Source organism: Pseudorca crassidens, chromosome 9, assembly GCF_039906515.1.
Source record: "Pseudorca crassidens isolate mPseCra1 chromosome 9, mPseCra1.hap1, whole genome shotgun sequence".
Taxonomy (NCBI): domain Eukaryota; kingdom Metazoa; phylum Chordata; class Mammalia; order Artiodactyla; family Delphinidae; genus Pseudorca; species Pseudorca crassidens.
The window spans coordinates 471,197-607,248 of NC_090304.1; the positions used below are offsets into that span (position 1 = coordinate 471,197).

General features: G+C 57.8%; 6 protein-coding genes, 1 long non-coding RNA gene and 1 other non-coding gene across 29 annotated transcripts; 5 read left to right on the forward strand and 3 right to left on the reverse strand.

The window, feature by feature from the left end:
- Positions 1-13,729: 13,729 nt before the first annotated feature.
- B4GALNT4 (beta-1,4-N-acetyl-galactosaminyltransferase 4) lies at positions 13,730-25,987 on the forward strand. The gene is made up of 20 exons (XM_067747717.1): positions 13,730-14,137; positions 17,072-17,175; positions 17,552-17,647; positions 17,727-17,822; positions 17,898-17,988; positions 18,065-18,165; positions 18,330-18,397; positions 18,586-18,664; positions 19,866-19,932; positions 20,065-20,199; positions 20,288-20,397; positions 20,516-20,616; positions 20,694-20,794; positions 20,875-21,766; positions 23,579-23,880; positions 24,048-24,201; positions 24,326-24,398; positions 24,498-24,651; positions 24,952-25,078; positions 25,523-25,987. Exons 1-20 carry the CDS (start codon positions 13,987-13,989, stop codon positions 25,644-25,646), a joined length of 3,126 nt encoding a protein of 1,041 aa, XP_067603818.1. The 5' UTR covers positions 13,730-13,986; the 3' UTR covers positions 25,647-25,987.
- A 2,854-nt stretch (positions 25,988-28,841) lies between these two features.
- TRNAG-CCC (transfer RNA glycine (anticodon CCC)) lies at positions 28,842-28,914 on the forward strand. Its single transcript has one exon. It is a non-coding gene; the product is annotated as a tRNA-Gly (tRNA).
- A 3,970-nt stretch (positions 28,915-32,884) lies between these two features.
- PKP3 (plakophilin 3) lies at positions 32,885-41,541 on the forward strand. 2 transcript variants are annotated; one of them, XM_067747719.1, is made up of 14 exons: positions 32,885-33,045; positions 34,326-34,521; positions 36,696-36,772; positions 36,878-37,509; positions 37,598-37,721; positions 38,242-38,446; positions 38,736-38,910; positions 39,328-39,445; positions 39,520-39,690; positions 39,773-39,958; positions 40,254-40,407; positions 40,620-40,812; positions 40,908-40,995; positions 41,167-41,540. In XM_067747719.1, exons 1-14 carry the CDS (start codon positions 32,965-32,967, stop codon positions 41,200-41,202), a joined length of 2,436 nt encoding a protein of 811 aa, XP_067603820.1. In that variant the 5' UTR covers positions 32,885-32,964; the 3' UTR covers positions 41,203-41,540. The 2 variants fall into 2 exon arrangements, with proteins under 2 accessions (XP_067603820.1, XP_067603819.1); XM_067747718.1 differs by having other exon boundaries at positions 32,894-33,045; positions 34,296-34,521; positions 41,167-41,541.
- Positions 41,542-42,417: 876 nt separating this feature from the next.
- Positions 42,418-48,497, reverse strand: SIGIRR (single Ig and TIR domain containing). Of its 3 annotated transcripts, none has more exons than XM_067747723.1 (10): positions 48,358-48,497; positions 46,539-46,701; positions 45,465-45,663; positions 44,822-44,955; positions 44,582-44,722; positions 44,042-44,185; positions 43,650-43,752; positions 43,435-43,585; positions 43,056-43,245; positions 42,418-42,756 (listed from the first exon to the last, which is right to left on the reverse strand). In XM_067747723.1, the coding sequence occupies exons 2-10, from the start codon at positions 46,543-46,545 to the stop codon at positions 42,593-42,595; spliced, it is 1,233 nt and encodes a 410-aa protein (XP_067603824.1). In that variant the 5' UTR covers positions 46,546-46,701; positions 48,358-48,497; the 3' UTR covers positions 42,418-42,592. The 3 variants fall into 3 exon arrangements, with proteins under 3 accessions (XP_067603824.1, XP_067603823.1, XP_067603822.1); XM_067747722.1 differs by having other exon boundaries at positions 46,539-47,789; positions 48,358-48,484; XM_067747721.1 differs by lacking the exons at positions 46,539-46,701; positions 48,358-48,497 and having other exon boundaries at positions 45,465-45,996.
- Positions 48,498-51,371: 2,874 nt separating this feature from the next.
- ANO9 (anoctamin 9) lies at positions 51,372-71,727 on the reverse strand. The gene is given in 26 exon segments (XM_067747724.1): positions 51,372-51,973; positions 52,093-52,186; positions 52,258-52,359; positions 52,911-53,058; positions 53,789-53,941; positions 54,016-54,143; positions 54,286-54,383; positions 54,484-54,541; positions 62,185-62,296; positions 62,528-62,564; positions 62,650-62,670; positions 62,673-62,813; positions 62,894-62,936; positions 62,938-62,984; positions 63,117-63,199; positions 63,286-63,346; positions 63,461-63,557; positions 63,971-64,105; positions 64,338-64,411; positions 64,493-64,551; positions 64,666-64,712; positions 65,842-65,987; positions 66,177-66,302; positions 66,414-66,488; positions 67,714-67,788; positions 71,589-71,727. Coding segments are annotated over 25 exon segments (2,502 nt in total). The 5' UTR covers positions 67,723-67,788; positions 71,589-71,727; the 3' UTR covers positions 51,372-51,565.
- An 8,216-nt stretch (positions 71,728-79,943) lies between these two features.
- PTDSS2 (phosphatidylserine synthase 2) lies at positions 79,944-109,674 on the forward strand. Of its 11 annotated transcripts, none has more exons than XM_067747725.1 (12): positions 80,065-80,284; positions 87,495-87,596; positions 94,823-94,905; positions 99,140-99,207; positions 104,710-104,844; positions 105,085-105,135; positions 105,902-106,015; positions 106,144-106,262; positions 106,635-106,749; positions 106,822-106,967; positions 107,059-107,244; positions 108,498-109,307. In XM_067747725.1, exons 1-12 carry the CDS (start codon positions 80,103-80,105, stop codon positions 109,009-109,011), a joined length of 1,815 nt encoding a protein of 604 aa, XP_067603826.1. In that variant the 5' UTR covers positions 80,065-80,102; the 3' UTR covers positions 109,012-109,307. The 11 variants fall into 11 exon arrangements, 9 of the variants coding, with proteins under 9 accessions (XP_067603834.1, XP_067603826.1, XP_067603827.1 ...); XR_010945838.1 differs by adding an exon at positions 107,365-107,982 and having other exon boundaries at positions 80,066-80,284; positions 106,635-106,967; positions 109,164-109,302; XR_010945839.1 differs by adding an exon at positions 107,365-107,982 and having other exon boundaries at positions 80,066-80,284; positions 106,635-106,967; positions 108,498-108,636.
- RNH1 (ribonuclease/angiogenin inhibitor 1) lies at positions 109,625-121,464 on the reverse strand. 7 transcript variants are annotated; one of them, XM_067747736.1, is made up of 11 exons: positions 117,521-117,717; positions 115,234-115,319; positions 114,970-115,075; positions 112,226-112,396; positions 111,818-111,988; positions 111,199-111,369; positions 110,948-111,118; positions 110,685-110,855; positions 110,254-110,424; positions 109,922-110,092; positions 109,625-109,832 (listed from the first exon to the last, which is right to left on the reverse strand). In XM_067747736.1, the coding sequence occupies exons 1-11, from the start codon at positions 117,715-117,717 to the stop codon at positions 109,745-109,747; spliced, it is 1,674 nt and encodes a 557-aa protein (XP_067603837.1). In that variant the 3' UTR covers positions 109,625-109,744. The 7 variants fall into 7 exon arrangements, with proteins under 7 accessions (XP_067603837.1, XP_067603842.1, XP_067603839.1 ...); XM_067747741.1 differs by having other exon boundaries at positions 115,206-115,319; positions 117,521-117,537; XM_067747738.1 differs by lacking the exon at positions 117,521-117,717 and adding an exon at positions 117,202-117,319 and having other exon boundaries at positions 115,206-115,319.
- LOC137229786 (uncharacterized) lies at positions 116,257-118,528 on the forward strand. 3 transcript variants are annotated; one of them, XR_010945843.1, is made up of 3 exons: positions 116,257-116,398; positions 118,050-118,110; positions 118,221-118,528. It is a non-coding gene; the product is annotated as an uncharacterized lncRNA (long non-coding RNA). The 3 variants fall into 3 exon arrangements; XR_010945841.1 differs by lacking the exon at positions 116,257-116,398 and adding an exon at positions 117,671-117,809; XR_010945842.1 differs by having other exon boundaries at positions 118,050-118,528.
- Positions 121,465-136,052: the final 14,588 nt, after the last annotated feature.

Below are 136,052 nucleotides of genomic sequence, written 5' to 3' on the forward strand. Positions count from 1 at the left end.
CGTGCGTGGGCCTGCGGCGCCACCTGGTGGCCGCGGGGACAGAACGCGGCTGCAGGGACAGCGAAAGGTGGGGGTGGGGGCGGCCGCCGGGAGAGGAGGCAGCGGGGACTCGCGGGACCCGGGTGCGGGGTCTTGTTTCAGCCCGCGGCTGCTGGCCCAGCGCAGATGGATTCCGACCGGCAGACACGGCCGGCGGAACGGTGGCTGGCCGAGCCCTGCTGCCGTGGGTCAGGGCCAGGGTCTGCGGGAGGGGACTGCTGATTTCCCCCAGGGAGCCGGCCGGGGAGGATGGACGCCCTCCCCCGCCAATGCGCTGGGGACCCACCGGGGGGAAGGACCAGGCCCTACCCTCATCAACTGTATCTCAATTTCCCCCACTACTCCCACCCACCGCGCCGCTTGCGCTTGCGGGATCTTAGTTCCCGGACTGGGGCTTGAACCCCGGCGCTCCGCAGTGAAAGCGCGGAGACCTAACCACTGGACCGCCAGGGGATTCCCTCTACCTCAATTTCTTTAATTAAAAAAAAAAAGTAAGCAGGATAATTTCAGGATTTGGTAAGGGCTAAGAAGCTCATGAAGCAGTGTGACGTACAAAATGTGATGAGACGCGACGGAGTGAGGGCAAGGTCAGTGAGAGCCAAGGAGGAAATTCCCTAAGGGACAAGGACATTCTGGCCAGAGGAGACAGCCGTGCAAGGGCCCTGGGGCACAGAAGGGCTGTAGTCCCTCCAGTGACGCGAATCCAGAGAAGTGGTCAGACGCCAGATCTGGACGTGTGTTGGGAGGTGACTCAGGAGGACAGCCACGGGGCAGTGGCGAGGCCTGCGTTGTGCTGGTCGTGTTGGGTGAGCGGTCTGGCCTCCCATGCGGGGGCTAAGCAGCCCCTGCAGGGAGGTGGTAGAACTGCAGGCTCATAGAGGGCGCCAAGAACAAACCGCTCACCACCCACAGGTGCCGACAGGAGCCGGCGGGACTCGGGCTCACAGCACACAGGCCTCACACGGCAGCACCAGGTCCCTGCCCTGTGTTCCAGGGTGATGTGATGGGCTGCATGCAGACTGGGTCGTATCACAGTTGAGGGACTTGGGGCCCTGGGGCAAGCAGCAGACACAGAAGTCCCTCCCCACAGGAGTGGGCAGTCGATGGTGGTCCCCCTGGGTCCCCTTGACTTGCCTAGTGGCAGTCGTCATGGCGACAGAAAGCACTCGGCCTCAGTCAGCCCTGCAATCCAGCCGTTCAGCAAGGACACATGGGGTGCATGGGGGCCCCCTGCCAATAGCTTCCCTCGAGATAATCCTACCCCCAGCCAAACTCAAATTGTCACAGGTCGGAGGGCTGACAGGGGCTGGGCCACTCCTGCTCAGTGTGTCCCACACTTGCTCGATAGTCCACTTGCGGGGTGAGGCGACCCACAGACCCGGCCGCTGCCATGTTCCCGGGATGCTGACTCAGACCCTCACGAGTCCCAGGTGGGGTGCAGGTCGCACCTCCAATGACCCTTAGCTTCTTTTCTGAGGGCCTGACAGTGGTATCAACCCAAACATGGGAGGAGACGCTCCTCCCCACTCAGCCAGGGCAGGCTCAAGCCGGCTGTCTGTTGCCATCGTGACCCGCCCAGGTGCTGACCTGGGCTGGGCCATCTCACCAGCCTGGTAGACGGGGTTCTGACCATGGTCTCTGGGCATGAAGACAGGACAACCTGGGGGTCCAGTGAGAGCACGTGGTTGGGGATGGGGGTTAAGTGGCAATAATCAGAGGTGATGATGGCTGGAAGGTAGCCCCATTCCCCCATGCAGAGGCATCTGAGGCCCAACATCCCCACATCCGAACAGGTGGCCCAGCTTGAATCTGGTTTGGGTCTCCAGCACGTGGGTTTGCTTAAACATGGGAGGAGGGCTTCCCTGGTGGCGCAGTGGTTGAGAGTCCTCCTGCCGATGCAGGGGACACAGGTTCGTGCCCTGGTCCGGGAGGATCCCACATGCCGCGGAACAGCTGGGCCCGTGAGCCACGGCCGCTGAGCCTGCGCCTCCGGAGCCTGTGCTCTGCAACGGGAGAGGCCACAACAGTGAGAGGCCCGCGTACCGCAAAAAAAAAACCAAAGAAAACCCAAAAAAAACCATGGGAGCAGTGTCACTGAGCATTTTCAGCCTCAATTGCTGCACGTAGCTTAACCCAAGACCACTCGGGCATGAATCAAAAAATAAGTTCCAAGAGGAATTTTTTAAAAAGAATTTGAACTAAATTAAAATGAAAACACAACTTACCAAAATTTGTGGGATGTAGTGAAAGCAGCACTTAGAAGGAAATCTATAGTATAAATGCATATATTAGAAAAAAAGACCTAAAATCAATAATGTAAAATTCTTATTTAGGAAACTAGAGAAAGAAAGGCAATGTAAGCCAAAAGAAATGATATAAACTAGAACAGAAATCAAGGAAATTGAAAATAGGAAATCAATTAAAAAAAAACTAAACAATGAACCAAAAGCTGGTTATTTGAGGGAAAAAAAGTAAATAAGATTGATAAACTTCTAGGAAGGTTAACCAGAAATAAAAAGAGAAAACAGAGATTACTACAATGAGAAATGAAAGAGTGAAAGAGGGGCCGTCACTACAGTTTCCACAGACATTAAGGGGTTAATAAAGGAATACTATGAACAACTTTATGCCACAAATTTGATAACGCAGCTGAAATGGACAAATTCCTTGAAAGACACAGACTACCAAAACTCACACAAGGAGAAATAAGCTAAATAGGTCTGTATCTATTAAAGAAATTGAATCAACAATTAATAATCTTCCAAACAAGAAAGGCCTAGGCCCAGATGGTTCCACTGGTAAATTGTACCAAACATTTAAGGAAAAAATGATACCAATTCTCTATAATCTTTTCCAGAAAATAGAAACAGAGAGAATGCTTCCTAACTCATTCTGAGGTCAGCATTAACCTAATAAAACCAAAAGCAGATAAAGACATAAGAAGAAAGGAAAACTACAGATCAATATCTCTCATGAATAGAACTGCAAAAATTCTCAACAAAATGTTAGCAAATTAAATCCAACAATTAATTGTACACCACAAAACAATTATATACTACTACCAAGTGGGATTTATTCCAGGTGTGCAAAGCTGATTCAATATTTTTAAAATCAATTAATGTAACCTATCACATCTACAGGCTAAGGAAGAAAAATAATATGATCTTATCAATTGATGCAGAAAAGAGTTTGACAAAACCCAACACCAATTCATAATTAAAATTCTTGGGACTTCCCTGGTGGTGCAGTGGTTAAGAATCTGCCTGCCAGTGCAGGGGACACGGGTTCAAGCCCTGGTCTAGGAAGATCCCACATGTAGCGGAGCAACTGAGAAGCCCATGCGCCACAACTACTGAGCCTGCGCTCTAGAGCCCACGTGCCACAACTACTAAGACCATGTGCCACAACTTCTGAAGCCCACGTGCCTAGAGCCCGTGCTCTGCAACAAGAGAAGCCCCTGCTCACCACAACCAGAGAAAGCCCACGCGCAGCAACGAAGACCCAACGCAGCTATAAATAAATAAATAAATAATAAAATTTTAAAATAAATAATTAAAAAAAATAAAATTCTCAACAAAATGGGAATGGAGGGGACTTTCCTCAACTTGATCATTTACCAAAAAATGCACCACTAACATCATACTTAATTGTGAGAAACCAGATGTTTTCCCCTGAAGATCAGGCACAAGGCGAGGATGTCCTCTCTTATTTACTCCCGTCCAACATCATACTAGAAATCCAGGACAATGAAATAAGACAAGAAATAAAATATACACAGATAGGGAAAGAAGAAATAAAACTATCTTTGTTCACAGATGACAAGAGTGTCTATGTAGGAAAACCAAAGAATTAACAAAACGAAAAATTAAAAAACACCTGGAATGCATAAGCAATTATTACAGGGTTATTAATGTACAAAAGTACATCGCTTTCCTATATACTAGCAATGAACAGTGGAAATTTTTTTTAACATTTTTATTGGAGTATAATTGCTTTACAATGGTGTGTTAGTTTCTGCTTTATAACAAAGTGAATCAGTTATACATATACATATGTTCCCATATCTCTTCCCTCTTGCGTCTCCCTCCCTCCCACCCTCCCTATCCCACCCCTCTAGCTGGTCACAAAACACCGAGCTGATCTCCCTGTGCTATGCGACTGCTTCCCACTAGCTATCTATTTTACATTGAACAATGGAAATTTGACATTCAAAGCACAGTACCATTTACATTAGCACCCTAGAAAATTAAATACTTAGGTATAAATCTAAAAGAAAAAAATATGTACAGGATCCACATAAGGAAAACTACAAAACTTTGATGAATGAAATCAAAGATCTAAATAAGGAAGAGATATTCCATGTTCACTGATAGGAACTCAGTATTGTTAAGATGTCATTTCTTCCCAACTTGACCTATAGATTCAATGCAATCCCAGTCAAAATCCCAGCAAGTTATTTTGTTGATATTGACAAACTGATTCTAAAGATTATAGGAAAAGGCAAAAATCCAGACTAGCCAACATCATGCTGAAAGGAATGACAAAGTTGGAGGAGTGATGCTATGTGACTTATTACAAAGCTGCAGTAATTGAGACAGCCTGGTTTTGGCAAAAGACGAGATAAATAGATCAATGGAACAGAATAGAGTCCGGAAATAGATCCATACAAATACAGTCAACAGATCTTTGATAAATGAGCAAAGGCAATATGACGGAGAGAGATAGGCTTCTCAACAAACTTCCTGGAACAAGTGGACATCTATAGGCCAAAAAATGACTCTAGACACAGATCTTACACTTTTCACAAGAATTAACTAAAAATTTATCATAGACCAAAACTATAAATCTTCTAGAAGATAACATAAGAGAAAATCCAGGGGAGCTTGGATTTGGTGATGATTTCTTAGCTACAACAACATAAGCACAGCCCCTGAAAGAAAAAAATTGATTAGTTGGACTTTATTAAAATTTTTAAATTCTGCTCTGCTAAATATACTGTAAAGACAATGAAAAGACAAGCCATAGATTAGGAGAAAATATTTCCAAAATATATATTCAATATAGGATTGTGTCCAAAATAAACAAGGAACTCTTAAAACTCAGTGATAAGAAAACAAATAACCCCAGGAAGGAATGCAGACTGTGACAGGAGAATGTACCTGCCTTACAGTGTGTGAAGCCCCCTCACAGAGGGGCCGGATGAAAGGTGCTGACCTCACTCACTCTGGAAACGAGTGGGCTCTGTAGGCCTGAAGCCAAAGGGTGTGCACACAGCACTGGGCTCTCGTGGTGAAGTTGTTTCCCATGTGTCCCTGCTGTACACGTGCGCTGGGACTGAACAGGAAAGTACACGGATGGTGGGGGCCGGGATTCTCACCCCGGAGGAGTGGGAGGTTACAGGCGACCAAGGGGAGAATGATCTTGGATAACAGATGCTGGTTGGAGACGTCAGTGAGAACTCACGTTCGTTTAATGTAGAGACAGGTGGTTACACACAGGAATATTTGTAACGTGTGTGTATGCAAGGTTGGCACGCACATATATTTCTTTGCTTTGTCTGCTGAGGGGGCACAAAGAAACAAGACCGCAGCAGCAATGAACACATCTATCTCCCAGATCTGGGTTTCTAAGACCATTCTCTAACAAAAGGAAGGAACCAGAATTCCTTGAAGAAATGGCTGACCCTAGGACTGGAACTAGAAATATACAGGATGAGCCTGGAGCATCTTGTAGCCGGAAGGTAAGGAGGTGCTCAAAAAAAACAAAACAAAAAACACGAAGATGGGGTGAGTCAAAGGGACACAGGAGCCAACTGACAGAGTTCCCAGCAGCCAGAGCTGGAATAACTTGAGAAACAAAATCAACAAAGTAATATTGTACCATAACCCAAAGCATAAAATACGTATCCATGTGATCACACTGACATACATGATGGAACAAATTCATAAATGGAGAAGAGGCAAATCTCCCATGCTGAGAATTCCAGATAAGTTCTGTGAACACTCCACCCCACAGCGGGGAGAGCTGGACTCCCCCCACCCTTAAGTGCAGGCTGTGCATAGGGACCTCCTCCCCGAAAGCACACGATGGAAGGGGGAGGGGGAGTAATTTTACAGCAGAGAAGCCTGACAAGCACACCTCGGCCAGGTGATCACAGCCAGCGTCAACAGCCATAAATTACGTTGATACTATGTACCCTGGACACGGTGTGATGAAAAGGGTCTTTTACCTCTATCGTCTTCATCCTTCAAACCCATACAGTAAGTCTGCTCCACACGAAAGAGTCCCGTTCCGAGAGCACGTTCGTAAGTCCAATTTGTTCATAAACAAACATTTGTTTCCTTGCAGCCCTGGAGGCTAGAAGTCCAAGATCAGGGAGCCAGTGTGGTCAGCATCTGGTGAGACCCTCTTCCTGGCTGCAGGTGGCTGCCACCTCCGTGTGCACACGGGCTTTCCTTGGGGTGTGCGTGGAGAGCGCGCGAGGTCTCTGGTGTCTCCCTGTAAGAGCATTAACCCCATCAGACCAGGGCCCCACCCTCATGGCCTCATCTAACCCTAATTACCTCCCCAAAGCCCATCTCCAAACGCCATCACATTGGGGGTTAGGGTTTCAGCATGTGAATTTGGGGAGGGGGGACACAAACGTTCAGTCCATGACAAGAAGCCTGACTTAAATCACTGTGACAGAAAGCCACAGACCCCCGACCAATTTCCCGGGCTGAGCTGGTCCACAGACCCAAAGCCTCCTTGGATGAGGGTGAGGCCCATGCCCTTGAGGAAGGACCTTGTCACTCGACCAAAAAGGTACTGTGAATCTTCCTCCGCGCCTTCCTCTGAGGCCCCTCAGGGACACTTACCAGGTGTCTGAGGATGGGGAAGCAAAACCTCAGGCTTCTCAGGGTACCCAAACCACCCCTGTGACCACCAGTCAGAGCAGTGGCTTACGGCGCTCAGGTGATCCACAATGTTTGGGTCATGTCTATCTAACGGTGGGTCCAGGGGCCCCTGGACCCATGTGTGGTCAGCCCCCGTTCCAGAATGCAGTCATCGGAGTGGGTACACGCAGCAGCTGGCAGAACCCATGCTGGTTTCCTGTCCCGCCGAGGGAGGGCTATTATGCGCGGAAGGCAGAGGGGAAGCCGCCAGGACCTCCTGGTCCAAGGAAGATAGCGAAGCAAAGCAGTGAGGCCTCCCCGACGGGAGTGCAGAGGTCAGTGCCCCGGCAAGGACCTAGGGCCCAGGAGGGGGACTCCCAGCACAGCCCTCTCCTGTTGGGCCTGTGCAGCAGACGCCAGATAATGGCCGCGAAGCTAGTCAGGTGGCAGCTCCAACCGCAGCCGCTGCTCCTGACGTGCTTTCGTTGCTGAAGCAAAGCCCCACTGGTTCGCAGCCGGGAGCCCAGCCGTCGGGGGATGGGTCTTCCCATCCCGGCTAGTAGAGACGGTCGGAAGAGCCGGCTTTCAAGAGGCAGCAACACCGCTCCACAGCCTTCCCTCAGAGACAGAGCAACCCCACGTCACACCAAGTCCCTGGGGACCTGGCCCACTGGTCCCTCCCACAGCTGCCGCACTGGTCCTCCCATGGGTGATGCCATGTTGTTCGGACTCGATGAGCAGAACGCAGCAACTACCCTCAGTAGGACAAACATACACCAGAGTGCAAGGTAAACTCCACAAAAAGCCCAGGCCATCTCTGAAATGCCTAGGGGTCCAGCAGCCCAGTGCACACCTAGACGTCCCTCCCCAAGTCGCAGGCAAGTGGCTGCATGCAGTGCCTTCGACCAGGAAGAAAGAGGCCTGATGCCTGACGTGTCTTGCTCCCGGGAGGTGACTTTCACCCCGTGTGGCTGTACCACTCTGACCCTGGAGCTGAGAGGCTCAGAGAAGAGGCAGCCCGGCAGCAGGTCACCCTGCCATAGGGGCCGCACCACCCAGCAGAGCCCGAGGTGCCTGAGTGTGGCCCCGCGGTGTCACAGAGCTCTGCCACGTTCTGAAGATAACCGCCTGGGTACCACGCGCTTGGCCATGAGCCGCGGTTATTATACCGCCAGAGCTGCCGTCGTGGGCGGGTGTGTGACCCCCGAGCTGAACGGTCAGGCGCACAGCAGTGCCCTGTCAGTGGAAGTGGCGTGTATGTGATTGCTCTCAAGCAGGTCCCGGAGACCCAAGGAAGTCACATGAGAGTCATGAACGAGCGTGACCGGGTAGCCGTCGCATCGCCTCAGCCCTCCCAACCTGCAGCAAGGCTTCGCGGGGCTTCCCGATGACCAGGTGCCTGAGAAGGAAGGAGCTCAGGCCTGGTTACAGACGGGGCTGCGGGCCTTGCCCAGACGTGGACGGTCAGGGGGTTGCAGGACAGAGATGAGGGTGAGCCCTCAGAGAGGGACAAGCAGTGCCCTGGCTGTTCATGCCGCCTTGCAGGACGAGGTAAGAGGCGGAGACCTACCCTGGGGATGGGCAGTGACTAGCTCTCCAGCTGGCTGGATGCTCGGACACTAGGAAGGAATGTGATTGGAAAACTGGTGACGAGGACGTCTGGGGAAAAGTATGCACACGGACTTCTCTGGGTGTGAACAAAGTATAAAGAATTTGTGTCGCACGAGTGCTGCCTTAGTCGAGGAGGGCCTTAGCATCAGGAGGACAAGGTGGCCATTCTGAGGGCACGTCAGCCTCTTGCCCCGGCACCTCTCGCCCTTGGCCAGTCGGTTTATGAGCCAAGTGGCTGAGGCGGGGGAAGGGAGGCTCTGCACGGCGTCACAACTTGGACATCCGCCCACCAGGGCTTAGCCGGCTGCTGTCACTGCCGAGAGCCCAACTGCCAGACGCAGAGACCAGCACTAGCCCCTCTCCCCTCCCAGGGGCAGCGGCTTGGGGGCAGCGCCTCGTTCGTCCGAGAATAGACACTTCCCTGCCTGCAGTGCTTCTGCCAGAACCGCTCCCCGTGGGCTCACAGAAAGCTGCATCCACCTATGCCATCCTCCACGCGGCACGACTCCCGACCAGCCACTCACCTCACGGCAGGTAAACTGCATCAGTGGGCCCATGCTCATGGAGTCCGCCGGTGCTGCATGTTCCCGTCTCCCCGAAGCAGCCAGCCTGGTAGAACGGTGGACAGAGGGTGGAATGGCCTTTGTGAGACGTGACTATGGAGATGGGTTAATGCTCTCAATCAGCAACCTACGGGGTCTCGCACAGCCAAGGTCCACGGGACCAGCTCTCAAGAGATAGAAATAGCAGTGTTCTACTAACCCAAAGGGTCCACCAGTGAAATGTTTACTTCCCATCCCTGCAACTCTGGGCTCTGCTTGTCCAGTGGCCTCAGATTCCAAGGGAGGGGTGCATTACGGTGACTAGCTATCCTGGTTTGCCAGGACTTTCCTAGGTTTAAAACTGAGAGTCCCACATCCTAGAATCCCCTCAGTCCCGGGCAAGCCCTAGAGCACATCCACCAGGGGGCATATGTCAGACTGCAGCTGACAGCCACCTGGCCACTGGGGGCTCTTCACACCAGGGCATCGACAGAAGCTCACTGCGCCGGCGGGGATGACGGTCATAGAGGGGGGCTGAGCTTTCATGACAGAGCTGGGTAAGCAGGCGACGTCTGGAAGGCAGGAGACACTCCAGGGTGTCTCTGAGTGCCCCTTGGTCCTGGAGTAAACACCAACAGAAAACTAGAACCACCCAAAACAGGCATAGACCCTTGGGGTCACTCCATCAGACAAAGAGCCATGAGCAGCTGAGGTGGTGGCTGGGGACACGGGGACGTGGAGTGCGCAGGGGACGCAGGCGCCGGCTACCGCCACGTGGCTGCCGTAGTAACGAGAACCTCATCCTTACCTTCACGCGAGGTACACCTGTACCAGTTCCACCCGCCCTCCTTCCTCCCTGTTCCGCTCCCACCCCTTCTGTCTAACGTATGTTAACAATAGCTGACCTCACATCCCAGTGTTTGTTACGAATGCTCACACGCTCTCTCTGAGAGTGTTCAAGTGTTCAACATTCTTAAAGAGAACATATTGTTCAGTTAGAGTCAGTACCACCCAAAGATGGATAAAGTGATGTGAAACGTCCATCAGTCTCTTCTGGAGAGATTAGCCTCTTTTTAGCCAGGACACTTGCATCATATTAAGCAGAAGCATAATTTTGCCTTTGTTTTTATTTGGAAGTTAAGAATGGTTTAAAGTAGAAGTGTGTGGGACTTCCCTCGTAGCGCAGTGGTTAAGAATCCGCCTGTCAATGCAGGGGACATGGGTTTGATCCCTGGTCCGGGAAGATCCCACATGCCGCAGAACAACTAAGCCTGCGTGCCACAACTACTGAGCCCACATGCCACAACTACTGAAGCCCACGCGCTCTACAGCCCACGTGCCGTAACTAATGAGCCCACATGCTGCAACTACAGAAGCCCACGTGCCTAGAGCCCATGCTCCACAACAAGAGAAGCCACCGCAATGAGAAGCCCGCTCACCGCAAAGAAGAGTAGCCCCTGCTTGCCGCAACAAGAGAAAGCCCACGCGCAGCAACAAAGACCCAAAGCAGCCAAAAAATAAATAAACAAATAGTAGAAGTGTGTGTGTGCCGAGTTGCCAAGGAGCCTCTCTGCGAGGGATTCTGTTGCTAAGCTGGGAATATGTTTCCCAAGGTCCCCTTCCCTGTATGGTTTGGGTCCGAGTTGGGCAAAAGAGGAACTTGTGTGAAGTTGGAGCCACCGCAGTGGGTGGTGGCTGCTACTCTCTGAAAAGGCTGTCGTGGCCACACGTGGTCGCTGACAGAGCAGCCGCGTCCAGCAGAGGCAGCCTGCCTCTCACCCACTCTCTGCCCCCTGCCCTTCATCCACCTGCTGGCCTCCAGGCCGAGAGAGACCTTGGAGCCTCCCGGGCAACAGTGTCCCCAACACTTCCCTCCTGGCACACACTTTCCTTTTTTTTTAACGTTCAAGTAGCTTTCTTTTTTTTTCGCATTTTTAAAGACAATCGACGTATTTATTTATTTACCTATTTTGGCCGTGCTGCTGCGGCATGTGGGATCTTAGTTCCCTGACCAGCGATCGAACCCGCATCCCCTGCATTGGAAGCGCAGAGCCTTAACCACTGCACCACCGGGGAAGTCCCTGGCACCCACTTTCTGATGCTTGCTTTCTAAAGATTTCGTTTATGTTTCAGATCAGATGTCACTTCCCAAAACAGTGAACCTCTAGTGATCACTCTAGCAGAAGAAACGCTCCCCCTGGACCTCCCTGGTGGTGCAGTGGCTAAGAATCAATGCAGGGGACATGGGTTTGATCCCTGGTCTGGGAAGATCCCACATGCCACAGAGCAACTAAGCCCGTGCGCCACAACTACTGAGCCTGCGCTCTAGAGCCCACGAGCCACAACTACTGAGCCCGCGTGTCACAACTACTGAAGTCCACGTGCCTAGAGCCTGTGCTCCACAACAAAAGAAGCCACCGCAGTGAGAAGCCCGCGCACCGCAATGAAGAGTAGCCCCCCGCTCGCTGCAACTAGAGAAAAGCCCGTGCAGCAACGAAGACCCAACGCAGCCAAAATAAATAAATTAATTAAATAAAATTTAAAAACCCAACATTTGGGAAAAAAAAAAAGAGGAAGAAGAAACCCTCCCCCTCCTCTCTCTAGGCCATCATCGTGCTTTATTGTCTTCACAGCACTTATCACCACTGGAAACTATTGTTTGCTCACGTGTGCCTTTGCCTAGGAAAATAGAAACTCCATGAAAGAAGGGACCGTATCTGCCTTGTTAGATACTGTGCCCCTTAAGTCTCTGGCTCACAAGGACCCCAGGTATCTATTGGCTGAATGGGCACATGGTGGAGGACCAGGGGGTAGAGGGAAAGCAGTGCACACACGGCAACATGGAGATATACATTTGTATATATGAGGTCTGGAGAGACACAATGAGATTTACAGCACAAAACTATTGATATATGTTTAAAATACACACGATGTGATGTATATCTTAATGCATGTGCAGATAACATGGACATGGAAAGGGGATTGGAGGAGGGAAAACAAGAACGGGGTGGGGGGAGGTTTGAAGAGATGTAGGTGTTGCTCACAGGACAGATGACAGATCGACAGAACGGCGGAAAGTGGCCAACTTGATTCTATGCCCCGAGGTCAAAATAAAAGGGAAAAAAGGGTAGTGTGGCCGTGTTAAGACTGCAACTTCCTGGATGATCTTGCCAAGATGAGGTGGGGTCCACGTCCCCTCCTCTCAAGGCTGGGTGGCCTATGACAGCGTGTGGCAGAATTGGCATGCCGTGACTCTCCAGGTGCTTTGCCCTGCTTGCTGGAGCCCAGAGGCCGCTGCCCTGGAGTGGCCGTACCCTGGTGCTCTGGTTAATCATCCTGGCCAAGCCCAACCGTCCCTGCCAAGGCCCTGACACGAGGGTGCAGAAGTCTCCCGGTGAGTCCAGCCCAGCCACCGGAGTCGCCGCCCCCAGCTGGTCACGTCTTCCCACCTGAGGCCCAAGACATCCTGGGGCAGAGGAGAGCTGTCCTGCGGGGCCCCGTCAAAAGTCCCGAACCACAGACTCCAGGAGCTTAACTAACAGTTGCTTTACAACCCTGATGCTGGGTGGCTCGTTACACAGTAACAGAAAACTTTAACGGATGGAGGAAGGGACAGAGAGAGGAGTCAGCCGGGCAGCTGGGCAGAGGGAGGGCTGGAGGAGACGACAGGGCAGGCAGAGGTGGCAGTGGCCCAGGCAGGAATGGGAACCAAGTGGGCAAAGTTCAGCATCGGCCCACACTCCCCTCCCACCTCCAGCTCAGCAAGAGCCACACCTTGGACCCCAGGCTCAGGTCAGAAACAGGAGGGCTACGTTTCCTCCCGCCCCCTTCCAGACAGCTGGGGCACCTCCTCTCCATCTTCACCCTGCCCTCAGTGGAGGCCGCCAGCTCGCCCCTCCGCTGCCGCTGTCCGCCTGGCAGCCAGCTCAGGCCCTGGCCCTCCACGCTAAGTCCTCTGGTGGCTGCGCATGCCCCTCAGGGTGAAGCCAGGTGCTTTTGAGACCCTCCTCAGTCTTGCCTGCATGGATCCTGTGCACCCACGCGCCCCCAGCCCCCCTGACCCACCATCATCACCTACCCCACTATGTCTCTCCCCCAAACTTCCTTTTTCTTCTTCCCACGTTGTCTGAGCCCCATTCCTCCTGGCCGCATTCTTAGCAGGAGGCTTACTCCAACTGCAAGCCCAGGCTGCCCGCATCCTTCCCCTCACGTTCCCCAAGCTCCTAGTGTCTCCCCATCACGCGTCCCTACACCCTTGTTCTCCGTGTCCCCACTGTCCCCCGACCCATAGCCTGCTCCTCCCGCGGCCTCCATCACTACACCCCGTGACCCCGAGTCCCTATGTCCCCCGGTCCTATGCACCACTCCTTGTCTCGTGCATTCTCTGCCCCTTGACCCCTGTCCCCGGTTCTTCACACCTCCCCATACACCGCATCCCGAGTCCTCCGCAACCCCAGGACCCCGCGTCCCCGCGCTGCGCGGGCCGGCGCGCCCAGGTGGATGCGCGCGCGTTGCGTGGAGACCAGCGGCGGGCACACCCTAACGCTCCGGCCCCGCCCCCCGCGCCGTGGATTGGCTCCCCTCAGGCTGGCCGGGCCCGGATTGGCTCGCGCGGCGCGGTGGCCGGGCCCGTTTCACGGTGGGTAGCACCGCAGCGTGGCTGCTGCTCCGTCCCGCCGAGGCCCCCAGGAGCTTGGAGCCCGAGCGGCCAGGCGGGGCCGGGCGGGGACACCGCCGGCAGCAGCTCCGCCGCCCACCCCGTGCCCTCGGCCAAGGGCAGCCCGGGGCCGCGGCCGCACCCTGGGGCCGCGGGCGGCGGACAAAGGGCCATGCAGGGCCGGGGGACGCGGCGCGGGGCGCGCTGGAGCGGGGGGCCGCGGCGGCGCCGCTGAGCGCGGCCCGGGGCGGAGACGGCCGCGATGCCGTGGTTCCCGGTGAAGAAGATCCGCAAACAGATCAAGCTGCTGCTTTTGCTGCTGCTGCTCACCTGCGCCGCGTGGCTCACGTACGTGCACCTGAGCCTGGTGCGCCAGGGCCGCGCGCTGCGCCAGCGGCTGGGCTACGGGCGAGGTACGGGAGGGGGCGCGCGCCCTGGGAGCGGGGGGCGGTGAGGGTCGCGAGCAACGCGGGTCCCGGGCCCTCCCATTGCGCCCAGGCCTCGGCGTGGGTCAGACCCGCCCGGAGACCCCGTCCGCCCTTCCCAGCTCGGCGACATTGGGGCAGGGGGCGCGGTTCGGCTCAGCCCGGCCAGAACGCCGATGACGTCAGCAGTGACGTGCGCGACCCTCTTGGGGAGCGTCCCCGAACCCCGGCGGATGCCGGGGTCTGGCCTGGAGCGGGTAGTGAGTGACGGGGTTAACGGTGGGCTCCTGGGGAGATCTCCGCTACCGGGCCCTGAATGCTGGGATTTCCGAGAGGCCAAGTCTGGCTGCGCCTCCGACACGTGCCTGCTTAGCAGAGCCTCGGTTTTCGCATCTGCTGGGGAGGGGCAGAGACCCAACCTCAGGACGGAGAGAGAGGGGACTGGCGGGAGGGAGCTGACCCTTGCAGTTGGAACGCTTCCTGGAGGAGGTGCCCTAGGTAAACCTGTGATCAGGGACTGAGACGCTTGTGTGTTGAGGCGGGGTGAGGCATAGGGATAGGGATCCAGCTTGGGGAGCACCGAACGGCCTGGAGTGAACTCTCCCAGGCTCCTCGAGCTCACGCTCTAGTGGGGACAGACAGGGAACCCACAAATCAGGTCATGGTGAGCGATGTGGGGAAGAGTTGGGGAGGAGTCCTGCCACTTTAGCTAGGGGGATCCCAGAGGGCCTCTTGGAGGTGGTGACTTTTGACACACACTTGGAAGAGGAGGAGTAGAGTGCTGGGGGGGGGGGCGGAGGGGCGGTGATGAGAGAGAGAAGGAAGCACCTCAGGGCAGGGATGGTCCCAGCCAAGCTGCTCCTGGCCCTTCTCAAGGAAGAGAGGTGTCCTTAGGATGGGTGGTGAGAATCTTGCTTCCCAAAGACTCAGAACCATGATCTTGCCCCATGAAGTCCTGGGCCACCCCACCAAGGGGTCCAGAGTTCCCTGTTCAGCCCCACAGCTGGCACCACAGACACCCCAGGCCAGGGGTCACAGGCTTGTCCCACCCCACCCCACCCCCAGAGTCCACGCATCTCACAGCTACCACACCCTCTAGGGGCCCCCAGCACTGTTCAGTCCCTCATAGAGGCCCCCCAGCTACCATCAAATAAGGCAGGACCCCGGAGCGTGACCCAGTGACACAGACGTGACCAGCCTCCTGCTCAGCTGCCCTGTGTTTTCTGAGCAACCACAGTCCTCCCTAGCCTGACTTCCCGGGCAGCCGGGGAGCCTAACTCGGCAACTGCGAGGGGGCGGAGGTGTGGGAACCCCACTTCTGAGGCCTCCTCTGCTCTCAGCTGGACCAGCGAGGAAGCTGTCCTTGCTGCTCCTCGGTGGGCAGGAGCTGTTCAAGGTTATGGAAGATCAAACCCTCAAGCAGCTCCTGCCAGGAGCAGACCCAGCCGGGGCTCTCGCCCCTGGGGCTGCAGCCCCGCCTCCTGTCCCGCTACCTGGGCTCCCACCAGGGCAGGGCTTGTGGGAAGCTGAGCAGCTGGACATGTCTGAGGCCCTTCTGACTGTCCTGTCAGCACTGTGTTCACTCCCACCAGAAAGGCTACCTTCCCGGGGTCCAGCAGCCTGCGCAGGCAGAGGTGCTGGCAGCCAGGAGGCAGGAGGCCCGCGTGGATCTCGCTGTGCTGGGGCTCAGCCCCTGCAGGACAGTGATGGCATCCTGGCTTGGGACCCCACTGTGGAAGGTTCCCAGTACCCACAGAGTTACCTTTGTGGGCAGGGAGCATCAGGGCCAGGCTGTGGGGATTTGGCTGGGAGCCTGTTAGGGGCTCACCTCCCAGCTGGACAGGTGACAGTGATGGGGGGGAGAAGCAAGTGGGCAGGCACCACCGGAGCCTCACAGGCACGAGACCGCGGGCAGCCCCCTCCCCCAGAGAAAGGGCCCAGGCCAACTGTGTCAGTCCGGGAATCTAGCTCCTGGGGTCTGGATCGAGGGGCGGGCATAGACTTTGAAGGCCAGGCTTGGCCCTGGAGGAGAGGGGTTCCTGGATGGGGGGGTCCCCGGATGGGAGCACCAGGGGAGGCAGACGTGGCGCACAGTGAAGCCTTGCCTTCGGAGGCTCAGATCCCAGGGTATGGAACCCCAGGCCCACAGCTTAGGGAGGAGGTCTGGGAAGCAGAGGGAGGCAGGGGTGTGGAGGTGGTCTGCCCCAGGCGTGGGGAGTTAGGGGGGTGCCAAGCTCTAGAGGTGTCCACAGAAGGGATCCCCAGGGGGACAGTCTCCCTCCGGGGCCGCCTTGGCCCCATGTCCTCTGGAAGCTGGACCAGAGTGCCAATCCCTCCTCTGCCCAGGTGGGTACCAGGGCTCCTTTGGTCCTGAGCCCTGGCCTCAAGGGCAGCAGGTGGCACACGTGCCATGGGCCGGGGCTGGCGTAGCCTCAAGACCACAGTGCCAGCTCACCTGACAACAAACTCCAGCACTAACCTTTGGCTCTCAGTTCTGGTAAAGGAGTCAGACACCAAACACTCCAGCACACAGGAAAAGTGCTGAGGGCACAGAGCAATCTTGGGCGCCTTCCTGGAGGCAGAGTCACTGATGACAACAGCCCCACGGGTGTGTGTGTGCAAGCATATGTGCTAGCATGTGCACACACATAACTGCTCCCTCATGCCAGTGGGGGCTGGGAAAAGCCAGGTGGGGGACTCAGGCAGGGGCCGTCCCCACGGAGGTGGGATGTGGGAGAAGGGCCCAGCCGAGAGCACTTCCAGCTGTAGGGTGGGGCATCGGGTAGCATGAAGGGGCAGACGTGGGGAGGGAGGGCTTCAGTGGAGACACCACCGGCCATCCTGACCCCAGCTGACCCCAGCGGCAGGGGCTGTGGCCTTGGAGAGCCTGGACCCCAGCCCCGCCTCATGTGCTGCCCACAGATGGTGAGAAGCTGAGCGGTGTGACAGATGGCCGGGGCATCCGGGCTGCACTGTCCACACAGAGGGCAGAGGACTCCAGCGAGAGCCGTGAGGAGGAGCAGGTGGTGAGCAGGGCTGCGGGGAAGAACACCACAGCACACACGAGACCCAAGGCCAGTCCTGTGCCGGTGGCCTCAGGACCTGTAGGCCGTGAGGACACAGCAGCACGCTGTGCTCCACCACGGAGCGTGGCCCCAGCCTGGGTGGACGCATCTGGTGCACGTGGGGTGGCCAAGGGTCTGCTCGGGTGGGTGTGCACGGCCGGGGCGTGATGGAGTCAGGGCTTCGTGGCTGCACGTGGAAGGGATCTCTGTGAAGTGAGCCGGCGGGTGTGGCGGGCTGTGTCGCGCGCTGTGTCTGGTGCGCGTGCGTGTGGCTGTGGGGCTTCTTCCTGCCCTCACGTTCCTCAGCTTTGACCCTGGTGCCCCTTCTCTCCCGTAGCCCGAAGGTCGGGACCCAGATGCGCTGTTTCCCTGGGGGGCTGGAAGGCCACTGTCGCTCAACCTCACCCGTCAGGCGCCCTCGTGGCGGGAGGAGGTGAGCTCTGCTCAGCGGCTCGGCCTTGGGGAGGGCCGGGGGCAGCTGTGCAGAAGGTAAGCCCTCCTCCCACCCCCAGTACAAGGGGCAGGTGAACCTGCACGTGTTCGAGGACTGGTGCGGGGGCGCCGTGGGCCATCTGAGGAGGAACTTGCACTTCCCGCTCTTCCCTCATGTGAGTGCTGGGGTGGGGGGCGGCTGGCCCGCAGGTGGGCGGGGGCCTTGACATCAGAGGCCGCTGCCCCCCCAGACTCGCACCACCGTGAAGAAGCTGGCTGTGTCCCCCAAGTGGAAGAACTACGGCCTCCGGATTTTCGGCTTCATCCACCCGGCGAGAGATGGTGCGGGGACGGGGGTGTTGGGGGGCAGGGTGTCATGAAGCCCCCACCGACCCCTGAGCCCTGTCCTGTGGCCTAGGAGATGTCCAGTTCTCCGTGGCTTCGGACGACAACTCTGAGTTCTGGCTGAGCCCAACCGAGAGCCCGGCGGGTGCCCAGCTGGTGGCCTTTGTGGGCAAGGTACCCCCACGCGCAGCCCAGCCCCTCCATCCACACCCCTTGTCTTCGTGGGCCTCCTGCGGCTTGGTCACCTGTCCCCTCCAGCTTCTCAGGAGTGGGGACTGGATGGGGCTGGTGCCCCAAGGAGAGGGTGAGCCCCCTGCCCCTTCTCTGTTACCCTCCAGACTGGTTCGGAGTGGACAGCACCTGGAGAGTTCACCAAGTTCAGCTCCCAGGTGTCCAAGCCCAGGCGGTGAGTGGCTGTGGGAGTGTGTGCATGAGTGCGTGCCCGTGTGTGCGCCTGTGTGTGAGGACTGGGTGGCACGTGCATGCGTGAAGCCGCTGCTGCTATGCTGCCCCTCAAGCCCGTCTCCTGTAGGCCCCCATCTTCTGGGGCTTCGGGGCGCGGCGCGCCCGCCCCCTCACTCCCCCTGTCCCCAGGCTCCTGGCCTCCCGGAGGTACTACTTCGAGCTACTGCACAAGCAGGATGACCGCGGCTCGGACCACGTGGAAGTGGGCGTGAGTGCGGCTGCCCTCTGAGGGCTTCTGGAGACCCCACCTCCCCTGCCCTGCCCTCCTCTTTCCGGCCACTCCCCGTAGGACAACGTTTTGGACCCCGCCCGCCCCCCCAGAGAAGCTTCCCATCTAGCTGACAAAGCAGGTGCTCAGGGGCGGGGCTTGTGCTCACAGAGGAAGCGACCCTTGAGCGGATTCTCGAGAGCTGAGAGACGTTCACAGGGAGACCAGTGGGGAGAGAATCTGGGGTGCAAAGATGAATTCCAGGTCTCGAGAACAGCAGAGGAATGGAACCACCTGGAGTCTTCTGGAACTCCAAGCAGTCTGGTGGCCAGATCCAGCAGGGCTTCCTCCTAAGGATGAGGCAACTGGATCTGCATTTCAGGGAAAACCCTCTGGCCACTGCCTGTTGGGAGGGATTTCCGTGGGTGGCCATCCATCGGTCCCTGAACCAGGGAGGTGGGAATAGAAGAAGTGGAAGGTCCGGGGGAGGGTGGGGGGCGGCGGGGGGAGATGCCCAGCGACTGAGAGCCTGAGCCTGGCTGGGTGTGGGGTGATGACCAGGGTGGGCTAGGGGGTGGTGGGAGGTTGCAGGTGTCTAGTTTGTGTGTGGTGGGTATCACCCCAGCTCAGCTTAGCAGAGGGCCCAGACTGCAGATGCAGACTTGGGGTGATCTTGTGGAAGCCGGGGGAGTGACTAAGGGCCCAGGATGAGCTGGGAAGGGAAGAGGGCCTGGGACAGCCCCCAGGAAGCCCAACATGAGAGCGGTGGGGGAGGGAGAGTCTGCAAGGGAGACTGGGAAGGCACAGCCACAGAAGTGGGGGAAGTGGGGATGGGGAGGTCCAGCGGGGAGCTGGGGGGCCAGCTCTGACCTCCAGAAGGGCAGTGTCTGCAGAACCGGGGGGAGGTGGGGGCAGAGGCCATAACCAGAAGGTCCGGAAGCACCCAGGGTGTCAGGAAAGGCATCCTCACCTGCCTCCAGGGACCCCAGCCTTCTAGGCCTCTCCAGCTTCCCTGCTGTGCCTTCTCAGGACCGCTCTCCCATCCACCCCACCCCCCACCCCAAGCTTCCTGCGTCCGTGAAGGGGTTGCCCCTACTAGTTCCCCAGCCCCATGTCAGGGAAGATTCACTCCTCCCTGACCCAGCTGTGTTCCCACCTTGACCCCCATCCTTTGGCCCTGACCACCCTCTCCAACCCCCAGTGGCGAGCCTTCCTGCCGGGTCTGAAGTTCGAGGTCATAGGCTCTGCTCACATCTCCCTGTATACAGGTGCGGAGCCCAGTGCCTCTGTGGGGAAAGGGGAGGGCTCCTGATGGGCGGTCTCTTTGGGGTGGTGTCTGGATATGGGTGAGGAGGGATCTCTAGGAACTCCTGGGGTCCCCACACATCCTCTGCCCCTAGATGAGTCAGCCCTGAAGATGGACCACGTGGCCCACGTGCCCCAGTCCCCAGCCAGCCACGTTGGGGGGCGCCTGCTGCAGGAGGAGCCCAGAGCTGACATGCTGCGGCCCGATCCCCGAGACACCTTCTTCCTCAGTGAGAGGAGGCCCCCCCGGGGTGGGGTGGGGGGCGGGGTGGGGCAGGGCAGGGGTTCCAGGTCACAATGTGACCACGCCTCCCGTAGCGCCTCGGGTGGAGCCCTGGAGTCTGGAGAATGTGCTGGAGCCCTGCACCTACGCCCCCACCTACGTCGTCAAGGACTTTCCCATCGCGAGATACCAGGGGCTGCAGTTTGTAAGTGCCCCTCACCAAGGTCTTCCCTGAGACCCAGGCCTCCCTCTTCCCAGGGTCCCGGGAGCCTCCTCCAGGCCCTCTGGAAGACGCCCCAACCTGAGCCCTCTGCCCGCCCCAGGTGTACCTGTCCTTCGTTTATCCCAATGACCACACACGCCTGACTCACATGGAGACGGACAACAAGTGCTTCTACCGCGAGTCGCCGCTGTATCTGGAAAGGTGGGTGGGTGGTGCCCAAGGAAGAATGGGCGGGGCCTCGGCCGAGCCTGGTCTCTGACGCCCCGCCCCTGCCCCAGGTTTGGGTTCTACAAATACATGAAGATGGACCGGGAGGAGGGGGAGGAAGACGAAGAGGAGGAGGTGCAGCGCCGAGCCTTCCTCTTCCTCAACCCAGACGGTGAGTGCCCCCCGCGCCCCCCACCCCCTCAGCTGGGCCCGCCCTGGCGCAGCAGCTCACCCCACCCGCGCTGCCCACAGACTTCCTGGACGACGAGGACGATGGGGAGCTGCTCGACGGTCTGGAGCCCACCGAGGCGCCCGGAACGCAGGGCGGCCGCCGGCTCGCGGCCCCCACCGAGGCCCCGGCCACTCCCGCCCTGCCAACGCCTCCCGCCCCCCTGGGCCGGCCGACCCCCCGGCGCTCGCGGGCGCTGAGCTGGGCCGCCCGCCCCCTTCCCCTCTTCTGGGGCCGTGCCCCTCCCCCCCGCCCAGCAGCCGCGGCCGAGCGGCCCCCGAAGGTGTATGTCACGCGGGTGCGGCCGGGACTGCGGGTCCCGCCCCAGGCCTCGGCACCGCTCAGCCCACGCGGCCCTCCCCGGCCACCTTTCCCTGGCGTCTTCCTGCGCCCCAGACCCCTACCCAGGGTGCAGCTGCGCGCGCGCCCACGCCCACCCCGGGCTCGAGGCCGCAGGACCGGCGGCCCCCAGGCCGCAAAGCTGAGGCCCCCGGCCCCGGCGCCGACCACCCAGGGGAGCCGAGAGGGCCAGGCACGCGAGCCGGGACTCACGGCCCCCACCACGGACTCGAACTATTCGTCCGAAGCGCAGCCCGTGACCTCCTTCCTGAGCTTGTCCCAGGTGCCCGGGGAGAATGAGGAAGAGGAGGAAGGGGACGACGAGGAAGGGGCGCAGGGCGAAGAGGCTGCGTTGGAGGACAGCGAAGAGAAGGCCGGCGCGGTGCGCGGCCGCTGGCGGGAGGACGCTGTCAACTGGCAGCGCACGTTCAGCGTGGGCAGCGTGGACTTCGAGGTGCTGCGCTCGGACTGGAACGACCTGCGCTGCAATGTGTCGGGGAATCTGCAGCTGCAGGAGGCCGAGGCCGTGGACGTGGTGGCTCAGTACATGGAGCGTCTCAACGCGCGCCATGGAGGGTACGAGGGAGGGGCGCGCATGGAAAGGGACGGCCTTGGCCTCCATGGGACTCTCAGACTTCCCCAGGGTTTAATGGGGCACTGCTCTGGGAATGGTACACGCCCCCCGCCCCCCCGGAAGTGTCTTCTCACCCTTCTGGGGCCCCTTACTGCTCAGGGCCCCCGTCCTGTGCTAGGAGCCTTTCTCCCATCACCCAGGGCTGGCTCCCCTGTCCTGCACCTCCAAACCCCACACCTATTACCTTGGACCTGGACCTGAGGATGGATCTGAGCCACCCAGGTCTCTTCCAGATAGAGACACGCACGAAGGTCAAGCTAAGAACCCCTGGATCCCTCTCCCCACTGGCACCTCGCTGGCTGGGGTCTTGGTCCTCAGGGGAGGGCTCAGGGTTCCTGCCCCACTGGCCCTTCTGGTCTCCCCCAGGCCCCAGGAATCCAGTCTTGTCTCCACCCCAAGCAGGTATGGGGGTTGGAGAGTGGGGGCCCCAATTTGACCTGAGGGGAGGCCCTGAGGGGTTCTCAGAGCTGTGCTGAGTCCTTAAGTAGGGGCAGGACCTTCAGAGACAGGCAAAGGCTGGCCAGGAGGCTGGTGGGCAGAGGACAGGCCTCATGGGCCTTGAAGGCCAGGTGCAGGAGTCATTCTTCTTGCCTGTGATACACACAGTTTGGAGCAGGACGCAGGTTTGGGCCATCTGGTTCATAGACAAGCATGTGGCTGTGTTGGAGAGGAGGGGGTGGAAGGGGGAGCCCATGACTGACAGGCTTGGTCCAGGGCAGCAATGGGATGGCCTGGAACCTTGGCAGGGGCTGGGGTAGATTGATTCTAGGTGGCTGAGAAGGCAAGCCTGCGCTTGGCTCTGAGCTTCCTGAGAGCAGCTCATCGTCCCATGGGCATGAGGGGGTCTGTCCAGCAGAAAGGTCATGGCTGCAGCCCCACCTTCCCTGAGCCGTGCAAGGGTGTGGGTGGCCCCAAGGAACGAGAGCACAGACCCAGAGCATTTGGGGCAGAAAGTCCCTGATACTTGAGAGCATGGTGGGGATGGGCAGGGGGTGAAGGGAGGAATCTAGACCCCTGGGAGGTCACACCGGTAGGCTCCGAGGGTGAGGGATACTGGCTGCAAAGGTGGACGGGGGGGACGTGCGGCAGAAGGGAGAGTGACCTTGTCAAGGGCAGGGCCCTATCTTCCCAGGCCAGGGCTGGGGAAGAGCCAGCGGTGGAAGGCCCGGAGGCTTCTTCCCCAGAGATCAGGGCAGCCCCTGCGCTGGTGCTGGGGGGGGCAAAAATGAGGCTTCTCAGAGGAGGCACCCAGGACCTTGGAGAGGAGGGCGGGGAGCCTGGGGCGAGCATCCAGGCAGGGGACACCTAGGGCAAAGACCCCACGGGAAGAGGCAGCTTGCGTATCTAACCTGACGGGGTATTGAGGCCACAAGGTAGACACCGTTTACCGGCTTAGAATTCAGACGTCTGAGCCTCGGCCTGTGGGCCGTGGGCGCCCCTAAAGGTTTCTGAGCGTGCAGCTGTGGACAGGGGTGGTGGCACCGAGGAGAGGACTGGCCTGGGCTTGGGGACGCCTCCCTTGTGGGCTGCCCCACGGAGAGGGAGCCCCGGTGTGTGGGCCTGCCTTCTGAGAAGGGAGCTCCCCAGCAGGCCTTGTGGTGTGGTGGGGGACGGGGGGCGTGTGGCACCCCACCCCAAGTCACCTGAGTGGCCACCTCGTTTCTGCGGCTGGGGGCGGCTTGTGGGAAGAATGGGGTTGGAGTCGTGGGCGCAGCCTCGGAGCCCGAGGGGGCTGACTGGGTCCCGCCCCGCAGGCGGTACGCTCTTCTGCGCATCGTGAACGTGGAGAAGCGCCGGGACTCGGCGCGGGGAAGCCGTTTCCTCCTGGAGCTGGAGCTCCAGGAGCGCGGTGGGCGCCGGCTGCGCCTGTCTGAGTACGTCTTCCTGCGCCTGCCCCGGGTACGTGCCGGCGACACAGATGGAGACGGGGAGAGTCCTGAGCCCGCTCCAGCTGTCTCCCCAGCCGCCTCCGTGCACCCCGACGGCCGCCCGGAGCTGTGCCGGCCACTGCGCCTAGCCTGGCGCCAGGATGTGATGGTGCACTTCATCGTGCCAGGTGCGTGGGAGTGGGGCTGGCCGGCCAGCCACCTGGGATTGTGGGGGCGTGGGGGGTGGGGGGCCTTGTCCAGCAGGCCTTATGGGGAGGGGGGGAGTGCCACCGGTCCTGGGCAGGGTACCGCCAGGTCGGGTCCAGGTGGGTTCAGTATCCCCATCCTCCTCCAGTGAAGAACCAGGCGCGCTGGGTGGTACAGTTCCTGGCAGACATGGCTGCGCTGCACATCCGTACAGGGGACTCTCGCTTCAGTGTCATCCTGGTGGACTTTGAGAGCGATGACATGGATGTGGAGAGGGCCCTCCGCGCGGCGCCACTGCCCAGGTAACGGCCCCCACCTCCCGGGGCGGGCCAGGTGCAGCTTCCCTCCTCCCGGACAGGCATGGGTTTTCCTGCCCCAGAAACGGGTGGCTATGACTTCCCACCCCATATCCCCTTCCTCCCCCAGATACCAATACCTAAGGCGAAGCGGGAACTTTGAGCGCTCCGCGGGGTTGCAAGCTGGAGTGGCCGCGGTGGAGGTGCGTGGGCAGGATGGTGTGGGTGGAGAGAATGAGATGGGGGGCGGGGGGGCCCTTCCGGAGGAGAGGGCGAGGCTCAGACCTCCCCGCTGTCTCCAGGATGCCAGCAGCATCGTTTTCCTCTGCGACCTGCACATCCACTTCCCCCCCAGCATCCTGGATGGCATCCGCAAGCACTGCGTGGAGGGCAAGCTGGCCTTTGCGCCTGTGGTCATGCGGCTGGGCTGCGGGAGCTCGCCAGGGGACCCTCACGGTAATGCCCTGAATGCCCCTCGGTAACGTCAGGGGTCCCACCCATGCCAGGGCAAAACCCAGGCCCCCGCAAGGGAGGCCTAGGGCCCCATCAATGCCCCTTATAACGCCTGGGACTCCTTGTGGCCTCTAGCACCCCCAGAGTGCCCAGGACCATGCTCGGCCCCTAGGAACCTTCTCCAACACCCAAGTCATGCACAGGCCTCCCAGGTTATGACCAACACATTGGAGTGACCCCAAGAGCCCTCCTGAGGAAGGGCTTGCAGGACCTGGCGTCTGAAGGGCACCCCATCCCCGCCAGGTTACTGGGAGGTGAACGGCTTCGGCCTCTTTGGGATCTACAAGTCCGACTTCGACCGCGTTGGAGGCATGAACACCGAGGAGTTCCGGGACCAGTGGGGAGGCGAGGACTGGGAACTTTTGGACAGGTGACCACCTCCCCCCAGCGGAGACTGCGACTTCCACATCCTCCGCCTGTGGGTGGGAGGGGCCTCACGTGCTGACGGGACTCTGCTTTGCTCCCCCTCCGACCCCCAGATCTAGGCCTAGAGAGCTCCTTGGACCCCACCCCACTCCCCTAAACCCCCTCCCAGCTCCAGGATCCTACAGACTCAGGGAAGCCCTTGAGCCAGCTCTGCCCCCAGACCCTGCAGGCCTCTCCTGGGTCCCTCTGCTCTTGCTGGGCTTGGACAGTAGGAAGCCCTGACGCCCCAGGCCCTGGACCAGGGGCGTGAGCTCTTCCGTTCCAGCCCACCCCCAGGGTTCTGTAGTCTAGGGGCAGCCCTGACAGGCGTGCTCTCCCCCTGCAGCCCCATTCACCCCCCAAAGGTCCTCTGGGCGAGGGGCAGCCCTGACTCGCCCTCCCCACCCAGGGTCCTGCAGGCAGGGCTGGAGGTGGAGCGGCTCCGAGTGCGGCACTTCTACCACCACTTCCACTCCAAGCGCGGGATGTGGGGCGTGCACAGCCGCAAGGCCGCCCGCAAGGAGGCCCCTTGAGGACCAGCGACCCCTCCCAGCCCCGGCTGCCGTCCTGCCGTGGCAGCTGGAGGCCGGGCTCTGAGCCTGGACCCTGGGGACCCAGCGGGGCTCATCCGGGGGCACAGCCACCACCCGTGCCTGCCCCTCTCTGGCCCCCCAGGCTGCTGCCCCCTCTGTGGCCGCCCCCCCCCCAGAGAGGCGGCCGTCGTAGCCGGCGGGGCCTGGGCTTGCCCCCCACGCCCTGTGCGATGATTTCTGTGAAATTTTGCCGTAGCAATGACATTGTTTCAGGATTTCCAAGAGTTCTGTCTGTTCCGTTTTTTATTCAGAATGAAATGAAATATTTTTTTTAGTTGTGACTCATCCTCTGGGCCTGGTTCTCTTGGGAGGGCAGAGGTGGGCCTGGGCGGCAGCAAGAGACCCTGCACCCGCAGTGGCCCTGGGCACTGCCTGCTGCTGACTCCCTTTCCTGACCTGAGCTGCAGCCGCCGTGCTGACCGCACCTTTCTCCACCCTCGAGACCACTCACCTCTTCCCGCACTTTCCCTTTGAGCTTCTGTATCGGGCCCTGGAGGCAAGGGGGCTGGGGACCCTTCCTCACCACCCTGTGCGTGGAGCCGCCAGTCACCAGCGTGGCATGAGGCCTTTCCACCTGCGACCGTCTGCTTAGTCCCCTTTGTTGTGAAAACAGACCTTGGATGTCAGTCCTGCGCCACCCTCAAGGATGTGGGAACACTAGGCACCCCGGGGTGGCGGGTGCCATGCTACAACCAGGTTGGGGTATAGTTAGGACTCAGTTGCCATAAATGGAAAGCCCAATGCACGCTGGTTTAAACACAAGGGGGGTTTGCTTGACTTGCCTCGCGGAAGTCCGGGGTCAGGAGCCCTCCGGAGAGTCAGACGGGCTGCATGATGCTGTCGAGGGCCCCCCCTTCCCTGGGGTCCCAGTCACGGCAGGGAGGCCAGTGCTCTGCCTGGCACCGGGCGCGCCTGCCCATATGAGTTCCTTGCAGCTGCTGTAACCGATTTCCACAAACAAAATGGACTTTCCTGTCTTATGGCTCTGGAGGTCGGAAGTCCTAAAATCGAGGTTTCCACAGGCTTGCGCCCCTTCTGGGGCCTTTAGGACTGAATCTGCTTCCCTCCTTCCCCAGCTCCTGGAGGCCACCTGGACTTCCTTGCTCATGACCTCTTCCTCCATCCTCAAAGCCAGCAGCTTACCATTTTCATATCACTCTCCCTGTCTCTCTCACACCTCTACTACCATCATCACATCTCCTTCTCTGGCTCTGACCCTCCTGCCTCCCTCTTATAAGGACCCCTGGGATGACCCTGGACCCAGCCACATAACCGAGGATAATCGCTCCATCCCAAGCAACATCCTTTACTTAATCTGCGAAGTCCGTCCTGCCGTGGAGGTGACAGCCACAGGTCCTGGGCATTAGGGCATGGACATCTTTGGGGCTTTTACTCTGTACTGCCTCATTCTGTGGGAAGGCAGCACGTCCGCCCAGCACTCCACACAATCCTCGCAAGGTTTACCTTGCCATGAACACAGGGCAGCAGGGAGGATTTCAGGGAAAGAGAAACCAGATGGACACTCCAGTCGGGCCCTGAGAAGACCCTAGAGATGGCCCGGGGCATTCAGCTCTGTGGCTGCTGACCAGGGCAGCCCGCGGGTGTCTGTGAACACTAAGTCACTCGTGACGTGAGTCCTGCTGGTGCCCGCAGGGTGGAGGACACAGCTAACCTGCCACACACCTACTCAGAAGTTACCAGATGCCCCAGCTCATACCGCCCACTCCTCCCTAAGTATCTAGTTCGGAAGAAATGATCCCCAGATACAGATGTTAGTAACAAGAAAAGAACTAGCACTGGAATTAAGAATATATACTCCAGGGCTTCCCTGGTGGCACAGTGGTTGAGAGTCCGCCTGCCGATGCAGGGGACGCGGGTTCGTGCCCTGGTCCGGGAGGATCCCACATGCCGCGAAGCGGCTGGGCCCGTGAGCCATGGCCGCTGAGTCTGCGCGTCTGGAGCCTGTGCTCCGCAACGGGAGAGGCCACAACAGTGAGAGGCCCGTGTACCGCAAAAAAAAAAAAAGAATATATACTTCCAAAAATTGGGGCGGGGGGAGTGTAACAGGTAGGGGAAGCATGCACATCAGAAAAATAACTACCTCTGGAAGCAGAAAAAAATGTCAAACAACATTTCATCTAATGTGGACTGTACGTATACCATAATTTATTAATCCACTTTAACAACTGTTTATTGAGCACCCACTATGTGCCAGACACTGTGGAAGAAGTGGTGAACAAAACAGACAAGAATCCCTGCCTCGTAGAACTTACATTCTAGTGAAGTGTGAGGAGAAGCAGACGACAGACACGGTAAAGCCATATCCGGTATATCAACTGGTGGCAGCGCTTGTAAAGAAAAGTAAAGCCGGAAAGAGAATAGCGAGTCTGAGCGTGGCTGCCACTGTAAACAGTGGTCAGAAAAAGCCTGACCAGGCTTCCCTGGTGGTGCAGTGGTTAAAGAATCCGCCTGCCAGTGCAGGGGACACGGGTTCGAGCCCTGGTCCAGGAAGATCCCACATGCCACGGAGGAACTAAGCCCGTGCGCCACAACTACTGAGCCCACGTGCCACAAGTACTGAAGCCCGCACATCTAGAGCCCATGCTCCACAACAAGGGGAGCCACCACAATGAGAAGCCTGCGCACCACAACAAAGAGTAGGCCCTGCTCGCCACAACTAGAGAAAGCCCGCTCGCAGCAACAAAGACCCAACGCAGCCAAAAATTTAAAAAAAAAAAATTCTAGAAGAAAATATGGGCAAAATTTTTATTAAAGAAAAAGCCTGACCTGAGAAGGTGACATCCCAGCAAAGCCCTGAGGTGCTGATGAGGCTGCCAAGGACACAGATGGGGAAGGGGAGGAGGTCCGAGGTGACATTTGAAGACATTTTTAGAAATCAATGATAAACACTTCTCATCACATCTTTTCAATATTATACTGGAAGTACTAGTTAACGCAACAAGACAAGAAAAGGAAATAAAAAGTATACAGATTGAGGAGGAAGAAACATTGTTTTAGTTTGCAGATGACATAATCATCTATGGAGAAAATCCAAAAGAATTAGCCAAAAAAAAGGAAAAGAAAAGAAAAAAAAAAAAAAGAAACTTCTGGAACTAATAATCAATTATAAGGACTTCCCTGATGGTCCAGTGGGTAAGATTCTGCGCTCCCAATGCAGAGGGCCCAGGTTCGATCCCTGGTCAGGGAACTAGATCCCACACGCATGCTGCAACTAAGCGTCCGCATGCCGCAGCTAAGACCTGGCACAGCCAAAATAAATAAATATTTAAAAATAATAATAATCAGTTATAGCAAGGTTGCAGGATACAAGGTTAATATACAGAAGTCAATTGCTTTCCTATATACTAGCAATGAACTATTGGAATTTGAAATTTAAAACACAATACCATTTACATTAGCACCAAAATAAATAGATAAATACTTAGGTTAAAATCTAACAAAATATGTATAAGATCTATATGAGGAAAACTACAAAACTGTGATGAAAGAAATCAAAGACCTAAATCAATGGCGAGATAGTCCATGTTGATGGATGGGAAGACTCAATATTGTCACGATGTCAGTTTTTCCCAACTTGATCTATAGATTCAATGCAATCCTAATCAAAACCCCCACCAATCAACTAATTGATTCTTTTCTGGAGAGGCAAAAGACCCAGAATAGCCAACATAATATTCAAGAAGAATAAACTTGGGAGACTGATAGTATCCAACTTCAAGGCTTACTATAGAGCTACAGCAATCGAGACAGTGTGGTATACGCAAAAGATCAGACAAAATAGATCAGTGGGGCAGAGTAGAGAGCTCAGAAATAGACCCACATAAATGCAGTCAACTGATCTTTGACAAAGAAGCGAAGGCAATACAATGGAGCAAAGATGGTCTTTTCAACAAATGGTGCTGGTACAACTGGACATCCACATGCAAAAAATGAATCTAGACCCAGACCTTACACCCTTTACAAAAAATAACTCAAGATCAATCATAGACTGAAATGTAAAACACAAAACTGTAAAATTCCTAGAAGAGAGCACAGGAGAAAACCTAGATGACCTTGGGTGTGCTGATGACTCTGTGGACACAACACCAAAGGCTGATCCATGAAAGAGAGAACTGATAAGCAGAACTTCATTAAAATGAAAAACCTCTTCTCTGCAAAAGACAATGTCAAAAGACTGAGAAGATAAATCGCAGACTAAGAGAAAATATTTGCAAAAGACACATCTGAGAAATGACTGTTATCCAAAATATAGAAAGAACTCTTAAAACTCAACAATAAAATGAGTAACCCAACTGAAAAATGGTCAAATGACATTAATAGACCCCTCACCAGAGAAGAAATACAGATGGCAAATGAGCACATGGGAAGATGCTCCACATCCTATGTCATTGGAGAAATGCATATGATAAAAGAACGAGATACCTCTACACACCTAGAAGAATGGCCAAAACCCAGACACCGACAAGATCCCTGGTTGCCCCCCACCCCACCCCCGGCCCCCGGGTTGGGCCGGTTCTGACAGCTCCAGGGGACGGAGGTCCTTCGGGAAAGGAAGCTGGAGCCTGAAGGGTTACCCAGCTCTGATGCTGTTCAACCAAAAAGGCAACAGCAGGTCTCGGAGCGGAGCAGATGGTGAGAGCAAAGGGCTCCTCAGGCAGCGATGGGAAAGGGCCCAGGGGAGCGGGAACCCCTTTGAGAACAAGACTAAAGCTAAACCACCGGGAGGAAGGCAAACGAACGCCCTCTTACCCTCAGTGGAGAAAGCGGCCCAGACCTAGCTGGGGGACTACTACCAAGACGCCCACCCACCAGCCAGCGCCAGTCCCCAAGCTCAGCCCTGTCCCGCTCAGGGAGACCTTTCCCTACGCACCCTCACTTGCTTCGTAACTCGTGGAAGCTTATTTCGCCTGGGGAACTTGTTTGCCGGTCTGTGAAATGGAGCCGCGTCGCAGCTCTGCCTCCCGGCGCTCCTGTGTAGATTAAGGACAGAACGCAAACAGAGCACCCACCACCCAGCCTCCACCGCCGAGCCCTCGCAAACAGTGCCCATGGGTGGTGACGAGTTTCTCCAGGACCCGAGACGGGCCTCAGGAGGGAGGAAGCACCATCCTGCACCCCTCCAGGGACGCGACGCAGCTTTCTCTCCACCCTCCCCGCCCTGGGGCCCTCCCCTTAGTCAATTCATCCTCCTCCCCTGCTGCAGCACCCCCAACCATGGGCTCCGGCCACCCCGTTCCCTTTAGGGTCCTCTCTGGGGCCTCTGCAAGGCGCCCCCTCTGTCCCAGAGGCCCTCAGCTGCCCCGCCACCCAGACCAGCATCATTACGTGCGGGCCTCTGTGTCTGTGTCCCCCCAACCCCGCGACCCCAGAAGGAGCGCTCCCGCGAGAAGCTGCGTCTGTCTTGGTCACACACCTGCCCCGGAGCAGCGCCAGCGCATGGAAGAGCGCAGAACCGGCAAGGTGGACGGAAGACCTGAGGGGAGGGGGTGGACGGGTGGCGGTGGGGCTGTAACCCTTGGCGACCTTCCCCGCCAAAGGGGCGAGGCGCCAGGGGGCGCAGAGGATGCCCCGCCCCAGGGGGATCCGGGGCAGCGCCCGATGCGCAAGTCCAGGTAGGGTTCATGGAGGAGGGACCCTAACCCTAACCCTGGGCTGGGCTGGGCTGGGTTTGGCGGGAGCCCAGCCCTCGGGACGTGGGAACGCTCGCGAGTTTGCTGACAGGAAACGCCGGGACGCGCACGGCTGGAGCCCTAGCAGCAAGACCCGCACCTCCACGGCCCCCGCGGCGCGCTGCGCCCTCACGCCTGGTACGCGCCCTCGCGCTGATCCATCCCGCTCCCTGCAGGCTCCGTGGCCCCGGACAATCTACCTAACTTCTCTGTGCTCCGGCGCGCTCTTGAATCTTGTTTTGAATATTATTTTGCTGTCTACATCTTCAAGCTTTTCTCTTCCATTCCTGCCCCCAATAGCCCCACTCCAGACTCCCCACAGAGGTGGGGTGGGGCGCCCTCTGTACCCCTCCTCCAGCTCCGGCCGCACACACCGGGCAGCCCCTAGCCCCTTCACAGTGAGCGCCTCTCAGGTCACCAAAGCCAGCACTAGGAGGGCATCCGTCCTTCCACCCGCCCCCTACTCTGGCCCTCGTACCTGAAAACCACCCCATATCGCCCCCCATCCGCTACCCCTCCTCCAGAGACTTTTGTAACAACTGCCTGGGGTCCCCCGCCTCCAGTAAATACCCCAGCCCGACCTCTAAGCTGTCGGGGTTGTAAATGCTAACCTGCCCCTCTTGGGCCCCCGTAGCCCTTCCTTCCCAGGCCCCAGGGCAGAGTCCAGGCTCCCCCATCCCCCCACCTCCCAAGTAAGAGCATCACTCACCCTTGCAGGCCCTCAGGTCCCGGGATCTCAAACCCGAAAGTGCACCAACGCAGACTCCCAGGACCTACCGCCTGTTCTCTAAGCTCCCTGGGTGAATCTTCCCCCATCTGCCACAGAGTCCCCTCCCCCAGGAAGTTCACCCTCAAGCCGGCACAAAATCCTTCTCGTGCTCTCTCCCTACACACCGGCTCCAGGAAGAGGGGGCTCTCAGGGAGGACGGAGCAGAAGGCTGGTCGCAGGGGTTGGACTGGGCTCTGAGCTTCACATGGACACAGGTTCCAAGCCACAGCCAGTCCCTCAGGCCCTGCAGTGGTTAGAGAAGTCTCGCCCGGGATCCCCAGGGTTTCCCTGGGCACTGAGCCACAAAGGCAGGAGATCCGAGGTGGGGAGGTGGAGGGGTCCACAGGTCCTCAGGCAGGCTCTGCACAGCCTGGGGGCCCCCGCAGCCCTCCCTGCCGAGAGGAGGGGGAAGCCCCGCAGGCTGTGGAAAACCGGACCTAGGGGGTATCTGCCTGGTGCCTCCTCTCCATCGCGCGGCTCCGACCCCACCAAAGCCCCTTCCATCCCTCTGCGGCCCTGTCCCACCACCCAGGGCCTCTGGACCCCACCTGCAGTCTGCCCCTCGAGGCCCGCTGCCCTGCCAGGTGGGCCCAGGCGGACTCGAGTGAAGGGCGGGCCTCCAGGCACACTCAGCGCTGTACAAACTTGTATCCCGGGATTTCTCCACACAAAACACATTTCCCAGGGAAGCAACCGGTCTGATGAGCTCGCTGGGCGTGCGGGCGTTCCCACTCCGCCCTCCCGGTGCCCCGGCAGTCCTGTCCCACACTGAGGCCCTGACGGCAGTGCTGGGCCCAGGATGCAGACCAGGACTCCTCAGCCGGCAGCAGAGGCCTCTGGGATGAGCCCGGGGGCTGGCAGTATCTGGACCACCAGAAGGGTAGGTCGCCCACTGTGCACATCCCCTGAGCCGGGAGGCTCCACCCCAGGGTTCACCTTGTCCTTTCCGGGGACCCTCCCCTCCCTCTCTCACCCCCAACGTTGACCTCTGACTCCCACCCCCAGTCCCCTTCCCAGCACTGACCTCACCCCTAGGGCTGCCTTCTGACCTCGACCCCGCCTCACCCCCAGGCCACTGCCCCCAGCCACCATTCCCACCTGGGGCTCACGTCCCCTGCCTTCAGGGGGCCAGGGCCCAGGGTCAGGGCCTCCCATGGGAGGGAAGGCCTGTGAGGGTAGCCCCAGGACGACTTTTCCAGGGGAACCCAGGAGGTACATGAGGCCACTCAGCCCACACCCCTCCAGCCCTCCTGGGCTCAGCCCCCACTCAGTCCGCCAGGGGCCTGTCCTGGATCCAAGCCAGGCCTACCCGGGAGGCCTTGGAGCGTGCCGGTCCAGCTGGCGGTGGCGCTCCAGGGAGACCTTCTTGGGGCGAGCGCTGCTAAGCCTGGCCCTTCCCCTCCCACCTCCGACTGCTGGGCCTCCCCTCCCCACACAACTCCGACCCTGCTCGCCTGGACTCCTGGGCTCTCCCTGGAGCACGCCAGATCCTGAGCCCCCAGCCAGGGCAGGAGGGCCCCTCTGAGTCAACCCCCTGGGGCAGCCCCGCCTGCGCCTGCTGAGCTGAGCCTTGACTCATGGCTTGGGAGAGGCCTCCCACCTCCACAGGGGGCAGGAGCCCAGGAGGGCTAGCCAGCCCCTTGGAGGGCTCTGCAGAGGCCGGGGTGGGGGTGGGGGGTGCAGGGAGCACTTCCGGAGTCTGCAGGATGGAGGTCTGTAGGGTCATGAGCCTGGGGTGGGCCCGTCTCGCCTCTTGCTTCTGGGGTCTCTTGGGCACCAAGGACCAGGACGAGGGCCCCACAGAGCCCCTTTCCACCCTGAAGCTCCACTCCAAGCCTTCTATCCTCAACGCTGTCCCTTAGCACTTGACCCCTGCTAGGCCTCACTCCAACCATGGCCGCAGTGCCTGGCCACGCAGGGCCTGTTCTTCCGCCCGAATTCCACCTTAAGCGGGGCCCCTCCCTCCCACCTGGCCCAGGTGTCCCCGCCCCTAGCTGAGCTCAGGGCTGGGCGGGGTCGGTCTCCGGGCCAGCCCTGGGCAAAGCCAGCGGGGAGGGGACTTCGGGGACAGCGCCGCGCGGGAAGAGACAGCAGAGACAAATCCCGGCCCCCGTGCCTGCCGCCATGCAGGACGGTAACTTCCTACTGTCGGCCCTGCAGCCCGAGATGGGTGTGTGCTCCCTGGCGCTGCCCTCGGACCTACAGTTGGACCGCCGGGGCACCGAAGGGCCAGAGGCCGAGAGGCTGCGTGCAGCTCGTGTCCAGGAGCAGGTCCGCGCTCGCCTCCTGCAGCTGGGGCAGCAGCCTTGGCAGAACGGGCCGGCCCAGCCCGACGGCGCGGCCAGGGCGGCCACAGGTAGGCAGACGCTGGCCGGGTGCCCACGATGGGTGGCGGGTGGAGGTGGCCCCAGCAGGTATGGTGGTGCGAGGGCCAGAGGCCGCGGTGGGGCCACTCCGGACTCAGCTCCCTGACTCACCCAGGCCCGCCTTGAGTCACCGCCCTACCCCTGCAGGCGTGGGAGAAGCCAGAGGTGAGGCCTCCACCTCCTGGCAGGGACCCCGGGGTCCTCCCTGCAAGTCGGGTTGGGCCTCACCTGCCCACCGGGCCCTGAGCCTCCCACCCCCCCAGGGGGGGCACGGGAGAAGCGGCATGTGGCCGGCCAGGTCTGTCTCTGTCGGCAAACCCGGAACACGCACGCGTCCGGTCCCACACCCCACGGGCTCACACACGGTCTCAGAGACACGCAGACACACACGTCACTCCCCTGGAGACACAAACGCAGAGACACAGACGCCCAGACTGTAGCGTCCACCCCCCATGCCCCACAGGAATAAGCAGACAGAAAGGTGAGGGGCGGGGTCTGGGACTCCTGGAGGAGAGCCACGGCCTGTCTGGGCCAGGGTCTCCCTGCGGAATTGCGGGGGGGAGGCCCTGCTGGGGTGACCCGGATACTCTCCATGAGAGCAGCGGGTGGGGGAATGCCCCTCAGGGCCAGGCAGCTCCCTGTGTAGGAACCCCGGTTCGTGCATGGGGCACGTGCACGGGTGTACGTGAGTGTGTATGTGTGTGTGCATGAGTGTGTGCAGCGAGTTCAGGGCACTTCTAGAAATGCCACTTCCTCCCTTGCCAGCTGCAGCCGCAGGGACCAAGGTCAGACAGTAAGAGGAGCCTCCAGGATGTCCGGGGCCAAGACCCCGCTCCACAGTGGCTCGCGTGATCTCCAGAGGGCCCTTCCCAGTGCTGGCCACCAGCTGCTGGTCGGGGGATAAGCGGCTCAGCCAGCACAGGGGCCGCCAGGGCTGGCTGGATTCCTGCGTCCTCCCCTCCCTGGGCCTCAGCCTTGCTGGTGGCCAAGTTGGGTGCCCAGGGGTCATGGGGTAGAGGAGGGAGCGGGGAGGGGTTAATTAGGGGAAAGAGGATTAGAATTTGGGGGTGGGGGCCGTGCCCCCTCAAGGCCGGGCCTCACTAGCGTCAAAGGGTTAATAGCCCCTGCCCAGAAGCCTCATTAACCAGGGCCTGTCTGGGGAGCGTGCTGGGTGGGGGAGTCCCCCCAGACCTAACTGAGGCAGAGGTTGTGGGAGGGTCCAAGGCCCCTCCTTCCCTTCACCCTCACCCTGAATCCCTTCAGCCTAGTCACTCTGCCCTGGCCTTCGGGGGATGGGACTCTTCCCCCTCCAGGTGTGACCACAGCAGGGGCTCTAGCAGAGGCTGACCACTCCAGGAATACCCCCCCAACCCAAAGACCCCGCCCCTGGCATTGCCCAGGTGATGCGCCCCCCAGTCCGTTCCCACTGCTCTGCCTTGGTTTGACCTTTGCCCAACTCTTCTCCGGGTGTTCTCAGCTCTTCCTATACACCCGACCAACCACACCGCGCCACCTGTCATCCACATATTCATTCAGTTGTCCCTTCAGCATCCATCCTCCCGGCTTAGATACCCCTTCACACACCAGTCACACACCAGTCAGTCTGCTCATCCAACCCATCCTTCCGATGGTCCAACCCGCCCTCCCCCCATCGCTCCACCCTCCACCTTCCATCCACCTGCCCGTCTGTCCACTCGCCGTGCAGGTGGGCTGGCACCGGTGCCCCGGCTTGTGTGTGGCTAGGGGTGGGTGTGGCTCGGCCAGGTGGGTCAGGGCACTGCGCCTCAGGGCACTGGTCCAGGGAGACTGTGTCCGCGGCGAGTGACCAACAGCACAGGATGGGCTCCCGGGAGGTCAGTGTGGCTTCCTGGGGGCAGTGGCCAGGCGTTGTGCCCTGGCAGGGATCGGGGAGCTGAGGAAGGAGGCCCTGGCACACGAGGTAGCCGGGAGGTCAGCAGGGTGAGCACATCCGTCCCCCGCTGAGGGGCACAGCTGGAAGGGACGGGGGCTGTGGGAGGGATGACAAGGTGACGGCAGGGACCGGAAGCCAAGGTACCTGCGCCAGAGTCCACTGGCCTCCCCACCAGGGCTCAGGGCAGGAGGGGAGGCAGGAGGCCAGTGCCTTGCCATCGGCCCAGCCAGGCTGCGCTGTCCCTGTCCGCAGGTGCGTGCCGGGCTCAGTACCACACCTTGCAGGCCGGTTTCAGCTCCCGCTCCCAGGGCCAGAGCGGGGACACCTCGGTGAGTGACAGCCCGGAGTCCCGTGAGGGAGGTTCTGGGGGCTCTGGGGGCTCCAGCGTCAGGAAGCCCAGCGGCCCTCACTGCCCTCCCCTCCCTGCCCCACAGACCTTCCGGCCCATCGCCAGGCCTGCCTGCAGCCCTGTCTCCTGGTCTTCCCGCTCGGTCGTGGACCTGAGCTCCGGCCGAAGGCTGAGCTCAGCCCAGAGCAGGGGCAGCGCCCTTGGTGCCGCAGGGTATGGGGGTGCCCGGCCCGCCGCGCCCCCGCCCACCCGGCCCACGTCCTTCCACGAGCGTGGCGGGGTGGGGAGCTGGGCGGATCACGACACCTTGTCCCTGCACTCGCTCAGCCTGGGGGCCGGGGGCCCGGATGACCGCTACGGAGTGGTGGAGGAGTGGCTGGAGCCGGCGGCCGCCTCCCCCTACAGGGCCTCTGCCTCTGAGCGCCGGGCCAGCTCCAGCTCTGGCCGGGCTGGGGGCCTGGGCTGGCTGGAGGCTGCCGAGGGGCCGCCCAGCCGGACCATCCGTGCCCCCGCCGTGCGGACCCTGCAGCGGTTCCAGAGCGGCCACCGCAGCCGTGTGGCAGCTGGGGGAGTGCCAGGGGGCGTCCTGGAGCCCGTGACCCGGGCGCCATCTGTGCGCAGCCTCAGCCTCAGCCTGGGCAACTCGGGCCACCTGCCGGACACGCGTGGGCTGGACAGCTACGGTGGCCACCGCACTTTGCAGAGGCTCAGCAGCGGGTGAGCTGGGCCTGGCTCGGGGAGGGGGCTTCTGCCCTAACCCTGGCCTGTCCCCAGGCTCAGCCTGACCTGCCTCTTTTCTCCGCAGCTTTGATGACATTGACCTGCCCTCGGCAGTCAAGTACCTCATGGCCTCAGATCCCAACCTGCAGGTGCTGGGAGCAGCCTACATTCAGCACAAGTGCTACAGTGACACAGCAGCCAAGAAGCAGGTGACCACCCCTGCTTACCACCCTCACGGGCCCCCCTTCACTCACTGTCCTCTGTCTGGTCCCTGACCACCCCTCACTGATCCCCAAGCTGCCTGGGCAGACCCCATCTACCCAGGGCCTCCTCAGCAGAGGAGCAGCAGGAGGGACTGACTTGCACAAATCTGAATACACCTGCACGCTTCTGCACACACCTGCATACATCTCCATACCCCTGTATGTGTATGCACACGTCTCCATATACCTGCACATACCTGCACACACTTGCACACATCTGCATGTTTCTGCACACCTCTGCACACACCTGCGTACATCTCCATACACCTGTATGTGTATGCACACGTCTCCATATACCTGCACATACCTGCACACACTTGCACACATCTGCATGTTTCTGCACACCTCCGCATACATCTCCATACACCTGCATATGTACTCACACATCCATATACACCTGCATACGTTTGCACATACCTATGCAGCGTGTGCACAAGCGCTAACACCCGTGTGGCTATGCCCACAGGCCCGCAGCCTGCAAGCTGTGGCTAGGCTGGTGAAGCTCTTCAACCACGCCAACCAGGAGGTGCAGCGCCACGCCACGGGCGCCATGCGCAACCTTGTCTACGACAACGCGGACAACAAGCTGGCCCTGGTGGAGGAGAACGGCATATTCGAGCTGCTGCGTTCGCTGCGTGAGCAGGACGACGAGCTGCGCAAGAATGTCACAGGTGGCCCTGCTCCCCGCCCGCCACTCTGCCACCCTTCCCTCGGTCCCCACGGCCATCCCTGTGGCATGTCTCTTTGGAGTGGGACTCCAGCCCCAGGCTCCGTGTCCCCAAGCGTCCTCCTCTCTGCGCTGTTGCGGCCCCGTGACCCTACACGTCACACTCAGGCTCTCTCCAGCGAGGCTCTTGGGTGAGGCTCGAAGTGCCAGGCGGGGCCCTGGGCACCGTCCCCGGAAGAGGCAGAGGGGCTGGAGGGCCGTCCCTGACCACGGCCTCGCCTCACCTGCCACAGGGATCCTGTGGAACTTGTCCTCCAGTGACCACCTGAAGGACCGTCTGGCCCGAGACACGCTGGAGCAGCTCACAGACCTGGTGCTGAGCCCCTTCTCAGGGGCCAGGGGACCGCTCCTCACCCAGCAGAACGCCTCGGAAGCGGAGATATTCTACAACGCCACGGGCTTCCTCAGGTGCGACGGGCAGCAGGCAGGGGAGGCCCAGAGAAGGGGCGTTAGGATCTGAGATCTGAATGACAAGGCGGGGCCACCGGGGGTGGGGGTCTGGGAGAAGTGGACAGAGAGGCAGAGGCGCTGACGCGGGAGTGGAACGGGCCGCCAGGTGTGGCCCCCGGCCAGACGTCAACAGACTGGGGGCTGCAGGCTCAAATTTCTTTAAATCAGGGATTTGATCTGATATTTATAACCTCCCCGGAGCCCCGGACACTTTGAGAAGTGGATGGGGGATGGGCATGCGGAGGTGCCGAGGGGCAGAGCCCAGCTCGGGGGAGGAGGGGATTGGTGCTCAGGATCTCAGCATTGGGTGGGTCCCTGAGGGGTGGGCTCTGCCTGTGGTCCCAGTGGGGGTCTCTGATCTGCCTCCATCCAAAGGAACCTCAGCTCGGCCTCCCAGGCCACTCGCCAGAAGATGCGTGAGTGCCACGGGCTCGTGGACTCCCTGGTCACCTATATCAACCACGCCCTGGACGTGGGCAAGTGCGAGGATAAGGTGAGGCTCAGCCAGTGCCCCGGGGCCCGAGGGGCTCCAGCCTGCTCTGACCGAGGTCCGCCCTCTGTCCACAGAGCGTGGAGAACGCCGTGTGCGTGCTCAGGAACCTGTCCTACCGCCTGTACGACGAGATGCCACCGTCGGCCCTGCAGCGGCTGGAGGGCCGAGGCCGCCGGGATACGGCAGGGGCGCTGCCAGGCGAGGCAGTGGGCTGCTTCACGCCACAGAGCCGGCGGCTCCGAGAGGTGGGTGCGGGCCTGGGCAGGGGGGCGGGCGGAAGCAGGGATCCCGGGTGACCTCGGCTGACCTCCACGCCCTCCTGCCCAGCTGCCCCTCACGGCCGACGCACTCACCTTCACCGAGGTGTCTAAGGACCCCAAGGGCCTGGAGTGGCTGTGGAGCCCCCAGGTCGTGGCGCTGTACAACCGGCTGCTGCAGCGCTGTGAGCTCAACCGGCACACGACGGAAGCGGCTGCCGGCGCGCTGCAGAACATCACCGCAGGCGACCGCAGGGTGAGGTGGCCTGGGACCACACCTGGCCACGCGCTGGGGCGCGAGGCACTGGGGACGCAAGGGGTGAACGGGGGACAGGAGCCCGCTCTCCCGGACTTTATGGTGCATCGGGGGGCCAGAACTTCAGAGCGAGAGAGGAAGGCAGGCAGGATGCGGCTGGAGGATGCCACCTCGGCCCCCGGGGTCTGCACTGAGTTTAAGGAAGGTGCCGGGAGGGTTGGGCCAGGAGGGAGCAGACCCGGGGCCTCCACGGGGCACCAGCACCCATTCTCACAGGCCCCTCTCCTGCCGGCAGTGGGCGGGCGTGCTGAGCCGGCTGGCTCTGGAGCAGGAACGCATCCTGAACCCGCTACTGGACCGAGTTCGGACGGCTGACCACCACCAGCTGCGCTCGCTGACCGGCCTCATCCGAAACCTGTCTCGGAATGCCAGGAACAAGGATGAGCTGTGTGAGTCCAGCCGTCCCGAGGCCTGGGTTCTGCCTCCCCTGGGGGCCGGGCGCGTGCCTGGACTCTGTCTGTACTGCTGCTTCTCCGGCCGGCTTCTGGGAAGCCAGAGCTGGTGGACAGACAGGCGCCGAGGGGGCGCAGGGAATGGCAGGCGCTGAGGGGGCGGGGCAGGGGGCGGGCAATGGAGACTGACCACCCCGACCTGCTGGTAGCCACCAAGGTGGTGAGCCACCTGATAGAGAAGCTGCCCGGCAGCCCGGCTGAGAACTCTCCCCCGGCCGACGTGCTGGTGAACATCATAGCCATCCTCAACAACCTGCTGGTGGCCAGTCCTGTGGCCGCCCGAGACCTGCTCTACTTCGACGGGCTCCACAAACTGTTCTTCATCAAGAAGACGCGGGACAGGTGAGGGCCCGAGCCCCGCGCCCCCCCCGCCCCCCAGCTCGCCCTGCCTCCTGGCCAAGCCTGTCACCCCACTGACCCCTGCCCCCTACCCCCAGCCCTGACAGTGAGAAGTCCTCCCGGGCAGCCTCCAGCCTCCTGGCCAACCTGTGGCAGTACAACAAGCTCCACCGGGATTTCCGGGCGGTATGTTCCCGCGGCCCAGGGCAGGCGGGGCTGCGAGCGTGGGGCGCGGGCACGGGACGGCAGGGAAGGACACGGAAACCCACGTGGCCCAGGGCACCCATAAGACCAGGGGCCTGGGGGGGCGGGATGCAGAGCAGCAGCGCCCTGACTCCAGGCCCCTCTCCGCCGCAGAAGGGCTACCGAAAGGAAGACTTCCTGGGCCCGTAGGCGAAGCCTCCCTTGGAGAAGGAGCGTGCGATGTGACCCGCCTCCAAGGGAAGGGCTCAGCTCAGGGCTGCTCGCCAGCTGGCCTGGAGGAGAAGGTTGATGACGGCCCAGGGGCTCTCGCTGGAGCCCCATCCACGTGCAACTTGAAGGCCTGGGCCACGGGGGAGGGGACAGGGGCTTGCGGCTGGGGAATTGGCTTCTGCAGGGCAGGGGGTGGGGCAGGGCTTGAGGCTGCTCTGATGCGTGGGGTGGTGGCCAGGTCACACTGGCAGAGGTGGCTCTGGCTGTGGCCCAGCAGTGCCTCGGGACAGCCAGCAATGGGAATAAAGGTGGCCGTGAACACAGCAGCCACAGCCCCTCATGCTTCTTTGGTTGGTCAGACTTGGGGGTCGGACCCAAGGACTCAGCAATGTCTCCAAGAGCAACCATGCCTGCAACCATGCCTGCCCCTTAGGACACTCCCCCCTGGGCCCATACACAGGCCTCTCCAGGTCAGGGGACCCAGGACAGGGAGGAGGGCGTGTCCAGCAGCAGGAGAGCTGGCGGAGAGAATGGAGGAGATGGGGCAGACAGCAGAGGCAGCCTCAAGCCAAGTGAGATGCAGAAGCAGCAGAGCTGGGGACCTGGTGTGTAGAAGAACGAGCACTTCTGGGGCAGCTGTGACTCCTACTGGCCTCGGTGCTGCCCTGCCGGGCTGTGCTCACGCGGCAGATGCATCCAACACCTCTCCCTGCCCTGCCTTCCTGGGCCTGGAGGTGCCCTGATAGGTATACTCATGCTGTCTGAGGCTTGGGGTCCAGTAGGTTCTGGGACCTCTCCATCTCACCGAGCCAGGCCCGTTGGTTGTAAAGTTCCCACTGACATTTTTTACAACAACAGGCTTTTTCTGCAAAGCTCAGAACCTGAAGTCTCTAAGGGGCCTGCCCCCCAGGGACTGTCTGGATCACAGTGGGACTGGGAACAGTCACGGCCCCAAGCAGGGAGACCTGAGGAGGCCGCTGCAAGAGACACGCCTCAGCTGGCTCAGGACGGAGGAGGATGGCGAGAGGGTGGGCTTGAGGGGACACCCAGGTGCGGTGACCAGGTGGCCATGGAGCGAGAAAAGGAAGGGATCCAGGGCCCTGGAGTGCCTGAGACGGAAGTGAGGGGCGGGGTGTTCGCTCAGAACACTGCACACCCCCTCCTGCCCCAGGGGAGCAGAGGCCGAGACCGGGCGGGGCTCCAGAGGACTTTATTTCTGGCGCGAGGAGGGTCGCTGGGCCCACTCTCCTTCCCCGAGGTCCCAAGGCTGCAGGGAGACAGGGCTCGTGGTCCTGCTGAGTGGGAAAAAAACCCACCCCAGCCCTGCCCCAGCTGTCCCTGGTGAACCTGCTGCTCCACGGGGCAGGGGCTACACGTCATCCTCCGACACCAGGCAGTAGAAGTCCGTGCGGGCACTGTAGTTTCGGGAGCCAAGGTCCGACACATCCACTTCACTGCCTTGGCCCTCTCCAAGCGAGACCCCACTTGCATGCGGTGGAGCTGCTGGCTCCCCAAAGACAGGCCCTCGTACACCTGGGGAGGGGTACCGCCAGGCCTGAGGCTGGGCCGCCCACAGCCTGCCTTCTGCCAGGGTCACTCCCTGCTGCCCCTCCTGCATGGTGGCATTTGAGATCCTGGAGGTTCCCAGTCAGGCCCCGGGCCCGACCACCTTCATGGAAAGAGGCAGTGGGAGGTGCTGGGAATTAAGCCCATCCACGGGCTGCAGGGAGCAGTCCCTGCCACCTGGACCCTTTTTGGGGCTCCACCTTATGCAGCCCCCCTCCAACTCAGGCTGAGCTTCTCAGGGTCAGGGGTGGGGCCGGTGGGCATACCCAAGTCCCCCTCAGGGTCAGGGTCCAGCTCCGGGTCCAGGGTCCGACCCTCTGGGACCCGGCCTCGCACAATCAGCATGGGGTCCTTGTCATCCTGCAGCCGGGTCTGGGGGTCTCCCTCCATCGCTCTGTACTGCACCTTCCGTGGCAATGCCAACTGTAGCTCTTTCCAAAAATCGGAGGAAGGTGTCTGGAGGCCAAGGTGGGGCAGTTAGCGAGCGTGAACAATTGGGGGGGGGGTGAGGGGGTGCCAACACGGAAAGACCCTGGTCTCCTTGGCCCCAAAGAGCCCACTCCTCTGGGCGGCTGACCATGCCACCTCCACCCACGGGCTCCCATCCACAAGCCCCCTCCCTCCCCGCCCCCTGCGCCTCCGCACCACGGAACCGGGCCTCCAGAGCAGCAGGGTCACCAGGTGGCGATGCTGGCGCAGCAGGCGGAGCGCAGGGTGTGCGGGGTCGCGCCGCTGGCCCTCGAAAGTGATGAAGATGGGTCTGCGCGTGAGCTCCAGCAGCCGGCACAGGCCCTCCCTGCGAGGGCGGCACAGTCAGGGGGGGCGCAGTTGGGGCCCACCCAGCCCCGCGCGGGACCCACCGGAAGCTGTGACTGCACCAGGCCCGGCCGAGGAAGGCGTCGGACAACACCACGACGAGGCGCCGGCAGCGGCTCAGGTTCACCAGGAGGTCGGCCGACGGCTCTGCGGGAACCCGGGCATCGGCGGGGACGGTGCGGACGGGGCCCTAGAAGGGGCGGGGCCCTAGCCGGGGCCTGAGGAGGACCCGAGGGGGCGTGGCCCTAGGAAGGCGGGATCTGGGCCGGAACAGGGGCGGGGACCAAGTAGAGATGGGGCTGGGCCCTGCACGGGGAGGAGGCGGGCTTTGAGGGGCGTGGCCCTGGAAAGGCGGGGTCTGGGCCGGAACAGGGGCGGGGCCTGCGCCCCTCATCGGGGCTGGGCCCGAGCGGAAAGGGGCAGGGCGCCGCCGTACCCGCGCGAGGCAGGAGGTCGCGGTCGTCCAGAAAGAGCTTGTAACCCCGCCGCCGCTCCAGCTGCGGCTTCAGGATGAAGTTCACGAACTTCCGGTCCTCGGGGCTGTCGCTGTAGGAGACGTAGGCGTCGTAGAGCTTCCCGTCTGCGGACGGCGGCGGGTGAGCGCGGCCGCTTTCCAGGCCTAGGCTTGCCACCCTCGGGGCCCCCTAAACCTCCCCCCTTGTGCCCCAGGGTCCAGGCCAGCCCCCCAGACGCAGATCCAGCAGATCTCGGCCCCGGCCCCCGCTTAGACCCCTCCTCAGCACAGGATTCCGAGTGGAGCCCTGGAACCAGGCTACCGTGGCCCCCTTCTGCCGGCCCTGTGCCCTCCTGGGCTGCACAGAGACACCCCCCTTTCCTGGACTGGGATCTCTCCAGTGCCCTCCAGGGACGGATGCCTCCTCGCCCCCACCTCCAGAGCCAATCCCCCCACCCAGCGCTGAGCCTAGGGAGGCCCCGTGGCTGACTCCGCCTCCCCATGCATCCGCGCCCCACGCACCGTTCATCTCCACCTCCCCATACGTGTCTTGGTACCAGAGCAGTACATTGAGTCGGCACTTCGCGTATAGCAGCGCTGCCAGCAGCAGGACCAGCAGGACCAGAAGTGAGGCCAGCACCGCGGCCACGTGTCCAGCCAGGCCTGGGGACAGAGCCACTGACTGAGCCAGCCCAGCACCCTCCAAGCCTAAAGGCTCCCCAGGCCTCCCTCCTACCTTCTGCCCCACTGGACCCCACTCACCAGCTCTCCAAAGAGTGAAGGAAGAGGAGCTGATGTTCTGGACGGAGCAGGTGAAGGTCCTGAAGTCTTCAGTACTGGTCAGGTTGATCCCCAGGACACTGGACACAAGCACCTCTGACCAGTTGGCCTTGACCCTGGGGAGACCAGGCCCCACCCCCTCACCTGGGGCTCGACAGCATCACCGGATGCCCCAGAGCCCCACTTGTCTGGGACTCACCCAGAGAGGCTGCAGATTTGGGCCTCCTGGGCAGTCCTTGGGCCATAAGCTAAGAGAAATGGCCAGAACATGAAGGGGGTGTGGATCTCTTTTGGGACAGTCACCCTAATCCTGGGTCTGGGTCCTGGGGGTCCTCAGATCCTAGGCTTGGCCCGGCGGTCAGTGAGTAAGTCAGGCTGTAGGACTCTGCTGGCACCCATGGCCCTGGCTGGTCTACAAGGTGAGTGTCTAGAGGGGCCATCTGTCCCTGCAGTCACTGACTCTTAGTGTGCGTCCAGAGTGGCACTCTGCCCATGGCATGTCTGGCCAATCACTCCCCAGCCCATGTCCAGGTCATTACAGACCAGGGTGTAGGTCAGAGAGGCCACTGGGGGGGCGGGGTATATCCAGCGTGGTCACCTGACCCTGGACACCCTCATCTCTTACCAGGAGTCCTCATGGAGGTCATAGTGGCTTCCATTGCCCAGCAGCAGCCCATCTCTCAGCCACTGGACCGAGGGCAAGGGGCAGTGGGGCCCAGAGACCACTGAGGCCGTGCAGTTCAGAGTGACCACACTGCCCAGGGCAGGCCACAGGACCTGGTTTCCAGATGGGGAGAGGAAGTCAGGGGCCCTGTCGCAGGCTCCTGCAGAGAGAGGACCGAGTGGGTTAGCTGTGCCCACGATGCCAGCCTCCCACTGTCCACAGATGGTCTGTGGGCCGGGAGAAAACCACGGTGGCCAGTGGCATGTGCTGCTTGGTAACTGCATCACGTCTGTCCACACGTCCCACGGGGGACAGGGCCTGGCATTTGGCACATCTAACCCCAGCAGCAGCCGGTTCATATGTGTTCTGCCTGCCCCAGATGTGGCTGCCCGTCCCCAGAGAAGATGTTAGCACGGAGTCATGGCTGAGCTGGCCCAGCACCGCCCTCCAGCTCAGCAGGGCCCGCCTAGCTGCCTGTCTACCCAGGACGTGAGCCAGCACACATTTCCTGTGTGCACCTGTCGCCCACTGCTCTGATGCCCAGGCCCCGGCCCCTCTGCTGGACACCAGTGGTTTGGGGGAGTCAGGGGTTGGGCGTCAGCACCTTCCACCTGGTATGGGAGCTGGGGGTTCCAGGACCCTCTACTCCTGGCTACAGGCAAGCCTTCTCACCTCCCCAAGATCTTTTAATTGGGGTGATGAGCCGGAGCCGGTAGTCATAGAAGCCTGCCATCATCTTGGTAGTGTGGTCTCCCAGCAGCCCACCCCCCATGGCCGCCCACCGCGCCCACTCCCAGTATCCCTGGGCTTTACTGACCCCCACGAGCCTGGTCTAGAGGCCTTGGGCAGGAGACGGTGTGGGCCCATCCTAACCATGGGCTCAGGACCCCGGGCCATAGGGGAGGGGCAAACAGAGGTCTTTGTACCCCTGGCTTGAGGCCAAGCAGAGAGGCCAGGCCACACTGCAGCGTGGAGCCAGCCTGAGGGGCAGGAGGTGGGAGTGGAGCCCGTGCCCATCCCTCTCTGACCGTCTACCTGCCATGGTCTGGCCGGGGCCTCCTCAAGGCAGGCTGGACACTGGTGCCACCCACGGCTCCCCGGGGCTCCTTGGCCGAGCAGACTGATCCCGCAAGGGCTGGGCAGGATTCACTCTCTGTCCTTGTGGCCAGTCAGTCAGGGCACCAGGATGGGTCAGAGGCTGCCGCCATCCCCGGAAGCAAGTTAAACAAGAACAGGATAAGTTAACGTGTAACTCTGGCCACTGAAGCACTGCCTCTGCCCCAGCTGCCGCGTGGAGGCCCCAGAGCACCAGGCACAGCCTAGACTGCACGTCATCTGCCCCAGGGACGCAGTGACAGCCCAGGGTGGGACAGCGCTCCCGGCACACCTCGTGAGCCCAGGAGTTGGCCTCGTTCCCAGGTCCCCTGGGACAGGGCTGCCACACACAGGCAGCGGGGCTGCAGTACAGCCGCACTCAGCCTGTACCGAGGCTCCGGGGGGCTCGGGGTTCTCGAGTGCTGGGCTGCCTGACTGAGCCTCGCTCCCAGCCATGGGGTTTTGTTCTGGACGCCGTCCTGGGTGCACCACGCACGCGTGAACCCTGCACTTGAGGCTGCACTGGGCCGAGGTGTCGAGGCAGGAGGGGTGAGCGGGGGGTCAGGCTGGTCTCACGGGGCAGCCCTCCTTCTGGGTCCTGTGCTGGCGCCTCCACCCATTTGTCATCTTCAGACCCAGACACTTTTGTCCACACTGTCCGTATAGTTGTCCAAGGGAAGCCCCCACCCGCCCACGGTGACCTTTCTCTCCTCCGCGGGGTCTGGGACCACTCCCGGCCAGACTGGCAGCAGCCACACGCCTCTTGACCCAAAAAGCTCTCCAGTGACCTGGGCTGAACGGCGGGGCACGAAGCCCCAGTGGCAGAGCCTTTGAGGAAGACTCCTTGGCAGCCGGGCCCTGGGCACCTCCTCCCTGGTGCCCAGCGGGTATTTACTGGGCACCTAGTCCTCCCCCTGCTCCCTGCTAAGTGGACACACCAGGGCCCCGGCTCCTTCAGGCCCTCCCCCCACCCGTAGGGCCCCTGAGGCTGTGCAGGGACGAGTCTTAGCCTGCCCCCCATTCCTTCGGCACGGGTGACCTGATGTGGCCCCGTGATCAGCTGGAAGCCCCTGGTTTGGCTGGGCTGGAATTTCCTCAGAAATCGGTGGAGCGGCAGGCTCGTTCCCGGGGGGCTGGTGCGGAGCGTCCTTCCAGAAGTCCTTTGGAGTGGAGGGCAGTCCTGGGAAGGCCCTTGAACCAGGAGGACAAGCCCACTGAGGGCTATGGGAGGCTGGGCGGCTCACGCCCCCTCCCCCAGCCCAGCGGGTCCCAGGGCAACTCCTACAGTGGCCCCTTGGCCTCTGTAACCTCAGAAGACCTCCTACCCCTGGAAAGGCAACCTCGGACCCTCCTGGAAATTCAGGCCAAACCACATGGCCAGGCGACAGGTGTCCCCCTGCACACCCTCCGCTGCAACCCTCCCCGTCCTCTGTATCGTCTCTGTGTTGTACGACCGCCCCCTGCACGCCCCACACGTGCCTGCACGTGCACACTCCCCACACCTCCGACACTCCGGCAGTCCACACACCTGGCACACCCCCCACCACACACACTGCACCTCACACCCACCCTCAGCCTCCCATCACCCCTCGCTCTCTCACTGGCACACACGCACCACGCACACACGTGCACACGCAAGCCACGTGCTTTGCGGGCCTCCCCTCAGCCAGGCCTGATTTCGAGGAGAGGGCTCAGGCCGGAAAAGGCATCCAAGGACGAGAACACAGGCTCACGCTGAGCAGCGAGAACACGAAGTCACCTGGTTCCAGCTCTTTCCTCCTGAGGAGGGGATGTCCGTCACTGAGGTCATTCACGTGTGCTTGGGAGCAAACTGTTTGCTCGGCTGGGCCCCCGGCCCAGTCCAAATCACCACGGCTGCCCCAGACGCATCGCCAAGCACGGCGAGGACCTGGCTTTTGTTTGTGCGTTTTAATAAGAACTTTCCCCGTAGCTTCCTGGCTTTGCAGTCACATCCTCTCCTCAACCTAAACCCCACCCAGGCACCCACCCTCCTCCCCAGCGGGCTGGCGGGCGGGCGGGCAGTTGGTGGTTCTCCCCGCCAGCCCCGCCTGCCCCACTCTTCCTGTAACTCTGAGTCAAGCAGCTCCTTCCTCTAGGGCCCGCCCCAGCCCACCCGGGCACCGGCACCGGCACCGTCCTTCCCTTCCCAAGGCCAGGCCTGGGTGAGCGGGGAGGTGGCAGAAGGGCTGGGGGCCACGGTGATATGTGGGGGTCCTGGCCAGCGGACCCCCAGTCAGGGCCGTCCTGCACACGCCTGAGGAGCTGGGCAGTATGGCCTGCTTCCCGGACACTCCCTATGGTCCCAACACCCAGGAGACGGGGCGGGGGGCGGGTGTCTCCACGTAGCTCCCCGGGCCCCAGTGAGCAGCCCCGATGTATCTCTGACCTCTGACCTGCCAGGGTGATGGGTGGGGCTCCTGTGGAAACTCTCACCAATAACGGGCCCTTGAACAGGGCTCTCTGGCCCCCTCCCTGCCCACCTCCCAGGTGTAGCCCCCAAATGGTGAGCAGTTACAAGGGGGCTGGGGTATCACATGGACCTTAAGCCCCCTCTTCTAGATAAGGGAGCGAACAGGAGGCCTCAGCGAGGGTCCCAGCTCTGAGCCCAGGTGGTGGAGAGCCGACATCTCCTGGAGTCACAACAGACCCCCCTGCACCACCATCCCGGACTGACCTGGAACGCAGGGCCCAGCACTGGTGGCTGATGGCGCTGCTCATAGCAATCGGGCAGGGTCCCCTGTGGTCCCTGTCCCTGCCCTCACCCTCCAGGGGCAGAGCATCCTCACTGCAGCGTCAGCTTTCCTACATCCTTAATCTGACCCTGTCCAAGGCACCCTGCACAACGCCCACCCCCCCCCGTGGCCTCCAAGACCCTTGGACGATGGTGCATCTTGGGCTCAGGGTCCAATAGAACTGGAAGAAGTCCTGACTGCACGCCTTCCCCACCGAGCCGCAGCTCCTCCAAGGAGCCCCAGTGGGCCCTGAGGCTGAGTGAACAGCGTAAGCACCTGATGGTCAGGCTGGTGGCCGCCAGCAGTCAGTGACCTGCCCGGGAGAGCCCAGGCAGGAGGCAAAGAGCTAGGTTCTCCCTGGTGTCCCCACCTGCTTGGCTGCCTCTCAAAGCTCCTGCCAGACTGCCTGCCTCTCGGCATGCCCACCCGCACCACCACCTCACAGCCGCGACTGGGCGCCCGTCCACCCTTTGCTAACGCCCACCCTCACCCTCCCTTGTCCCCCAGGCCCACTCCACAAAGTGAGCGGAAAACCCCACGTCGCCTCAGGCACTCTCGAGAACAGCCCTTCCGAATCCGAGCCCGCCCCCTGCACCGCCCACCGCGCTCGGCTGCACCCGCGCGGTTCCTAGGAAGCCCTAGCCCCGCCCACCCGCCGGCCTCACGCTGGCTCTCCGCCTCCCCGGAGCCTCGGCGTCGGCCTGGCCGCCGGGCGCGCGCCCGCGCCTTGTCCCCAGGCGCCCAGCCGTCTGATTTGCTGCTCAGCACCCCAGTCTCTGAGCGACTCCCTCTCATCTGGGACCGGCGGCCCCTCTGCGCCTGGCGCGTCTGTCCCGAAGGAAAGAACTTGCACAAAGCGCTGTGGCCCCGCGAGCCGAGAGCCCCGTCCTGCACCCCCGGGCCCGCCACGCACCCCACACCCGCGCTCCGCCTTCCCGGAGGGGCGTTAGTACCCCCTTCCTCCGGGTGGGGTGAGCCAGGCAGGGCGCGCACGTTTGGGGGGCGCGGGGACGGGCAGGTCGGGGGCGCGCACGGAAGGGCGGGGTGCGCGGACGGCTGTAGCGCCGCCCGGACACAGGTGCGCAGCGGTTCCAGCAGGTTTCTCCGTCCGCCCCCGGCGCTCTGGGAGGCCTCGGGGCTGGGCTCGGACTTTGGGGCGGAGGCGGGGTCCCTCAGCGCCTCGGCGCTCCTCTTCCCTCTCCTGGCCGAGGGCCAAGTCGGGCGGAGCGGGAAGAGCGGCCCTCGCCCCCGCAAGGCCGGAGGGGCCGGAACGAGGTGTGAGCTGAGGCTTCCGGGCGACGCGGGCAACGGGCTCGGCTCCGAGGCGCTTCCTGCGGAACCGCACCCGCCACGGCCCAGAGGCTCCCCGGGGCAAAAGGCGCCTCGGCCGCCCAAGCTCCAGGCCCGGTTCTGGCTCCCGGGAGCCGGCGACCTCCACTCACCTCCGCAGGTAGGAGCCGCGATCGGCACTCACCTGCTGACAGGACCCGGGGCTTGCGCGGCCGCGAGGGTAGAGCGGCTCACCTGGGCCAGGTGCGCAGCGGCGACAGCCCCAGCGACGGTGGCAGGTGCAGCCCCGCCCAGCAGCCGGGGCGAGGGCGGACCCAACTGTCCTGCTTCGAGCCTCAGGCTGGTGTTCAAGACGGTCCTGCGCTCGGCCCCCTGGAGCCGCGGCCGCCGCGCCTGGGGGCAGAGGCCAAACCGGCCCGACCAGCCCCGAGAGTCTCGGTGCCCCAGGAACTCCTCGGAAATTCCACCGTCCCCAGGAGCACCTGGTGCGGTTCTGCTCCTCCTCCCAAGCTCTTTGTCTTCCTCTAGGAAGCCTGCCTTGACTCCCGCTCCTAAACCCGAGGTGCAGGGAGGGTAAGACCTCTGTGACCTCTGTAAGGCACCCCTCACTTGGAAGCCCACGGAAAACCAGAGCGGGGCGGAGGCTACCACATTCCGGGCCTCTCCCCGTCACGGCCTCAGTTTCCCAGCTAGCCCTGAGGGCAGACGTAATCGGCCAGAAGCCCAGAAATTAACACAAAGCAGTTTTATTTTATTAGAGAAAACTCTGCTGGTTGAGGGGAGCCAGTGGGGTGGGGCAGGATCTGGGGCCCAGGAAACTGGGCCAGTTTTCCTGTCGAGACGGCGTGAGAAGACAGGACAGGGCTGCACTGTTCCCCCCCCAACCCCGCCCCAGTTCTCTGGGTGGCAGGGGTCACTCAGAGTTCAAGTCAGGCAGTACCAAGCCTGAGCCCTCACAGGTGGAACAGGCCTCCCAGACCATGGACAGGTGTGCAGCTCACAGACACCCCAAACATACAGGGGCTCCCAGGACCCCCACATATACGCGGGTCTAATTAAAGCCCGCCCACACACACACACAGCCGGCGCTGGGGTGGGCGGTGGTGGCAGCAGCTCTGCAACTTGGCCTCTTGACCGGCTCCGGGCCTGCTCCATGTCTGTGCTCTCGGCCGGAGTTCCGGAGTCTCTGGTACTTCGGGACTCGGGGCCAGGCCCCGGCAGCCACGCCTCCCCAAGTCTCTGGTGCTTCCTCTTCAGGACTTCATTCTTCACCCACTGAGGCACATCAGGCACAAACCAGCCAGCAATGAGCTTGACGCATAAGGCCACATGCTGGGAGGGCCAGAGTGGGGAGGTCAGGGTGCGCTGAGCAGGGACTTTAGGGGGCAGGGGCCCAGGGAGGGCTGCAGAGAGCCGCCCCGCCCTGGGGCCTGTCCCCAGTGCTGGCTCACCTCGAAGAGGATGAGGAAGGTCAGACGGACGGCCAGGAGGAACCAGGGCTGCTCAGTGAAGTTGGAGTTCTGAGCGGTGCCACAGTCCCAGTACCTGGGGTGGGGAGCACCTGAGGTCAGGAGTCAGGAGTTCAGAGGGTGCTCACAGGGGATGGGGGTCCAAACCTGCACTCAGTCACATTCTCTGAGCCCTCTGTTTCAACAGGATTCTGGGAGTCCTTGGTGTAGAACACGGACAGGCTGTGGTTGACGTAGCCCGTGAGGCAGCTGGGGGGAGGGGGAGAGGAGTTTGGTGTTGTCTCTTCAGGCTTCTGGGGTGCTGGCTTGTAACCGACCCCTGCCTGGTGGGGGCCATCAGGGTGGGCCACAGTGCAGACCCCCCTCCTTCATCTCTGTACATGGGAGAGGGGCCCCTGGGGGAGGCTGAAGGCCACCACCTGCCTTCCTTGCCAGGGACCGAGGCTTCCTTGCCAGCCTTCCTGGGGGAGCCCTACCCCTGGAGACCTGCCCCCCTGCAGGGCTGGAGGAACTGGATGAGGACAGCATGCAGACCACTAAGGGTCTGCCTTTGAAAGGGGAGCCATTCCAGTATCACTTACTCAGAAAACAGCTGGTTCTGGGACGTTAATCCCCTACTGGGGTCCCAGTCAGCACTCCCGGGGTCCACTCAGGGTCTGCAGGTTGCTGTGGGAGGGCAGCCCAACCCAGGCAATACTGTTAGCATTGAGCCCTTCCCTGGGGTCCCCTGGGGCTGGGCCATGGTTGGGCCAGTTTCCCAGGGGTCTCTGGACAGGGTCTGTGTGGTGGTGTCCCCTTACTCGACTGCAGGGTGGGCCCCCTGTCGGCACAGGCCATAGCGGTACTTGTACACCACTCGGGGGATGAACTCAGATGTGAAGGCGATGACCATCCCGTCGGCAGTGACGGCCAGCACGCCGATTATCGCCAGCACCTGCAGCCAGGTCCCTGGGCCATGGCAGGGGGTGAGGCCTGCACTGTCTCCCCGCCCCCTGCCCCCCCACCTCTGGTGATCCCCTGAAGCTGGGAGCCTGGATGGTCAAGGGCCTCATCATGTCTCTGCTTGTGGCAGCCGCAGGGCCAGGTCCCTGATGAGGAAGACCTGGGCCAGGGCCAACAGAGAGCAGCCTCCACTCTCCTGCACCCCTCTTCTTGACGTGGACAGGGAGGGGCTCAGGTCTCCGCCCCCCATCTTATGCCTGAACCTTTCGGCTGCCCCCAGGCCTGCTCCACCTCCTGGGTCCCCTCCCCAGGGCAGACCCCCTTAACCTGGTCCCAAGTCTCCCTCACACTTCTCTCTCCCACTGCCTATGTCCAACGCCACAACTCCTGGCTTCATCCCTGACACCTGTCCACCTCAGCGAGGCCAGTCAAGGTGACTAAGGCCACCTGCTCACAGTCCCTGTGCCCAGCTGCTGGACCCCTCTCCCTCAGCTCCCTGAGAGTCAAGCCGTTCTGCACGGCCTCCACAGGGCGGCAGCTGGCCCCTCAATGGGACCCCTGGGGGGGAAAGGCCTGCGAGGTGCCTGCCAGCCCCGCCTCTTCCTGGGGCCTGAGCCCTGCCCCCATGGCTCAGAGCGGTGGTTTCAAGGGGACTGGCGTGGCCCCAGCGCGCCTCGCGGCTCATGCCCCCATGGCTGGAGCGCCCGCCCTCAGGCCGCCCCGTCGGGCCCCTGACTGATGTCCTTGGCCTTGCGGGGCACCAGGCGCCGCTGCACCTGGACCATCTTGATGGCGTCCAGGCGGATCTCCACGAGGTTGCTGAAGAGGGCCAGCAGCAGGGCAAGCGGGAAGGCGGCCACGAAGACGGTGGTGAAGCCCTACTGGATCCCTGGGGGTGGGGGTCGTCACCGTGGGCCCCCGCGCGGTGCCCGCCCCTCCGCCCAGCAGCCCCGCCCTGCGTACTCATCTCCATGAGCTCCTCGAACAGGCTGAAGGTGTTGACCGGGTTCAGGCGGTAGTTGCGCCGCCAGTGCCTCAGCTCGGGGTCCTGGGACGTGGCTCGCATCGAGCGACACTTGTGGGCCAGGCATCTGCGAGCGAGGAGGACCGGGTGGGGGACGGGGAGGGGGGCTGAGGACCCCTCGGGACTGCTGGCTCTGGGAGGTGGGGTCCTGTGGGTTCGGGGGCTCCCTGTGGTGAGAGTGGCGCCCCGGGAGGGAGGGTGGTCCTCACGGGCCCAGGTACTCCATGCGGTTGCTGAGCGTTTGTTTCAGACCCATGATGATGGCCACCTGCACGAACAGGTCCGTCATGCAGCCGCTGAGATGGCACTGCGGGGGCAAGGGTGAGAGGTCAGGCACGGGGCCTGGGGGTGACCAGGGGGTTGGGGCAGTTCAGGAAGAGGGCAGTAAGGCCTCCGGACAGACTGACCTCCTCCAGCTTCCACAGCCCTGCCAGGCGCACCAACTTCCCGGGGTTACCGTTGATCCTGGGAAGGGCAGCGAGGCTGAGAGAGGGCGCAGGACAGGAGTGGGAGTCGGGGAGCAGTGGGGCCTGGAGGGGAAGGAAGGAGACCCGCCCCACAGGTGAGCAGAGGCTAACCCAGACAGGCCTGTGTGCGCGCAGGACCGCCGGGGACCTCTCAGCTGTTCACAGGCTCAGGAAAGGCTGTGAGGAGGGGCCTCAGTTTCTCCCCAGGTAACTGTGCACACAGGGCTACTTTGTGTTTAAATCACCTGATTTCCATGATAAAAAAGGTATATTTAACCAAACGTTGGGCTTATTATGCTCAATGGTGAAGTCCTACAAGCACTCCTGTTACTACAGTTCATGACAACTACTGTTCCAGAATGGTGTAACTTTGCAAAGGAAAAACTTGTTGTAGAAAATACGATTATATATCTGGGAAACCAAAATAAATCAACTGAACGATTGGGCAGGTAAATCTGAAAAATGCTCAGAGTGGATATAAAATTGATATCAAGCTCAACTCCCTTTTGCTTTCCTAGGTGCAACAAAACCACTGAGAAATGTAGCAGGAGGACATATCTGTCGCAGATAGCGGCAGAAACTATAAAACAGAGTGAAATTCACAGGAAATACGGGGGACCCATAAGAAGAAAACTATAACACAGCTAAAGAACATTAAAACAAGACTTGAATAGAGGAAACTTGTTCTTCGATAGAAAAACTTACGCTTGTATTTTTGTGACAGGTGGAATGTCAGGCCCCCAAAGATACCACATCCTAATTCCTGGAACCTGTGAATAATGTTATCTGACATGGCAGGTGGTATTAAGGTTGCTAATCAGCTGACCTTAAAATGGAGAGAGAATCCTGGATTATCTGGGTGTGCCCACTGTAATCACCAGAGTCCTTAAATGAGTAAGAGGGAGAGCCAGAGAGATGGCAGGATGAGAAGGACCCAGCCTGACACCACTGGCTTTGCAGACACAGGACGGAGCGGGCCAGGCAGCCTCTAGAAGCTGAAAAAAACAAGAGTGTGGGCTCTCCCTGAGGGCCTGCAGACAGAACACAGCCCTGCTGACACCCTGAATTTAGCCCAGTGAGACCCATTTTGGACTCTTGGCCTCGAGAACTGTATGTAATGTGTGTTGTTTAAAGCCACTAAGTTGTGGTCAGCAACAGAAAATTAATACAGTATCTATGTCAATTCTCCCTAAAAGAATGTATAATTTCACTGCAGTCTTAAGCTAAATCCCACAGAATTTTGATGGAGTTTGACAAACATTATTTTAAAGTTCACCTAGAAGAATAAACACGTAAATAACTACAGAAAAGGAAAAGTGAAAAAGGAGAAAAAGAAAATTAACGCCAGACCTATCTGACAGGAAAGCATTACAGTAGTAATGACACAGAAATGTACTAGACCAGAATCATCAGAATCCACGGAGCGCCAAAACAGTCAAGTGCATGATGGAACTAGACCAGAGTCATCAGAATCCACGGAGCACCAAAACAGTCAAGTGCATGATGGAACTAGACCAGAATCGTCAGAATCCACGGAGCGCCAAAACAGTCAAGTGAATGATGGAACTAGACCAGAGTCATCAGAATCCACGGAGCACCAAAACAGTCAAGTGCATGATGGAACTTACTGTGTGACAGAAGGGTGGTGGTGGCGATGGAACAGTCAACAAATGGTTTGGGGACAACTGGCTGTCACTTGGAAAACAACAAAACAGGCTTCCCTCCTTTGCCGCCTGCAGCAAAACAAATTCCTTGTGAATCAAAGATTTAAATGTTTAAAATGTTGAAACCATAAGCATCTAAGGGAAATCACAGCTGAACGTTTTTTTTTTTTTTTTTTGTTTTGCTCCGGACGCGCAGGCTCAGTGGCCATGGCTCGCGGGCCCAGCCGCTCCGCAGCATGTGGGATCCTCCCGGACCGGGGCAAGAACTCGCGTCCCCTGCATTGGCAGGCGGACTCTGAACCACTGCACCACCAGGGAAGCCCCTGAACATGTTTTTAATGTTGAGGAGGGGAGGCCTTTTTGAGCACGGCATGAAAAACAGGAACTATAAACAGACACACTGATAACCTTCGTGACGAAACAGGAACCGCCTCCAGAGAAACACGAGTGGCTGCACAGGCTCCTGCCCTCTCCTCCCAGGGATGCCACATGCAGGGCCAGTACACGAAAGGCGCCAGACTCAGGCTTCCATCTGCCCCACCGCTTGCTGACTGTGCGACTTAACCTTTCTGTGCCTCGGTCTACTCATCTGTGAAATGGGGTTTAGAGAGTCCCTACCCCATAGGGCTGTTGTGCAGATTAGAGCTGATGAATGTGAGGCCCTTAGGATAGAACGGGTGAGTGTCAGCAGACGTGAGTTATTATAAAGACATATCCCATCCTGCCAGGGAAAACCTACTCAGTCCTTCGTTCTTCAGTATGAACGGACAGCTACAAATCTTCAGGCACGAGGAAAACCAGCTGTACAAAAGAGAAGGACTACAATAAAGGAACAGGAAGATGGACCCTTTAGGAAATGAGATAATGAGGAAACAGATGAGAACTTAAGGGGAAAAAAGAACATTGATATCCTCAAGAAAGTACTGTATCTGTGGAAACAAGAAAAGGACACTTTAAAAAAATAAAAGGATAAAAAAATAAAAACCCTCTTGGAAATTAAGACTTTAACTGTTAAACTTAAAAAAAGAAAACAGGGACTTCCCTAGTGGTCCAGTGGCTAAGACTCCACATTCCCAATGCAGGGGGCCTGGGTTCAATCCCTGGTCAGGGAACTAGATCCCACATGCCGCAACTAAGAGTTCGCGTGCTGCAACTAAAGATCCCACGTGCCACAACTAAAACCCAGTGCAGCCAAATAAATAAATAAACAAACATTAAAAAAAAAAAAGGCAAAAAGACAAAGTGAAGGATATCTTTCCAGATGTGGAATGTAAAGACACAGAGATGGAATATATGAGAGAAAAAGATAAGAAACCCAAGAGGACCAGGCGTTCCATAGACAGCAGAGGGGAAAAAAATATTTTTAAAAACCTAAGGAAAAAAACCAAAAAAAACTAAAAATAAAACTACCACCTGAACCAACAATCCCACTACTGGGCATATACCCAGAGAAAACCACAATTCAAAAAAACACATGCACCCCAATGTTCACAGCAGCACTATTTACAATAGCCAGGACACGGAAGCAACCTAAATGTCCATCAACAGAGGAATGGATAAAGAAGATGTGGTACATACATACAATGGAAAAGTACTCAGCCATAAAAAGGGATGAAATGCGGTCATTTGTGGAGACGTGGATGGACCTAGAGAGTGGCACACAGAGTGAAGTAAGTCAGAAAGAGAAAAACATCATATGATAACACATACATGTGGAATCTAGAAAAATGGTATAGGTGATCTTATATGCAAAGCAGAAACAGAGACACAGACGTAGAGAACAAACGTATGGATACCAAGGGGGAAAGGGGTGGGGTGGGAGAAACTGGGAGACTGGGACTGACACATACGCACTATCGACACTATGTATAAAACAGACAGCTGATGGGAACATACTGCAGAGCACAGGGAACTCTACCCAATGCACTGTGGTGACCTAAATGGGAGGGAAGTCCAAAAGGGACGGGGTATCTGTATGTGTATGGCTGATTCATTTTGTTGTGCAGTGGAGGCTAACACAACATTGTAAACCAACCATATACTCCAATAAAAATTAAAAACAACCTAAGGAAAAACAGAAGAAAACGTAGTGAGCCTAAGCAGGACACGGGCTGTTTCATCGGAAGGTGCCAACAATTGCCCAGCACAGTGCGTGAAGAAAAGACCCACCCTAGATTGTTCCCCTGTTTAAAGAGAAGATCCTAAAGCTTCTAGGTCAACTAGGAAGAAACAAAAATCAGATTTTCTGCACATTTCTTATCATCCATTTTGCATGTTCAAAGACAACGGAGCAACGTCTTTAAAGTTCTAGAAGGGAAAAGTGTTTTGAAGTTAGATTTCTATACCCAGCCATGTCAGTCTTGTGCAACAGTAGAGCATGACACCTTTAGACATACATGAATTCAGAGAGTTTACCTCTCCGATATACCTTCTCAAAATAAATGAAAGCAAAAATCAAGAAAGAAGGAGGCTTGGGAGTCCAGGAAATGATGGTCCTAACCCAGGAAAGCAGCAGATTGAAGTCCCAGGGAGACAGGTATGCAGGAGGCACGGAGAGCCACCAGCCCCGTGTGGGGAGAATGGAGGGTCTCTGGGAGAAAAGAGACTCCATGCGATAGGCCGTTTGACATGGAGAGGCTGGATAACCTTGATAAGATAAAGACATGCAAGGAGGAAAAAAGGCAATTAAAAACAACAGGAAAAATAAAGAGCTGCACAACAAAGAAACGGTCAGATAAGAAGCACAGTAAAATGTGACATGATGAGTCAGAAGAGAATCCACTTGACCTTGATGTTATAAAAATGCTCAGATGATATGAACAACTTATAGGAAAAGAAACTTAATGGCCAAAGAATATCTGGAAAGATGCTGGATTCTCACTAATAGGTTTTAATAACACACTTTTAAGGTCTTTGTTCATCAGACCAACGTGGAGTGTGCAGTCACGTACACAGTGTGTGGCTTTGTGAGTCAGCACAGCATTTTTGGAGGGTGCTTTAGCAATGTCTCTCAATTTAAATGTGCACTGCCGACTCCCAGTTAAAATGGCTGGCTGCCCACACCCACTGCCAGGCATCACCTCGGAGATGGAAGGGAACTGGGGAGGCCTGCGGCCCACTTGAGACATCAGGCTGGATCTAAGCCTGCAGGGAAGACGTCTGAATAGCAACACAACCCTGCCCAAGAGCCTGGAACACCCCAGGACTTGGGCACCTCTGGTAGCTTGGGAGCACCCACTGGATGGGAGGCAGGCCCGGCTGAACCTCTGGGCCTCCTATCCAACCCCTAATCCACCCCCACACACACACAAGAGACACACACACAAGAAGACAAAGACATTTCTAGGGGGTTGAACAACAAAAGATTCAGATCGCAGGGTTGGGCCAATGGACACTGAGACCCCACAGTGTCCCTTCCCCAGCTGGGCTCCCAGCATACTGACGGGCATCCTTCTGCCTCCAGGCAGGAGACCAGGGATTCCCCTTCAGGAACCGACACAGCAAGAGGTCCCGACAGGAGACACATAGTCCAGAGCAAAGCCACTGGCACACGCCTTTCTCAATTACGGACAGGTGGCCAAGAATAAAAGACATCTAAGGCGGCGGGGGGGGGGGGGTTCTCTAACACCAGAATCAAGACCAATCAAAGAAAGAGCATCAAAGAAACTCGAAAGGAACAGAAGAAATGCCAGAGTAGAAGGGAAAAAGAGAGGCCACATCCTCAGAAAAGAAAAGCCCTGGTGTCCAGGTGACATGAAGAGGAGGCTGTGAAGAATCTGACATGTCAAAAGGAGTGCTCTGAAATGAGAACATAAGCAGAAGCGAAACGTTCAGTAGAAGGGTTGGAAAACAGCTGAGAAAAACTCCAAGAAACTGGAACAGAATGGGAGAAAAAAAGCCAAGAAAAGTAGATGATCAATTCAGAAGGTCCAATTTCCAAACAAAAAGAATTCTTCAGAAGGGAGGAGAGGGAGCTGAAGCAGGAGACTATCAGGTACATGAGAAAATCTCTCAAAACTGAAGGCCCTGAGGCTCCAGGCCCAGTGAGTACCCGGTAATTTCTTTCCATTTGACCAGCACTGATTCTGCACGCGTGGCCGGCTGCAGGAGCTGAGCATTCAGCAAAGGACAAGCGCCCTACCCTCCGCCCTGGGGAGCTGCCATTTCTGAGAGAGACAGTGAACACATAAATGTGCGTCACGTCCTGGGTGGCGACGGCTATGGAGGGGGAGCAAGGGAAGAGCGGAGTCTGAGGGACCAGGGTTCGGGGCCAGGCGACGTTCCGAGGTCAGCAGGAGAGCAAAGGTCAGCGCCAGGAGGCAGTGAGAGTACCGGGGAGGCAGAAGCGCGAGGCGGGAGAACCAGAAACCGGGTTCGCCGATGAGAAGACTTCCGGAAAGAACTGTGACAGCATGCTTGTGTGATGGTGGAAATCAGCCGGCAGAGAGAGGAAAGCTGGCGTGTGGAGGAGAGAGATGTGAATTACCGAAGCATGTCGACTGAAAAAGACCCACCAAGTCACACGGCTGAGAAATTCCAGAAGACGGGGGACAGTGAGAAGATGCACAGAGAGTTGGCAGAACACTAACGCCAGACTTGCGGAACAGAACGCTGGAAGCCGGAAACCAAAATACCCTTCGGAAGTCTGAGGAAAACCGTATCCAACTTAGAACTCTCTCCAGCAGACGCTCAGTCAGGCCCCCAATAAAGAGGAAACTCAGCACATATGATTTCCCATGTACCCTTTCACAGGAAGCCACTGGAAAACTTGGGATCCCACACGGCAGAGAGTGAGGGGCTTCCCAGGATGAAAGGGCCAAGCACAGCCCCAAGAGAAGGGGACAGATGCCACGAGGGCGTCTCCAAGGACCTCATGATGTCTTTGAACATACTGGCAGGAGTTGGTTTCTTCTAAAGTTCTTCTAGAGGGACTTCCCTGGTGGCGCAGTGGTTAAAAATCCACCTGCCAGTGCCGGGGACACGGGTTTGAGCCCTGGTCCGGGAAGATCCCACATGCCATGGAGCAACTAAGCCCGTGCGCCACAACTACTGAGCCTGCGCTCTAGAGCCCACGAGCCACAACTACCGAGCCCGTGTGCCGCAACTACTGAAGCCCGCACGCCTAGAGCCCGTGCTCAGCAACAAGAGAAGCCACCGCAATGAGAAATGAGAAGCCCGGGTACCTCAACAAAGAGTAGCCCCCACTCGCCACAACTAGAGAAAGCCCGCACGCAGCATTGAAGACCCAACGCAGCCAAAAATAAATAAATAACTGAATAAATAAATTTTGCAAATAAATAAAGTTCTGCTAGAGAGTTTGGGATTAATTGGCAGTATATGTGTAACTTACAACATTTGAACAAACATAGAGAACACATAGAGGAATTATTTTCTTCAGAAAAGACAAGAAAAGATATGTTGATTGAACGAAAACTGTTCATTTCATTAATTAGGAAGGTGCGGGGAAGTGTGTGCATGTGCACGTGCGTGTGTGTTACATGGGATGCCCACTGCAGCTTTATTTATAAACCTCAAAACTGGAATTAACCCGAATGTCCACCAACTGAAGTGGTTAAATAAATTCAAGGGCATCCCACAAAAGAACGCCCATAGTATGTTTTTAAAAGCAAAGCCTTACCGCCCATGCAGACATGGAAAACGCCCATAGTACGTCTTCAGTGTAAGGCAGATACAATTATTTACACGACAAAATCACTCATGTCAATAGGTGTATGTGTGTGTACTTAAATGTGTGAAAAAGTTTGGGAAGACCCAACAAACAGTTACAGTGTCATCTCTGAGGACGAGGATTGGACAGTTGGGGGTTCGCTGTGGGCTTCCTTCACATATTTCTTTACTGGGTTTCCAGGTGTTCTGAGCATGATTTACTTTAAAAATTAAAAAGAACAGGTATCTCTATTTTCAAGGTGGGGAGAAAGGAGTTAGAGGGAGGCATGTGGGAGCAGGTGGCCCTTACCTGCCCAGGATGAAGGCGATGTAGATAAGGGAGGAGAAGTGAGCAAAGAACTACAGAGTGAAGAACTTGATGGTGAACTTGCTCTCTCGCTCTGAGAAGGTCCTGGGCTTCTCTGGAATGAGATGTGGGGCCGTCCCTCCCCCATCCTTCACCCCGATGACAGCCCACGCCCAGCCTGTCCCTATCCTGACAACTCCGGGACACCTGCGACCCCCACCTGTCTCCCAGGTGCGAGCCCCTGCCCTCTCGTAGGCCCCCTTCCCCCACCCCAGGGCTCCAAGATCCCCGCCCTGAATCCTCCCTCCAGTAGCCAGAGAGGGGCTCAGGGGGGCCCTCCTCTCACCAAAGTCACAAAGCTTCAGTGCCACATATTTGTTGATCTGTGGGAGGGGAGACGGAGGGCTCACCTCGGACCTCAGCAGAGCCGCACCCCCACCGGCACCCTCGCCCTGCCCCGACCCCTGCCTTGGTCATGACGAGGATGCTCTCACATAGTGAACCAGGGCCCCGGTCACCACCACGGCCGTGGTCACCTGCTCTCCCAGGAAGGGCAAGGCGGAGCTGAAAAGGGCAGCGAGCAGGACGCGGCAGATCACCAGGACGTGGGCCATGCCTATCATCAGGCAGATCTGGCGGGGGTCGGGGAGGCCAGGATGGGCAGGCCTCCGGGGGCCGCCCCACCTGCTCTCCAGGGGCGCCCCAGGAGTACCATCAACAGAGACAGCAGGAGGATGACGGTACTCCGCGCGTAGCCGGGGCTGGTAGTCAGGGCAGGCAATGAGCCCCAGCACCATTTCCTCCTGTGGACGGCACCGGACACGCCTGAGACACGGGACTCCTCACCCACGGGAACCGCGATTCATACATGGGGACCCCCTCAGACACAGCAGACTCGTGTGGGCCCTGGGCCTGGTCACCTGGCTCAGCCTCACCTGGTCCTCGTCCCACCCGTACAGGTCCCATTGCAGGACCACACGGACTCGCTCCCGCTTCCACAACTCCAGGAACACGGTGGCTGCAGCCGGGAGAAAGCAGAGGCCTCACGGCGTGTCCCCGCTGCGTGTGGAGCTCGGCTGCCCCCCAGGTGCCGCAGCGACTCACCCCACAGCGCCGTGAACACAGCGAACAGCACGGTGCCCTCGTTGTCGAAGAGGTGGGTGAGCTGGGGAGAGCGGCGCGTGGGGCTGGGGCGGCCTTCCCTTCCCTGGGAGGACCCCCTGGGCCCTCTTCCCCGCGGGCGAGCAGCCGCAGTGCCCCCCCCTCCCACGGCGCAAACCTTGGCGAAGGCGCAGGTTTCTGAGAGCCGCTGGTACCTGGGGCTGTGGTCGCCGCGAGGGCACATGTAGACGTCGTGGGCATCACAGATCTCCCTGCTGGGGGTGCAGGGACCGGGTTGTCGGCGGCGCTTACCTGTGGCCCCTCCTGTGGCCCCTGGGGGACCCCATCCCAGGCCGCCCCTTCCCTGACTCCGCCCCTTCCCTGACTCCGCCCCACCCTCAGTCCCGCCCCTTCACGACCCCGCCCCTCCACGACCCCACCCCAGTCACGCCCCCTTTCTGACTCCACCCAGCCCACTCAGTCCCACCCCCTTACGTGACTCCACCCCAACCCCGCCCCCTCCATGACCCTACACACCCCTGTCCCGCTCATTCCCTGACTCCTCCCCACCCTCAGTCCCTCCCTTTCACGACCCCGCCCTAACCCCGCCCCTTCCGTGACCTCCGCCACCCCGGTCCTGCCCCTTCCCGGACCCCCCAGTCCCGTCCCTTGCCTGACTCCGCCCCACCTGATCTGGCTGGCTTCGAAATGGGCGAACCCGCTCAGGAAGACGATGAGGCCCACCACCGCGGCGGGCACCAGCATGTAGGTGTACCAGCCGAGCCAGGCGAAGTACAGCGCCACCTTCTCACCGAAGTAGTTCCTAGGGGCACAGCCGTCCCGTCAGGGCCACTCCCAGCAGGGGTGACCGTCCACCGCCAACGCCGGGGTGAGGCATGCCACATGCGGGGCGGGCAAGGAGCGGCATGCTGAGGGCATCTAAACGTGTGTCTAAATGGGAGTCCGCACAGCAGTTTGCTGGAGGCGTGGGTATAACCGCGGGGGTCGCAGCCTGCCTGCGGGGGCGCAGGTGTGTCCGCGGGGGGCAGTAGTACCTGATGTCACCAACTGGCTGCTCTTGGAACATGTTTCTCCACCAGGCCCATTTCTTCTTTAGGTCTTCCTCCCCCTGAGCACAGGCGACAGACAGTGAGAGCTTCTTGCCTCAGGTCCTGCCCTCAGGTCCTCTCCCAGCCGGCCCACCACTCACCTTGTGTAGGGGAAACACGGCCTCAAAGACCCCATCCTTCACCAAATCCTGGAGCGTGTCTGGTGGTCACAGGGATTCTCGGGTCAGAAGGGAGTGAGGGGTGAGGGAGGACCCTGTCCCGTTCTCCCCGTGTGACTGCCCCTCCTGGTGGGCTGCTGCCATCCAGTCCTTACCACCAGCTGCCATCTTGCTGTTCAGCACAAAGTTGACAATTTGGATTCTGGAACACAGGAGCTGGCTCAGGATGGCCCTCTATCTGGCCAGGTCCTCTGTGTCCTAGCAGAGCCCCCAGACCACCTGACCAGAGCCCAGAATCCAGGACTCCTCTGGGAGCCCACCTCCTTAAATCCTCCCAGGGTCTAGCTGTGCCATGGTTCCAAGGTGGGCCTCCCTCAGGGTGGTCTCTCTCTTCCCAGGGCCCTGATGCTCAGCCCTGCAGTAGTTTCTCCCAGATCCCTCCCAGACCTCCCACCTCCAATCACCCGTCCCACCTGGAGCCCCCACACGTCGAGAGCACACTCTTTACGTGCACAAATCCTCTTTGCACCCCTGTGAGCCATTTTGCCTATGGGGCGACTGAAGCTCAGAGAGAGTGAGTAATTTGGTCAAGGCCACACAGCCAGGAAGCGGCACATTCGGGCATCTGACTATACAGTCCCCCTGAGTGTCCAGGGGACTCCCCACAGCCTGCTCCTCTCAGGCCCCATCAAGATGCCTCTATTCATGTGTCCTCCCAAGACCGGCCAGTCCTTCTGTGTTCACAGGAAGCCCCCCTCCGCTGCCTCGTATCCAAATTCCAGGAGTGTTCTTCACTAGTCTCCCTGATCGGGCCCCAGATGAGTTCAGGGGGCCGGGGCTGGAGCCAGGAAGATGATGGAGGAGGGCTGTGGGGAGGGCAGGTGGGCTGGCTTGGAGGCCTAGAGGATCGGGGTGGGGAGAAGCAGGTGCTTGGAGAGAGAGGAGGTGTTGGATGCCTGGGAAGCAGGGGATAGATGTCCAGGGAGGGGCATTTGGTCTGGAGGAAAGAAGTCAGGATGTGAATCCAGGGGGATGACCTCAGAGCCTAGGAGGGACAGCTGGGAGGATCCTCTCAGCCTCTCCAAATTCTGCCCACCCTTTAAGGCTGGTTTCTATTCTGCATCTGGGGGACATAGTCACATGTAACCTTCAAACACTCCAAGAGGTGAGAACTGTCATTTTCCCGTATTACAGACATGGAAACTGACTCACAGACCCTTGCCCCCTGGGCCCTCCACCCTGGGACCACTCCTGGGAGCCTTGCTGCCTGTCTGGACCGGCATGTGGGTGGGCAGGGGTCCTCCTGGCCCCACTCTGGGCCAGCCTCTCACCTGGTGGTGGCTGGGGTGGAAGTTGGCCTGGCCAGCTCCCCTCTGGGGGCGGTAGCCTCGGGCTCCATGAGAAGTCTGCGGTACCGGTCAAAGACCCGGTTGTCAGCTCGGATCCCAAAGAACACCTTCGCCTGGTCCTCCCTCGCCTGAGGGTGGGGGACAGCATGGGACCCTCTACTCCACATTGGGACCCTCCCCTTCATCCAAAGCCAATGGCCTATCCCCTCGTACCCTTCTCCTGCACGAGGCCTCAGCCCACCTCCCCAGACACCTCCCCGGGACCCGCCCAGTCCCACGTGACCCCTGCGCCCAGGCGAGGCCCTCAGCCCGCCCACCCTGTAGCAGAAGTCCTTCCTCTCGAGCTCTTCCAGGAACTGCTGCTGCCGCTGGACCTGCCTGGGGTTTCTCTGGGTGCAGTGACCAGCCACAGCGACATAGTCCCATGGCTCGGAGGCCTCAGTCTAGAAGCAAGAGGTGTGGGGGCTGGGACTGGGGACCAGGGCGGGCCAGGTGCGGGCCACGGGGCAGTAGGCGGGACCAAGCCCAGGAGAGACTCAAGCAGAGAGACTCACCTCAGTGGTATTGATGTCCATCTGCAGGGGGCTGTCCCCGTCGGTCCCCACCAGGATCCGGAGGCTCTCTTCTCCCTGGGGGTGAAGAGCAGACGGAGGATGGGGCTCATTGCAGCAGACAAGCACCTCCTGGGCTGGGTGCTCTGGTAGCAAAGGGGTAGTTCCGGGTGGGGCTAAGTGCGTGCACCGAGGCTACAGCACAAGCGGCCGGCAGAGGCTGGTTTGGAAATCCATACAAAGAGCTCCCAGAATTCATAAGAAAAGGCAGACAGCCCCGTTTAAAGTGGGCACACTTCACAAAAGAGGGGCACTCAGAAGCTGAAGCCATGGAGCTAGGGAACCATCTGGAAACGCAGGCCAGGTGCCCAAGAGGCACCACCTTCCACCATTTGGGAGCCAACATTTTACGGCCAGACAGCTCTAAAAACACACGTGTGGGAGTTCCCTGGCTGTCTAGTGTTTAGGATGCGGCGCTTTCACAGCCGTGGCCCAGGTTCGATCCCTGGTCGGGGAACTGAGATCCCCAATGCCGCTTGGCGCGCCCCCCCCCAAAAAAAAGCCTGGGTGGGACTTCCCTGGTGGTCCAGTGGCTAAGCCTCCACGCTCCCAGTGCAGGGGGCCCGGGTCCGATCCCTGCTCCGGGAACTAGATCCCACATGCCGCAATGAAGATCCCATCTGCTGCAGCTAAGACCCAGAGCAGCCAAAATAAATAATAAATAAATAAATATTAAACAAAAAAGCCCGGGTGATCTATAAAAATATTGAATGTAATACAATATTGTAAATCACCTGAAACTACTATAATGTTGTAAGTCAGCTATGCGCCAAAAAAAGAGAGGCCCGGTGCCTCAGCAGAGTCCCCACGTGTTGCTGTGGCTCACACATTGGTGCTGGGACTTGGGAAACTAAGTTGACCGTCCCAGACACTACACCCCGGGCCAGCCACCTTTGGAGACAGACAAGGGTGCTCACAGCAGCACATTTCATATCAGAATTGTGGAAATAACCCAGATTCCCATCGGTAAGCAGATGGGTGAAAACACTGTGCTACGAGCACACACAACAGGAACATGAAGGCCACCACTGCACGCAGGGCGTTGGGGACCAGTGTGACACGGTACTGAGTTTCCTAAAAGTAAGTCCAGTGAGAACTGTGCAGGAGCGACTGCTGCAGGCACGTCCCGGACAGACGGACGGACACTAAAACCAGCGGGCAGAACCTTAAGGGGGAAGCGGATGGTGCCGAGCCCCTGAGTCTCCCCGATTCTTTGTTAACTGTTGCGGCAGCATTAACAAACCTCACACATCCTATGCTACTGCCTCCGGAGGATGGTGCAGACTCCGCCCTCTCGAGAGTGGGCTGGACTCAGTGACTCATGAAGGAAGCGTGAAAGGGAAAAAGAGTCACCCTACAGAGGAGAAACCTGGCAGATGCCCCCCACCCAGGTGATGAAGGTCAAGGTCACGGTGATGTAATTGAGATGTCGGGGACCTCCTGACAGCATGTGATGCGATAGTACGTGATCCCACCCTAAAACCCCTATAGTCCCATCTCAGCAGAAGACGCCGGAGGCCCTTTCACCTGAGCCCGAGTGAGCGGACCCCAGAGGCAGGCGGCCAAGGACAAGGCGGGACGGAGGGACCATCACAGACAGGAGGGGCCGTGGAGACGTGGCGATGATGCCGTGGCGGGTCCCGCACGAGCCGGGAACAGGAGAGGACACGCACGGAAAAGCCGGTGATGTGAGTCAAGGCGGCCGTGTCGGGCTCTTCGCTTTGACCAGCGCCCCAGGCGACGGGGCACGGGGGACCCTGCACCGTCTTTGTGACTCTTTACGAAAACTCACAGACCTGTAAAAACTGCACAAGTGGAGTGGAGGGTTCTGGGATTGGCATCCAGGTTGGTGGGGGGGCGGGGCGGGGAGTGGAGGGGGGTCTTTAGGCTTCATTTACTCCCAGTGAGCAAACAGCAGGTTCTGACTTGCCCGCCTTAGGGGCTAAGTGTCATGTTGGACAAATTCGTAAGTGAAACGGATCCTCACGTGCTTGACTTCAGACCCAAGATGAGGGCTCGCCCCACCTCTCCCCAGGCCCGGGACCTCCTGCAGGAGGACCCTTCGAGGGTCCCTGGTGGACAGTCCCACAGAGGCTGAAAGGAGAGACTCCCTCACATGAGCACTGGCCTGAGGCTGAAGAACGGGAAGACGGGACCCCAGGGCGGGGAGGGACGGCACAGGGAAGCCACCCTGGCAGGAGGCAGCAGGAAGGAGCCTGGGGAAGACTGCCTGTGAGGGACCCGCCAAGACGACAGCGGGAGGCTGGCCCTCAGGCGGCGCCAGAACTGAGCTGCTGGACTTGGTGCAGCTCTGGGGTCCCAGACAGCCCTCCCTCCCCAGAGACATCACACAGCTTTGGGACATTACCCAGAGCCTCTTGGAAAAGGGGAACGCAACCTTCCCTGGAGGATGGTGTGTGATCTGGACCAGAGGTGTCCTACGGGCACTGACCCCCACCATTGATTCGGGCCACTGGACAGGGAGACACCCCCCACCGAGGGCAAAGGTACATGCACCCCTCAGGGTTGCCCTGGTCACCCCTGGGCAATGGGCGAGCAGTCACAGGAGCGGCCAGGTCTGAGTGCCCCCTGCCCAGCCCTGGTCTAGCCACCCCACACCCCACAGCCGCAAAGGGACCAAGTCCTGAGCATCAGCTTCCTGTACACTCTGGGCTCCCCAGCCCCATCCCCAGGCCACCTGCCACATGCAAGGCCCCTCTCTGGGCCGTGGTCACAGACACAGCCTCCAGTATCAGGCTGTCCATCTGTCCACCTGTCCTCCAGGGAAAGAGGCCTTCACAGATGGGAACCAGGTCCACCTGAAGTCACCCCCACCTCCAGCCAACCAGACTGCTTGGTGCACCCGAAGCGAGGTGTCTGGGGCCCCTGCGTCCCTGTCTATCAGACCCCACCCCCAGGAAGCCATGTGTGCCCATCAGGCTCCCAATCCCCAGGGCTCCTGCAGGGTTCCTACAGGGGCTACCCTGGCACTCTTGGCCTCAGGGATCCCAGCCCTGCCATGTGCAGACCCCCAGCAAGTCCCTGCACTTGGACGGGGGGCAGGCTCTGGGCACCCGGCTCTCTGTTGTCCTCCCTTCGGCCTTCCAGCCCCCACCCCTGCAGGCCATGCACCCAGGGCTTGGTACAGACTGGAGTCCCAGCGGGCTCACCCGCTGGCTCCGCAAGAGGAAACTTCTTATGATGCTGCAGCTCCCGGGAGACCTTCCCAGCCTTGGGAGCCAGAGCTGGGCGAGTCCTGCCCCTGTCTGTCCCTTCCCAGGCCAGCCTCCAGGTCACCGGAGAGGCAAATGCGACTGCCACCCAGCTCCCAGCAGTCCTGGCCCTGCGGGCTACGGGGAGCACCCGTGTGACATCACCCCTGCTGCATGTGGCACACGTGGGCCTCCGTCACTCTCCACGGCCCGTCTCACGCCAAGGGTCATACCACAGCCCTGCCGGCACTCCGCACCCTCCTGCCCCACTGCCCAGCATGAACAGGGAGAGGCCCGCCCTCGCTCGTCCGGCCTCTGACCCCACCCCCCCAGTGGATGCCCCACCTGCTGGCTCTGCTTCCTCATCTTCCCTTCCCAGCCCCCTTCCCCTGGCCGTACCCCCTCGCATGTGGGATCTTAGTTCCCCAACCAGGGATCGAACCCACACCCCCTGCAGTGGAAGCGAGGAGTCCTATAGCCACTGGACCGCCGGGGAAGCCCCTGCTTCCTCCTCTGACTCATCTTCCGAGTCCTGTCATCTGCCTACCCACTCCCTTCTGCCATCCCTCTGTCTCATGTGTCCGGTCATCCACCCCCAGACACAGCTTGCTCTGTGTGCAGCCCTCACGGGGAGTGCGTAGTGTAAGTGGACACGGGCCCGGAGAGCAGGTGCCTACTTGGCAGGGGAGCTTGCCCTTGTGGTGTGGACAGGCCCCGAGGGGCAGCGGGCAACTGGTGTCCAGGGGCTCAGTGCTACCTCCCAGGGACTCGGTACTCAGCACTTCAGCTCTGCAGAAGCATAAAGGGCAAGAAGGGAGCTGCTGGGAGGTGAGACTGGGGGTTAGCAGAAGCCAGACCAGAGGGCCTCTCAGCGGCTGGGGAGCCTGGACTTCAGCTGGGGGCAGCAGGGAGCCATGGAAGGGACTGGTGCAGGGAAGGGTGTGCTCAGATCCAGCTGGGGCCACAGAGTTCTCTGCCGTGTGCATCAGTCTTTCTCCAAGGGTTGATTCTCTTGCCTCAGTCAAACCAGGGGCTTCCTCCCCACCCACCCTTGCCAGCCCCGCCTCCCTTCCACCCCAGCACAGGGCTGGCATGGGAGGAAGGGGCAGCCAGGGGAGCTCGGGGTCAGGCCAGCGTATGCCCACATGCCAGCCTTAGCAGCCGGGGCTCCAGAGCTGGCTCTGGAAGGGCAGGGGCAGAGTGAGAGGCCGCCTGCTTGGCCCACACCTGGGAGCGCCCTGAGGGGGCTGAGTGGGAGGCCGCTTTCCTTCTCCACTTCAGCACGGGTCCCTGCCAGCTGCCCAAGGGCTGGCCCCCGCCCCGGAGACCGACCTCTTCCCTGGGGAGGGAAGGAAGGAAGTCTTTCCAGGATGTTCCCGCCTACCTCCCCAGGGCCCCCACGGCCTCCTGCTCTGCCCCCAGAATCAGAATCCAGTAGCCCTCGGCGGGCTCCCACCCCTGCCTAGGCAGAACCCCCAGGGAGCCAAGGACCCAGCTGGCCACCCTGGGACTCCCCATCCCCAGGTCAGCCCACCCTAGAGACCACAGCCCCTCCCCTCAGGGCAGAGCGGCAGGTCTGGGGTCTTCCTCCTGGCTCAGGGCCCAGGGGTGGATATGCCTTCCCGCACACTCTGTGTGAGTGTGAGAGCCGGGCCGGAGGGACCCAAGAACCCCGGCTCGGGGCCCAGGGGGTGGACTTGCCCTCCCCGCGTACGCCCTTCACTCTCGAAGGGCCGCCCTCCTCTGTCCCGCCCCGATCCCAGCCCGGCCTGCCTCCCCGCGGCCGGGGCTGGGCAGAACCCCACCCGCGGCCGCCCCAGGCACCCTCCAGGTGAGGGGGCAGGGCCGGCCGGAGGGGCCTCGGCTCGGACCCCGTCCGGGTGGGCGTGGCTCGGAGCGGACTCACCCGCACGCTGGTGGCGGTGCTGGGCGCCGCGCTCGGAGGGGTCGGAGGGACCGGCAGTCCCAGCGCCGGTGGGAACCCGAGCGTGGCTGCGAAGCCGCCCGGCGCTCCTTCCCGACTTCCGTGCGCGACTCTCCCCTCCCTCCTCAGGCCCCTGTGCCGCCCGGCGCCGTCGGGGAGGAGCTAGTGGCCCGCGGGCCAGAAGGCACACCCTCCCCCCAGTCCCCCGGACCTGGGGCACCTTCCTGGGGACGCCGCCGTCGCGCCCGCCCCCGCCCCGAGGCCCGAGGCCTCACCTGCAGAGGGGAGTGTCCCCTCCGCTACGGGGTTAGACTGGCATCCGGTAGGCGGAGGGGAGCCCTCCCCGATGATGACCGCAGGTCCCTGCTCGCCTTCACTCTCCCTGACCCCAGGACGCACCTTCCCCAGGCCCTTCCAGAGCACCCAACCTCTGACCCTTTCAAGTCTAGTGTTGATTCCCTTAGAGGAGAAACTGGGGCCCAGAGGACTGAAGATGAGACAAACCCCAGCAAGAAACAATCAGCTCCCTGAGCCCCTGCTCTGTGGACGCCAGCTGGGGGAGGGGAGCCCTTGGGGTCCTGAGGACAGGTGGCTGGCTGGGCTGGGTGGGGAATGAAGGACTGAGAGGGCAGTTCTATGACATCCTGTGGTCCAGCGGGCAGCAGCTGGAGGAGGCTCTGGGCCACCTGAGAGGGACTGTCCTGCAGGATAGGGAGGTGGGGTATCCAGGCTCTGACAGCTGCTGGGAAGCTGAGGACACAGGGCAGGAGCCAGGAGAGAAGACAGGTGGAGACACTGAGCAGTATGGGGGCAGCTGGAGGAGAGCAGGGGGCACCCATAGTGTCACAGGGGGCACCCACGATGTCACGATACAGCATTGTGCAGCCCAGGCAAACCTGCAGTGTAGACCCATGGTTGACATGTTTGCTCTAGGTTCCCGCAGGGTAACATGGCCCCACCCACATTTCCGTTTGCGGGACCCCATGGCAGGCTGTGACAGCAGCGGGGACTGAACTACGAAGTGGCAAAGACAAGAGAGTGAACTGGCAGCACAGAACCTGTGCAACTCTGATGGAGCAAATCTGGACAAATGCATTGAGGTTGGTGTGATGGAAACCCCAAACAGTAGCAGCTTAAACAAGCCCGTTTACTTCTCTCTCCCATAAGTGACATCTGGAGGCGGTCCTACCAGACGCCTGGTTATTAACTTGTTGCTCTGTCACCGAAGGCGCGTGGACCCATCACATAGTTCAAAGTGGCTGCTCAAGCTCCAGGCGTCACATCCACATTCCAGACAGCAGGAAGAGCAAAGGATGGAGGGGTATTCCATCCTGCATGTGGTTAGTCACCTGGCCAGTCACCTGGCCACACCTTACTGCAAGGAAGCACGGGAAGTATGATCATTTTTCCTAAGGGAGAAGGTAGATGGACCCTGGGGGCACCCAGCAGCCTCTGCCACAGGTGAGAGGGCCTCAAACGCTGTGTTAGAGCTCAGGAAACAGAGTCAGCAAGAGATTTTGAGCATGAGTAATCCAAACTCAAGATCCCTGTGACCAGCCGTCTCCTGGACTCTCCATCTCCCCCAGTCTCCAGCTCAACCTGCTCAGGACAGTCTGCATTTGCACTTTCATTCTGTGAAAAGAGTCCACTAGTTCCCCCCCCAAGTGTCTACACAGCTGCTCCCTTTTTCAATGTCTTTATTTGGCATTCCCACTTTTAATGCCACAGAAACACTGCTTCTTCTCTTTCCCACCTTCCAAGGGTCTGAGGGAACCTAAATTACATCCAGCAGCCTCGCTGCCCAAGAGCCTCTTGCACCTTGGCCCCTTGGGCGAAGGCAGCGTAGCATCTCCAGCCTGGGGGCGGAGCGGCGCGGGAAGAGGAGCCCTGGCCTCGCCCCACAGTGGAAGCTCCCCTACTCTCAGTGAAGGATGGAAAGGGCAGGTCTCATCTAGTCCCATCTGGAGAGGAAATGGGTGCGGCCCTTTCGGAAAGCAGTCCAGCAATAAGAATCTAAAGCCTTAAAAATTGTTTATACTTTGGTCCATTAATTAACTTTTTCTAAACTATCCTAAGAAAAACTCCAAAATATTGAAAATATGTATTACTATGTCCTTTGAGGCAAAAATTATAAACCACCTGGATTATCAATAATAGGGAAATGTCTGAGCAAACATGGTATATTCATATGCTGATTAAGCAGTCATTAAAAATGATGCTTTCAAAGAGTTTATGACAGCATAGGAAAATGCTTATGTTATACTGTTAAGTGAAAAAAACATAGATTGTAAACATATATACATTTCTTTATCTCAACTAAGTTAAAATGCATTAAAATACCAGGAGAGTAGTTTTGTTTTGTTTTTTTTTCTTTCTTAGCGGCACGCGGGCCTCTCACTGTTGTGGCCTCTCCCGTTGCGGAGCACAGGCTCCGGAGGCGCAGGCTCAGCGGCCATGGCTCACGGGCCCAGCCGCTCCGCGGCATGTGGGATCTTCCCGGACCGGGGCTCGAACCCGTGTCCCCTGCATCGGCAGGCGGATTCTTAACCACTGCGCCACCAGGGAAGCCCCTATTTTGCCTTCACTTTTTTTTTTTTTTTTTTTGCGGTACGCGGGCCTCTCACTGTTGTGGCCTCTCCCGTTGCGGAGCACAGGCTCCGGACGCGCAGGCTCAGCGGCCATGGCTCACGGGCCCAGCCGCTCCGCGGCATGTGGGATCTTCCCGGACCGGGGCACGAACCCGTGTCCCCTGCATCGGCAGGCAGACTCAACCACTGTGCCACCAGGGAAGCCCCAGGAGAGTAGTTTTTATATTTGATATTCATATTTGCGTGCGGATGGTGGAATTGTGCTTTTCTTCCTACAGTTTGCTTTCTTTGACACACATCACTTTTATAAACTTTATATTATTAAATGCACTTTGTTGTCATATTAAAGTCTATTATTAGGAACTTTGTTCAATCTCAGCCTCACTCTCTGCCTTGGTTTCAGTACATCTTGTGAAGAAGCCGCACCCCTTCAGGCAGTGTGGCCTGGCCACCCCGGCTGTCCGCAGGCTGACCCTGCCCTGTTTTGGGCGGAGAACTCCAGTCGAGGTGCACATGGGCCTCCAGCTCCTCCCCTGTGAATCCTGCTGCCAAAGTGCAGCAGGACGCAGGCCCCCCATTCCCGCTGTCTCTAGGGCGCCTCCCCCAGGAAGAGGTCAGAATGACAAGTCTACCAAGAGTGCCCCAGGCTCATCCTCACCGGGGGAATCTGTCCTCCCAACCCCAGTGGCCTGGATGTGGCCGAAGACCCTCTGGGGTCTTTCTGAGGCTGCTCCTCGGAGGCAGCACAGGCAGGGCGGCTGAGGTTGGGGTCTCCCGAGTCCTCTCCAGGCTGGTCCCAGGCACCCCACCCCCCTCTGGCTTCTTTGGCTGACGGAGCCTCTCTTGGGCCATAGACCTCGCTGGCCTCAGGCCCCTGCAGGAGAGACCCCTCCCCCAGGTTGGGCCTCTGCTCCTCCGGTCTGCAGGAAGCTGGCCCGTGCCTGTCACACCAGGATGGCATTGGGGTGGGGACCCAGGCCCCTGATGTCCTCACCCCAGGAACACTTCTGTCTCCCTGCTGCTCCCCACCAATGCCTCTGGGCCTTAAATTTCAGCAGCTCCTGTTTTCTTTCTTTTTTTAAAAAAATAGTGAATGCCATTTATTTGTTTATTTATTCATTTATTTTTATTTGGTTGCACCAGGTCTTAGTTGCGGCAGGCATGCTCCTTAGTTGAGGCTCACGGGCTCCTTAGTTGCGGCATGCATGTGGGATCTAGTTCCCTGACCAGGGATCCAACCCGGGCCCCCTGCATTGGGAGCGTGGAGTCTTAACCACTGCGCCACCAGGAAAGTCCCCTGTTTTCTTTCTCAGGGAGCAGAGAGCTGTTCTTGGCTGAGTTTACAGCCCTGTTGTCCCAGATCCTTCCATCAACCCTGATAAAACTCCCAGGCGGCAGGTGTGCGAGTGGCGGGCAGAGTTCTATGGAACCCTTCACCTTTGCAGGTTTTCCACTCCAGTGGAAAAGGATAGCCATGGTTCTTTTACAAATTCGCAACTTTTTCTCTGCCTTCCTTGCAAGAATGTTTTTGGAAAGCATTTCTGCCAATATTTTCACCATTTACCACCATAAATGTGTCCTGCAGGCCTAAGGAAACCTTGGGATCTGAGACCAGGCCACTCCCATGTAACCTTTGACCTGGTTCTTTGAGGTGTGGCCTCAGGACACCAGCAATCCCTGAGCAAGGCCAGAATTGGCCACTGTCAAAGCCCCTGAATTGCTCCAGTGTGCTGAGGCTTCCCACAGTCACCGCCCTGGCTGAGGAAGGTCACGGCCTCTGCACCCTCCCCACATGGGGTCCCAGGGGCAGCCCCACAGGTTCTCAGAACCGCAGCGGGCCATGTCCTCAAAGCTGTTCTGCTAACTCCTCACACCTGTGTCAACCTTAAAACGAAATAACCAGTTATTTCACTAGCAAAATGAGTTTATTTGGGAATGGCAGAGGAACTGCTGTTCAGGAAACACAGACTATGGCCAACCACAGGCAAGACTGGAGAACAAAGGAGAGGAGCTGTTACTTTATTGGGAGGGGCTGCTTTGAACCAGAAGTCCATGGAGAAAAGCTCAGGGTGGTGATGGGTTCTCGTGTGCTGAGTGGTGGTAGCTTCTCTCTGGCTGGCTATTGCTGGGCAAGGAGAAAAACTTCCTTCCTCTGCTGGGTAGTAAAGCAAGCTTCTTCCTGCCCAGGAATGTAAAGTAAGGTACGTGTGTGTGAGAGCTCCCCCTTCAGGGTTTCCCGACTCCATTTTAAATGAGGTTTCCTTTTGTTAATTTTCACACCTGCCACCCGGCCACCTGGGCCACAAAGTGTGGTGGGCCTTGCAGATGCCCTGCCCCTCCCCCTCTGGCCTGTCTCCAAGTCTCGCAGTGGGAGGGGTGAGGGGGCTTCAAGGTGTCCAGGGTGAAGCGTCATGGGACTAGGCGGAGGTGAGACCCAGACGTCAGGTCCCAGGAGCAAAGCTGCAGGTGCAGGGGTCTCTGCAGAGTGCAGGGCTTCAGGGGAGTGGCTCCAGGGGAAGAACAGGCTGGGCCAGTGGGTTACCAACCTTTCTGTGCCTCAGTTTCTCCTCTTTAAGCCAGAGATAAAAATAGAACCTGGGGGTGTAAAGATCACAACAGGTACCATTTGTGAAGCTGTTGGGAACTCTCTGCATTTAGAGTGAACAGTTCAGTAGTTTTTAGTATACTTATAGATACATGCAACCATCACCACAGTCAATTTTAGAATATTTTCATGTCCCTGAAAAGGAGCCCAGTACCCTTGAGCAGTCACTCCACATTCCCTTCCCAGCCTGTGGTGACCACTATTCTGTGTCCATGATTTGCCTATTCTGGCCTATTGACATCTCATATAAGTGGAGCATAGAGTATATAGTCTTTTTTTAAAAAATTTATTTATTTGTTTGTTTATTTTTGGTTGCGTTGGGTCTTCATTGCTGCGTGCGGGCTTTCTCTGGTTGTGGCGAGCGGGGGGCTACTTACTCTTCATTGCAGTGCGCGGGCTTCTCATTGCGGTGGCTTCTCTTGTTGCAGAGCACGGGCTGTAGAGCACAGGCTCAGTAGTTGTAGTACACAGGCTTTGTTGCTCCATGGCATGTGGGATCTTCCCGGAGCAGGGCTCGAACCTGTGTCTCCTGCATTGGCAGGCAGATTCTTAGCCCCTGCACCACCAGGGAAGCCCAGTATATAGTCTTTTGTGACTGACTTCTTTCACTTAGCACAAAGTTTTCAAGCATAATGTACAACGCATGTTGTAGCATGTGTCAAAACTTCATTCCTTTTTACAGTTGAATAATTTTCCATTGTATGGATATACCACATTTTTTTGCTTGCATTCCTCAGTTGGTGGACATTAAGTTGCTTCCCCTTTGGTTATTATGAATTACGCTGCTATGAACATTGTGGAACTAATTAAAGAAACCAGCTAAAGCTGGAGTGGGGACAGGCCTGTAGGGGAAGCTCTCATGCCCTCAGTGCATCGTCAATGACCCCCAAACAGTAAGAGATGTCCCCCTACACCTCTGACAGGAAGGCATCTCTATTAACTACCTAGCAGAAAGAAGAAAACTTCTCTCTGCTTCACTCTGATTGCAGCCAATCAGAGACTGCAGTGGCCCAACCTATGGGAAGCCTCCTTACTTTGGACCCCCCAGCTCCTCCAGTGGACTCTATCAAAGCCCCTTCCAATCCCCCTTTTCCCTATAAAAGCAAGTTCCCTCTCCTTGTTCTCTGTATTTGCCTGTGGTCCACCATGGTTCACGTATCTCAAATTGCAATTTCTCTGCTATTCCTGAATAAACTCACTTTTGCTAGTAAAATAACTAGGTATTTATATTATTGAAGTGGACACATGTGGTGTCAGTAGTGGGGTCTGGAGGCAAACCCCAAGGGATGAAATTGACTGAGGCATTGCACCAAGCCCTTTGTGCTTATTGCTTCTGTGAGTCGCCACCAGCTTTTGGTTTGGTGAGTCTCCTCTCGGATTCTGAGCTCTGCTCTTTTTGCGTTTTGAGCTCTCCAACTTTATTCAGGACAGAGGCTTTGTCCTTTCAGGGGTGTGGTTTCATCCTTGGTGAGTACTCAGCTGTTTTCTGGAGTGCACGGTAGCAAGGTTCTCTTTTGGGGACTGAGCTAATTGGGATCTAAGAGTTTTGTTTTATTCCCTTTGGAATCTGGGTTAGGACTCTACCAACTTTCTTGGGTTTTCAGGAGGACTTAGGGAAATGGGATCCTGGCCATCTAAATGCTCTGAGGGCAGCTCTCCTTTGGGGACTCCAGCTGGTTTCATGTTTAAAATCTAGGGACCGCCCTACATGACTATTTTTTAACTAAGTGGGCCAAAGTAATCCAGAATTACAATGGCCATTATGGGAAACTTTTGATCTCCCCAAACTCGTTTTTCTTAAGATTAAATTGGAGGACTGCAGTTCTAAAATTAAACAAAACGAATGGTATATTTATTTTCATTGGTAATGCAAACAGAAACAGAACCCCCCCACTACACCTCCGAAGGGAAGGCATCTCTACGGACCACCCAGCCGGAGGAAGGAAACTTCTCTCCTCCCACGGCAGCCCAGCCAATCAGAGACTGCAGTGGCCCAGCCCATGGGAAGCCTCCTTACTTTGGACCCCCAGCTCCTCCAATGGGCTCTGGATATCACAGCCCCTCCCAGCTCCCTTTTTTCCCTATAATAGCACGTTCCCCCTCCTTGTTCTCTGGATTTGCCAGTGGTCCACCAGGGGTCAGAGATATTGAGCTGCAATTCCTCTGCTATTCCTGAATAAGCCTGCCTTTGCTGGTGAAATAACTGGCTATTTTATTATTAAAGGTGACAATATCCATGTACAGTTCTGCATGGACATATGTTTTCATTTCTTGAGTATATACGAATTGCTGGGTCACATGGTAACTCTCTGTTTCACCCTTTGAGCAGCTGCCGAACTTTTTAAATTTTATTTTATTTATTTTTTATTTTTGGCTGCGTTGGGTCTTCGTTGCTGCGCGCAGGCTTTCTCTAGTAGCGGCAAGTGGTGGCTACTCTTCATTGCGGTGAGCAGGATTCTCCTTGTGGTGGCTTCTCGTTGCGGAGCACAAGTTCTAGGCGTGCGGGCTTCAGTAGTTGTAGCTCGCGGACTTTAGAGCGCAGCCTCAGTAGTTGTGGCACATGGGCTTAGTTGCTCTGCGGCATGTGGGATCTTCCCAGACCAGGGCTTGAACCCGTGTCCCCTGCATTGGCAGGCGGATTCTTAACCACTGTGCCACCAGGCAAGTCCTGCCGGACTTTTTCAAATGGGTCAGAGCTAAATGTTTTTACAGGGGGCTCTGTCTACATTAATAATTTGAGTCAACCAAGATCAGCATGTCTACTACTTTCTTAAGAACTACTCTCCGGCCATGAAGAGGACTCTACAGGCTGGAGTCTGGAGCTCCGAATGGAGACTGGGGAGAACAAGCCTGGGCCCAGGGTGTTGAGAAAGGGGGAGTGCTGGTGGCGCGCCGGCGGGGCAGGCCGCCTGGGGAGGAGGGTCTGGGCGGAGCTCGGGGAAGACCGCGGGCGAGGAGGGTCTGGGGCAGCCCGGGCGCCCCAGCAGTATAGGGAGACCTCGCTCTTCCCGCAACTTTGCCGCGCTGGTTACCTAGCAACCAGGCGGCATCCCTCCCAGCAAGCACTGCCTCTAACGCACGACATTGGGGACTACGAATCCCAGCATGCCTCGCGCCCAGGCGCTCGGACTACAGGTCCCACAATGCACCGCCCGCCCTTTTCTTGCCGCCCCCCGCCTCTGCTCTCCGGAGACCCTGCGGAGCGAGCGCCGCGACCCTTTCCCGGCGCTCTTCGCGCGGTCTCGCGGTGACTCTGGTGCGTGGGGTCAAGGCGCGGGGCAGAGCTGCTGGGGTCGGGGCGTCATGCGGAGGGGTGAGCGCAAGGGTGCCGAGGGGCCGCGGCCGGGGTCCCCTGTGCCCGTGGGCAAGGCCTCGCTGGAGGAGCCGCTGGACGGCGCGGCCGCGGGCCGAGCGAGCGGGCCGGCCGCTGGCCGCCGCAGCACCGAGTCAGAGGTCTACGACGACGGCACCAACACCTTCTTCTGGTGAGGGACGGTGGTTCGCTTCAGTGCCGGCTGGGGTCGCGAGGGGCGTGGCCACGTCGTGCGGGTTGGGGGTGCCCGCAGGACCCCGGGACCGGCCCCTTGCTGCTGCAGCCCCGACCCGGCCTCCCTGGTGGTCCAGCCCCTCATCTCTGCCCCCTGCCCCCTATCCTGGGAGGACTTGGCTCCGAAGTCACCTCAGAAAGGCTTTTCCTGCCCTCCCTATCCGCAGTCCCCCTCTGCCCTCCGTCGTGATCCCTTTCGCTGACGGTGCTGATGCCGTGTGAATTGATCGTCTCCTTCCCCGGCACGTGGCGGTAATATGGACACCTTACTCCGCGCCAGGAGCTGAGCGAACGAGTGTAGAGGAAGGCTCTTCCTCTCTTTAGTGGCTCCTCGCCAGGCCAGCCCTTTGACCCCTGTGCATTTCGGTCCCGGCCAAGCCTCGGGATCAGGCTGCCCTCTAGTCTACCTTCGCGGGGGTCAGGGAGGGAGGGGCCGCCAGGAGCAGAGTTGGAAGGGTTCATGATGTTGCTTTAGGCCGAGTTGGGCACTTCTGCGTTTGAGGGTCCAGGAAAGCAGTCTTGGAACAACAGGTCCCAGGTGTGGCTCGTGCACCTGGTGGCTCAGTGACCTTGGGCTACCCTTCGCCAGTCTGAGCTTCTCTTTCCTTGCTTCTTAGAGGCACAAACCCCATACGTTAGAAAGTGTGCTTCTTGAGAGGAGGGCTGTGGCCGTTCCATGCTGTTCAGTTCACGGCCACCTAAAGTTGTATCTCGTGGTAGGCCCTGGGGACATTTGTGGCTTTGGTGCCAAGAGAGCTCATGGGAGAGACAGACGTGTAGGCAGCAAGGATGCCATGTGGAAGCAGCTCCTCAGAGAGGGAGCCTGGGACTGCAGAGAAAATGCGATCAGGAAAGGAGGAGAGCCTGATGGAGCCACTGGACAGTCGGCGAGGTGCCACACAGCTGGAAACCTCAGGGGAGGTGCACGTGGGGCCACTGGTGTCTTGCTTGTATCTGACTCGGGAGAGACAGGGAAGCGGATGTGGTGGGGGAGGCATCCCTGCATCTAGCGAGGTCGGGATCTTCCCTGTGGGTGTGGGCAGCTGCTGGGGGTGGCCACCCAGCCCTGCTCTGGGAAGATACTGTGCTCCAGTGGCCTGGAGCCAGGGGGAGGGGGAGAGGGGTGGGGTGCCCTCCTCGGCGGGGGTGTGGCCCCAGAGCTAGAGACATTATGTGAGTGGACCAGGCGTCTCCTGCTCTGGGGACAGGGCCCCTTCAGACTTCAGGACAGAGGGCACTGTCCTCCGACAGCCCGGCTGGTGACCACAGGAGGGAGACTGAGGTTCTGGAGTGGTGCCCAGGCTTGCTTTCCTTTCCCATTCATTCAGTGCATATTTTGGGGGTGCCAGTTGCTGTTCTAGGGGATACAACAGAGAACTAAACAAGAAACTTAGGTTCTGGCACAAGACTGGAGCCTCAGAAGGCTCAGCATGTTGGCCAAGGGGGTGCTGAGCGGTGCTCACAGAAGCCAGAGGGTAACGAGGGCACGTGCGGGTTTCTTTAGAAGCACAGAGCAGCGGCCCGCGGGTCCCTGCCCACGGGGACACAGAAAGGCCTGCCGTAGCTGCGCTCACTTGTGGGGAGGCCTGATGGAGCCAGGAGGGCGTGCCGCGGGGCTGCCAGTTCCGGGTACCGGCCTCCTGGGCGGGTGTCTGCAGCCTCTGCACCGCAGGTGTGTGGGCTGCTGGCGTGTGTGGTTGTTGCTGCGTCCCGGGCCTCTGCCCTCACCTGTGCAGGGGAAGAAGCTTCACGTTTCCTCAAGGCAGGTAACCAGATGCTCACCTGGCGAGAATGACTTATTTTTACTTGTAGGGCCCAGCCACTTACCTTTTTCTGAGTCTCTCATCATTGACTTGCTGTGCTGGGATTTTAAGAACTCTTTATTTTGAGTTTTAGGGAGTTTTATTAATGGATGTTACCAAAAAATTAACCTAAAGACTAAAAAGTATGTATTTGTGGAAACGACTGTATGTTCCAAAATTATTTGAAAGAACTCTTGCATGTTCAAAACCTTGTTTTTACAGTTTTCGTTTCCAAAAGGAGCTTGGGCTTCTTGGGGGCCATGTATGAGGATTGTGAGTTTCTTTGTCATTATTTGTCAGCCACAGAGTATGGAATTAGGATTCAGCTGTGGAGCCCAAGGCTGGGCTGCCCCAAACTGGACCTCGGGGAAGGGGCAAGAGGACCGCTGGGGTCTGCGGTGGCACAGACACCACCTCTTCTGCCAGTCGTGGTTGTCTTTATCGGGGAACACCTGGTGGAAACGTTCAGGACAGCAGACACAGTGCAAAGATGCGGCAGCTCAATTTGTCTGAAAATTGTCTGGACGCTCTCGGAGACCCAGTGCCCCGACGGGTGCCTCTGGACGTAGCCACCTATAGGTGGAAGATAGGTGAATCGCCGTTGGGTCACCACGCTTCGAGTCAGGGGCAAGATGGATGGCTGTGACATTTTGGAAATGCTCACTGCATGCTCACATCTTACAGCATTGAGTGTTCGGTGAGCGCGGGCTCTGCTGTCAGCAACACGTCTCACAGTAGCTGTGAGGATCTGCGGGGTAGATCTTAGACGCCCCACGTACCTCAGTCAGTGTGTGTTGGGGTTTGCCAGCTTCGCTCACATCAGGGCAGCATGACTTGCCAGCTGGTGCCTTTTTGGTCCTGCTGGTCAGCAGGCCAGGAGGGTCGGTGGCCCCAGGTGCCTCTCGCAGGCCTGGGACAGGCCTTCTGGTCTTGACGTTACCTGGCCAAGCCGCCGCTGTGCACTCAGTCTCGCAGCCACATCTTTGTACCTTCTCTGATTGGTTTGGCAGGCTGCCTCCCTGCCCACTCGGCCTATGAGTATGGTCACCTCTAGACAGGGGCTGACAACTGGGTATTTTCCGCTCGCCGTGGCAGGGAGCCTGCTGTCTTCATGCCCTCACCCTGGCCCAGTGGCTGGAGTCACAGGATTTACGACCCATCTCTCCCTGTGCCTGGATCCCCACGTCATCTGTTAGTCACTCAACCAAACGGTGCATTTGTCTTCCTGGGCACCGGGAACTAGGAGCAAGAGGTCGTTGCCCAGCTCTGGCATCCGAGAGGGACATGGAATCTTCCCTGCTGTCCTGCGCCACCGACCTGTTGTTTTTATCACATCTCTGTGGCCACAGTGAACATGCAGAGCTTTTCCAGCCCAGCATCGTCGCTTTGCCACATCAGGTCCATCTCAATCCGTCTGGCCTCTCCCCTTGGGCTCTGGTGGTCCCCGTCACACAGTGTTCGTGAGGACAGTACCTGATCTGCCCAGCCTTCCCATCTCAGCGGCTCCGTCTTCCTTCCTGGCCACCTAGTTTCCTTCTAGTCTCACTTCCCTTCTGCCTGGAGACCTTCCTGGAGTGAGTGATTCTTTTAGAGCAGGTCTGCCGGCACCGGATTCTCTACTTCTTCCTCCATCCATGAATGTTTAGTTCACCTTCGTTTCTCAAGGGTGTTTTTGCTGTACATGGGATCCTGGTTTAGCATTTCTTTTCTTTCGCTGCTTTACAAATTTTGTCCCACTTCCTCTGGCCTCCGTGGTTTCTGAGGCGAAATCGGAGCTCAGACTTGGTGTTTGAGCTGAAGAGAAGCCTGGTGAGGAGTCTGTGCTGTGGCGGCTGAAAGCAGGGGCCTTTGGGACCAATTCTCACATCCTGATTTCTGACTTTATGCCTGTTTTTTGCTTTTTTCCTCTGGAAATGCTCACCAGGGTAGGCGTGACTCTGCCTCTTGGGGCAGGCAGTGGGCATTCTGGAGCTCGGGGGACTGGGCCTGCCTGCCGGCCTGCCTGCCAAGGGTGCTGTCCCGTGGCTCCGCCCACGGCCCGCCAGGCACGTCTACACAGGCCTGGAGCTGAACCCCGCCGGCCCTGAGCGGTTCTGCTCAGTCACGCTCGGCCGGCTTGGGCTCCACGTCCCGTCCAGCACGTCAGCTGTACCTTCTGGGCAGATCCAGACCAGCCACTCCCAGCATCTCCTGCCCGCCCTGGAGGGTCGCGAGGCAGCCCCGCCTGCTCTGGGCTCTGCAGCGGCTCTTGCCCCACCGACGTGAGTCCGGGCCTCCCAGGGCGGGACCCCCTCCTCCAGCCATGGTGGCCCCTCAGCCCTTTGCTCTCGCGTTGCTGGCCTGGACCTGCGTCCCCAGGTGTCCTGCGTGAGGCCCTCCCTAATTCTGCACCCCACCCCACCCCGCTTCGTTGACTCCATACCCAGCCCTCTGTGTGTCTTGCTGTGTTGGAACGACAGCTCAGGGAGACAGGATTGGGGTTTGTTGGCACCTGGTAGCTGCTCTGCGCCGCTTAGTGTCTGTGTCACTTAGGCCCACTGGCCCTGGGTCTCATCACCTCACGGCGAGGGTTTATGAGGTGATACAGGTGTGCTAGAGGCATCCTGAGCAGGGCTCAGACCCCAGACCCTCACCACTGAGCTGCGTGACCCTGACATTGCCGTTTATAGCTCTGACCAGCCTCAGGGGCCAAGGTGACAGAGAGGCCCGTGACTTACCGTTGTCACCCTCATAATCCAGATGCCCTCGGTCCCTGGTGGGTTCTCAGTGACTCTTGTTCTCCCTGCTAAAATCTGATGTCCCCTCTGGGGTGGGAAGGGTGGGCCATGTCCTAGACCCAGGAGAGGCAGCTGAGTCCCTCTGTGTGTAGGTGTTGGCTAATGTCCAGCAGAGGATCAGTTTCTAGGTCACCACATCCAGAGAACCTTAGGAGTCAAGGTCTAAGGTAGGACCTTATACTGCAGTCTGTGTGCTGTAATTATTCCACAGATCTCTCGGGCACTGAAATGTTTACTATACAGAGTTCAGCTGAAAGGCTGAGATTTTCCTGAAGTTCCCTCATGGCCTAGGACTCAAATGTGAATATGTTAACATTGAATTTTATGAAAATAGTTAAAATAGTAGTTTTTTTCACTTCTAATAGTTTTAAATGCCAGTATTGTGAAATATGGCAAAAGAATGTGCTCTCTGCTTTCTTTACTTGCAGCTAACTTATCTGAACATGACTGTTTTTGTTTTCACAAAGAAAATAAAATTTAAGTGAAGGGCGTAACACCTGAATAGATGGAGAGATACTCATTGTCTTGTGGATGGGGAACTCTCATCTAGTTGTGACTCATCGGTTCTTCCAGGGCTAATTTATAAATTCAGTTCAGGGCTTCCCTGGTGGTGCAGTGGTTGAGAGTCCGCCTGCCGATGCAGGGGACGCGGGTTCGTGCCCCGGTCTGGGAGGATCCCATGTGCCGCGGAGAGGCTGGGCCCGTGAGCCATGGCCGCTGAGCCTGCGTGTCCGGAGCCTGTGCTCCGCAGCGGGAGAGGCCACAACAGTTAGAGGCCCGCGTACCGCAAAAAAAAAAAAAAAATTCAGTGCAGTTCCAATTAGAATCCTACTAGAATTATTTGTGGCAGCTGTCAGACTGATGTCACAGTTAAGATGGGAGAGTAAATATGCAAGAATAATCGGGATGGAGAAGAGGGCTGGTCTGCCGGACGTCGGGATGGGCTCTAGCTATGGTCCAGGTCTCTAGTGCCAGTCTAATCTCATGCAGCCCCACTCTTGCTTTTTAGAAAATTACTTGAATCAAGGTACGATTGCTTTCCATGACACACACCCACTTGAGGGTCCATATCCACACTCCAGCGCCTTACACATGGTGCCCACCACCGGGGTAGGGATGCAGGACATTCCACCATCTTGGAAGCTGCTGCCCTAGCACCTCCCCCGCCAATCTGCCATCCATGCTCTATCGCCACCTCTTGTGAGTCTTGTCGGTGGAAACAGACAGCAGGTTGCTTTCATGCCTGGCTGTCAGCATGGGGTTAACGTCCACGTACAAGTCTTTGAATGGACACATGCTTTCGTTTTTCACAAGTAAACACTTGCAAGGAACGGCTGGCTTGGGTGATAGACTCTGTTTAACTTTGTGAGAAACTGGGAAGCTTTTTCAAGCGGCTGCGCCCTTTTGCAGCCCCACCTGGAACGTGTGTGTTGGTGGCGCCGCGTCCTCGCGAGGACCCTTCCTCGAAGGCACTCGTGCCGTCCGTGATCCCGTCCCGGGGCAGGCGCTGCTGACGGCCATGCTGCGTGTCTGCTCCCGCGACGACCAGGGATGCTGCACATCTTTTCGTGTGGTATTGGCCATTTGTTGATCTTTTTCTTTGACGTGTGTGTTCAGTCTTTCGTTCCTGTTTCGGGAGATCGTCTTTATCGTTGAGCTGTAAGAGCTCTCTGTGTGTTCTGGGTACAAAGGCCTTTGTCGGGTGTACGTGTCATCAGTGTTTTCTCCTGGCTGGTAGCTGGCTTTTTCGTTTCTTCACTGCGTGTTTCACGGAGTTTTCACAGGAGGCCAGTACTGGGCTCGATGCTTTTCGTGTGTTTGTTCACTCGTCTTCAGGGTGCCCTTCAAGGCTGGAGGTGCCCTCGTTTAGAAACGCAGGGCTGCATCGTCTCTCCACGGACGCAGAAGCTGGGCCTCTTGCCCCTCTGCAGGCAGTTGTTCAGCGCAGAGGGGCCCGGGCGGGTATGTGACTGGGCGGCGTGCGGTCTGGTGCTGGACTTGTCGTGGGCCCTGGTTCCAGGAGAGGCCTCCCGCTGCCTGCCGAGCGCCGCCCCTTTCCCACATCGGGGCTCTGGAGGCCCAGCCAGGGTGGGCAGGCGGAAGCGGGGAGCCCATGTCTCAACCCCACCGGGCAGCCATCTCTCTGCCCGGTCTTCTGGGCCGGCGGCCGTGGCCGGCCCGCGCCCTTCTTGCTCCGGCCCTGGGGCCTCTCTCTGCCGCCAGTGCTCCGCTGTCATCCCGGCGAATCTCTCAGCCGTGGTCACTTCATGAGTCACGAGGTTGGTCTCGGGGCGATCTTGCTCGGTGCCCGGAGCCCACTTACGGCCGCCTGGTCCCTCTGAAGCAGAGCCACCTGCCCGGGACGCCTCGAGCCAACGCGCCGTCCACTCTCCCCGCCCGAACGGGCCGCCGCGCCGGCACAGCACCGTCTGGGAGTCACGCAGCCGTAGCTGGCGCTCGGGGGATTTTGAGCTGGAGGTCGAGGGCCGAGCTCGCTCCTCTGGCGGCCCGTGGCGCCGCGGTCCCACGCGTGCTTTCCGTGCACCGACGCGGGCTGTTTGCGTTGCAGGCGGGCCCACACCCTGAGCGTGCTCTTCATCCTCACCTGCGTGCTGGGCTACGTGACACTGCTGGAGGAGACACCGCGGGACACGGCCTACAACACCAAGAGGTACCGGCCCGGCCCAGCCTCGCTCCACGCGGCTGGCGGGGTCTCTGAGTGCTGTGTGCACTTTCAGCCCCTCTTCTGCGCGTCCCCATCCCTGGGATCGACAGCACGGCTCCCGTGGGACCCCCTGCTCATGCTGCATTTGCGCGCGAGAAACCAGAAGGTGCTGTGGCGGCTCCAGGGAGGGGTCTGAAGGGGTTCAGGTCAGTTCCGATGGGGCGGCTTCCCCACACATCCCACCCTCAGTACCCCAGGCCCCACCTGAGTGTGCCGCAGGTCAGCTCAGTTCTGACACCATCCCAGGCAGTGCCAGGCCCCACGGTCCCGGGCTCGGTCCGGCCAGACTTCATCCCCTCCCCACTTAGACCCCAGTCGCAAGAGCGGTCGTCACTTGACGGGCTGTAAACCATAGGTTCCCACCGCCTCCTCCTTGGGTGCAATTAATTTGCTAGGGCGGCTCAAAGAACTCAGAGAAGCATTTTACTTATTTATTATCAAAGGTTTTTTCATAGAAAGATGGAGGAACAGCTAGATGGGAGAGATGCGTAGGGCAAGGTGTGGGGATGGGACGCAGAGCGTCCACGCGGTCACCAGCCTGGGGGCTCTGAACCCCCGTGCTGCTGGGGTTTAGGGAGGCCCTCCTCACATGGCGTGATTGATTAAATCACTGGCCACTGGCGATTGACTTAATCTTCACCCCTTCCCAGGGGTCTGGGGGTAGGACGGAGAGTTCCAGACCAGCCCTCCAGTCGTCTGCTTGGCCCCCTGGCAACCAGCTCCCATCCGGAGGTGGGGTCCAAAAGTCACCTCGTTAACATAACAGAAGACACCTTTGTAGCCCTCAGCACTTGGGCAGTACCAGGGGTTTTAGGAGCTCTGGCCTGAAACAGATGAAGACCAAATACGCATCTCTTGCTCTAAATCACAATCTCACAGTGACCGTGAATTTGAGTGGCTGGGCTTTCTGTGAGGCCAGGGGTGGTGCCCACCAGCAAGCACCATTCTTCTACACTCTGTTGACTAGAAGACTTTTTGAAACTTTTAAACTGGCTTTAGGAGTCTGGTGGTCCATCTCCTCCAGGGCAGGAAGTGGGTAGACTGTCTTTCCAGCATTATCTCCAGAAATAGACCAGCTGGTAGGTTTGTGTCCTTTGCCTGAATCCCATGGATTCTGGAGGCAGTCTCAGAAGTGCGTGGGGAAGACTAGCTGGTTTCAGAACTCGTTTCTGTGCACTTTCTACGCTGGACGGACTCACCTCTCCCTCTCTGGTGCCATGAAGCCCCTGTTGCTGTTCTGATCCTGGGGCCCAGGCTCCACCTGCTGTGGTGGGACAGCTAGAGGAGGCCAGGCAGGGACAGAGGTGGAGGGCGGCATCCGGAGCCCAGAGGTGGCAGGAGACCATTGGTCAGCTTTGGGTGGTGGGCTGGGCTCGTACACCTTCACCCTTGGGGTCCAACCCTCCGCCTGGACTGTGGTGTAGACGCCTGGGTCCAGGACACCAGGAGGTGTGTGTTACCCTCCCCTGTAAGGCGCAGGCCTGGCAGCAGGGGTCGTGGAGCCCAGAGCAGAGGAGGGAGCTGGGCTGCTCTTTGGGCCCCTCTGGGTGGGTCTCTGAGGGGGACGCTGGGCCTGTGGACCTGGAGACGGAGCCCCACGTCTGCCTCAAGGAGGTTTCCAGCTGGAACCTGGCCTTTCCTGTGCATTTGTTTGCCAGCACGTGGTTATGGAGGGTTTGCAGCGTCTGCTGGGCACAGCCAGGCAGGGAGGATCAAAAAGGTAGAGCTTGGTCACACTGAAGAGGTGTCCTCACGTGGCTGTGAAGTTGGGCTAGAGATGAGCAGTTGGGACGTCACAGGGCAAGACCAGTCACAAGGACGAGCGGGCCCCCCCCCCCAGCAAGAGTGGGCCCAGCAGCGTGTCCCGGGATGCCTCCCGAGGCAGGGGCCCAGGCGAGTCACAAAGCCTTGCTGCCCTGGGCCCTGCCCTGCACCCAGGGGCCCAGGGACTCAGACCCCCAACGTCGAGGGGGCTTGTTGGCCTCGTCCGGGACAGCAGCTGTGGAGCCGGGTGGGTGCTTCCCCACCTCTTCTTCCTGCACTGGCCTTTCTCCTGAGCTGTTTCTGCCCGAGCAAGGTTGGCACAGTGAGCCCAGAAGGTGCCACCAAGGGGGCCACCTGAGTCCCCTCCCTGGGGTCCCCTGTGTGATTTCATTGAAGGCGGGGCCGGGGGAAGGCAGGGGCACAGAGGAGCTGCCGCCTGGCCCTGTACGGCTGCTGGCGGTGCCTGGAGCCTACTTCTAGGAGCCTGGAGCCCCGCCCTCACCTGTCTGAGGCTCTGCGGCTTCTTCCAGGGACAGTCACATACGCGTGTGGGTTCATTTCTGCTGAGTCCACTCTCACCCCCGTGGACCCCAGAGTGGCCCACAGCCTGCCCCCCGCGTCAGCACATCTGCCTGGGCTGTGATGAGGTCCCCCCGGTCTCGGGAGGCCGCTGGGCTGCTGATTTTTATTATGTCAGAGCTTTTGACGCTCTCAGGGGAAGGTTTTGTATATGTAAAATACTTCCCAAAGGTTACGGCTTTTTTTTTAATTTAATATTTACGTTGTTAAAAATCTAGGAAATTGGTTCGTTTCCCTTAAGCTTTCAATTTCACCTTGTGTGTCACTGTGGATCTAACAAGTTCTGTCACTTTAAGGGAGTAGATTTTTCTTCCTAGGCCAACTTTATTGTTGTGTCATTTAATATAACATGCACGTAATTAAAACGTATGGCTTATCTACGTGCCACAACTAGGTGGAGGTACGCGCTGAGTTTCCTCTGAGGGCCGCGGTTAGTCTGCCCTGCTGGCCACAGGCTACCACCGATCTGTCCCCACAGGCCCTTCTTGCCTGTTGTACAGTGTCATCCAGCATGCGCCCTTGTGTCTGGCCCCTCCCACTCGGCATGATGGTTTTGTGACACCCACGTTGCCGTGTCTTGTCAGCAGTCATCCTGGTCCATTGCCAAGGGGTGGTCCACCGTGTGGACACGCCACAGTTCCTTGATCCATTGTCTGTTGGTGACATTGGGATGTTTACATATATATACACATGTGCATGTGTAAATGTGTAAATAAATCAATACATGTACCATATAAAATATTTTGCATATTTGTAATGTGTAGAAATATAATGCATTCACAGTACTGAAGCACAGAGGCAGAGGCCTGACCGTAAAGCTGTGCAGTGGTGGTCAGGACAGTGGTGCTGGCAGAGGCTGGACAAGTAGAGAGCCCAGAAGTAGCCCCATGCAAAGAGGAGCAAAGGCAAGTCAGCGGAGAAAGGAGAATTTTCAACAAAATAATCTAGATACAGACCTTACACTTTTCACAATAATGAATTCGAAATGGATTATAGACCTAAATAGAAAATAGAAAACTATAAAACTTGAAGAAAACGTGGGAGAAAATCTGGTGACCTTGAGTTTGATGATGCCTTTTTTTTTTTTTGGCCTCGCTGTGACGCATGTGGGATCTTAGTTCCCTGACCAGGGATCAAACCCGCGCTCCCTGCAGTGGAAGTGTGGAGTCTTAACCAGTAGACCTAACCACTGGACCGCCAGGGAAGTCCCAGTGACTTTTTAGATAGAACACCAAAAGCATGATGCATAGAAGAAAAAACTGATAAGTCGGACTTGATTAAAATTAAAAACTTCTGCTCTGCAAAACATAACAAAGAAAAGACAAGCCACAGGCTGGTGGGAAATGTTTGCCAAATACGCGTCTGATGAAGTATTGTGTTCACTGTGCAGAGAGCTCTTGAAGCTCAGCGGGAGGAAAACCAGCAGCACAGTTCCAAGCCGGGCAGAAGGTCTGGACGGACACCAAAGAGGACACAAGTGCGTGAAAGGACGCGCTCAGCGCCATGCATCAGCTTGGAGACGCCACTACACACCTGCTCGAGTGGCCAGGATTGAAAACACGGCAACAGCGGGCGCTGGCGAGGACTGAGCAACAGGAACTCTCATCCATCACCGGCAGGAACATGAATGGGGCAGCCGCTTTGGAAGACGGTTGGAGACTCCCTCAGAGAACTAAACAGAATCCAGCAGCTGTGTGCCTTGGTATTTACCCAGAGGAGCTGAAAACTTAAGTCCACACGCAAACAGGGACGTTTGTAGCGGCTTTGTTCACAATCACCAAAACTCGGAAGCCACCGAAATGTCCTTAGTGGGTGAATGGGTAAACAAACTGGTACCTTCATGCAATGGAATATCATTAAGTAATAAACAGAAAAGAGCTATCAAGCCATGGAGACAGAGACGAAGCTTAAATGCATATTGTTGCGGGAAAGAAGCCAGCCTGAAAAGGCTACATACTGTATGAGTCCAACGCTGTGACATTCGGGAAAAGGCAAAAACTGTGTGATGGTAAGAAGATCGATCAGTGGTTTCCGGGGCAGGGGGAGAATGAATGGATGGAGTGTGAGATTTTTTTAGGCTCTTGAAACTGTTCTGTTGATATTGTAATGGTGAATGCAGGACGCTGTGTGTTTGTCAAAACCCATAGGACTGAACAACACAAAGAGTAAACCTAAGTATGCAAATTTTAAAAATCATTTAGGGGCTTCCCTGGTGGTGCAGTGGTTAAGAATCCTTCTGCCAATGCAGGGGACACGGGTTTGAGCCCTGGTCCGGGAAGATCCCACATGCCACGGAGCAACTAAGCCCGTGCGCCACAACTTCTGAGCCTGCGCTCTAGAGCCCGCGAGCCACAACTACTGAAGCCCGCGCGCCTAGAACTCGTGCCCTGCAGCAAGAGAAGCCACTGCAATGAGAAGCCCACGCACCACAATGAAGAGTAGCCCCCACTCGCCGCAACTAGAGAAAGCGTTCGTGCAGCAACGAAGACCCAACGCAGCCAAAAATAAATAAATTAAAAAAAAAAAAAAAAGTCGTTTAAGAGGTGGAGGACCCCAGGAAGGAATGCAGACTGTGACAGGAGAACCTACGAAAGGTGCTGACCTGAGTCACTTTGGAAACGAGTGGGGTCTGTAGGCCTGAAGGCAAGGGATGTGCACACAGCACTGGGCTCTCGTGGTGAAGTTGTTTCCCGTGGGGCATGAGTCAACAGCCGTGTCCCTGCTGTACACGTGCGCTGGGATTGAACAGGAAAGTACACGGATGGTGGGGGCCGGGATTCTCACCCGGGAGGAGTGGGAGGTTACAGGCGACCAAGGGGAGAATGATCTTGGATAACAGATGCTGGTTGGAGACGTCAGTGAGAACTCACGTTCGTTTAATGTAGAGACAGGTGGTTACACACAGGAATATTTGTAACATGTGTGTATGCAAGGTTGGCACACACGTATTTTGTTGCTCTGTCAGCCGAGAGGGCCCAGAGGCAAGGAGTACACGGGCCCCAGATCTTGGTTCCTAAGAGCATTCGTTCTCCAGCAAAGGAACCAGGCTCCCTGGACAAATGGCCGATTCCAGGGCTGCGACAGGGAACCCCCAAGATGGGCCTGGAGCGTCTTCTAGCACCAGAAAGGAGGGAGGTGCTCAGAAACAAGAATACAAACCTCCACAAAGATGGGGCATGTCAAAGCAGTACAGGAGCCGAATGAAAGCTCCTTGTGGCCAAAGCTGGAACAGTGTGAGCACCGATATCAATCAAGTATTGAATTATAACCCAGCGTGTAACGTAGGCACCCACAACTCTGGGCTGATGTAAGAAATGACCGAACACATTAGTGAATCGGGGAGCAGAGACAAACTTCCTGCACAGAAGGTTTCCCATCAGGTTGCGGAGCTGCTCCCTGCCAGCTGTGCGGGGGGGGGGGGGGGGGGGCTCCCTCGGGGGGCTCCCTCCCGAAGGCGAGGTGTGGAGGGGACCCGACAGACACACCTCTGCCTGGGGGTCAGGGTCGGCACCAACAATCAGAATCGTGTTGATGGTGTGTACCCTTGATATGATGTGAAGATGGTCCTTAACATCTGTGATCTCACTTCCAAAAATCCTACAGCCCTGATCTAACCATAAACAGCCCTGATCTAATAAAAAAGACAGCCTTCATTAAGGGGCATTCCACAAAATACCTGGCCGGTGTTCCTCAAAACTGTCCAGGTCATCAGAACAGGGCCAGTCTGAGAACCTGCCACAGGCCAGAGGAGCCTAAGGAGACTTGAGGACTGTCATGTGGAGCCCTGGATGGGGTCCTGGAATAGGAAAAGGACTTTAGGTAGAAAGTAAAGAAATCTGAAAGAAAAAACTGTGGACTTCAGTTACTGGATCAGTCTTGGTTCACTGACTGTGACAGCTGTCCCACGCTCACGGAGTGTGGGAAATTCTGTACTGTCTTTGTAACTTTTCTGTTCTAAAATTAAAAGATTATTTTAAAGTGTAATTTATTTGCTTTCCTCTAAAAGTCCTTCTGGGTGACAGATTTTCCCACATCATTCCCTTTGGGGCAGGAGGGTGTCTAGCGGCCCTTTCACCAGACCCTGGAAGGGTGACCGTTGCCCCCAGGGCAGCCTCACCTGCACCCCACCCCACCGCTGAGTGCCAGGGACAGGGCTTTGCATCCTCAGACCTGCTTCTGGGGACGGCGGCCTCAGGCGTCCCGTGAGAAGTGCGTCCGTGCACGGCAGCTTCATGTGCAGTCACCCAGGCCTGCGAACGCAAGACTGTGAACCCTTGTGGCGTGACAGTCCCCCATGGGCGGGGTGAGCTGGGCCCGCCTTGCTCCTCTGTCATGGGCAGGGGTGCCGTGTGTGTCTGCGTGGCTTTCACTCTGTTTCCTGGTGGGTTCCTGCTGGGACTGGATACACAGGACGAAAGAGCTACTAGCGGGGCCCCAGCCTTGTTGGAGTGGGAAACCATTTGATCCTAATAATACCTTTCCATCTTAGGGCTTTAGTGAGCTCTGAATCATCCTGTATGGAATTTTAGGGGCTTTTTGTTTGTGTGTTTTTAATGTGCCACACGTCTTAGTGACGTGGCTCTTGACGGTACACGTGACACAGCCCAGCGGCAGGGCCTTCTCCCCGGGTTGGTGCTGCCTCTGGGGCCAGGGCAGCAGTGCTGGGCCGCCAGCCTCTCTGCGGCCGAGCCTCTGCTCTGCCCTAACCGGGGGTCAGGGGCCGTCCCCGTGGTGGGCGCCCGGGGGTCCCTCCCGCCTCCCGCCGGGGAGGAGCCGACCCGGAGCTCGGCGCTTCCGCACGCTGAGGGCTCTTTGTTCTTTATTTGCAGAGGTATTGTGGCCAGTATTTTGGTTTTCTTATGTTTTGGAGTCACACAAGCTAAAGACGGGCCATTTTCCAGACCTCATCCAGGTAACTTGCCATTTCTTTCTCCGTGTGTGCCCGTGTGGCCGTGCTGTTCTGAGGGTCACTCTGTGTCTGTGCTGCTGCGTGTGAGTGTCCCGTCCCCCCTGGGGCCCCTCCCGGCTGGCCGGCTTCACCGCCACCTCGAAGCCCCTCCTCTTTGGGCGCTAGCCCCCGGGGACCCGCCCCCGCCCCCGCTCCTCCCCTGTCCCTGCCCTCTCTGTGCTAGTCAGAGGGGTCTCCCTGCAGGCGGAGGCGCCCGGGGCAGTCCAGTGCTCTTGGTGTGGCCTCGAGCTGGTGGTTGTGCCCCCCCGCTGTTGGGAGGCTCACAGGGCGCCATCCGCAGCCACCCCACCCACCCCGGAGTCGTGGGGCCTTCTGGCAACCCCTGGGACATCCCCTCACAGCTGGAGGGGCTCCAGCCTGTCCGGGCTCCAGCCTCCCCGAGGGGCCGGCTCTGGGGCAGGGGTGGTGAGTTTTCCTGAAGGGTCTCAATTTAGTAACGAGTTTCTATCTTATTAAGGGTGTGTATTTATCATAGAAAATTTGGAAAATACATAAAGTATTTTTAAATAAAGTATTTTTAAATATTTAAAATAAGGAAAATAACCACCGTTAAGATTTAATGAGTGTGTATGCGTGTATACGTACACAGGTGTAAAAACAAGAAGTTGGCATCATACTGTATGTGTGGTTTTGTATCATGCAGTATTCACCTCAGGCTTAACACATGCATACCCTTGTTAATTTTTCATTTGAGAACTGGACTTTTGATGGCTCCTTGTTTATCATCATTTGAATGTACTACCGTTGACTTAACCAGTCCTGTATGATCGTGTACTTGGGGGTTTCCAATTTCGTGGCAATACACCAGGCTGTAGTGAATTTCCACATGTACACTTTTGTGTACCTGATTATCCATGGGACCAAAGGTCCAGGGGGCGTAGCAGATGAAGGGCATGAGCATTTGGGGCTCCTGATGGGTGCTACCCAGTTGCCCCCTAGAAGGGGCGTATCTGTTCAGGGGCCAGCGAGCCAGGGGTTGTGAGCGAGGCCCCCGGGGGCTCTGCCCCCTCAATGCCTGGTGGGGACGTTGGTGCTGGGTGAAGCCTGTATGGTCCCTGCCCCCGGGGCAGCGTGAGCTTCCTGAGCCGAAGGGCACGGCCCCCACTGGGGGTTGGGGAGGGGCTGCAGGACCTTCTCCACCGTCTCCACTGGTGTGGGCCCGTCCACTCTTGCCTCAGAAGGGCGTGGACTCTTAACCAGAGCAACGGAAAAGTGAGCTGAAGTGTCAGAACCACCAGAGTCACAGTGAGAAACCAGGTGTGTTCAGTGCTCGTCCGACAGACTTGGAAGGGAGAACAGGAGCTGCCGGAAGCTCCCCAGAGGCTGTCGGTGGGTGGGGGCGCAGCGAAGTTCTCGTGGGCACCCGGCCCTGGACGAGCCGCGAGCAGGACAGACAGGGCCCTGCCCGCGTCATCCCGGGGCTTCAGCTTCAGGAAAGCTCCACGTGCGGCTCTGAGCGGTGTGAGTGTCAGGCCGGCTGCCCCTCTGGAGCAGGCAGTGCCGCAGTTTCCGAGCTGATGTTCTGAGCATGGCTCTGCCTTTCCTGAGTTTGGTTGCTGTGCGCACACCCTGTTTCTCTGCCAGTCTCGGCTTAGTTCACGGGGGGACCTGCCCCAGAGCACCGTCCAGGTGGCTTGTTCACCTGGTAGTTGGCAGGAGGTCCTCAGCCTCTCAAATCAGGTTACGTGTGCACACTGGCAGGAACGGACTCCACAAAGGAGGCGCCCTGGGGTCTCTGCGTGCCTCCCGCCCTCCTCTGGGCCCGGCTCAGGTAGCCACAGGGGGAGCAGACAGCCGACCTGTGTGGGGCGTTGCTTTATTTGCAAACGAGTTGGCTGCAGCTCCAGCTGGGGCTGCCACTAAAGAGGCCCCCTTGCCCTCGTGAGCGGCTCCCTGCAGAAGCTGGAGTAGACGAGGACGTTGCAGGTGCTGCTGAGGTGGCCGGAGCTGCTGCTCGGGAAGAAGATACGAGTGCGGGTCTGGGAGCAGGGCAGCCCGTGCTCAGGAGCCTCCGGGGTGGCTGGCGGAGAGCCGTAGCTGCAGCAGGGTGTGGGGACCCTGGCCGTGGGGAGGGGCGAGGACCCGCTGGCCACTTGGGGGCGGCAGGCCTGGGTCCTGGTGGGCTCTGCGGGGTTCTAGTGGTGGGGAGTCTGAGCAGAGTGGGGGTGGCTGGGGCAGGGACAGCGCAGCCTTCATGGGAGGAGGCGGCCGTCCCCGCAGCTGGGCAGCCACACTCGGCCGCCCCAAGTCCCTGCTCCACAGCCCTTGACCTGCTGCTGCAGCCTTGAACCAGGGAGAATTTTCCAGGTTTTTCCTGTCTTCAAGGGCACGAAGAATAAGCCTGTCACCTCGGCTGTTTACGTCCGTTGTCTCGGAACACGTTAGCCCACCTTCCCAAGAACTCAGCCACGTTTGTATTTCCTGCCTGTGCGAGGCTGGATTCTCGTCAGTCTCCGGGGCGGTTTTTCCCCCGGCAAGCGGGTTAGGCCCAAGGCCTGAGGGTGCCGGGCTGGCCCCGGAGCCTGGCGTGTGTGCAGTTCTCACCCTCTTCTGGCACAACAGGCCCCGCACCCCTGCCACTCACCTGCCCGGCTGCCTGTACCCTGGGTCCGCACTGAAGCGGGGGCGGGAGAGCACGTGGTGCTGTCACAGATCCTGGAATAGCTGTGGAAGAGCCGTGGCCAAGCCGTGTGTCTCCAGTTTGTGAGCACGGCTTGTTTTTTTAATTCAAGGTGAATTAGCTTTTAAAAGTAGGCTGGTGGTTTATTTTTTCTTTACAGACATAAGCATAGGGTAAGCAGATATCTTATTATTTATTTATTTGTTTTTTAGCTGCGTTGGGTCTTTGTTGCTGCGCACGGGCTTTCTCTAGTTGCGGCGAGCGGGGGCTACTCTTCGTTGCGGCACGCGGGCTTCTCGTTGCGGAGCACGGGCTCTAGGCGCACAGGCTTCAGTAGTTGTGGTCCGCGGGCTTCAGTAGTTGCAGCACGTGGCCTCGGTATTTGTGGCACGTGGGCTCTGGGGCAGGTGGGCTTCAGTAGTTGTGGCTCGCAGGCTCTAGAGCGCAGCCTCAGTAGTTGTGGCGCACGGGCTTAGTTGCTCTGCGGCATGTGGGATCTTCCCGGACCAGGGATCCAACCCATGTCCCCTGCATCGGCAGGCAGATTCTTTACCACTGCGCCACCAGGGCAGTGCCCTTAGGCATTAATTAAACAGGATTCTGAAGATTCTTGGAAGATAGAAGTTACCGTTGGCTTTTAGGACAGTTCTAGACCTTCCCCTTCCTGTTATCTCATCCCCCAGGGACTTGAGAGTATGGAAAGCAGATGGTGAGAGAGAGGAGTCCCGGCCAGTGAGAGGGGTTCTGAGGGACATGTTCGTTCTTTTTTCCACCTTTATTGAGATAGGATTGACACGTAACGTAAGTTTAAGGTGTACCGTGGGATGATTTGATACATGTGTATCGCATACTCCAGTATGGTTAGTTAACCCCTCTGTCATCTCATGTAATCTCAACTTTTGTGTGTGTGTGTGTGTGTGTGTGTGTGGTGAGAACATCTAAGATCAACTCTCTCAGCAACTTTAAAGTATATAATATAGAACCGCCAAGTGTAGTCACCGGAGGGACAGAAGTGCTGATTGAAACTTAAGACAGTTTCCTAAAACAAATTGGCATCCCAGGAATTCAGAGATGGTTTAATGTTGGGAAATGCGTTAATTTCATTCATCACATTAACACTAAAGAAAAAAATGGATCCTCGTAAATGCAGAAGAATAAAGTTTTGTACGCATTCCTGATAGAAACACAACATACTGGAATTAAAAGGCTCTCTTAACGTGACGAAAGGTATCCACCAAAACCCTGCAAACTTACTTGATGGAGGTTAGAAGCATACCTAGGAAACACAAGACAAGGATGTTTGCTGTCACTGCTCGAATCTGGTGGTTTGCGGGCCTTCTGTGCTGCGGGAAAGATTAGGGACGGGAATGGAAGGGAAGGAAGGAAGAACAGTCAGAGAGAAACTGTGCTCAGCCCTGAGTTAGAGCTTGCTTCTGAAGTCTCTCCCAGGGACCTGAGGGCCCCGAGCAGAGGCCGCGCGCGGGAGCTGTGTGGGGCGGGGCCGCGGGCCGCAGGGCGGCGCCCCCTGATGCCGCTGTGTTCTCCGTGTCTGTACAGCCTACTGGAGGTTTTGGCTCTGCGTCAGTGTGGTCTACGAGCTGGTGCTCATCTTTATACTCTTCCAGGTAAGCGGGTCTCTTGGTTGGGTGAACTGTGAAAGTGGAGGTGGCACAGAACGCTCTGCGTATCAGCCCCCAGGGCTCTGGTAGGAGGCTGGACCCCACCCGAAGGGGGCAGGGGCTGTAGGGTGGGAAGGCGCCAGCCATCGCCTGCGGCAGGGTCTCCGTTCTCAGCGGGCCTGGACCTCTGGGCGCAGCTGCCGCGTGGCCGGGGGACGATGGGTTCAGACGTGGACGCCTGGCGGGCGCTCCAAATCTGAGCGGGGCTGAGCCCCTCGCAGGGGGCGCCCCTGACCCCGCAGCACAGGCGCTCTGAGTGGGCAGTGGGCCCAGGCCCAGTCGCCATGGGCCTCACTTCTGGTTTTGCGGGTGACCGGCTGTGGCTTCGTGTGCTTTTCTCCCTCTGTCACACGTTCTGCAAGGGGGTTGGGGTGGAGGTTGGAAACTTAGCTCCTCAGTAAATCTTGGCTCAGGATTTGTTGCCGCTAACATCTGTCTGACTGATACTCCTGTTCTGCTGGACTTATGGAGCTCGCCTTTGAGGGTGGTCTTCAGTATTCACATCTCAAAACAGTCAGCGATAGCTGAGTGATTGAGCGTCGCGTGGGAAGGTTTGCATTTCGGGTAGGCGTGCAGGGCTGGGAGCTGTAACACCTGTTTGTGTTTGTGTGGACACCACAGTTAGGCACAGAGCCCCAGCCCCCCTCGGGTGCCACCTCCGTGGCCCTGGCCTCGCACTGGCCTCGCAGCCACCATCTGTCCCTGAGTCACCGCCATTTGTCTCTTGGAAAGTCTCGTGTGAGTGGAGTTGTGCAGAGCGTGGCCTTCACTGCCTCTGAAACTCAACCAAGCCGTGCGCACCTACAGCCGGTCCTCTTTATCGTGGATGGGGTTCCTGGTGGAGGGACCGCCATCTGTCCATTCACTGGGGTTGTGTCTGGTTTGGGGCAGATGTGCGTGGAGCTGCTCTGAGCCTCAGGTACAGGCTCTTGTGTGGACCTGAGCTTTCATTTCTTGAGGGTGAACACTCTGGAGGGACTCCTGCGTCATAGGTTAGGTGTCTCACGCCCAGGGCAGCTGTGTCGCGCCAGCACCCTCTCTCATCCTTGGCAGTACTTGCCATCACCAGGGTCTTGTATTTTAGCCGGTGTCTCATGGATTTCATTGCATTTCTGGAGTGGCTGACGATGTTGACCAACCTCTCCTGCATATATGAGCCATGAAACAAACATCCTCCTCGGTGAAGTGTTTATTTTTTGCCCTTTTTAAAAATCGGGTGGTTTGTTTTTGTAGTGTTGAGTTATGACAGCTTTTTATTTAGTGCTGGTTACAAGGTCCTTTGCTGGATGTGCTGGGCCTTCGTTCTTTAGCAGTGGCGGTCCTTATGTCTCTTCTTTTTGTGTTTTTGATGTCATATCTAAGACTTCTTTGTCCAACACCAATTTATTAAGATTTTCTCCTATACTTCCTTTTAAAACCTACCTGCTTTTATATTTTACACTGAGATTGCTTATTCATGTTGAATTTCTTTTTACATTTTGTTTTGGAACGATTGTAGATTCACAGGAAGTTGTGAACAGATTGTACAGGTCGGTCCTGTGTTGCTTCACCCAGGCCCTCAGTATTTTGCACAAATGTAGGACAGTATGTGTACCTGAAACTAGCATAATATTGTAAGTCAACTATACTTTAATTTAAAGTATACATATATATATATAAAAGACAGTATCAAACCAGGAAATTGATATCAATGCACTCCACAGAGTTTGTCACAGTTCAGTTTGACATGCATGTGTGCACACACACATGTGTATGTAGAATACTGTGCAGTTTTTTTGGTTTTATTGCAGTGTATTTAATTAAAAGTATTTTTTAACTACAGTAAAAAACATAACATAAAATTTACCATCTCAGCCATCTCTAGGCGCACAGGGCGGGGCACGAAGCACATTCACATGGTCGTGTTACCTTCCCCACCATCATCCCCAGAACGTTCCGTCTTCCCGAACGGACGCTCTGTCCCCATGAACACTCACTCCCCTCCCCTCCCCCAACCCTGGGCCCCACCGTCTACTTTTCTGTCTCTGTGGATGTGACTCCTCCAGGGACCCCTAGGGAGTGGAATCAGACAGGATTAGTCCTTCTGTGACTGGATTATTTCACTGAGTGTGATGTCCTGAAGGTTCACCCTGTGTAGCCTGTGTCACAAGTTCCTTCCTTTTTAAGGCTGAGTAATGTTCCAGTGTGTGTTTAAACCACATTTTGTGTATCCACTCAAATGGATGGACACTTGGGTTGCCTCCACCTTCTGGTGACTGTGAACGTGGGTGTGCGAGTATCTGTTCCAGTCCCTGCTTTCCATTCCTCTGAGGACATGCCTACAAGTGGGATTGCTGAGTAACTGTTTAACCTTTAGAGGAGCGCCAGACTATTCTGCACAGCGGCTGTACTCATTTTACAGTCCCTCCAACAGTGCCCAGGCTTCCAATTTCTCCATATTCTCACCAACACTTGTTATTTTCCTTTTGGGGGGGCGGGGTGGTGAAGTGGTAAAATAACTCGTGGTTTTCCTTCTTTTTTTAAAAAAATAAATTTATTTATTTATTTCTGGCTGCGTTGGGTCTTTGTTGCTGCGCACAGGCTTTCTCTGGTTGTGGCGAGCAGGGGCTACTCTTCATTGCGGTGCGCGGGCTTCTCATTGCCGTGGCTTCTCTTGCTGCGGAGCACGGGCTGTAGGTGCACAGGCTCAGTATCTGTGGCACGTGGGCTCAGTGGTTGTGGCGCACAGGCTTAGTTGCTCCGCAGCACGTGGGATCCTCCCGGACCAGGGCTCAAACCTGTGTCCCCCACGTTGGCAGGCGGATTCCTAACCGCTGCACCACCAGGGGAGCCCCTGATGTGGTTTTGATTTGCATTTTCCTATCTTCTCATGTGCTTGTTGGATGTTTGTATGTCTTTTTGGGAGATCAGCTTTTGTTCTGGTTGATTTTTTTAAATGGTTCATGTTTTGTTTTATTTATTTAAAATAAACTTCTTATTTTAAGACACATTTACAGGATTGTGAAGTTAGTGCAGAGTTTCTTCACCCAGGGTCTCCTGTTATGAACATCTTACACTAATATGACGCATTTGTTACAGTTAATCATTATTAACTAAAACCCACACTTCCTCTCAGGTTTTCCCCTCCTCTGCAGCACAGGACCCTCCCCTCACGTGGGTCTTTCATTTCTCTCAGCAACATTGTGTGGTTTTCGGAGTGTATGTTTGCACTTCCTTTGTTAAGTGTATTCCTGAGTATCTCACTCTTTCTGATGCTGTCCTGAGTGGGACCGTCTTGATTTCGTGTTGGTCTGCTGGTCACTGGCATCTGGACACGCAGCCTGCTTGCTCTGTCGGTCTGGGTCCTCTGTGCCTACTCACTCGTTCCCACAGCTCTGCTGCTGTTCGGGGGGTTCCTGAGGGGGTCTCTGTGCAGGAATAGGGGGAGTTCACTTCTTCCTTTCCAACCTGAGTGTCTGTCTGTCCGTCCCTGGCCTCACACTGTCCCCCACTTCTTAGCGGGGAGCCCTCAGCCCTCACCAGATGCCCCTTGTCAATGGAGGAAGTTCCACTCTTCCTAATTTGTTGAGTGTTTTTTTCATGAGAGGGTATTAGATTTTGTTGGTTGGATGCTTTTCTGCATGAAATGAGATGATCACGTGGTTTTTTCCCTTTATTAACGTGACGTTTTGTGTTGATTCATTTTCTCATTTTGAACCAGCTTAGCATTCCTGGGATGAAGCCCGCTTGGCCGTGGTGTGTGGCCTTCTGTATACGCTGCTGGATTCACTTTGCTGGTGTTCTGTTGAGGATTGATGCATCCATGTTCATAAGAGACACTGCCTGTAGTTTGCCTGGAATGTCTTTTTCTGATTTTGGTATCAGGGTTGCTGGGGGTTTGTCTGGTGTTTCTGTCGTGATTTGACACATGATTCTGACCGTCGGTGCTGACCCCGACCCCCTGGCAGAGGTGTGTCTGTCGGGTCCCCTCCACGCCTCGCCCTCGGGAGGGAGGCCCCCTGCGGAGTGCGCGGAGGCAGCTCCGTAATCCGATGGGAAACCTTCTGTGTGGGAGGTTTGTCTCTTCTCTCTGACTCACTGACGTGTTCGGTCATTTCTTACATCAGCGCAGACTCATGGGTAGGTATCTACGTTATCCTTTGGGTTACAATTCAGTACTTGATTTGTTGCTCCCACTGTTCCAGCCTCGGCTGCTGGGAGCTTTCCCATACCCCACCTACGTGGGTTCTTGGTGTTTTGTTTTGGGTTTCTGAGCACCTCCCTCCTTTCTGGTGCTAGAAGACATTCCAAGCCCATCTTGGAATCTGCCATTTCTCCAGGGAGCCTGGTTCCTTTATTGGAGAATGAATGCTCTTAGGAACCAAGATGTGGGCTCTCTCGGCCAGCAGCGCGGAGCCCTGTGGGTCCTGACCAGTGAGTCTGCAGACTTATAAATGGCCGGTCCTGGGAGGCCCCCCTGCCCAGGCTGCTGTCCTCTCCCAGAGCCATGTCACGAGGGGTCAGTCGGCCTCCCTGGCCTTTGCTGGAGTGGAGGTTCATGGTCTGGCCCTCTGGGCTTGGGTGACAAGCTCTCAGCTGGGACCGGAGCTGACGTCCTTGGGTCACGTCAGCCCTCAGATGCCCTGAGACAGAGACTCGTTACAGTGCTGTTTTTCGCTTCTCTGAGGGTTGAGTGTCCAGGGATCTGAGCCCCTACTGACCTGGCTCCGGAGCAGAGCCCGTGGGGCCATCCTGACTCGGGAACACAGCGGTGTCGCCCTCAGATCCCGTGTGACCAGGGCACACGTGGCGGGGAGGGTTCAGTTGTTCGTGGTGTCACCTCAGTCATGTGACAAGATGCAGGTCTGAGTGTCATCTGTCCACACACCCCACGGACCGCGTCTCGTCACCCCAGCCTAGAGCCTCTTCCCCGCTGTGCCCTTTCGCTGGTACTCGGGGCAGGAGCGAGGGGATAGGGTCCTGATGACGGGTGTCCCAGGGTGCCTCCTGTGGACCAAAGGCCCCAGCTGGCAGCCAGCGGGGGCCTGAAGGGAGGAATGGGGGGGTCCTCTTTTGCCAGGGTGCGCCCCCAAAAGCCCACTTTGTGCCGAGGCTGGAGGGCTGTTTGGCTAACGCTGGCGTCTGGGAGAGGCTGTCCGGGCGCCGCCTGGAGAAGTGTGTCCCACTGTGCTGTTCCTCGGTGTGGGGTCTGGACCCCGAACCGGACGTAGGGAGGAGAGGTGGGGAGACTGGTGATCTGAGCACCTTCCCACGGGAGGTGCCCCTGCGACGCCACGTGGTGTTGTCCTGGGGTCCCATGGGGGCGTGAGGACATCCTCGGACTTGGCACATCCCCGCTTTGCCCGGCTGAAGTGGGGGCGATGCCGAGACAGTGCTTCCCCTCGCGGTTGGTGGGTGCTGTCTGCGCACCCCAAACCCTGCCCCACTGACATGCCGCCGCCCTTGCAGACCGTCCAGGACGGCCGCCAGTTTCTGAAGTACGTAGACCCCAGGTTGGGGGTCCCGCTGCCGGAGAGGGACTACGGGGGAAACTGCCTCATCTATGATGCCGACAACAAGACCGACCCCTTCCACAATGTCTGGGTAGGTGCCCGGAGGGGGACGGCCGGCCTCATGACACGGGGGCCCCACCACCTCCCACGCGGGAAGCTCGGCGCTGCCCCAGGCATGGATGCTTCTGGGACCCGAGTCACTCTGGACTGGATGGGATGAGGGTACCAGGGGCCATGCCGCCCACACGCGGGGATGCCTCTGGCTGCGGCGGGGCCCCTTCCCAGCTCACGATGGTGGACCGAGCGTGAGGCCTGCCTCTGTGCCCCACAGGACAAGCTGGACGGCTTTGTGCCCGCACACTTCATCGGCTGGTACCTGAAGGTAGGCACCTCCTCGTTGGGCGGGGTACCTGGTTTCGGAGCCGCCCTGAACTCTGGGCCATTTTCCAGCCGTGTGGTGGGTTGCGGCCGCGGTGCAGGACAGGCGGGCTGCCGAGCTGGGGGGGTGCCTGACCCAACCTTGCGTGTCCTGGGCGTTGCGGTGGCCGCTGGAGAGCAAAGGGGAGAGACCCACGGGGGGCCCCCGGCCCCCATCCCACCCAGCCCTGGGCATCCTCAGGCCTGGACACACGAGTCGTCGACATACCTGCAGGTTGCCTCAAAGTCTTTTTTTTTTTTTTAATAAATTTATTTATTTAATTTATTTATTTTTGGCTGCGTTGGGTCTTCGTTGCTGCACGCGGGCTTCCTCTAGTTGTGGCGAGCGGGGGCTGCTCTTCGTTGCGGTGCGCGGGCTTCTTGTTGCGGTGGCTTCTCTTGTTGCGGAGCACGGGCTCTAGGCACGCGGGCTTCAGTGGTTGTGGCTCGCGGGCTCTAGAGCACAGGCTCAGTAGCTGTGGCGCACGGGCTTAGTTGCTCCGCAGCATGTGGGATCTTCCCGGACCAGGGCTCGAACCCGTGTCCCCTGCATTGGCAGGCGGATTCTTAACCACTGCACCACCAGGGGAGCCCTCAAAGTCTTAACTTGGGGCGGCTGGAGCCACAGCTGCCCTGCCGCCGTGCCCCGCCTGAGGGCAGTGGGGCGGGGGTAGGGGCGGGCTGTCCTTGGGGGATCCTGCCCTGGGCGCTGACGTCCTGGCGGCCCGCAGACCCTGATGATCCGTGACTGGTGGATGTGCACGATCGTGAGCGTGATGTTTGAGTTCCTGGAGTACAGCCTGGAGCATCAGCTGCCCAACTTCAGCGAGTGCTGGTGGGACCACGTAAGTGCCGCCCTCTGCGTCCCGGCCACAGCGGGGGACGGCGGGCGGCATGGGGTCCCCTCAGCCAGGGCCGTGTGACCTGGGGGCCTGTGGCACCCACCTCCCTCCCACCTGGCTCCCGCCCCCAGTGGATCATGGACGTGCTCGTCTGCAACGGGCTGGGCATCTACTGCGGCATGAAGACTCTCGAGTGGCTGTCCCTAAAGACGTACAAGTGGCAGGGCCTCTGGAACATTCCGACCTACAAGTACGTCTAGAGAGCAGCCCTGCTCCGCACAGGCCTTGACCCCAGTGTGGGGCCTGCAGGCCCCCCCCCCACCCCGCGAGGTCCTTTCGTGAGGTGCTACAGGCGAGGATCTTGCCTCTGTAAACTCCACCGAGGATGTGACCCTGGGTGCTGCCCTCGTGGCGGCCGGGACGTCAGCCCGTCCCCATCCAGCCGGCTCCTCTTACTCCCTGCTGGCCCTTCTCGGGATCGTCCCTTCCCAGCCGCCTCCCTCTGTGAAGAAGTAGAGAAACAGTCCAGGAAAAGACCTGGGGGGCCGGGGGGTGGGTGGCGCGGGCCGGGGTCGAGTGTGCCCGGTGGGCGTTGCCCTGGGCTGACGGGCCGCGGTTCCAGGGGCAAAATGAAGAGGATCGTCTTCCAGTTCACGCCCTACAGCTGGGTCCGCTTCGAGTGGAAGCCAGCCTCCAGCCTGCGCCGCTGGCTGGCCGTGTGCGGCATCATCCTGGTGGTAAGGCCTGTGGCCTCCTGCATGCCCCTGCCCTCCCCGCCGCGGGCGCCCTCCACCCTCCTCTGCCCCCAGTTTCTCTTGGCAGAGCTGAACACCTTCTACCTGAAGTTTGTGCTGTGGATGCCCCCCGAGCACTACCTGGTCCTCCTGCGGCTAGTCTTCTTTGTCAACGTGGGCGGCGTGGCCATGCGGGAGATCTACGACTTCATGGACGACCCGTGAGGGCCAGGGTGGGGCCTGGGCCGTGGGGGGGGGGCGCGGGGGCGGGGCGCTCTCGAGCCTCACCCCTGCACCCGCCTCCCTCTGCAGGAAGCTCCACAAGAAGCTGGGCCAGCAGGCCTGGCTGGTGGCGGCCATCACCGTCACGGAGCTGCTCATCGTGGTGAAGTACGACCCGCACACGCTCACGCTGTCCCTGCCCTTCTACATCGCCCAGTGCTGGACGCTCGGCTCCGTGCTCGCCCTCACCTGGACCGTCTGGCGCTTCTTCCTGCGGTGAGCGCCGTGGCCCCGGTGGTCCTGCCTCCCCACCCCAGGCTCTGAGCTCCCCTGCGGGGCAGTGTCCAGGGACCTCCGTGGGCCAGCCAGTGGTGACGCAGCCCCCGCTGTCCCCAGGGACATCACCCTGAGGTACAAGGAGACACGGCGGCAGAAGCAGCAGGGCAGGGACGACCAGGGCAGGGCGGACGGCAGCGTGGACGGGCGCCCACCAGGGCCCGACGACCCCTCGGGGCCCGAGGAGGCCGAGAGGGAGGGGGTGCCAGCACCGCACTGACGCTGTGGCTGGGCCTGCAGAGCCCAGGCCCGGCGCCCTCCGCCCTCTGCGGTTCCCGCCAGGAGCCCTCCAGCAGGCCTCAGCCCTCAAGGTTCTATCTCCCTTTTCTCCCGCGTGCACGGTGGGGTGGGGCGCGCGCGTGTGTGTGGTGTGTGCACACGTGTGGGTGCGTGTGTGTGTGCATGTGTGCTCCTGAGGCCCTGGGGCTCGCCCTGGGCCGGCTGGTCCCCCTTCTGTGCAGTCAGCCCGCCGCCTTGGCCACCCCGAGCCTTGGTGCCCAGACGGCCCAGCCCAGGCAGCAGCGTCTCGGTGCCCCTCTCCGCTCCCTGGGCCCCGCCGGTCCCCCACGACCTTCTGGCGGCACGTGTGAAGGACAGTCGTCCAGGGACGCCCTGGCGTGGCTGGGAAAGGGCAGATCCGCTTCCTCGGGAGCTTCCATCTGACCCTCCAACCTGGAGGTGCGTGCACAGGGCTGCCCGCACATCGACTCAGAGACTCCAAGGCCTGGTGCCCGCCGTCAGGAGGGTGGGTCGTGAGGGAGGGTCTCTGTGGCCCAGGGTTGAGGTCACCCCCACGAGCAAACAGAACAAATAAAAGCCACGGTGACGGCCTGCAGCTCCGCAGCTCCTCGCTGCCCCTCGCCCCTGCCCCACCCTGTGCCGCCCAGAGGGCAGCTGGGAGCCACTTGGGCTGGACACCTATCCTGGCAGACGACCAGAGGGCACGAGGGTCGCCGGCACCCCGCGCCTCCTGCTGCATCCGCCCCTCGGGCCGGTCCCAGGGAGCTAGTTCTGGGCGGGGTGTGGGTGACGGCACACTGTCTTCAGGCTTCACACGCACCGGCGAAGGGAAGCGCCCTGATTTCCGAGCAAGGGTGACACTCCCGACCTTCCCAAGGGCAGGGCCTCTCAGAGCGCCAGGGCCTTGGTGGTGGACTTGTTTCCTTAGTTTATTTTCCCGCAACTATTTCTAGGGAGAATTTCAAACCTAGGGCGGCGGTTGTGAGGACGGACAGCGGCGTGCCTGTGCCCCCACCCCACCCTCTGCTCTTGCGTTGTGCTGTTGAGCTGAGTTTCTCAGCCTCTGGCTTCCGTGGGCTTCCTCACGTCAGGGGTGTGACCCGGGGCCTCAGTGTGCCCCACCCCACCTGCTGCTGTCCGAGTGTCACCTTTGATCTGGGTTTAGGGCCGACGCCTGTCCCAACACTGCGGAGACACCAAGCGTCCTGTCTGCCCACCTCCACCCGGGGTTCTCGGCGTCACAGGGTTCAGTCGCTCTGGTCCCAGATTACCTCATTCCTGTGGCCTGTGCTCTCCCTGCAGGGCTGGAGGCCCGTGTTGCTCACTGGTCCCAGGCGTGGCCCCCAGGAGCGGTTTCTGGCCCACGGTGGGTGCAGGTTCCCCTGGAGCGTCTCCCGGGTCCACCCAGTCCTCCACAAATCCTGCTCTCTTCTGGGGGCCCTGGGTACCTTCAGGGCTTCGTCGTGATGGCAGGAAGTTACTGCCCAGGCGCCGACCCTCTGAAAGCTGCCCAGTGTCACACCTTGATCGTGCTGCTCAGGACAGGTCACCCCTACGCTGTCCGCCCACGGCCAGACGAGGCCAGTGAGACGGAGCAGACCCTGCCCTTACGTCCACAGGGCTCCAGCCTCCACCAGGAGAGCACTCGGGAGCCAGCCGTCGGCAGGCTCGGCCAGGCCCTGGGAGCAGCTCCCAGCCGGGCTTTCCGGCCCACACACAGGAGGTCCGAGCACGCTGCCAGCCAATGACCAACGCTGCTGGCCAAGGTGAGCCAGGCCCCGAGGCCAGGGCCCACGTTCTGGTGCCCCTTAGTGCAGGCGGGATGCCGTCCTCACAGACCCGAGGCAGGGAAGGCCTGTAGGACGGGGTGGCCTACGAGGCCGCAAGGAGCAGGACCCCGCCAGCACCTGGGGAGCTCAGACCGGACCCCCACGGAGGACCCCGCTGGGCGCAGCCGCCACCAGGCCCGGACCCCTGACTTGACTTGCCTAAGGCTGCTACGTCTGTGGTGCTCACGAAAACATCACCCCCTTGACACCAGAGCCTCGTGGGGACCACGAGAACAGACAAAGACCCCTCCTGCCAGAAAAGCGTTTTAATAAAGTGCCTAAAATGCTCTCCCAAAAATAAGCTGATTTAAGCTCTTCTCTCGGTTAAAGCCAGGACTCCTCGTGGGAGGAGGGCCGTCTGGGGAGGGGCGTCAGAAGATGATCCGCAGGCCGGGCTTGCTCCCCTCCAGGGCCCGCAGGCGCTCCTCCACCACCTCCGTCCAGTAGATGTCGTACAGGCTGCAGGGAGGGAGGGGGTGAGGTAGCAGCAACACCCCCCACCCCGCCCCGTGTGCCTCGCCTGTCCCCCGCACCCCAGGGCCACTCACACCAGCTGCTCCAGGGCGCAGCCGGGCTGCTCCAGGCTGCCCAGCAGCTGCAGGACGCCGGCGTCACCCAGGCCGTTGTTGCTCAGGTCCAGCTCGCGCAGGCTGCGATTGGTCAGCAGGAGCGAGGCCAGGCCTCCACAGGCGCCGTCTGTCATGTCACAGTCCCCCAGCCTGGGCGGAGGGCAGGGCCGAGGTCAGGTGGAGGGTGCGCCCCCAGGTGGCTGTGCAACCAGGGCCCAGGCCCTGATCATGGAGCGCGAGGGGGCGGGTTTGAGTCTTAGCTGTCCCCACCCTCAGCCCGGGCGGACGGGGCGCCCCCCGAGCAGGCTCACCAGAGCACCCTCAGTGTGGCGCCGGGCTGGCACAGGGCCTGGCACAGGGCTTGGACGCCCGAGTCGCCCAGCTGGTTGTTGCTCAGCTGCAGCTCCAGGAGACGCTTGTTCTGGGTCAGCATCGAGCCGAAGTGGTGGCAGCAGGCGGCCGTGAGGCTGCAGGACTTCACCCTGCGGGCGGCAGACGGGGACTGGGGCCACCGTGGCCCACGCCACTGGGGTGCCCCGGGAGGGCCCTGGGGATCTGAGCGCCAGCGCCCCGCCCCCGCCACCGAGTCTCTGCCTGTCTTCAGTGGCTCCACCTCGGCGCACACCCCCCCCGCCCCCCGAGGGCACCTGCACCTCGCCAGCCCCCGGCGCTGGCCCCCCCGGGCCACCCAGGATCCTCTGCATGGGCCCTCCCATCCCCTGGTGCCACGCGGCCCCCTCACCACAGGGACTCCAGCTGGCAGCCCGGCTGCAGCAGGCTGTCGCACAGCAGCCGGGCGCTCTCGTCACCCAGACTGTTGCCCGCCAGACTCAGCTCCTTCAGGGTCTCCTTGGCCTGGAGGATGCGGCAGAGGTCTCTGCAGCCACTGGCGGTGATGTCACACTCCCAGAGCCTACAGAGGTGAGTCCCCCGTCAGCACAGAGAGGCTCCCAATGCGTCCTGCCACCCCCAAGTTTTTGTCTGCCCAGCCGGAGGCCAGCTCACCAGAGGGTCTTGAGCTGGGAGCCGGGGCTCAGCAGCCCAGGGCACAGCTCCGCGATGCCTGCATCGCCCAGCGGGTTGCTGCCCAGGTCCAGCTCGTTCAGCGAGGCCTGGGAGGCCACGATCCCACACAGGTCCTTACAGTTGGCCGGCGTGAGGCCGCAGTTCTCCAGCCTGGGGGCACGAGAGGCGCTAGGAGCTGGGGCGCCCCCCCCAGCCCCCGCCCTGCCCCCCAGCCCCAGCCCGGAGCTTACTTGAGTGCCTCCAACTGGCAGGCGGAGTCCGCCAGGCCCCGGCACAGCTCCCGGATGCCAGCCTCGCCCAGGTCATTATTGCTCACCATGAGCTCCTTCAGGTCCCGTGTGGCCCTGAGCACCGCGGCCAGGGGCTCACAGGCCGCGGCCGTCAGGTTGCAGTACTCCAGCCTGGGGGCGGGCGGGCAGTCAGCCCCTCGGCCGCAGGAATGCGGCTTGGCCCAGGGGGCACCGGTCTGGGTCTCCTTTCCCACCCCAGCCGTGAGGCCTGCGGAGACCGGACGGCTGCCTGGCGGTGACAGCACGGCAGTGGCCGAGGGGCCATCTCCCTGGGTGGCGGGTGCCCAGAGACCCAGGAGAAAGACACCCAGCCCGAGCTGGGGCTTTCCGGCTTGGCTTCCTCCCTCTGTGGCTGACCCCGTCTGTGTGCTCACTCGGGGTCACAGGCCAGCTGCCAGCTGCTTTCAGAGGCCACAACCCCAGCCTCAGGGAAGAGCCCCTCCTCGAAGCTCCCTGCAGCCGATGAGCTGGGGAGGGGGCTTGCGCAGGGCAGACAGCCGAAACCCAGGGGACGGGTGGGTGCGGGCACCTCAGGGCCCCGGGTGGGGTGCACACTCACTGCAGCTTCTCCAGGTGGCACTGCGGGTCCAGGAGCCCCTCGCAGAGCAGCTGCAGGCCGGCGTCACCCAGCGGGTTGTCGCTGAGGTTCAGCTCCCGCAGGGTGGACAGGGAGCGCAGCACGCCGGGCAGGACCCCGCAGCCGGCCTCCGTCAGGCAGCAGTTCTGGAGGCTGGACACACGTGGCCGTCAGCGGGCCCCACGAGCCGGCTGCGGCTCCCACGCAAGACGAGCCACCCTCCATCTGCCGGAGCCCAAGCAAGGCGGACACAGAACTGCCGCCACCACACACGTCCCCACGGGGGAGGCCAGGCAGCCGGCCTTGCAGGAGGAGATGCGGGGTGGGGGCCGCGAGAGGGCTCAGGTGTGCCTCAGGGCCCAGAGCCCAGGAGTGACCGGCATGGCTCACCTGAGCTTCTGGATCTTGCAGGTGGGGCTCTGCAGGCCCTGGAGCACCAGGTGCACGCCGCCGTCGCCCAGCTCATTGGTGCGGAGGCTGAGCTCCGTCAGGGAGGGGTTGGCCCGGAGCGCGGAACCGATGTCCTTGCACCGCACCTCCGTGAGGCCACAGTCGTCCAGCCTGCAGACAGACACTCAGTCACTTCACACAGCAGGTTGTGACCCATTCTTGGGCCAAGAACTCGACGAGGTGGGTCACAACCAACACATCTTATAATGAAAGAGAAAAAGCGCGTGGATCGTCTCGTAAAAACTGTTAAGATACTGGCACCTATATGGACGCGTATCTCCGCATCTTCCCCGGGACACGGTCAGGGGGCACAAGTGCCCCTCCACCCCCAGGAGAGAAACCAAACCTGGAGGCGGCAGCTCGAGGGCAGAGCCCGGCTGAAGAGGCTCGGAGAGGCCAGCGTGGAACGTGCCAAACCCTGACCCAGGATCACGTCCACCGATTAAGTGAACCACTGAGTCAATACAGGTGGAAGGAAAGCCAGCTCTTCCTCAGAGAATGACAAGTGATAAATGTGGAAGGAATGAAAAAATTAAAAACCCCAGTGAGGCAGAGTCCCAGGAACACTTCAGGCCAAAAACCCACCAACAGCTGCGACGATCAACAGGCAAAAAGTCCGAGCAGAAACAGGACGTGAGCAGAGTCTGAAGGGGTGTCACGCCGAGAAGTGGCAGGCACCCGCATCAGGTGGTCACGGCGACCATTAGGGGTGACCACATGGCACCGCTGTGACAACACCTCCCACGATACGATACGCCAGGCAGGACACAACGTCATTTCTGTGTTGTCTGTGGCCAAAACGTGTGACTCGACCCTGAGAAGACGCCAGAGGCCCTTTCACCTGAGCCCGAGTGAGCGGACCCCAGAGGCAGGCGGCCAAGGACAAGGCGGGACGGAGGGACCATCACAGACAGGAGGGGCCGTGGAGACGTGGCGATGATGCCGTGGCGGGTCCCGCACGAGCCGGGAACAGGAGAGGACACGCACGGAAAAGCCGGTGACGTGAGTCAAGGCGGCCGTGTCGGGCTCTTCGCTTTGACCAGCGCCCCAGGCGACGGGGCACGGGGGACCCTGCACTGTCTTTGTGACTCTTCCATAAACCTTCCATAAAACTATTCCATAAAACTATTTCAAGTAAGTTCAAAAGAAGAAAGATAAGCAGGGACTTGAGGACACAGGGAGGGGAAGGGTAAGCTGTGACAAAGTGAGAGAGTGGCACGGACATATATACACTACCAAACGTAAAACCGATAGCTAGTGGGAAGCAGCCGCATAGCACAGGGAGATCAGCTCGGTGCTTTGTGACCACCCAGAGGGGTGGGATAGGGAGGGTGGGAGGGAGGGAGACGCAAGAGGGAAGAGATACGGGAACATATGTATATGTACAACTGATTCACTTTGTTATAAAGCAGAAACTGTAAAGCAATTATACTCCAATGAAGGTGTTAAAAAAAAAGTAAAATGACACATGTAAGAAGCTATTTATCATAGCGTTGTTTATAATAACAAAAGGTTAGAAGCAATTAATTGCTTTGGAGCCCTAATAAGAAAAAAAAGTGGCTCTAAATGCCTGGGTAAGATTTCCAAAATAGATTAAGGGAAAAAGGAAGGTTATACAACAAAGTGAAGCCTACGCTGCTACTGCTATTTGTCTAAAACCGAGGGGAAAAGAAGTGGAAATCTGCTAGCCTCGCCCTTGCCGCTCCGCCGCACACGCCGTACTTCGGAGAGCTCACCATTCCTCAGTGTACCCTTCGGGCACTGCACCTTCTTAAACGCTGTTCCCACTGCTCTTCCTCCCAGCCCTCGCCTTCCTGCTGGCCCTTCCCAAGATACTCACGCGTATACACATGCTTCCTTGTATTAGAAACACAAATGGCATACTGTGCATGCTGTTCTGCACTTTTTTTACTTAATACACACTTGCACATCAAGGGCTGTCTCATGCTATTTTATAACCGTATACTTCTCCACTGAACAGATATATCATAACTGATTTAATCAGTCCCCTATTAATGGATATTTCCATTGTTTCCTATCTTTTGCTATTAAAAATAATGCTGTAATGAACATCCTTGTGCATATGTTATTTCACATTATATCTACGGAATTATACCTGGGGGCTAAATTCTTAGAAACAAGGGTAGTTGATGCAGAGGGCAACAGAGTGGACTGGGCACAGGAGTAAGACTTTTCACTGTATTCCCTTTTGTGTCTTTTTGATTTTGTACCATATGTCTTACCTATTCAAAAATAAAATATTTTTAAATCCAAAAAAAAAAAAGATAAGCAGGCAGGCACTCATCTCTTGCTCGTGAGCCCTGAGGAACCTGCGGGTTTGAGGGCCTCAACAGCAGAAGTCAGCCTGGACTTGGATTCCCAGCCCGCAGCCCGGCAGGGGCAGAGGACAGGCAGTGCCCACAAGAGCTGGCTGTGGCGACTGCATTTCCAGGGGAAGGGGACGAGCGGAGGAGACCCTGGGCCAGGTTGCTCTGCCCACCAGGCCTGGGCCAGAATGGGTTTACATTCAAACGGTTGGAACAAAATACAAAAGGAGTCACATTTTATGCCACGTGAAAATCATACAAAATTTACATCACGCTTCTGTAAATGAAGTGACCTGGGAGCACCCCTCACCCCCTGCGGGGTGATGACCCCGGGGACGCAGGCACGGCTGGTCCTACCTGACCACCTCGTACTGCTGGATCAGAGGCAGGAGCTCTGTCCACCGGGCATCACTCAGCTGCTCACACTGGATGTCGAGCTTCATGGTGGGAGGCGAGGTGTTGCCTAGACACAGGCAGGGGAGAAGGAGAGGATTTCAGCCAAACTCTCAAGGTCTGACAGGCCAGAGATCCAGTGGACGGAAGACGTCCAAACAGGACCCCAGGGGACATTCCAGGAGAAGCCACAGCCTCACCGCCTGCTTTGTTTCCCTTCTTCAGCACCTTTATCCACGTCAGCCTCCAGAAGCAGAAATGGGAGAGGGCTCCCGGGCAAAGACTGCCACGGACCGCAGAGCTGGGGGACGTGGCTGCGGGGACAGAGGCCGCTCTCACCCCCCAGCCTCCTGGGCACCTCCCACCCGAGGAAGGGGAGACCGACGCTCACCGCCCGAAGCCCTGCCTCTGCCTTGCCAGCAAGGACAGGTGGCGGGGGGCAGGGAGAGGTGGCGCCTGTGGGCCCGGACAGTGTGCAGACCCCAGCCAGGAGGGCGCAGGGGCCCCAATCTGTGACTTCTCCCCTCCGAGAACAGGAAGGCAGCGCACAGCCCCACCTGGCCGGCATCCACAAAGCCAGACGCACCCAGGATGCCAGCACCTGAGGCCTCACTGCCCTGAAGCAGCCCTGTCAGGTGGTCAGCCGGCAGTTCCTGAGGGGTACCAGCCACAAGCGCCCTGGCCAGGACAGAGAAGGCGGGGCGGGGACCCCAGGTCCAGCGACCTGCGCGCGGGATGGTGCCTTCATGGGTGGCCGCCCGGGGCGCCTGTTTCCATGAGCCCCTTCTGGGCCTGGGACTCTGGACAGGGCACGTCCTCTGCCCAACCCCGGCTCAGCCCAGGGACCAGCCCACAAAGAAGCCAGTCCACCAAGCAGGCTGAGAAAAGAGGGAGGCCTCTGGCCAGCAGGTCTGGGATGGGAGGTCACAGGCCCTGAAGCCTCACCAGGGCCACACACAGCGCCTGAACAAATGAGTAACCAGAGCCCCGGGCGGGTGCCGACTGTGGCCCTGAAGGGGGGCCAGCAGGAGAGGAACCCAGCGGCAGCCGTGAGCTGGGGGGTGCCCGGGAGTGGGGCAGGGAGCGGGCTTTCAGTCAAGAGCAACAGGAAGTTCAGTAAACACCCACGCCTGGAAGCCATGCCTTTCCAGGTCTCTGGAGACAGGATGACTCAGACCCATGTGAGGTTCCCGGTTCCCCGAAACCCCCAGATTCCTGAGAACAATGCTTCACTCATGTTTGTGTCCGTGCCTGGCACAGCCCCGGCCTTGCTGAAGAGGGCATGCCCCCTGCCGGGCCCCGGCTGGTTCAAGCCCACAGCGGGGAGGAGGGCCAGCCCAGGCAAAGGCTCTAGGTACATTCCTCCTGGGAGGCCCCTGGTGCCAATGATCAGGTAAGATTCGGATTCGCGTGTTCATGTCCCAGCAGAGAGGCCTACTAAGAAACTGAGGCGAGGGCACGGGTAACTGGCCACTTCCCGTACCATCCCAGGGAAGGGCCATCCCAGGGAGAGACCGCCCAGCCCACTGGCCAGAGCACGTGAGCAAAACCAGGCCTGCCACCCACCCCCAGCCCAGGGTGTGGCCACCCAAACCCTGACTCAGAACCCTCAGTCATCGCGAGAGAGGGATCAGGGGGAGGGGCCCCTGAGGATCTCCAGCCCCGACACCGCTCCCCCCGGCTGCTCCCTCCCAGAATCCAGTGTGACATTAGGGGACTCGCCTCTCCAGAGTAGGAAACTGATACCCGGCAGCTGCGCCCCCCAAGCCCCCAGACTTGACTAGACCCAGAGTATCCCTTTGGTTGGCCTGTGGGCGTCTTAGCCTCCAGAGGACACGGATCCCTTTGAGAACCCATGTAAAAGTGTTAACATCCCGCAAAGATGCCGCGTGTACAGCCTTCCTCACAAGCCCCCAGTTACGGTGCCTGATCTGGACAGGAACAAGCACATGTCCGGCCCACGGCCTCCCTGGCAATCAGGACCCCCACCAGCTGGGCTGCTCCCCAGGCCCCAAGTTGCGGATCCAGGATCTCAAGAACGGCCCCTAATTAATGCTTCCAAGTGCGGGGACAGGGCGCTGCGCAAGACCGCGCCGGAAGCCAGGAGTTGTGTCTTCTCCGCCTCAGCATCCGGCCCGGGCCTTCCCTGGAGCGGTGCCCGCGGCCCGCCCCCCGCTACCGGCGCAGCTTGGTTACCTCTGCGAGGCGCGGGGGGTGGCGGGAGGCAGGGGCGCGCCGGGGTCCGCGCGGAGCAGCCCGCCGCCGCCGCCGCCCTCCACGCCCGCCCGAGGCTCCGCATGTGTCCAGGGGTCGGAGGTCAGCGCGGGGTCGGGCCGGGGCCTCTCCAGGGAGAGGCGGGCCGCTCAGAAGCGCGGAGAGGGCTCCCCGCGCCCCCGGCCCCGCACTTTCTCGGGTCCGGGGACCGTCCGCCACGCGGTCAGCGGCTGGGGGACCCCCAAAACGCCGCGCCCCCCTCGCCGGCCCGCTACCGCTCTGTCCCGACCCCGGACCTCACCTCTTGGGCCTCCACCGTAGACCAGAGAGCAGAGCTGCGTCTTCCGCCCGGGCAGGGGGTGGGGTCACGTCTTGGGGCGGGGCCTTGGAGAGTGGGGGCCGGGCGGGCCCAGAGCCCCGCGCCAGGTCGCCCTCGCCCACCGAACCCCGGCTGGAGGACACTAGACCCTGGGAAGGGCCCGCCCGACATCCCTCCATCCCTCCCCGGCTTGGCCCCGGGTCTTTTTCTGAGACGCGCGCCGAGCCAGCGCCCACAGCTAAGCCTTCGCCGCTTTCCGCTGAACTCTGGGGTAAAAGTTGACGTCCCAGTTTGATTTTCCACTTTGTCGCCCAGAACGGGGGCAGGCCACCTTGCGGGGAGGGGGCGTCAGGCGGAGATGCGGGCGCAGGCGCGGGGAGCCCCGACCACCCCCAAGGAGACAGAGGCCGTCGGGGCTTTCTCTGCGCCCTCCCACCAGCAGGCAGGACGTGGGAGTTTCCCAAAGCACAGAAATCGAATATCTGAGACACTTCTTTTTGCTGCCACACAGGAAAAGATGGAAACTATCTGTCTTGGCTGTGATGAAATGCGTCAGTGTGTAAGCAGATACGGTAGGTTTCCTGGGAGAGAGAACCAGGCATGGCTTTCTTAACAGAAGCCATTTTTTGGCCTAAGCCGTTTTGTGATCTAAGCTGGGCCACAATGCTTTGCCCTTGAACAGGTCTCAGTAATTGATGATCTTAAGGGAACAAAAGAACGCAGAAACAAACGACTGTAATCAGACAAGAGAAGTAACAACAGCAAAAATAATGTTCCAGTTGTAAAGACTCCCGGTTCTGTTTCAATGGTGACGATTAGCCTGAAGCCGCAACCACCAGACCTACCGGAATCTAAGGGGTGAAGATGACCTTTTCTGACCCTCCTGACTTCAATCAAATGAACCCAGGACTCTGCGGGGAGACACTGCTTTGGAGAAGATCCCCAGTGTTCCCCTTACTTGCAGCCAGAAATAAACCCTTCCTTTCCGGATCTGTGGCTTGGCTGTGTCTTTTGGCTCAACACTCACCACAAGGCGAAACGTCTTTCGGGTAACAAGCGTGGCATCTGGCTTATGTAAAACACTACACACCCCTGCATTTCTGTGTATCGATCAAGAGGAATATTCATGCATGAGCTTAGGAGACATGTTCAAAATGTCTTTTTGCAGCATTTTTCAACTGTCCAAACCTGGAAACAATCTAAATGTCTACCAGTAGGAAGATGGTTAAAGGCTTCATAACACACCTGTTTTGCCCCCCTCTTGGCCTAGCCATAACCAGTGTCGTGGCTGGACTTGCCCTTGTGATTGCAAGGCAGCCTTCAACAAAGACCATTAGGAAGCTTTGGGAAATAAAAAAGGTTTATTACTCACATGTGTTGGAATGCACATGGCATACCTGGGGCCACAGAGCGAGGTGGGGAGGGGGCGGGGGGTTGGGGGCAGGCGGCTAGGGTTCTGCTTTAACTGGAGTCAAGGTTGGCGGCCTAGGGTTTCGCAGGCTCACTATTGGTAAACTTAAAACATCAGAGCTGGGGCTTCCCTGGTGGTGCAGTGGTTGGGAGTCCGCCTGCCGATGCAGGGGACACGGGTTCATGCCCCGGTCCGGGAAGATCCCACACACCGCAGAACAGCTAGGCCCGTGAGCCATGGCCGCTGAGCCTGCGCGTCCGGAGCCTGTGCTCCGCAACAGGAGAGGCCACAACAGTGAGAGTCCCGCGTACAGCAAAAAAAAAAAAACAAAAAAACATCAGAGCTGGAATTTACAGCAGCAGAAGAGAAAAGCACATGTGGCCCAGATGGTCAGTTATTGAAACCAACCAAGATCTCTAAATTTAACAAAGGAACCTCAGGGAGCTGACCAGTTGCCTGGGGGCTGGTTCGTTGTGGGAATAAAGGAAGGGTTACTCAACTTGGGGAGAATATCAGGCGGGGCCAGTCCTTGCTTGTGTAGTTTGTAAGGGGTCAGGGCCACCAACGTGGGGCCAGGGGTCCTGGAGAGACCAGTGGCTTCGCAGGTTTGGGCCCCCAAGGCACAGACACCCACCCCCGCCCGACACCATGAGCTCCCGCAGAGCAAGTGCAAGTTGACAAGTTGTCGAGTGAAGACAGTGCGCAGCTCTCCCCCACCCTGATGCAGGAGGATGAGCGTGGTGCTGGGTTTCTGGCAGAAACTCCTGCAGGCTGGGGTGGGTGAGGATGCAGCAGGGAGAGGGGAGGGGGCAGAAAGAGGCCTCTGGGTGCACTGGCATGCCAACCAACTTTAACATGATTTTTATCACAGGAGCAGTATGTGCTTTTTGTAGAAAAACCAGAAGAGATAAAAAAAAAAAGGCCCAAGAATGCCCATCTTCCAGAGACAAATGATCTGACATCTGTGTATCTGCCCCTGCTCCTCCTGTACACACAATACACAGTTTTAAAAATAAAAATGAATATAAGCAATAGTAGGCAGAATAATGGCCCCCAAAGATGACCACGTCCTAATCCCCAAACCTGTCAATAGTTACCATAGATGGCAAAGGGGTCTCTGCAGATATGACAAAGTTAAGAATCTTGAGATGGGGGTACTGTCCTTGATTACTTGGATAGGCCCAATGTAATCCTGAGGGTCCTTAAAAGAGAGGCAAAAGGGTCAAAATCAGAGAGGAAGTGACAATGGAAGCAGAGGTTGGAGTGGCTGCGCTTTGAAGATGGAGACAATCAGCCTCTAGAAGCTAGAAAAGGCCAAGAACTAGATTCTCCCCTGGAGCCTCTGGAAGGAACCATTCTGTGGATACGTTGATTTTTAACCCCCTAAAGCCCATTTCTGACTTCTGACCTCCAGAATTGTAAAATATCTAGTCTGTAGCAACTCACTACAGTAGCAGTAAGAAACTAATGCATTAGGGAGCTGCTATATTTCTCATCTAAGAATAGATATGTATACACGAATATACACGTACGTGAATAGATATGTATGGAAGCTAACCTTTAGGGGGCACACTGTGTGTCACCGTTCGCGTGTATTCAATCTACTCAACCAATCTCCACAAGCTGACATTTAGACTGTCTCAGCCAGACCCTGTGACAACCCGAACTCGCGGCCCTCGAGGTGCTGTCCCACTTATGTCCTCTTTCCCACAGGAGCTGCCCACCCAGCTCCCCCGGGTCACTCGGGTGACCTAACGGGACAGAACTGCAGGGCGGACACATGGCCATCCCAAGGCCCAGCACCCTATGGGCGCCACCCGGTCGAGTGCTCTCTGCCAGGGCTGTCTGTCCTTCCTGGGGATCGGTTCTTTTGGGGAATAAGGTCGGGGGTTACTCAATTTGAGAAGGAAAGTCTGGCTGAGCCAGCCCTTGCTGGTGTAGATTGCTCGGCGCCAAAGAGCGGACCACCAGGACGCAGGCCACGCAGGCGCAGAACCAGCGCCCCACGCCGGAGGTCCTAGAGTGCCCCGGGAGGACGGCCGGCGGCGGCGCGCACACGCAGAGGCGAACTCGGACGCCCTGACGTCATCGGAGCGCGCCGACGTTCCCTGGGCGGTGCCGCGGCCTCGGCCCGCGCGGACCCGCCTCACTGGACCCGCCCCCGACAGGACCCGCCCCACAGGCCCAAGGAGTGGGGCTGACCCCCCGCCCAGGGGACCCCTCGCCCCACGCTGGCGAGCGCGCGTCTCCCCGGGCTGCGTGGCCTCAGTGGCGCCCGGCGTGCGTCCACGCGCGGCCCGACCAAGACCGGCGCCGGTAAGGACTGACCCCGGACTGGTCGGCCGTCTGTTTGGCCCACCCGATGATGGACCTAGGGAGTGACTGACCTAGACACGACAACGAACTGTCCCTGGCCTGTTGACCGGGAGGGAGACGGCCTACTTCCGACCGGGGGGGCGGTGTCAGGACCAGCGGTGGGGCGGGGCCTCGCTGCGGCGCGGCAGCAGGAGGTGGGCGGGGCCTCTAGGGGCGGGGCCTGTGGGCGGGCGGACAGGGGCGGACCTGCGGACAGGGGCGGGCCTGCGGGTGGGGCGGGGCCTGCGGGTGGGGCGGGGCCAGCGGTGGTCCCCAAGGTGCCCTCACCGCCTCCAGCCCGGCTGAAACTGATGGGCGGACCCGCGCGTGCCGTAGGTGGGCCTCGAAAGTCGGACCCGGTGAGGATGAGGCCTAGCAGGGCCCGGGCCGTGACATTAACGTGGCGTGCAGCGGGTCGGTTCTCTGACTTGGAGCAAAGTCTGAGTGTCGGGATTCTGCGAGCACCGACAACTAGAGCTGGAGAGTCAGACACAGACACAGACAGTTGGTTTCGGAAGAAAGTGGCAACTCTGTTAATTAAGGCAACGTTTGTAATCTATAGGTGATGTTTCATTCATCTAATACTGTCAATGAATGTTAACAATTCGTGCCTCACCTAAGTGCATTTCTTCGTAAATATTTAGTAACTCCTGTGTGCCTGGCTGTGTTGTAGCTGCTGAGGATTCAACAGTGAGTAGAGCAGACAGAAATCCCTGATGGAAGGAAACTCGGGAGGGGAAGGACTGCGCCACCAGGGAAGTCCAAGTGTATTTCTTTTAAAGTCCTTGTCTAATAGCTCCATTATCTGCACCAGGCCAGAGAGGGTTACCTGCGGGGACTGGAGCTGGTGAGGGGTGTGGCCAGGTGTCCACAGACTGAATGAAACAAGTGGTGCCCAGCCAAAGGACATAAAATTGAAAGCTGAGTAAAACACCTGAGGAGGGGAAGGAAGGTCTGGAAGTGCCTTTCCCCTCATTTTCTCACCCGTATTTGTCAATTTTGAGACACCCCCCAAAGTTGAGGGTGCAGTTTACCACCATACATGTGCTGGCCACAGTGGGGGGCCCTTTGGGATTCACTGGAAGTTATGTCATTCTTGTTATTTTTGAACTTACCTGATTCACCTGGTTGAGTCCTTTTCTTCCTTCCTTCCTTCCTTCCTTTCTCTCTTTCCTGCATGGCTGCGGGATGTTAGTGCTCCAACCAGGGATCAAACTCGGTCCCTCTTCAATCCTAGCATTTTCAAACTTCTATCTGGGGTCACTTTTTTTTTTTTTTCTCCATGGAGAACACCTTCTAGTATTTCATTTGGTATGGGTTTCCTGGTGAAACCAGGAAACTGGATTCTGCCAGGTTTTGTTTCTCTGAAAATTTTTCTGTGCATTCTTTAATTTTCAGGGACATTTTCACTGGGTATAGATGTATAGGTTGGCATTTATTTCTGTTAGCATTCTGAGGATGTTATTCCATTGTCTTCTGGTTTCCATACTTTCTGTCACTCTTATTGTCACTCCTTTGAAGATGACATGTCTTCCTGGGTACTTTAAAGCTTTCCTCTTTATTCTCAGTCAGCAGGTTTACTATACTGTGCCTGGATGTGTTTTTCCCTGTATTTATCCTTTTTGTTCCTCACTGTGCTTCTAGAATCTGTAGCTTGATATCTTTCATCAGTTTCAGGAAAGTCTCAGCTCTTATTTCTTCAGATATTTTGGATGCCTCACTCTCTGCTCTTCATCTAGAATCAATTAAAAATATGCTTGAGGGCTTCCCTGGTGGCTCAGTGGTTAAGAATCCGCCTGCCAGTGCAGGGGACACGGGTTCAAGCCCTGGTCCAGGAAGATCCCACATGCCACAGAGCGACTAAGCCCGTGTGCCACAACTACTGAGCCTGCGAGCCACAACTACTGAGCCCATATGTCACAACTACTGAAGCCCATGCGCCTAGAGCCCATGCTCCACAACAAGAGAAGCCACCACGATGAGAAGCCCACGCACTGCAATGAAGAGTAGCCCTCCGCTCGCCGCAACTACAGAAAGCCCGCGCGCAGCAACGAGGACCCAACCCAATTTATTTATTTAAATAAATAAATAAATAATAAATATGCTTGATCTTTCCACTGTACCCACATGTCTCTTATGCTTTTTATTAGATTTTATATCCTTTGACTCTGTTTCGGTCTACATAATTTCTTTTGACCTGCCTTCTGGTTCACCGATTCTCTCTTTATCTTTAGATCTGCTGTCAAAACTATCCATTGAGTCCTTAAATTTAGTTATTCTATTTATTTCTTTTAGAATTTTCATTTGTTTGTTTTTGTTTCCAGGTCTCCCCCTCCCCACATCTGTTAATCTTGCCTTTTGCTCCTTGAGTACATTAAATGTATTTCTTTCTTTTTTTTAATAATAAATTTATTTATTTATTTTTGGCTGTGTTGGGTCTTTGTTGCCGTGTGCGGGCTTTTCTCTAGTTGCGGCGAGCGAGGGCTACTCTTCATTGAGGTAGCTTCTCATTGCGGAGCACAGGCTCTAGGCACACAAGCTTCAGTAGTTGTGGCATGCAGCATCAGTAGTTGTGGCTCGCAGGCTCAGTAGCTTTGGTGCATGGGCTTAGTTGCTCCGCGGCATGTGGAATCTTCCCGGACCAGGGCTCGAACCTTTGTCCCCTGCATTGTCAGGAGGATTCTTAACCACTGCACCACGAGGGAAGTCCAAGTGTATTTCTTTTAAAGTCCTTGTCTAATAGCTCCATTATCTGCACCTCTGTTGGGTCTGTTTCTATTGCCTGTTCTTCTTCATCACATCTTATTTCCGGATAATGCCTGGTTACTTTTGATTGAGTGTTGCACATTTTATATTTAAGAAATCATAAAGAACTTGATGATTGGATGACACACTGATGATATTATCTTCTGTTGGAGCAGACTGCCAGGCTAGGAGCCCAGACAATCGTCAGGTCACCTTCATCCTGAGGGGTTGGGATCGCTTGAAGCTGAGCTTTGCTTCTTACAGGGGCGTATCTCTTTCCTGCTCACTCTGGCTCTAGTGTATAGCTCTTCCAGGGTCCAACCCGAACCTGAAGGGTTCACTGGCCACCCTTCTTACCACAGCCCCTGGGCTCTGTAGCAAGTTTTGATCAGCTTTTCAGCCTCACAGCTGCTGTCTCCAAATCAATAGACACTCCTGGTGACTCGTTTCTCAGACTGAGCTCTCTTCTGGGTCTTAGCCCCACAATTCCTCACTGTCTTGGTAGGAGTTCTAAGAGGTGTATGGGTTTTGTCTTGATACTGTTCCCAGCTCTTTACTTCTCAGCAGAGGGTTGACCTGAACCCTCTATTCCACCATCCCAGGAAATGGGGCCACCTCCCTCTTTTCAAGAGTATGAAATGCAACCTGTACTTGGGTTTATACTCCAAGCCCTTGGGAAGCACAGAAATATTCCTGAGAATAGATATGACCACATTATCTTTGCATGTAGGAGTTCCTGATTTAGAGTTAGCAACTCAGCATAGACACCAGGTATGCAGGCTGAGATACCCTGCCCTCTTGGGGAGAAGACTAGAAAAGAGACACAAGGATTTACTGGAGCTGTTAATGACACCAATGTGTGAGAAATATTACATTGACTTACTTTTTTAACTGAAATGAGATATGCTCTGAGATACCACTTGCCCACTTATTCAGTGGCACAGAGACCACTCTGGGCTCCAGGTGCAGCATGGCCGTGATGAAGGTCAGTTAGGGGGCCACGTGGGGGATCAGGGCAGCCCCCCAAATTGGCATTGGGTGGGAAGGAGGAGGGGAGGGAGGCGGAGCCAGGTGTGGGGTGGCTGGGGCTCCCTGGAAGGGGCGCTGTGGGAGGGGCCGGAGGTGGAGGCGCAGGAAGTGTCCAGAATGACCTCACGTGATGGGGGGGCGGGGCAAGGGAGCCCATCTGGGGGAAGAGGAGGAATTGGCTAAATTGACTGGCCGTCTGAGCACAAGGGAATTAGTGGTGCGGCAGCGTTGGCAGAATGGGGGGCAGTGCTCTCTGAGGCTCATGTTCTGCCTTCACACCGGCCAGATCCTGAACTGCGGCTGACATCACAGAATGCCCACTGCACAGAGGCTTACCCAGAGGGGCGTTTAGCATCCTCATCTAGGTCAGAGGTGGACACCATCTATGCTGCCGTAGTAGCTCAGGGCTGGGGCAGCTGTAGGATGGCCATGGAAGCTCCACCACAGGCCCACGGCCCGAGGCAGAAAGGAGGAGTAGCCGAGTGGAGCAAGACTCCCTCTCCTGCATTCCCCCAACACGGACTTCGAGGCGCACACCTGTTCCCCCGGAGCCCCCCCAGCCCCCGCAGTCCCCCCTCCCCTCAGAGCCCCCAGCACCTGGGAGCCCCCTTAGTTCCGGCAAGTTGTGTGGATGGCCTCATGGCCCCTGGAGCAGGGCTTAGGTTCTATCCCGAGAGCAGGAGACCCATCAGGGGTAATTGTGGAGGTGGTCAGGCCAGGGTGTCCAGTGGGAAGAGAAGGGCAGGAGTCACGGTGCTCTGAAGGCATAGTTGACGAGCGTGGTGACAGGCTGGCTGTTGGCATGAGAGGAGGGGTCACTCCGGCGTCAGCCTCAGTAGCTGAGCACACAGTAGGGCAGCTTATGCGGGGGTGGGCTGAGGAAAGACCACCTTGCAGTGGGAGGAGTTATTTCGGTGATGTGGATTTGGGGGTGCCCATGAGACACCCGGGGATTTATTGACAGCTTTGAGATGCCTGAGTGGAGGGAGGCCATGGCAACCTGGTGGGTGTTTAAAGCCGTGGGGAGGAGGCCCAGGGCCGACCCTGGACAGATTCCCACCTTCATGGTCAACCAGGTAAAGGAAAGCTCCTTAGGGGGTCAGGGTCAGCTGCCGAGGGCCGGGGGCTGGGGGAGGTGCCAACTTAGTGCGGAGCCTGGCACCCCTCACTCACCTGAGCCCCTCCAGGCGTCAGGAGGGACCCTAGCAGTGGGTTTCTTCAACATGTGTTGTAAGATTTGTCAGAACAAAGCATTTTAACTCAATCAGCCTCTTCCTACTCCAGTATCTCCCTATTATGCGCCCCCTGTGGCATGGAGCACAGGCAGCTGCGGGCATCACCTGGCATCTGGCTGTGGAAGAGCTGAGTTAGGAATATGCCATCTTAACTGCATTTGGACAGATGTTTTGCAATATTTCAATATCAGTAAAAAATTATATCTTCCTGATTTGCACAAATATGAAGGACATTGACTTTTGCCACCTTAAATTTATTTATTTATTTATTTATTTATTTATGTTTTGGCTGTGCCATGTGGCATGTGGGATATTAGTTCCCCGACCCAGGATCGAACCCGCACCCCCTGCACTGGAAGCACGGAGTCTTAACCACTGGACCAGCCAGGGAAGTCCCCCACCTTAAATTTACTTGTTAAAGAACTGGGGGAAATTTTAAATACTGAAATATGAAACAAAAGTGCTGGAGATGAGCATTGAAATCAACAGAAATTATTCAGACATTGAGGCACGAAATACAACAGAAGAATGTTGAGATCACACCGTTCATTAAGAGGAAGAGACCGTGTCAAGTAGAAGTCACGGACAGGCTCTTGAATTGTCAGGTGATTCAATTAACGGAGACAGGAGAATGAAGAGAAGAGTTGTGGTTTCCTCCCAGATCTGATCATGAAGAGGAGTGAGGCCGTGGCACCACGAGGGCCTTGACGGCCTTGATGGCTCAGAGCGCCTTGTCCACAGATCCTTGAAGATCTTCGAAGACTCTTCACTTCACAGGAAAGTGGGAGCTCCTCGTACATGGAAGAAACTTGACAGAGCACTTCCCAAATTTACAATGATTCAAAAATGCATGGGCATAACCAATAACACGTTATAAATACCAATGATATAAAAAAGTGTTAAATCGTGGTTGAGAGTCCACCTGCCGATGCAGGGGACACGGGTTCGTGCCCCGGTCCGGGAAGATCCCACATGCCACGGAGCGGCGGGGCCCGTGAGCCATGGCCGCTGAGCCTGCGCGTCCGGAGCCTGTGCTCCGCAGCGGGAGAGGCCGCAACAGTGAGAGGCCCGCGTACCGCAAAAAAAAAAAAAAAAAAAAAAAAGAATTGAAAACATACACGTAGTATGACATAATTGTATTAAGCTAGAAATTGCTAACAGAAAGATACCATGAAATTCTCCAAACACTTAGAAATTAACCTGTTCACTTGTAAATAGTTCATAGGTCAAAGAGGAAGTCTCAGGGGAAATTAGAATGTATTTTGAACTAAATAAAATGTAAAAATTTATGGGCTGCAGATAAGGCAGTGTTTACAGGGAAATTTATAGCACTAAAAGCCTACATAACAAAAGAAGATTGGTCTCAAATGAATTAACTAAGCATCCACCTTAAGAAACTACAATGACGACCAAAAAATAAAAATAAACCCAAAGCAAGCAGAAGGAAAGAAATAATAAAATAAGCATATATATCAACAAAATTGACAATAGCAGAGAAAAATCAGTAAAACCAAAAGCTGGTTCTTTGAAAATACCAAAATATTGATAAATCTCTAACAATACAGACAAGAATAAAAGAAAGGACATATTTTACCAATATCAGGAAAGAGAGGGTATCACTACAAGCCTCAAAGACATGAAAAGGATAAGAAGGAAACACCACAGACAACTTACACACACACAAATTTGACAACTTAGATGAAATGCACCAATTCTTCCAAAACTACAAACTGAAAAAACTCACTCAAGATAAACTGGATAGCTGGGGTAGTCCTTAGGGTGTGTGTGTTTTTCACGCCACCAAAGACTTGGTTCTCACAGACCAGGTGTCCCACAAGTTTAACTGAATTCTGACTCTGTCAGCCTGGAGATAGCACCAGCTTCCACAGGTTAAGGGCTCAGTCCCACAAGACTGACACCACTTCAGCCGCCAATCCAGGTTCACCTGTGCTTCTGACGAACTGACTACAGATCGGAGGTTCCCACGACCCCCTCCTCTGGTTGGATTCACTTGCTAGAGCGGCTCACAGAATTCAGGAATCCAGTTTTACTAGATCGCGGGTTTATTATAAGGGATATTAAAGGATATGAATGAACAGCCAGATGGAGAGATATGTATATAAGGCGAGGTTTGGAAGGGTTGGAAGGGTTCCCAATACAGGAGTTTCTGTCCCTGCGGAGTTTAGGGCCTGGCCCGTGGAAGCTTTCTGGTTCACCAACCTGGCAGCTCTCTGAACACACTCCTTTTGGGTTTTCATGAAGGCTCCAACCCTCTAATTATGGTCGGTTCCCCTGGCAAAAATATCCCCATCCTTAGGGGATTTCCAATAGTCACCTCTTACCATAAACCCAGTAGTGGTGGAAAGAGACTTGTTATGAATAACAAGACACCCATTTCACTTCGTGGCTCTGAGGGATTTCAGGGACTGAGGCCAGAAGACCAAATATTGTAACAAAAGATGCTCCCGTTGCCCTTAGGAAATTCTAAGGGGTTTGGGATGAAGACCAAAATATATATTTATTATAAATCACGATATCACAGTCCTGTGACCATAAAAAAAATGAATTTGTAGTTACACTTACTGAAAAAGAAATCTCCAGGCCCAGATGGTTTCAATGGCAAATTCTACCAAATATTTAAAGAAGAAATAACAATAATACTATGCAGTCTCTTCCAGAAAAACAGAACAGGAGGGAATATGTCTGAACTCACATTTTGAGAGCAGCATTATCCTGAGCCCCACACCTAAGAATGCCAAAAAGAAAAAGAAAATTACAGATAATAGCCCTCATAAGCCAACTGCAAAAATCTTCAACAAAATATAATCAAATCAAATCCTGTAATATATATAAAGAATAATGCATCACAACTAACTGGGATTTATCCTGGGAATGCAAAATTGCTTCTTTAGTTGAAATCTGTCATTACAATTCATCATGTTAATGGTCTAAAGAAAAAGATCACACGCCATGTCAATTGATGTGAAAAAAGCATTTGACAAAATCCAACACCCATTCATGATAAAAACTCTCAGTAAAATGGAACAGAGGGGAACGTCCTCAACCAAGTAAGGGTCATCTACAAAAACCTACAGCTTACATCACATGTAATGGCAAAAACTGGACATATTCCCCCTGAAATTAGGAACAAAACAAAGAAATCTACTCTTACCATCCTTATTCAACATCATACTGGAAGTCTTAGCGACCCCAGTGAAAAGGAGATAAAAATACAGAGATTGGAAGGGAAGAAATAAAACTGTCTTTATTCACTGACGATCTGATTATCTGTGTAGAAAATTCCAAGGACTCTGAAAGAAAAACTTGTAGAACTAATTCACAAGTTTGGTAAGGTCTTAGCATGCAGGATCGCAACAGAAAGATCATAATTAGAAACCAGAAAATTTTAAAATAACATTTACAGTAGCGCCAAAAATCAAATACTAGGTATAAATCTCCAGAAAACATGCACTGGATCTGTATGTTGAAAACTACAAAATCCTGAAGGAAGAATTTTTTTTAGCTTTTTAGAATTATTTTTTTTAATGTTAAAAATTGAAGTATAGTTGATTTACAATATTGTGTTAGTTTCAGGTGTACAGCACAGTGATTCAGTTATACATATGAAGGAAGAATTTTAAGACAAATAAATGGAGAGGCATACCATGTTCATGAATGGAAAGACTCAACATAGTAAAGATATCAGTTCTCCTTAAACTGATCTACAGATTAATTACAATTCCAACCACAATTCCAGCAAGACTTTTTGTAGACAGAGACAAGCTGATTCTAAAATTTACATGTACAGATGGAAAAAACGAGAATAGCTTAAACAATTTTGAAAAAGAAGAATAAAGTGTGAGAATCACATTACCCAACCTAAAAACTCACTCTGAAGTTGCAGTAATGAAGACAGTGTGGTATGGGTGAAGGATAGACACACAGATGGACAGAGCAGATTAGAGCCCAGAAATAGGCCCTCACTCCTTTGGCGAACTGATTTTGACAAGGGTACAAAGGCAGTTCAGCAGAGAAAGAATCGTCTTTTCAATAAATAGTGTGGGAGCAACTGGATATTGATGTGAAAAAAGAAAAGAATTTTGATCTAAACCGTATAACTTATGCAAAGATTAACTTTAAATGGGTCATAGGTCTAAACATAAAATCTAAAAATATAAAATGTTAGATTAAAACATAGGAGAAAATCTTACTAGCATGGAGTTAGGTAAGGAGTTGATAGATTTGACATGAAAAGCAAACTCCATCAAAGGCAAAAATATGTATCCTAATGTTAGTAGCACTGTCAAGAGGGATAGTTGTTTGGAAAGCAGTCTGACAGCATCTGGCAAAATTGAAATGATATATGATCTTTGACCTAGAACTTTCTCTCCGGGGAATTGGGCCATCCCACAGAAAGGAGCATCCATGCTGAGGGTGCAGGGAGAAGGGTTTAGCTGTGCCTGCGGTGGCAGAAACGCGGGGCCACAGGGATGGCCGTGCAGAGAGTGTACTGGACATCCACTAGCATGGCCCCGGAACCTCGTGAGGCTGACCCCAAGCTCTACGCTCTGGGAACGCAACAGGGAAGCTGCCTGGGTGAGGAGGGGGCAGAGCCGTGTGTAGTAAAGAGCCGTGTAATGAACCAGCGGCAACCAGTGTGCGCACAGGCCAAGCGCAGCGGGCTCGAGGGGAATCCTACGCAGATGCAGGCGGTGGGTCAGGAGAAATAAGACACCACCTCACGGGCTTTCTTGGAGGGGGTCCTGCTGCAGAGGTGGGAGAAGCCACCGTGTAGAGCCACAGAATGGAAAGGCAGAGGCCGTGGGGTTTTTTGTGGTTTGGTTTTTTTTTGGCTGCGCCTCGTGCGGCTTGTGGGATCTTAGTTCCCTGACCAGGGATCAAACCCAGGCCCTCGGCGGCGAGAGCTCAGAGTCTTAACCACTGGACCGCCAGGGAAGTCCCAAGGCCGTGGTTTTAAAACCACAGGAAAGATCACACTTGGGCGTATCTGCAAATGCACATGTATGGGTGGGCACTTGTAACGGGAACTGATGGGGAAGACAAGAACTGGGCAGGTGCTGGTCAGGGGCGCCCAGGGTCTCAGTGGGCACTGAGGCATGGCGGCCCCTGGCTCGAGGACATTGCAGGTGCAGGTGGGGGTGGGGATGGGGGGGCATCGGGAGCCCAGGGGGCCTGCCCACTCCTCCTAGGTGGTCAGACCTCAGGCCGTGGTGCCCTCCGGGGCCTGCCAGGTGGGGTCTGCTCCAACCACAAGGGCCTTGGTTCTGCCCAAATGCCCTGAGGCCTTTAAGAGGAACAGGGTCTTTTAGACTAAAACCCCCTCTGTTTCCATAGTCAGTGGGTCTGGACACATAATAGCAGGTGGTTAATAAATGTAGCGGAATGAGGGACACTTAGGGTGTCATGGTGTCCCGGGCGCGGGGTGGCAGGGGGAGCCCACAGGAAGGCGCCACGTGGCTGAGGGTCCACGAGAGGCAGCACAGGGCCCCCTGTGGACGGGGCGCGGGGACGGCCACCAGCAGCACAAGGAGAGGTCTGGAGGCCGCCTGGAGAGCAGAGTGGCCACCAGAGCCAGTGGAGCACTTGAGAAAAGCTCCTTGTGTCCCCGGGCGCCGGTCCTGCACGCGGCGGCCTCGCCGTGCCCGGAAGCGGACGTCCCGTCCTGGGCAGGCTGCTGGGGGCTGCTCTGCTCCCGGACCTCAGGACGGAGGGCCCGAGGCTCTGCTCCCAGACCTCAGGACGGAGGGCCGCTCGGGGGCCACTCTTTTGCGGCCATTCAGGACCTCCCAGCCCGCGTTTCCCTAACGGCTCACTTTGGAGACATTGCTCTTCTCCAGGAGGCTATAAATAGAAAACTTGTCTTGAGCGCCTGGCTCAGCCTGACTTACTTCTGCCTCAGAACTGCAGGCGTCAGTGTTGGATATCTGCTGTGGACGCTGGGTTTTATAAACACAGAACCTGGGAGGAGAGACAGTCTTTTTCCTCCTATTTCGCTGTTTGAGGACATGACCATGTGGCCAGTGAGTCTGGCCGGTGGCCAGCACTGAAGGACTAGGAGTCCGTGTGCCCGCGATTACCTCCAAAACAGGACACTTGGGCAGCTGTTTGCCAAGACGTGGTTTCAAGAGGTCTGGAACTCGGTCGGGAACGTGGTCTAGAATGAAGTCTTTTATCCCTCAGACTGTATTAGTACTTGTCTCCAAAATTCTGTGCCAACCAGTGGGAAGTTGAAATCTGTAGAGAAAAGTTAGAAGAGGACGGACGCTGGAGAGCGCGCCACGCGCAGGCAGGACGGGCTCCTCTGTCCCCAGACAGGCCTGTGAGGACACAGCCCCACAGGGGAGCTCCCGGAGCCCGTGCCTCCGCGGAGCGCCGCGGGCATCCTGTCCACGAGGCGGAGCCTCCAGGGCAAGGAGGGGACAGGGGTGCTGAACGCATGTGCCGGGGCTGGTTCGAGTCGCTGCTGTGTTGCGGCTGTCACCCCCCTGCTGCCGACGACAGGGCGGCGGCGGGGCTGGACCACGTGTGCGCCTCGTCCCCACTCAGGGGCTGTTGGGAGCCAGGCTGCTGTAAACGTTGTGCTCTCATTTCCCTGGGATGGACGCTGGGTCGTGTTCAACCAGTGAGAAGCCGCCAGGCTGCTCCGGGGCTGGGGTGGGGCTTGCAGGTTCCTGTCCCCGGGCCGCGGTCCCTGTTTTACCTTAGCCAGTCTGATGGCTGTGGAGGGCATCTCGTGTGGCTCCGAGCTGCCTTCCCTCACGGCTGATGACATGGGCGTCCTTCCTCGAGCTTCTTCGCCAGCTGTGCCCGTCTTCAGGGAGGTGTCCAGCTGTGTCTTTTGCCCGCTCCCTAACTGGAATATCTGCTTTACTGTTGAGTCTCCAGAGCGCTCTCTGTGTTCTGGAACTAACCCTTCATTGGGTTATGTGCTTGCAAATATTTTCATCCGCTCAGCAGGGTCTTTGGCGGAACACAAGTTGGGAGAGCTGGCACGGTTACCACGTTGTCGCCCAATCCACGAACATGCTGTCTCTCTGTTTATTTGGGCTTTTGATTTCTTTTATCAGCATTCTGTAGTTTTCAGCATGCAGTTCTGTCCACATTTTGTTACGTTCAGTCCTAAGTGTCTTATTTTCCAGGGCGTCACTATAGCCGGGGTGGTGTCTTCATTTGGTTTCCACGCGATGACTGATCATTATGAGCACGGAGGCGCCTGCTGACGCATGTGTGGGTTTGCTGAGCCCACTCTGTCCTTCTACACGTGCTTTTGTTGATACGCTGAGATTTCCTACAGTCAGCCATGTCCTATGCAAAGAGGGAGCTTTATTTCTTCCTTCCCAATCGGTCTGCTTTTCCTTGCCTTATGGAAGCAGCTAGAACTCATAGGGCTGCCCTGAAGGGAGCAGAGAAAGCAAACTCCTGGTCCCACTGCAGCCCCAGGGGAAAGGCTCACGCGTCCAGTCAGGCCCCCGGGGCATCGGCTGGGAGGTGAGCTGAGGCCCACCTCACATGACTCAGACATGGCATCGAGCGTCATTTACGACACAGGGCGGGTCCTTACCGGCAGTGACAACGATGCAGCTAGCTCCATGGATGGGAACGGACAGTGAAATTGGATGTGGCACCATGGGACCAGGTAATGAGGGCTTGATGGCCAGAGTGAGTGACCTGGGCTCAGTCCAGCAGCTGGCGGAGTTCAAGATAGACGGAGAGAGACAGAGACAGATGGAGAGAGACAGACGGACGGAGACAGGAGATGTGGCGGCAGAGGGAGTCTTCTTTTGTGACTCTGTCCCTTTAGAGTGTGACCTGGGGGGGTACTCGTACAGCCGCAGCCGAGCCTCTGGACGCGGGGTGAGAGTGCCTGGGGCCTGGGCTGTCCTCGTTGGGTCTCACACACTTGAGGCACCAGGTTCCTGGACTCTCGCCAGGGCCACGATAGGTGGCACACGGTGCCTGGCAGGGCGACGCACTCACCTCAGAGCTCTGGGGTCTAGGACGGAGTTCCTTTGGTTTAATTGGCACTTTGGACTTCCCAGGTACCAGAAACTCTGAAGGGATGGATGGTCACGGAGATCTTCTCTTCTCTTAGACTTGGTTTTAGGGGTTGAGAAGCAGCAGGCATCTCCTCGGGACCTGCTGTCCTGGCTGTAGCTGTGACCCCGGCAGGGAGCAGACTCAGGAAGCTGGGCGGGGAAATTGCCACGTGGGAGCTTGGGCCTCCTGCCCATGCTGGCACCTCTGGGAGGGACCGAGCAGGCGGAAGGGAGCCTCTGCACCTCTGGACCTTCCCCGGCTTGCACCCTCGTCCCCCCCACCCCTCTCCTCGCCAACACCCCTCCTCAGCAGCCCTGACCCCGGCCGCACCCCCCCGCGGCCGCCTGGCCCTTGGGGTCCTCTCTTGTAGTTTAAAAATAACCTCCTTGCAAAGCCTCCCTGAAATCCAGCCCCCCGCACTCTCTCCAGAACCCCAGTGTCCAGCCACCTGGTGGCATCACACGCAGACGTCCACGCAGCTTGTGATGAGCTCAGCGGAAACCAACTGTGAGGACAGGCCGCCCCGCGGCGGCGAGGAGCTCCAGATGGGCTGCGTCCCCGGACGCCCGGGCACAGCTCTCGCCTCGGCCCTCCAGGCCCTGCAGCTCAGGTGAGGAGACGCGCAGCCTCCTTCCCGTGCTCTCGGGGGCTGTCCCCGCACCGTGGGTCCCCAAGCTGAGTGCTTGCCGGTGGATAAGCTCGTGGGCTCCAGGCCTTTGGAAGGACCAGCCCCGGGCCCTCCTGTGTCCTCCTTCATCCTCTTCCCTCCACCCCGAGGCTCTGCCCTGCTCTGCGTCCAGCCTCCCGAGTCCATGAGCGGCTCACGGATTTCCGGTGTCTCCTGTGACTCCATTAAAACACGTAAAGACTCTGCGTTTCTCCTGAAATACACTTCAGCTGCCTTCCTGTGCCTGTTGGTGTTGTCACGTCTAAGTATTTCTAATTTCCATTATGATTTCTCTTAGACCCATGAACTATTTAGAGATGTTTCCAGATGTGTGGTTGTTGTTGTTGTTGTTGTTGTTGTTTTTACACCTTCATTGGAGTATAGTTGCCTTACAGTTTCTGCTGCATAACAAAGTGGATCAGCCGTACATATACACATGTTCCCATATCTCTTCCTCTCGCGTCTCCCTCCCTCCCACCCTCCCTACCCCACCCCTCCAGGCGGTCACAAAGCACCGAGCTGATCTCCCTGTGCTGTGCGGCTGCTTCCCACTAGCTATCTACCTTACGTTTGGTAGTGTATATATGTCCATGCCTCTCTCTCGCTTTGTCACAGCTCACCCTTCCCCTCCCCATATCCTCAAGTCCATTCTCTAGTAGGTCTGTGTCTGTATTCCTGTCTTACCCCTAGGTTCTTCGTGACATTTTTTTTCTTAAATTCCATATATATGTGTTAGCATACGGTATTTGTCTTTCTCTTTCTGATTTACTTCACTCTGTATGACAGTCTCTAGGTCCATCCACCTCACTACAGACAACTCAGTTTTGTTCCATTTTATGGCTAATATTCCATTGTATATATGCGCCACTTCTTCTTTATCCATTCCTCTGTTGATGGACACTTAGGTTGCTTCCATGTCCTGGCTATTGTAAATAGAGCTGCAATAAACACTGTGGTACATGACTCTTTTTGAGTTATGGTTTTCTCAGGGTATATGCCCAGTAGTGGGATTGT

Coding starts and splice junctions, on each gene's coding strand:
- B4GALNT4 (XM_067747717.1), top strand. CDS start 13,987: ATGCCGTGGTTCCCGGTGAAGAAGATCCGCAAACAGATCAAGCTGCTG. Junction 17,648..17,726: donor CGCCCTCGTGGCGGGAGGAG/GTGAGCTCTGCT, acceptor TCCCACCCCCAG/TACAAGGGGCAGGTGAACCT. Junction 19,933..20,064: donor TCACATCTCCCTGTATACAG/GTGCGGAGCCCA, acceptor CTCTGCCCCTAG/ATGAGTCAGCCCTGAAGATG.
- PKP3 (XM_067747718.1), top strand. CDS start 32,965: ATGCAGACCAGGACTCCTCAGCCGGCAGCAGAGGCCTCTGGGATGAGC. Junction 38,911..39,327: donor AACGCCACGGGCTTCCTCAG/GTGCGACGGGCA, acceptor CTCCATCCAAAG/GAACCTCAGCTCGGCCTCCC. Junction 39,959..40,253: donor TCACCGCAGGCGACCGCAGG/GTGAGGTGGCCT, acceptor TCCTGCCGGCAG/TGGGCGGGCGTGCTGAGCCG.
- SIGIRR (XM_067747721.1), bottom strand. CDS start 45,862: ATGAACCGGCTGCTGCTGGGGTTAGATGTGCCAAATGCCAGGCCCTGT. Junction 44,186..44,581: donor TGGGGAGGTGGAGATGAACG/GTGCGTGGGGCG, acceptor CGCCGTCCGCAG/ACGGGAAGCTCTACGACGCC. Junction 43,586..43,649: donor TGGTGCAGTCACAGCTTCCG/GTGGGTCCCGCG, acceptor CCGCCCTCGCAG/GGAGGGCCTGTGCCGGCTGC.
- PTDSS2 (XM_067747725.1), top strand. CDS start 80,103: ATGCGGAGGGGTGAGCGCAAGGGTGCCGAGGGGCCGCGGCCGGGGTCC. Junction 87,597..94,822: donor ACGGCCTACAACACCAAGAG/GTACCGGCCCGG, acceptor CTTTATTTGCAG/AGGTATTGTGGCCAGTATTT. Junction 106,016..106,143: donor GCGAGTGCTGGTGGGACCAC/GTAAGTGCCGCC, acceptor TCCCGCCCCCAG/TGGATCATGGACGTGCTCGT.
- RNH1 (XM_067747735.1), bottom strand. CDS start 116,146: ATGGCTTCCAGGCGTGGGTGTTTACTGAACTTCCTGTTGCTCTTGACT. Junction 111,119..111,198: donor TGCCAGTTGGAGGCACTCAA/GTAAGCTCCGGG, acceptor TCGTGCCCCCAG/GCTGGAGAACTGCGGCCTCA. Junction 109,833..109,921: donor TGCGCCCTGGAGCAGCTGGT/GTGAGTGGCCCT, acceptor CCCTCCCTGCAG/CCTGTACGACATCTACTGGA.